A 121,651-nucleotide genomic window follows, 5' to 3' on the forward strand; every position below is an offset into this window, starting at 1 on the left:
AGTCCGCCCCTGCTCAGCCAACATTTTTGGACATTTTACATTGAGGCATGTAAATGTTCTGACCTTCATTGATATCCCTTATGATAACATCAAGAGTAGGTCCAAAGAAATGGTGTCCCTCCTACACCAAGTGAGATGATCCTGGGAAATGGCATCCACCTCTCAGCACCTTCACCAGAATGCCCTGTGTATCTGTATGGATAAGAGACCCACACAAGGCACAAACTTAGAAGCTTCTAAAAATCCACCCAAACTGATGCATATGTATCCACACATTTGTTCCACATGCTCTGCCAAGAAATAGTCCACCATGGCAGCAGAGATCTCTTTTGAGGGATTCTGCCAGTTGACACATTAGGGTCACAGCCTGGGTAGGGTAGCAAAAACTGAATTTTAAGGGATCTTAGATGTTGGTTGGGGATCCTTAAAAGTAAGCATGCCCTCTACTGGTCAGTGGTTTTCCTGTTAAGGTGGATCACTGGCAGATCCACAAATTGTAAGGACCTCTGTTTAGAAAATTTCCTCCTAAAAGGGGAACAATTCCAACACTTGCTCAGGTGGGGGCTATGTGTGCTTTCAGTACACATATCGTTCAACTTTAATAGTGGGTGTAGTGGAGATGTCTTTGCAGCTGTAGCAGTTTCAAAGGACCCAAGTTGATCCTCCAGATGCGGGAGCAGTATGTATTATATCAATAGGGTTCCAAATGGTCACCTGTACGCCTTGGATAATGGTAGGAGACAGATTTCTCAAAACCAGTCAGAGATGGTCACTGTGACTGGTGGACCGGCCTCTTTGAAGACTGCAGGGAGATCAGAGATGGGCTGTTATGGGAATGCACTTAGAGCCTCTGTGGCCAGCACCTGCGAGGAAATTGGTGGTTGATCACAAAGTCCTATATGACTGCAGCAGAATTTCCTGATGACAAGGCAAGGAACTTGGCCCCACCGGACAGAGCTAAAGGGGAACATAACTTCAATAAAGTAGAATTTAAAACCCTAGGGCAGCAGTATTCCCAATTACAGACATTGGTGCCCTAAGGTACAGAGTGAACGTCCCCACAAACATTAATAGACAATTAGCTGGGGTCACCTGTTATAGCGGGACCATCTCCTCTGTGTCTACATACAGATAAGTTGCAAACATATGGTGGTAATACAACTATGCTCAGAGCCTCAAGTTCTTACAAACCTAGGCATCTGGTAGTTGATGGGGGTCTGAAGGCCAGAGGTGACTAAGGTGAATGTAGATGAGCAGCAAGAACGGACTTAAATCACAGTTCTAAGTGGCTCATTTGAAAAGCAGTGGTCAGCTCTCAGTGTTAATTCTCTCTACAGTAAAACCAGAAAAAGGCAGGAAATTCAAAGGCAGCTAGTGGTGCAAACAGTGAGGTAATTCCTAGGGATCAGTCTGACTGGTCTACCCATGGAGTGAGTCTTTAAAGACAGGGCAAGTGCAGAGGCAATGCCAGTGACTCTAGACCTGGAAAGTGTGCCAAGGCTAACTTGTTACCAGAGTAAGGTCAGGAGAGCTAAACTGGCACCCAGTGCTAGAAGGTCACTTTCAGGCTAGCACTGCAATGTTGAGTCCAGATAAAGCACTCCAAATGCCAGGTGTTGGATGGAATTGCTGGGTAGCGGCTTTCAAATGAATCAGCTTAAGCACTGATGTAGAGCATTGGTGTCAAACTGGTGGCCCTCCAACTGTTGCGAAACTACAAATCCCATCATGCCTCTGCCTTTGGGAGTCATGCTTGTAACTGTCAATCTTGCAATGCCTCATGGGACTTGTAGTTTGGCAACAGCTGGAGGGCCGTCAGTTTGACACCCGTGAAGTAGAGTCTTGTAGAGAAGTCTTGTTTGAAGATGTCCGGTCAAGCAGGCCCTGGGTATGGCACACCAAAGCCAGGTCGAGGTGTATTTCTGCTATGTAGAGACTTGATAAAGTAGCAATGTAGCAAGGAATCTTGTTATATTCAGGCATTCCAAATAGATGAGAGGTAATCTTGGGATGGCCTACAGATTTTTTTGTTTGTAGGTATAATTCTCCTGCGGGTGGTGGTATACCCGATAATTGAATTAAAATAAATAAATGGTAAAGATGGTATTGTTCTATGTATCTCAACAAATGAGAAAGAAAATATTTTACATGTGGCTGGTGCATGCTGGGTATTCTAATAATGAAGTCCTGTGTAACAGCAGGTAGTCATTATGTTTATGATACTTTTAAATTGTAGAATGTAAATACTGCATGTCTCGCTTCTTATATTTTCGTATAAACATTGCCTGGGACGTTTTCGAATGCCTACCACACCAGGATTACAGAGAAAAACAGTCTGGCATCCCATTGTACAAAACACAAAAACAGGTTACAAAGGCCTACGCATTATCTTTGACACTTTATTAAAGGATATAAAAAACAAATGTTATACTCACAAGCCAAGTGAGCTAAAGGCATGTAGGGCCACAGCTCTGAGGAAGGGGATTGGGCCTCCAAAACGCATCAAATGTCTTTGTTGGACTCTCACATTGTGTGCTTTATGCAGTTACATGCCATTAGCTCACTTGGCTTGTGAGTAGAACATTTGTCTTTTATATTCTTTGATAAAATATCAAAGATAATGCTCCAGGTGTTTGCCCCCTCTCTGATTTTGTGTTTTGTACGGTGCTGGATTTCCCTGATTTGAGAAGGGCTGCACCTCCATTTCTCTTGTGAAAAGACTATGGTCTTTGGTTTATGTGATGAGTGGGTCTACCAAATTCTGTGCGTTGGATTTCCCTGATCTGAGAAGGGCTGCACCTCCATTTCTATCTAGTCCAGGTTGTGAAAAGACTATAGTCTTTGGTTTATGCAATGAGTGGGTCTACCATTTTCTGTGCTCTGGATTTCCCTGATCTGAGAAGGGCTGCACCTCCATTTCTTTATAGTCCAGGTTGTGAAAAGACTACGGTCTTTGGTTTATGCAATGAGTGGGTCTACCATTTTCTGTGCATTGGATTTCCCTGATCTGAGAAGGGCTGCACCTCCATTTCTTTCTAGTCCAGGTTGTGAAAAGACTATAGTCTTTGGTTTATGCAATGAGTGGGACTACGACTCATTGCATAAACTCACTCTTTGTGACAATACTCGGCACGTCAAGTGCCAAGAAACATTTCCAAGTACAGAACTGATCCACTGCCCTTTCACTAGATGAGGCACATCACAATTGAGCAAGTTGAAGTAAGTAGATATAACCTTCAAGAGGCCACATCAACCTAATTCCAGTAAACAAAACTATAGCACTAATTAAAACAGTAATAATTGCAATTTATTCCAGAGAAAGAGGACATAAAACTTCCTGTTCACAAGGAATCCTCCACTGAAGTTGGCTGGGAAACCAACTATTCAGGTAATATCAATCTTCTGGTCACCCGTAGCTCTCACTGGTTCCTTCCACCATCTTCTATGCCACTACTTTGCCCTGAGGTCTGAGGCAAGAACCACTGAGCACTGTGAGGGAACAGGAGATTGACACTCTAAAAAGGGTCAGTGGTTCCTCTTACCAACTTCTGCACCACTGCTTTGGTCCAAATTGACATGGTGGCTGGTGGGAGAAACATCTTAGTGTTGTGGGGGACCAGGCGATCAACACTCCTAAAAGTGTCAGTGGTTTCTCCCAACTTCTACACCACCATTTTGTCCTGAAGCAACATGAAAACTGGGGGGAGAAACATCTGAGCAGACCTGAGCTCAAAACTCCCAAAAGTGTCAGATTCCTAGTAGATGTTATTGGAAAATGTATCATGATTAGAGTGGCGTTACAAACAGAAATATTTATTTTCCGCTTTTAAAAGGTATAGAATTACTAAATTAGAGGCTCACTTTAGGTGTTGCCTTTATTACCTAGAGCCTCATTCAATTATTTCCTTAACCACTTCAATACTGGGCACTTTCTGCCCATGAAAATTTTTTTTTTCAGACTAGAGCTTTCTTTTTGTGGTAATCACCACTAAGTTGCTTATTTTTTACTAAAACAAAAAAAACCCACAACTTAAAAAAAAACAAAAAAAAACCACGCATTTTTCTTAATTTCTGTTATAAAAGTTGCAAATAAATAACCTTTCTTCACAAATTTAGGTCAAGATGTATTCTGCTACATTTGTTTGGTGAAAATAACCAAAATTAATGTATATTATTTAGTCTGTAGGAAAGTTAGAGTCCACAAACTATGGTATATATATATATCTCTATCTATCTATATCTGACAATTGATCAATCCTGAGGTACTGACAGCCAATCTCATGTTTTGCGGCACAAAAATGCCAGGATAGTACCCCCCAAATGATCCATTTTTTGGAAAATAAACAGTCCAAGGTATTTGGTAAGAAGCATGGCAAGTTTTTTTTTTAAATTGTAATTTTTTTGTCACAATTTTTGGAATATGAAGACATTTAAAAAAACAAAACAAAAAAAAAAACAAAACAAAACAAAAAAACTATTATTTTTTTTACATATTGTCCAGTGCATCGTTCTCATATAACTTGTGTGGGGGTGATCAGGGACAGTGACCGGTGACAGTATATATAAAAAAAAAAAATGTTTTTTTCAAATGTTTTCTATTATTTTTTTACTATTACATTTTTTTTTTTTACAATTTTTTTTCAGCAGACTGTGACCAGAGCAATACAGTGTTACCATAGTAACATTGTATTACTCTGGGCAAGTGATCAGGATTTTTTTTTTTTACACATATTATGGTTGCTTATACCAATGTATTTCATTGATATTTGCAACCATTTTTACTGAATGAAACTGATTCATTCAGTCTTTTGTTGTGGTTAGTTGTGATTGGTCAGAGCTCATCACGTGGTACAGATGTGCTGTGATTGGCCCTGTCTGTACTATGTGACCAATCACAGATAACACAATTGTATACAATGGACGGCATGAAAGGAAGCCATCCATTGTATACAATTGTCATGTGATCTGCTGTAATTGGTCACATGACACTGGCAGCAGCTGGTGTAGCGATCTGTGATCATCTGTCCCTTGACAGGCCCCGCAGCTGCGTGATCGGCACCTTCTGACAGGACGTCATATGATGTCCACGCAGGAGGAGCGTCCCACACGGCCATCAATCTGCTATAGGCCGGGAGGGAAGGTATTAATCACTAAGCGCTAAAAAGAAGCTAGAGGGTTGCAAAGAACCCAAATAAACACCCGTTTGAAATACTTGCATTATACAGGGTGTCTCTAAAGTCTGGAGATATAGGCAAAATGCATATTTTCAGTACATTTTTCAACATTTTATTTCATTTAAATATTTAATCAATAACATCTTCAATGTGATTTCCACCATTTGCGATGCAAAGTTCCATGCGCTTTGCAAGACTCACATGAACCCGGTAACTCCACATTTCCATCAATTTGAGTCACTTGTCCGAAGTACACCTTCTTCTTTAGCATACCCCCCAAAAAAAAGAAGTCAAGGCGGTTAAGGTTTGGTGAGCTTATATAGGGATATATTATACACCTATAGTGATCTTTGTGTGCAGACTTTAGAGACATCCACTGGGGAGCAATCACAGCCCAAAAATAAATGTGGGCCTTCTGAAAAGCAAAATCAAGAGGAATACACCTGGAAACCACTGAATTTGTTGGTGTTATTTTGGGTTTGCATGTAAAACAGCTTCTGGTTAGAATCAAGAGTTCAGGCACTGGTCCTAGCTGACTGCCTGAAAGCCCCTACTCATAGGGCCCTTTTTCACCGCATTTGGCCACAAGTCCAGCAGCTAACCCATGCATATTAGCATGGGTAGAAAGGGCCACTCATAGTCTCCATTGAAAGCCAATGTGACAGGGTGGGAAACGAAGTGTTGTCAACAAATAGCAGGAAATTCTTAAACAAGGACCTCTTGGCAGGATCACCAGATAGTTTAAAATTTTTTTAGTGCTCATACATTACAATGTATTGCCCCTGGTGGTGGCCAAACTCCCCCATCTGCAACACAGAACTCAGTCAGCAGGAACAGGATAAAAACGCTGAGACTGACAATAAAACACTGGTTGGTGCTATACAAATCTTCAGGATGGATAGAACATCCCAAACCAGTGCCAAAAAGAAAGGGTGGGCCCTAAAACAACAGGAACCACACCCCAACAAAGCTCAAACTGCCACCTCCAAAACTTTCCACCCAAAGTTGGCAGCTATATCAACCTTGTGGAATTTGGTGAAAGTATGAGCTGACGATGAAGTAGCTGCCTGAGTTTTGTGTTGCAGATGGGTGGCTGGGCCACCAGATTGGGGCCAGCCCTTGGGTGTATGTGTAGTTTCAGTTGTAGCTAGAATCCTGCTCCAGCAGGTGGCAACATCAAACCCATCCATTATGAAGGTCTGCTGTGTCCTGCAATAAAGGGAAGAGAAACCCCCATTGTTTACTAGTTCCACATTTGTAATTATACGAGCCTCACTTCAAGATTAGGACCTCCTAGATGAGGTGGAACCCACTTATGCAGAGTAGACACAGCACTTCGGCTCTTCTAGGGGCTGTCAAGATGTAAACATAGCACCTGTCCATTTACACCTGACTGCCCTCCGATCCACTAGATGGAAGGGGAATGGATCCCTGTCTGTTTTTACCAGATAGGATTGGATGTAGGTGGGTATAAATGGAAACAAGTCCATTTACATCCAAAGCTACATAGAGGAGAAAGGAGGGTCTGATCAGGTCTACCTAAAAAAAAAAAAAAAGATGTACAGGTGGACCTGATCAGTCCACCTGTGTGAGAATTAAGCTCTGCCAACTGTCTTTCCCTGTTCAATAAATTTATTACTGCTTACTTTGGCCCCAGCTGGGCACAATTGATGAGGCCTAACCCTCTAATCAGGCCACTAGTATAAAAGTGAAAGGTGTGGTGGGGCCTAACCCTCTAATAAGGCTACTAGTATAAAAGTGAAACTAGCAATACCAAAATTGGAACCAGTTTTTGAACCAGACATTCCAGTTTTTGTTAGGTTTCGTAACAATTACAAGGTATTCTGATCACATACTATCAGGTTACACCATGAAAATGAAGCACCAGAAACTAAACTTCTTCAAAAATAAAGGTCATCGGTGCAGAAGACTTGTAAACTGTCCTCCTCAATCTCTTTGGAGCCATCAAACAGGCCCTTTTTTTTCCCCAAGCATGGAGTACTTCACGCTTGAAGAGCCCATCTCTGGTGGCTTGAAACTTTGCATTTCTTTATAGATTTTGTGCTTTGAATTTTGACATGGTTCCTGCTACATTTTCTACATGATGGACCTGTTGGCCTCCTTCTACCTGACATCAGTTGAAATAAAAAAATGAAGAAGCCAGATGAAAAATGTTCAGCTGAAAAGCAGCTGTATCCATTCGGATGCAGTAGCTGTCTGATTACAATAGACACATTAGATTTGTCCATCCGCACGGTATACCACAGAGCACGGGTGCGAAACTGGCAGCCCCCCAGCTGTTACGAAACTACAAGTCCCATCATGCCTCTGCCTTTGGAAGTCATGCTTGTAGCTGTCAATCTTGCAATGCCTCATGGGACTTGTAGTTTGGCAACAGCTGTAGGGCCGCCAGTTTGACACCTGTGCCATAGAGGGATGAATTTGTTAATGACTTCATACTCTGTATGGCCAGCTTACCTTGCTGCTGCTTACCTGGTTTCCACTTTAATTGTGTGAAGCCATCTTACTTGGTTCATATAGCAGTGTACATAAGAAGCTGCAGCAAATCAAAACTCACCATCCCTCCTCTGCCCTTAAAAGCATTTAATTACACCCAGATCGGTGCAATTATATGCTTTTCTTCTTTACCCACTTCCTGTCCAGGGCAATTTTCAGCTTTCAGCGCTATCACACTTTGAATGACAATTGCGCGGTCATGCAATACTGTACCCATATGATTTTTTACCATTTTTTTGAGACAGATAAAGCTTTATTTTGGTGGTATTTATTCACCGCTGGGATTTTTATTATTTTTGCTATGTAAATGAAAAAGTCCAAAAATTTAGAAAAAAAGTGTTTTTCTTATAAAATTTTGCAAATAAATAATCTATCATCATAAATCTTGGCCAAAATGTATTCCGTTATCTTTTTAGTAAAAAAAAAAAAAATAAGCCAAATTAGTTTATGACCAAAAATTATCATTTTTTAAATTTTTATTTTATTTTTTTATATTATTATTTATGGTTTTTTTTTTACATACTGTCACCCTAGCAGTACAGTGTCACCATGGTGACACTGTACTACTTGTGGGGGGTGACACAGTGATTGCTTTTACACCCATATAGAATGTAAAAGCAATCATTTCTCTTTCTCTCTGTCTGCATTCTTGCAGCCATTGAGAAATACTGAGTGAGCTGTGATTGGTCACACATTGTCACATGGTACAAGGCTGTTGTGAATAGCTTTGTACCATGTGACCTCTGTGATCATTCACAGATTTCACACGTAGTAAGCAATGATGTCACAAGTGACATCTTGCTTACTACTTTGCATGTGATCACTGATTGGCCAATCAGTGATCACATGATCGGGATCTCGTACAGAGGTCCTGTCCGACGATCGGTGTTTCACTGTGTCCAGAGGACACAGCGGGCTCCGGATCGCGGTGCAGTGCGCTCCCAGGGAGCGCGCACAGCTAGAAAAGGTGGGTGCCGTTTATGAATGGCAACCCGCCCCTGGAGTGCCACCGCCCTGACGTTTATAAACAGCAGGCGGACGGCAAGAGGTTAAAAATGGTGCTGTGTATTTCCAAGTAAACCAGATGTGATGCAAGGTTATCACTTCTGGGTTACTATATCAAAACCGATCCGGTCTTTGTTGGGCTCTATGATCAAGCAGCAGATGAAGCATCAGCTGGTCAATTGGGCAGACGCAGGTATAACAGCTCAAACTCTGAAGTACAGCATAGCAGGCAAGGCTGACAACTGTCTGGATGTCAGTCCATCCAAGGTACTCTGTTGTCAACCCAAGCAGCTCAGTGGATTATTGGCTGATCAACAGGCATTTTTCTGCACTGCAGTTTTTAGGGATAAAACATGAAAATGTGCATGTATTGCAAAGAGGTCTATAGTCCAGACATACTCTATAATGCGGGTAAAGACAAGAAACCAGCAGAGAGCGCACAGCCGCCCTAGTGTAACTCTGTTTTATTATGATATAGAAACTTAAAACGATTGCATTCACATGATACAATGATTCCTAGGCATATCAATCTGTGGTGAGTTCACCTTGGCTCTTCTCTGGGGTGCAGCAATAGGGCAGAGGGTGAGACAGGGCGATAAACAGATCTCTCAAGGAAGACTGTTCACAGCTCGCGGTTGTGCCTGGACCAGGGGCGGACTGACCATTTGGAAACTTGGGCACTGCCCGAGGGCCCGGGGTCAGTAGGGGGCCCCATGAGATGCCCCTGGTACCTTTTTCATAGGCTTTTTTTGAGTTTGGGCAAGGACACAGGAGCCCCATGATCCCCTATTACCCGGGGGCCCCATGAGTTGTCAGTCCGCCCCTGGCCTGGACCAGGGCGATAACAGATCTCTCAAGACCGTTCACAGCTCACGGTGTGCAGCAGCTACTGCGCATGTTCCTGGACCAGCCAGTGCATGCGCACACTCCATCTGCTGCTTCTGATGCTGAGGAGAGGGGAAGGAGAATGTCAGTGGCGTGGTTGCTATGATGATGTGTTTTGGGGCAGTGAGCACAGGGCCCACTTGGGGAACGTCAGGCCCTCAGGTCGCCCTCATGAAGTCTGTTTCTTATTGTTTAGTCAGACATTCATACCAGTGGCCTGCTGGAGGTCATTTTGTAGGGCTCTGGCAGTGCTCATCCTGTTCCTCCTTGCACAAAGGAGCAGATACCGGTCCTGCTGATGGGTTAAGGACCTTCTATGGCCCTGTCCAGCTCTCCTAAAGAAACTGCCTGTCTCCTGGAATCTCCTCCATGCTCTTGAGACTGTGCTGGGAGACACAGCAAACCTGGCAATGGCATGTATTGATATGCCATCCTGGAGGAGCTGGACTGCCTGTGCAACCTCTGTAGGGTCCAGGTATCGCCTCATGCTACCAGTAGTGACACCGACCCTGGCCAAATGCAAAACTAGTGAAAAACAATCAGAAAAGATGAGCAGGGGAAAAAAAAAATGACACTAGCCTCCACCTGTAAAACCATTCCTGTTTTGGGGGTCGTCTCATTGTTGCCCTTCTAGTGTACCTGTTGTTAATTTCATTAACACTAAAGCGGCTGAAACTGATTAACAACCCCCTCTGCTACTTACCTGACCAGATCAATATCCCAGGACTGACTTGATGCTATACTCTGATTGAAAAGTGTTCCTTTAATTTTTTTTTTTAATCAGTGTATATAAACCCCCCTCCCCCCACAAACACCTATTAGTGCCAATCCATCAGAAGTGCAAAAAAACATTTTACACGAACAACATAGAAGTTACGAATTTATTATTTACACAATTTGTAAAGTACACAAATACAGTAGTGATACAAATTGTTTTTTGAGCAATAAGTATCAATGTACAGGATTTTCTCCCGATCCCAGGAAAACATTCGGTTGTTTTATGGCAAAAAAAGAACGAGGGAATGAGCGCTCCCCTCGGCTGGAATAGACAACGCAAAGATCTTGTGTACAGTGGTTAGAAAAGTCGGTCAGTTAACAGGACATTCACAGATATTTACAAAGAAAAAAAAAAAAAAAAGCACGCTGTGAAGAATCGTACGGAGAACATGGGACATGCGCAAAAAAGTCTTACGGGTTATACTAGCATACAAGGACAACTCCTTCCGGGACAAGCCTCACATTATTTTAAGAAATAATCAGTAAAACTCCCTTACAACAAGAACACAAAGCCCTACCTAGTACTGTAAATACCCACCTAACACACTCCTGTACCATAAAAAGGATTGCTGTGAAGGCTACAGAAGGAAGAAGATATTCAAACCTTTTAAAAACACAACCAATAGACCACATCGAACATTTGAAACCCACCCCTTCCCCTCCCACCTCCCGCTAGCCCCACCCACCCATCACAAAATTCAGACATTTGTCAATATTGCAAACGTCCTTCCTGTGGGCAACCCATCCTATGAGCCAGCACCTCCGAGGGTACGCGCTTCTGCTCATTGTACGTGAGGGATGCACGTTGGGACAAGTTGATGTCAACTCTACGAACACTGAAGTGGCCTTCAAAATGTATTTGCTACAGTGATACCTTGAGGCTTCGAGAACAGCGGCGATGCAACGCTTCGATACTATCCAAGGCTTCAAAAATCTACAAAATGGACAAGATCGTGACTTTGGATATGGAACGAATGGTGTCTATACAACAAGAGTGATATGTTTTAGAACAATGACCAAGAAAAAAAAATTTGCAAGTGTTTTTTTTTTTTTCTTCCTGTAGAAAATAGAGGTAACAAATTTTTGACACTATGAACCCAAATGCTGAGATTTTTTTTTTTTGCTGCGTTAAACCTATAACAGCTATGCATAGGAATGCTTTTATCAACCCCAATAAAAAAAAAAAAAAAAAAAAAGTTGAATTAAAAATATGAACAAAATATATGTACTTTACTTGGGAAAACTAAAAAAATTAAAAAGGGGAAAATGCACACAAATTAAAGGAAAAAAAAAATTAAATATCCATTAAAGGGAGAAAAAAAAAAAAATTAAACACGAAGCCCATCCATGCCTGGAAACTTTTCCAGTAAAATTACCAACTGCTCACCTTACATGCTACAAAACTGCTGTCACTATGGAAGCAGACAAGTCTGGCACACCGACAGAAGTAATTTTTTTTCCCTAACACACACACACACACGAAAAAAATCCATTTAACGTACAGAATAAAAAGGGCCCCTGAAAAAAGTAAAAGATGGCAATTCTGTATTTGGCGTCAAGAGTCTACGCTTGCACACGGGTGCTCAAAGTTCTTGCATGGCTATTACGCCACTCCACAAACTCCATCCCGCCAGCTGGTAATTGCTCGGATTATTATCTTGGTAAAAAGCATGTAAAGCTCCATTTTCCATTTGGTTAGTTTTTAATTCAGGGTTCTGTTGTTGTGGTTGTGATTTTTTTTTTAATTTTTATTCTTTTTTTTTTTTTTTTTTTTTTTTTGCTAGTGAAACCACTGAAAGGTTAGCCATGCATTAAACCGCCCTCCGTGGGGGAATGTGATCATCGGTGCACGGTGGAAGGGAAACCGCTGGAAGCCACCCGACTTGGAATCTGTAAGGCAGGAATAAGTTCAGAGTCTGAATCAGTGAAATCTGTACAAAGCAGGTATCAAAAGAAAAACCATTGTGAAGCCTAACAAACTATGCTTTTTTTTTTCTTTAGTTTTGGATAGAGTGAGAGAATTTTTTTTATTTTTGTCCGACCTCACCGAAGAGATTTTCCCTTATTTCCTGCTGCAGTGACACCTATATACGAATTTGGCAAGTAGTTGTCACTGGGACAGGAAGGCACAAATAGAAATAAAAACATACTAAGTCCAGCACTTTCTCACTCTACTAGACGTGATTTTTTTTTTTTTCTTGTCTGTGCCCCCAATGGAGAAATGTCAGATTTCCCTGCCCTGAAATCTCCCTAATAAAGACACAGATGGCAATAAAAAAATCTGAAGAGAATCCAACTCTTCTCTGCTCTATCCAAAAAAGAAAAAATGAAATACTTCGCCTCAAGTTGGGCTTTGAATGACAATCAATCTTCATTATTTGTCACTAAATGACCCCCATACCCAAGATCAAACTAGTTGGAAAAAAAAAAAACACCTTAAAAAAAACCCAAAATATTTCACCGTTTTCTTTTTGATAATTTCACAGGCATTTCTCCAATTCTTCACTTTGTCATTATGGGGTACCAGGTGTAGATTAATGAGAAAGAAAAATGAATTTAAAACTATAGTATCCAGCTACAACATAAAATTAAAAACAAAGTGAAAAGGGTCTGAATACTTAATGCACTGTTTGTCAGGCCACTATTGTCATTAATGGAAACCTGTGCTTAGAGAAATCCCAGCGCTGCCACTCTCGACTACTCCTGCTATGCTTGTATCGTGGCTTCAATACGGATATAAAGTGTTACTAAACCCACAACAGTACAATCAGTCTGTAGATGCAGTAAAGCATGCTGGTTATACTCACTGTGGAACCTAAGGGGTTAATATTGTGTCATTGTGTAAAAAGGCCATTTGATCCTGTCTTCTCTGCTCTTCCTCTTGTTCAAATGTCCACATCTCCTGATAAGACCAACAGACTGAACCACTAACCCTTCTGCACATGCTCAGTTTAGTGTGTATTGCTAGAGAGGGTTTTTTTTTTCTTGAGTGCATGTGATCAGCACAGGGCCAATCAGCACTGTCCAGATGGAGGTTAGGGGTTCTGCATCCTCCTAGAGCAGAGAAAAAACTCCTCCTACAAGCTTTAACCAGTGCTCTGCTTAACACTAATAGAAGTCACAAGACTGCTATAACTGCTGATGAGAAAAGGTATTTAGCATTTATATTTACTAAAATAATTGCATTTCCATGTTGTGTGTACTGTGGGAGACCAGATATAGTGAATGCAGGGTCCGGGGAGACCGGATATAGTGAATGCAGGGTCCGGGGAGACCGGATATAGTGAATGCAGGGTCCGGGGAGACCGGATATAGTGAATGCAGGGTCCGGGGAGACCGGATATAGTGAATGCAGGGTCCGGGGAGACCGGATATAGTGAATGCAGGGTCCGGGGAGACCGGATATAGTGAATGCAGAGTCCGGGGAGACCGGATATAGTGACTGCAGGGTCCGGGGAGACCGGATATAGTGACTGCAGGGTCCGGGGAGACCGGATATAGTGAATGCAGGGTCCGGGGAGACCGGATATAGTGAATGCAGGGTCCGGGGAGACCGGATATAGTGAATGCAGGGTCCGGGGAGACCGGATATAGTGAATGCAGGGTCCGGGGAGACCGGATATAGTGAATGCAGGGTCCGGGGAGACCGGATATAGTGAATGCAGGGTCCGGGGAGACCGGATATAGTGAATGCAGGGTCCGGGGAGACCGGATATAGTGAATGCAGGGTCCGGGGAGACCGGATATAGTGAATGCAGGGTCCGGGGAGACCGGATATAGTGAATGCAGGGTCCGGGGAGACCGGATATAGTGAATGCAGGGTCCGGGGAGACCGGATATAGTGAATGCAGGGTCCGGGGAGACCGGATATAGTGAATGCAGGGTCCGGGGAGACCGGATATAGTGAATGCAGGGTCCGGGGAGACCGGATATAGTGAATGCAGGGTCCGGGGAGACCGGATATAGTGAATGCGGGGTCCGGGGAGACCGGATATAGTGAATGCAGGGTCCGGGGAGACCGGATATAGTGAATGCAGGGTCCGGGGTTGAGTAACACTTTAACTACTGAAGCAGCCCTGGGCTTTTGGAAGTAAAGACTTCTGCTGGGAGAATGTAGTAGTCTACATGTACAGCCTTCTAGGATTCTGCACTTTAAATTGTTTTAAAGTGTGATTTTTTATTCATGCCTATGCCTCTGCTGTTCAATCCAAATCTAGATGCATCGGCACGCAAAGCGTAAAGGCGCAATGACTTTTACCTATAGGTAAGCTTTATTATACGCTTACCTGTAGGAAGGGCTTTTTCGCCCTCAGAGAACAGGCGCTGGAACCCACCCTTTCAGAGTCACCACTGATCTCTGCCTTGTACCCACCTGCAGGCACCATTTTTTGGTTCCACCCTCTACCCACCCCCCAGTACCATTCCTTTTAGAGAATACAGAACCAAGTATAATTTTTTGGTGCCAAGTAACTTGAATGGAATTTGTTGATAACAAGAAAAGCAGAAATAGATTTCCTGCAGCCGGCTGCAATAACAGCCCCCTCCATGTGACAATAGATCCCCCAACCACGATGGATCACCTGCAATAAAATACCCTCCCCCCCACACCCAGCAGCAATAGAGTCCTAGCAGCAACAACAGATCACCCTGCAACCAGCATTGATAGACTCTCCAGCAGCCAGGAACAACAGACCCCCCAACCAACAGTAGATCTCTCCCAGTAACAATTGACCCCCAGCAACAAAGGACCCACCTCCAGCAAAAATAGATCTCCATCAACAAAAGATACCCCAGCAGCCAGCAATAGACCTTCCAGCACACCCCTAACCCCTTACCATTACATATATTCAGTGCTGGAGGCGCGTTCCCCCGTGTTCCCACTGAAAAAAAAGCCCTGCCAACAGGTAAAATGAACACCTCCTAAATGTGCACCATTTAGGAGATCTTGTAGTGAGCAGCAGCCGGCCACAGCTCGGGAGCCTCCGCAGCCGGCGGACAGCTCGGGAGCCTCCGCAGCCGGCGGACAGCTCGGGAGCCTCCGCAGCCGGCGGACAGCTCGGGAGCCTCCGCAGCCGGCGGACAGCTCGGGAGCCTCCGCAGCCGGCGGACAGCTCGGGAGCCTCCGCAGCCGGCGGACAGCTCGGGAGCCTCCGCAGCCGGCGGACAGCTCGGGAGCCTCCGCAGCCGGCGGACAGCTCGGGAGCCTCCGCAGCCGGCGGACAGCTCGGGAGCCTCCGCAGCCGGCGGACAGCTCGGGAGCCTCCGCAGCCGGCGGACAGCTCGGGAGCCTACGCAGCCGGCGGACAGCTCGGGAGCCTCCGCAGCCGGCGGACAGCTCGGGAGCCTCCGCAGCCGGCGGACAGCTCGGGAGCCTCCGCAGCCGGCGGACAGCTCGGGAGCCTCCGCAGCCGGCGGACAGCTCGGGAGCCTCCGCAGCCGGCGGACAGCTCGCAGCTGGAGGGCTTCAGATCAAGGTAAGCCTTTCATAATGCGCTAGCATGTGATACATACTAGCACATTATGATATTCCCTGGCAGCAGACTTCTTGTAGTTTACTATTGCTTTAACTTGACAAAAACTAGAACCAGTTTGCTCACCTGAAAAAAAAAAATGTTATATTGTTTGAGGACGAGGCTTTCATTTCATACAGTGTGTTAATAAAGACCCTGCTTTTTATTTATTTATTTATTTTTAAATTAGAAAACAACGGGTTCATCCACCCCATGGGGCAAAACCCAAAAGGTTAGGCAGAAACCCCCTAAAGAAATGGGACTTTAAGTGTGCTCAAATGGGAGATACAATAAAATACAAAATAGTTTATATACTTATTTTTTGTAGGTTAAAGCTTTTAAATTTTGGAGGTTCTGCCCCTCCCCCCATTCCTTCCTCCACACCATTCTTCTATACCGTATATATATTTTTCTGTGCATAATTTATATGATATTATTTGTTTACTTCAGCCATAACCATCTATGTGCAAGTGTGGATCCTGAGGAAGAAGAATATAACTCTACTATTTGTATTTTTTTAGATTTCCCTTTTAGGCACACTTAAAAGTCCCATTTTTTCAAGGGGTTTCCGCCTTACCTTGGGCGTGGTCCCATGGGGTGGATGGGCCCCAGTTTTCTTTTTCTGGTAATGTGTATTTGGAATGATGCTTGAATGGGGGTGGAATATAAAGCTCACTTCACACAATAGATACTTTTCTATGATTTTTAAAAAAGAGTTTAAAAAACTTAAAAGTTCACCTTTTAACAAAAAACAGTAAATGCAGGTAAAAAAGTACATTTATTATATTTTGTTTGTGTAGCCTCTAAAGCATTACACCAGCGATCAGCAGATCACTGGTACCATGCAGGTCTCCTCCGTGGTGCCATGTAGGTCTCCTCCGACCGGTTGTACATCCTGTATGGGCAAGCAGATACTTTCTGACAGGAAGGCTCAATGAAGCGCTGTGGTAGTTCATTGAAAAACTACAAGCCGACAGCTGCAAAAGCTGTCAGAACTTGGAGTTTTCCCATTCACAAATACTGGAAATGAGTGATGCGGCTAGGCAGGTGGAGCCCCGCGTGACCACAGACGGGGATCGGGGGGATGGGAGTGGGGGCTGGGGGCCGGTCTGATCATTACACCCTGAATATGGGTGTAACACGTTATGAAAGGTAAACATATCCTTAAAGCCTTTCTTTATTTGTGCATATAGAAAATGAAATACACTAGCATCTGTCTATGAGCCCATGTGAACAATAGAGCCGTGATGGAGACCACATGATAGAAACCATGCCAACTGATTCCCAAACATTAGTAGAGACCTCAATGAACAAACATATATATGAGGTGCAGCGCATGAAACATGATATAAAATAATGTGTCAAAAAAAAAGTATGAATTAAACCAATATGATAAACATTATCCTAATAATGGCTTCTGGCACGGACTACAAAAAAAAAACGGCGCCTGGTATTTACAGGAGTGCCTCATGTCGGCTTCTGACGTCGGCAATGGGCTTACCCCTGAAGACGTGCATGTGCACGAAACATGTTGGGTGGAGCCTATGTGCTGACGTCACGTCGCTGGGTCCGTGCTTTGGAATGGCAGCCATCTTGGTATGTGGCATACTTAATGTTTTACGGTTTTCCATGTGGAATGCTTTTGTGCATAATTTTAACCACTTCCAGTCCGGACACTTTTATCCCCTTCCTGACCAGGGCAATTTTCAGCTTTCAGCGTTATCACACTTTGAATGACAATTGCGCGGTCATGCAACACTGTACCCAAATGAATTTACCATTTTTTTGACACAGATAAAGCTTTATTTTGGTGGTATTTATTCAACGCTGGGATTTTTATTTTTTTTGCTATGTAAATGAAAAAGTCCAAAAATTTTGAAAAAAAGTGTTTTTTTAAATAAAATTTTGCAAATAAAAAAATATTTCATCATAAATCTTTGCCAAAATGTATTCCGTTATCTTTTTAGTAAAAAAAAAAAAAAAAATCCAAATTAGTTTATAACCAAAAATTATAATTTTTAAACATTTTTTTATGTTTATTTTTTTTTTTACATACTGTCACCCTAGCAGTACAGTGTCACCATGGTTACACTGTACTACTTGTGGGGGGTGATGAAGATATTTTTTTCTTTACACTGATCGCTTTTACACCCATATAGGATGTAAAAGCAATCATGTCTCTTTCTCTCTGTCTGCATTCTTGCACTTATTGAGAAGTACTGAGTGAGCTGTGATTGGTCACAGCTTGTCACATGGTACAAGGCTGTTGGGAATAGCCCTGTACCATGTGACCATTCACAGATTTCACACGTAGTAAGCAATGATGTCACAAGTGACATCTTGCTTACTACTTTGCATGTGATCACTGATTGGCCAATCAGTGATCACATGATCGGGACCTCGTACAGAGGTCCCGTCCGACGATCGGTGTTTCACTGTGTCCGGAGGACACAGCGGGCACTGGATTGCGCTGCTGCGCGCTCCCAGGGAGCGCGCACAAGCAGGGTGCGGGGAGGCCGTTTATAAACAGCCACCTGACCCTGCACTGCCACCGTCCGGCCGTTTATATGCAACGGCCGGTCGGGAAGTGGTTAAATAAATACTACACTATATACACCGTTTTCCGGGCTCCGTGTGGTGAGCATTTCTTTTCAGGATGTAACAGGACCAACAGATGTCGGAGAGTGGACAATACAGATCTCGTTATATTTGCTACCTAACAAGTAGCCCTCTGGTGAGTGCAGCGCGGTGGTGGATTGCACAATGGACTCCAGAGCACCGTGTGGAATCGAACATGATTTTCTGTGATTATTAGTATCACATCACTGATATACAGATCCTTACTGGAAGGACTTTTTGTTTATTATCATATTGGTCGCACTGAGATATATGTAGATATAATTCATACTTTTGTTGACATTTTATTTTATATGTTTTATGCGCTGCACCTCTTATATATATTGGTTATATATATATATATATATTTGTTCATTGAGATCTGTTGTCACCATCTCTGGTGCTAGCTGCTCCTACTTGTATAGCACTCTCTATTTGCATTTTGAGATTAGTAGAGACCTAGCGTTGTCCGATAGGCCGGTTCCCACAGCTAGGAGCACACAGTGCTGTGCGCTTCAATCTGTGAAAGGAAAAGTAGGGAGCATTGTGCAGGGAAGCGTTAGAACCCAATGCCATGTTCCAGTGAACTTTATATAGTTCGTCTGGTTCTTCACAGTAAGAGCTGTGAAAATGTGGAAAAGACTCTCTCAAGAGTTGGTTCTGGCCAGCTCAGTGGATTGCTTTATAAAAGACCTGGATTCTTTCTTAGATACACAAAATATAACTGGATATAACATTTATAGGTAAAGTTGATCCAGGGAATATCCGATTGCCTCTCGGGGGATGAGGAAGGAATGTTTTTCCCTGCAGGAGCAAATTGGATCATGCTTTGCTGGGTTATATTGCCTTCCTCTGGATCAACTGTGGGTGTAGGCTTATTAACTTTTTTTTTTCTATGGTTGAACTGGATGGACTTTTGTCTTTTTTCAGCCAGACTAACTATGTAACTATGTAAACCATTTCACTAATACATGTCAGCTCTGTATGAAGTGATTGTGGCCTCTGCTACATACACTATACAGCACTGTGTTCCTGGAAGCACGACAGACACATTCCGTCCGCTCCTGGAACAAAACTGAGTTGGCCTGAGCAATGCTCAGCCATTCACAGGACGTCTTGTATTTTATGAAATGAACGAGGTGGAGGATGACATCACAATCTCCGCCTCAGCCAATCAGAGGAAGCTTTGTATTCATTCATAAAATAGAAGACTTTCTGTGAGTGGCTGAGCAGTGCTCACCCTGACTCGATTTTGTTCAGGGAGCGGGACAGGGCTGCCAGAACACAGCGCTGAATACTGTATTTAGCTGAGGCTACATACACTTCATACAGTGCAAGAAATGTTTCCAGTGTCCTTAAGATTTCATATCTTCAGAAGGGGAATGAACTAGAATGACCATTTAAAACCCAGATCTGTATATGTTAACACTACACGTACATTGAAAGAAATGATCCAGAATTCCGGCATCTAGTTTAGCCAGTAAAAAAGTAAACTAAAGCCAAGTTATAAAAACCCAGATATGGATATTATTTATCATTTTGGATTTAGCAAAGAAAGGTTGGAATCTCCCATGTTTCTATTGCTCTATCCCCCAAAGGGTGAAAAAAATGGCCTGGCCAGTAAAGGGAGTAAATCCTCTGGAGGGCAAGCGGCTAATAATGTTTAACGTGAAACTGAACGTTGATGGAGGAGCTCAGTCTAGCCTCGGCCCACATCTGTGCCAGGATGAAAGTGCATTTGTTCCAGGTGGTTGATGATTTTTATGAAGTTACTTTATTCTATTAATTGGTGCTTTTTTATAGACATTTGCCTGGAGATCAGCTTTAAACAACATCTTGGTTTAAGATAAAGAACAGGTTCACTTTAAAGACAGAGGAAGGGTCTACCAGGGGTGTCAAACTGGCGGCCCTCCAGCAGTTGCAAAACTACAAGTCCCATCATGCCTCTGCCTTTGGGAGTCATGCTTATAACGGTCAATCTTGCAATGCCTCATGGGACTTGTAGATTAGCAACAGCTGGAGGGCCGCCAGTTTGACACCCGTGGCCTACACCTTTTACTTCCCGCAGATGCTAGGAAAAGCGACTCTTCCTGCTAGCCAGCAGGGGAGGAGACTTCTTGGTGTCAATCATCCTGTAGGCAGTACATGTACAAATAGGTCTTCTAGAATCTGATTGGTGGCCCAGGGATACCAGCGTTCCAGATAAACACACCCCGAGTTTTATTAAAGCATAAAGTGGATTTACAGTCAAAGCTAAACCTACTCCCAGCCCCATTCTAAGCCTAGTCTATGGAAAGAAAAGACCGCTATACTCACCTATTCTGAAGCCAGTTTCCAGCGACAGCTTCTATGTACAGAGAGAAAGCCGACAACAGCTGGGAAATGAATAGCTGATGACGTCACCCATAGACTTATTATGGGGCATGTGTTGTCAGCTGCCTCTGCTCTATATAGAAGCCTCCGCTGACAGCTCATCATGGGCCCGGACCAGCTTCAGAATAGACAAGTATAGTGATCTTTTCTATACAGGGATAGACTAGGCTTAGAATTGGGCTAGGAGTAGGTTTCGCGTTAGATTTTGGCTAGAATTCCACTTTAGCCCAAAAACTAAAACATAATATATTGCAGCTTACCAGTCCCTAGATGGGGTGGCTGCATTTGTTTTTAGGTGTTTTTTTCCCTATTGGTTTTCAGCCAATTATCCTGCCAGTAACACTTTTTGTCCTAGGGTGACAACGCTTACTCATGGCTCTGTGGAGGCCTAGCGTTGTCATCCTAGGTGACGCATCTAGTCTGTACTATAAACCTCCCGTACTCAATCACATAGGGAGGCGTTATTTTGTAGTACACAGAAGACTGCTGCAAAAACTGGAAAGGTTGTTTGATATTTCAATTCAGTGAAGGATAAACCAGCATCTGTATTTGTAGCAAATGTGCCTAAGTTGAACACGCTCTGAATTTCAGCTGTTTCATCAGTACATTTGCTATGTGGGTACCACTGGGACTAATGGACTCCAAGAGCAGCTGCAGGCAAAACACGCAAACAGTGGCTGCATCTGATTGGATGCAGCTGTTCTTTGCCCGAAGATTTTCCATCTGAGTGGTAGGGGTCCAACAGGACGTAAGACCCCTACCACTCAGATGGAAACTTTTCGGACAAAGAGCAGCTACAACCAATCAGATACAGCCACTGTTTGAGTATTCTGCCTGCAGCGGCTGTTGAGGGTCCAATAGGCCCAATGACAGATTTGTCCATCCGTGCTGTATAGCAAGGATGGAGCAATCCCTCAGGTCTCCGATGAGTCCACACCACGGACTGGTAAGCTGCCACATAATACAATTCTGTTCTTAGGTTTAGATATCTTTTAAAGTGTGTATCTTTGAAAATGTATCACTGGACTTAAATGTGCATCGTTTTAAAGGTGAAATGGCTGCAGTTCATAGGGATGCTTTCTAAACAAGACTCACCCAATGCTGCCTTCAGCCGAGAATGGGGCGAGCAGCTACTTGCCATGATGTTCGAAAGGAATGCTATTCTGAGGTGGGGAAAAGACAGCCGCTTGTCACTGTCCCAACAACCCAGCAGTTTGCTGTGAGCAAGATGTACATTCGCTTTGTGTTTTAGCAATACACCCACAGAGCGCCAGCCAGAAGGAAGTGTGAAGCAGTGGCTGAGGATTGGAGGATCTCTGAGAGGCTCCATGTTTTACCACAACATACATGTGTGAATGGAGTTCCTCAGGAGATCCCATCATTGCTGCTAGCAACGTATCCCTACCCCAGCCTCCCATAGCATGCTCATGTCACCATACCATGTACCCGGCCCACACCCTCAGATTCTCACTCTAAATCTACCGTATGAAGAATAATGGGCTGTGTCACATGCACTCACTGGGGATGCAAACAGTTTGAAAACAGTTATCATATACAGCCCCTGAGTTGCCAAAGCACTACAAGTTCCAGCATGTCCCATAACCAAGGACACAGGGGCTTCTAACTGCATAACTAAAAAGGGACACAGGCTATGCTTGCACCAAACATCTTTAATGTAGAATTCTAGCTAAAGCCTAACTAGTCTTTAGAATGTTCCGTCTTCTCCTAACATCTATACTTACTAACCGGTTTAAAGATGTACAGGTGTTAGACAAGAAAAATGGAAACTCTACGTGATTTGCAGGTGTGAAATTGACGACGTGCTTTACGTTGAAAGCGGAAATGATGCAACATTCTTTTACTTCCGCTGTGTGATGAGACACCTAGCTAACAGGCGGGAAGTCTCACTTTCGCCATTCACTGCGTGCGCTGCTAGTAAAACGGAGGGCAAATTGTTGGTGCCACTTAAGAATAATAAATGCGAGCGCACAAAGAAGCAATCATCCGCTATGCAATAAGGTAACCAAAACAAACCTCAAAAAGATCAAAATGTATAAAATGTGCAGCGCTCAAATAAATTACAATAAAAAAATATAAAAAACATCGTGGATAATAAATAGTAAATAATAAAAGTTCATAAAGTGACTAAAGTGCTCCTAGGAATCCTGCGTTCTCTAATTCGGTGCTTGTGCGATCTAGTATGGAAGAAATGCACACTCACTGGAGTGCGCTTTTGTACAATATATCCTGATGTCATCAAGGTCATCTGAAATGGGGCAGAAATGGGGATGACTCCTTCACAGAATATATGGATCCAGGGGCTTTAGGTGTAGACCAAAGGAATGCCAGAGTCCCCTTAAAGGGATGGATGGGTGCAGCTCACCAGGTGTACAGGAAGCTCCCTCTCTGGATTAATTAATTTTCAGACAACCCAGTATCCAGCCTCCAGAGAGGGAGCCCCATTTCAGATGACCTTGATGACATCAGGATATATTATACAAAAGGTGCATTATATTTTGCGCTCTGGTGAGTGCGCATTTCTTCCATACTAGATCGCACAAGCACCGAATTATAGAGGACGCAGGATTTCTCGGAGCACTTTAGTCACTTTATGAACTTTTTCTATTATTTACGATTTATTATCCACGATGCTTTTTATATTTATATTTATCTTTTTATTGTAATTTATTTGAGCGCTGCACATTTTATACATTTTGTTGGTGCCACTTAGCTGGTACCTCTGTGGCTGAAGTTGCCAATTTATTTGCCATGTCGGGAGGTACAGTATCAAAGGTTATGACGGCGTATGCAGTTTATGGGAAAACGTCATTTGATAAGCATAAGCATGGTCGGACATGGTCAACTGACCGAAAGAGACAAAAGGACATTGCGCATGATTGTGACCTGGAATAAGTAAACAACTTCTGCAAAAGTGACTGCAGAGCTCAATCCCGTGAAGACAGACTGAGCTCTGCAGTCACTTTTGCAGCAGGTTTTTTTTTTATTCCGGGTCACAATCCTGCGCAATGTCCTTTTGTCTCTTTCGGTCAGTTGACCATGTTGACTGCGCTACTGCTTGTCAGGCGACATTTTACCAGAAACTGTATATGCCGTCATAACTTTTGATACTGTTCCTCATGACAAGGGCAAATAAATTGTCAACTTCAGCCAGAGGCACCAGCGAAGTGCACCAACAATTTGCCCTCTTTGAAGCTCAGTAAGCTCTGACATGACTCCGTATTACTAGCAGCGCACGCAGTGAATGGCGAAAGTGAGGCTTCCAACCTATTTGCTAGGTGTCTTATCACACAGCGGAAGCAAAGGAATGTTACATCACTTCCACTTTCAACACGAAACATGTCATCAATTTCACACCAGCATATCATGTAGCGTTTCCATTTTTTTGTCTAACCCCTGTATATACTTGCCTATTCTCAGCACGCTCCAGTCTACTCATGTGATCCCCTGTATCAGCTGCAGGAGAATGGAGAAAGAGCCCGACAACGGCTGTGAAAGCCGGCAGCGATGACATTCACCATAGGATCCCATGGTGCAGCCATTGTCAGTGGCCCCTTCTCTACAATGTCGCCGCCGCTGGATGACACAGAAGAGTCAGATCATGTGACCGGACTGAAGTGGGCTGAAAATGGTTATATATATCAATTTTTTTTTTTAACACTTTGTAAAGTATAGATGTTGGGAGGGGGAGGGGGCATTTTTAAGATTAGTAAGGCTTTAGCAAGAATGCTATTTCAAGGTTTCCCAGTAAAGAGTTAACATTTTTCCATCTAAGTGGGGGGGAGTTTATTTCATGCCTTTCCTTTTGTTTATTGGAGGTGCTTTACATGTGCTTATGTATTTTAATGTCACACTAAGCAACAATAGAGCAGATTGGGAACACATCAATGCAGAGTCTATGAGCGAGAGATAAAGGCAGACACTCTGCCATGTAAAGCAGTGTCAGTTCACAGCATGCATGTATTATACAAGAGATTTAGGCCTTACATATAAACCTTGCCATGTATGTACAATGTGATGACAATTGACAGGTGGGTATGGTGCAAGTAACAAAAAAAGGGAAAAATGGACTAAGGGGTTCTATGTAAGGTACATACAAAAAGTACCATCACCTAACTGATGTCCTTCCCAACCACACCAGATGTCCACTACCCCAAGTCAATAGGCCAGACTTGACTGCTCATTTAGAGATGGAAGCTGTCTAATAGGCACATCTGCACCATAACCTTCCATTACAAAGATTGTTTAGTGGCCAGATCATGAATGTCTGTAAGTTTACTTTTTCCTGGAAAACCTCTCCATAAGCAATGCCGTTTGATGTTCTCATGGCCATAATCTGAAGCATTACTATTTGCATCCCCATGCGCTTATACTAGACACATATGGTAAATTTGGTATGCAAGGCAGTGCTGTCCATGGCTTTCATGGGAGTGGCTGAGAAGGTGACAATTATGTTTAAGCAGACTGGGTTTTTATATATTTGAATGCAGCAAAGAAAAAAAAATGCAACAAATGACAACTAAAAACTAATCAGGCTTCAACTATCACTCCCTGGCTTGCATAGGGAAAATGAATCAAGGTTTTTTTTTTTTTTTTAATGGCCATTATGGGCAACAGCTCCCGATTTTTCCCAGAAAAAATAAAAAAAAGCCTCAGAGGCTCTTCTAAAGGGTGATGACTTCATGATAAGCTGCATATCACAAAACCAGCACAGGAAAAAGTTGTGTTCTGGTTTGCAGGAGAGTCTTTGCGTTTTCTGAACATGTTTGATGGCCTCATTTGCTCCTCCCATGAACGGATTTAACTGTGCACAAAGATGGAGAGACTACCCGCAGCATTTATATTGCCCCTGAAAATAAAATTAAGAGAGGACAGCATTGCTGGCAGCAAGCTTAGAAGCAGAAGCAAGTTATTCCCTTCAGCCCCAGAGGATCTCAGGCTGTACCTGTGAGGTTGACATGCGGGAGGTATCTTGTCTGCCGGTAAGATCAGATGACGACACGTTAACAGGAGCGCCACGATGTAACCTCATGCTGACTTTGCGCTCGCGTTCCATACCAGAAACAGGTCGTGGTGAAGTGTTTGCTGTAACAGATTTTAAGAGGCAGGGCATGTTAAATGAACCCAAATTCAAAAGATCTTACCAAGGTCCACATTTTACTACAGTGCTATATATAGCTATGCTGTCAAAGGAAGTAGATTAAAAATAGCCTGAACCATGCAAGCTGTGGCAAAAACAGGCAAGCGGAAGGCAAAGAACTAGTCCCCGATATTGCCTGTGGTCTCCCTGTAGCTCACGGGTGTCAAACTGGTGGCCCTCCAGCCAGGGGTATATTTACCACAAGGCAAACAAGGCATTTGCCTAGGGTGGCATTTTTCAGGGGGGCAGCAGCATTTTTCAGGGCTGTCCCCCGAAAGAAGGAAAGGAAGATGGGACATATGCAGCACGGAGACCAGGTGGGATCTGAGAGAGGCTGCGGGCAGCTTGATGGTGTACGCAGAGCCTGACTCTTGTTCCCGGGGATGTCCGGAGCTGTGAAGGTGAGTGTCTTATCTCCTGCCGGGATGGGAGGGGTTGCCAGTGTATGGAGGAAGGGGGGGGGGGGGGCAGGCAGTGTTAGTGGAAGGCTCTCTCGGATGGGGTGTTGTTGATCAACGTCAGGGTCTCTCCCTGACGTCGGGAGGGGAGCCAATTTTTGTATTGCCTAGGGCAGCACGAAACCTAAATACACCACTGCCTCCAGCTGTTGCCAAACTACAAGTCCCATGAGGCATTGCAAGATTGACAGTTACAAGCATGGCTCCCAAAGGCAGAGGCATGATGGGACTTGTAGTTTCGCAACAGCTGTAGGGCCGCCAGTTTGACACCCCTGCTGTAGCTGATCTATTTTCCATTACTGACTTACCATGCCTTGTTCTGCACGGTTTGTATGCAGATGGACATCTTAGTGAAGAACAAGGATTTGCTTCCTCCTGTCGAGCTGCCCCCTGATGACTGGACGGATGAGCAAGAAGCAGCAGGAACAAGGATTTGCTTGCTCCTGTCGAGCTGCCCCCTGAGGACTGGACGGATGAGCAAGAAGCAGCAGGAACAAGGATTTGCTTGCTCCTGTCGAGCTGCCCCGAGGACTGGACTGGTTGGATAATGAGCAAGAAGCAGCAGGAGAGGTGCCACAAGCACAGATCCAATGAATGCAAGGGTCCTTCTCTCCAGCAAGAAGACCAGTGAGCAGCACAGTAGTGACAACACCAAATCTCACTACAGATCCTGTGGAGCTAGCAGTCAGGAGCAGCAGTGCTATGGATGACCTCACTACAAATATCCAGCTATAAAGGCTCATGGCACAGGAGTACCCGGCTATTTTACAGGAGAAATTTCAGGGTACTGCTTAAACACAAACTAGAACTTCACCTAAAAAGGGAAGCTCGGTTTTATATCCTCCTCACCCCTCCGCTAAAGGTTTTGGAACCTTTGAGGGAAAGCAAGTACCTAGTTTTGGCAGCTACCTGGTCTCACTACTGCTGGAATCGGCCCTGACCGCAACCTCCTGGGACATGTCAGAAGTCCTAGGAAGCTGCTGGATCATTCACACAGCGCAAGAGGGAGCTGGCAGTAAAGCCGCGGTCACAGGCGACTTTCCACAGTAAACATGCCGGCACCAGGGACCCAAAGACTGGCAAAGAACCGGCCTGAGTGATGAGACTGCTGGATCTTTAGACAGGTATGTGTTCTTTTATTAAAAGAATGGCAGATGCTTTAAAACATCCCATACAAGAAAGAAAATGTTCACACTTTTGACTTGAGGTCCACTTAAATCTAGAAATCTGGAGAGCCAAAAACACTCTGGATGGGAGGATAGAATTCTGCGAGGCCAACAATAGCATGTTGCTTTAAGGGAAGCCGGTCCCCATTAACCCATTCAGCCCTTTAAGGGTTCTAGAAGCTGGGAGGCGGGGTTTAGAGGCATGTGACCGCCATGACGCGCCGTCACGGTGGTCACATGATCGGAAAAGGTCCCGATCGAAAGAGGAGATCGGGACCTTTCCGTGAGTACCAGACGTGTGCTGGGAGTGCGCACTCTTGGCACATATGTCCTTTTTTTAATAGAACGCAAATGTGCGGCCGCTCGGCGTCTAGGCCCAGAAGCCAGGAGGCCGCACATTTGTGTGTGGCCGGCGTGAAGAGGTTAAGGAAACGTAGATGACTCTGTACAAGTTTTCTTGAACCTGAGGGTAGTCGGGGGTGTAGCAGTTATGCTATTTTTTTTTTAGACATGGCTAAAGAGAGCAGTGTTTGTTTCTTCACAGACTCCCCTGCCTTGTCCACTGCACTCTGCCCTCCCTTTTAATCAGGGCTGCTTTGCCACTGGGGAGAGCGAGATCTCTGCAGAAAAAGCTTGCTCTATGAAAAACTTTCACAGATAAACATTTTTAGGGGTCGTCAAAACATGAGTTACACATAATTAAATAGGTTTACAGTCTGCCATAGGGGATTGGGAGAAAGCTGGTAAACATTCACCTACACCGAGAGTTTCCTTTGATCAGCCTAGCCCTAAGGAGGGAACAACACTGTATTAAAGGACCTATTCAGCTTCAACAGGCTTAAAGCCTTCAATCAAATCTCCTCTTAGGCCCAACCCTTCATGTATATGACCCCCCCCCCTTCCAAAAAAACCAAAACACAAAAACAAAGAAAATACATAACAGAACAAAAAAAACAAAAAACATACAAAAAAAAAACAAAAACAAAGAAAATACATCACAAAACAAAAAAACATACAAAAAAAACAAAAACAAAGAAAATACATAACAAAACAAAAAAAAAACATACAAAAAAAACAAACACAAAACAAACAAAAAACCACAATTGTTATGAATAGAACATTATTTTCCTCCAGATTTTAATAATAGTCCAACCATACAACAGAGAGATGGCAGTGGCCCCACCGTACCTGTGTGAGAGGTTGGAGTGAGTGGAGTTGGTGGAGTGACTTCCTGGGTGCCTCTTAGTCTACCTGAAGCAGTGGAGGGCAGGCCTCGAGCTGCGGGGTTCCGTGTGTGTCTTAGACGCTCTTCTCGCTCTCTCCGTTCGCGTTCTGCATCTTCAGCAGCACGACTTGCCCCCTAAGCGAGAGAAAGAAAGAAAAACAGCACAGAGTTGTGGTTTATTTGTACATTTGCATCCTAGGACTTTATCACTGTGTATCCTATGCTGGGCAAAGCGACAGGCTGTATATAAAAGGGCCTGACCTGACCCAATTCATTAGCACGCTACTGCAGCAGCCAGAATGCAAATCCAAGGTGTTGGACTGTAATGGTAGTGGTGACGTAACTCCCCCCGATAATATGTTGCACGGGCCCAAGGATTGGCTGCTAGAACTGTCACATGGGGAAAAGTCACCAGTGTCTCTAATGCAGGCCATAAATGGCACGAAATTTGTCAGTTTTTCCGTCTGATAAACAAAATATCGGTCGGTCTTATATCCGACGTAACCACCATTGATTACAAAACTCGGGCGATTTAGCCGTGAAAATCCCAACCTCTTAAAGGAAATGTCATTTCGTGACCTTTATTACCTTTGAATATGTATAATGTATCTCAATACTAGAATGTGATTGAACACATTGTGGTTGTTGTCTATTATGTCCTCTTTATGGAAGGTCTGTACCATTCAACAATATTTATGTATAAATATATGTATGCAATGCAAACTTATTATTTTATATTGTACAAAAGATACTTTATGTTTTCTGAATTTGATATTTTTTTGGTAAAAAAAGAAAAATGCGATTTTGGATACTGACAAAATGCATCAATAAGGCAGTGTTGCTGTAAAAGTATATGACTGTAAATGTTTTTAGGCATAAGCTATAATGCATAACCTTTTTACAAATGTTGATAATGGACATATTTCCGTTCTTTTGTGGGGTACTCTATGCTCCGTGCATTAACCGTGGCGGATGCTTGTTCTCTACATGAAAAACCAAAGCCATTAACACAGGAGAACATGCAATAATGGTTCTCTTTACATGTTGGAACTTTTGACAGGCTGTCCCGGAAACGAAATTTCGTCTGCAAAAGACTGGTTTCTTTCCAGGTCACTGCACATGCGCATTACATTTTCGTCAAAAAGATCGTACGGTTTGACCATCAATGCGCTGATAATCGGCAGTTTTACAAACATTTCCCAACACGAACGATAATCCAAAAGGAGGAAAAAACACGAAAAACGTCCGACGAACTAAGCCATGCACGGTACGGAGATCGGACGATTTTTCTGTTGGGCGAAAAATCGGCAGAATTTCACCCGTCTATGGCCTGCATAAGGCTTTGTTCACACAGACATCAGCCTGTTTAATAACACTGTTTACAGAAAGATTTTGCAAAGCATGTGCACATTTTTCATGGATCAGGATTATAATCAGTACACAGATGTCTATGCAAATCACACCAAAAGTATTGCATGTTCTACTTTAGAAATCAGTTTGGCTCCGACCAAATCAGAACCACACCGGTATGACCGCTGTAATTGGACAATAGGGTGCGACTTGCAAGTCGCATGGCATACAAACTGCATACTAATTTGCACCCAGTGTAACCGGGGACATAAAGTGGTACTAAACCCTCCTATACTTTACAAATAAGCTGTCATCTTAGCCTTTGTGTGAATTGCAGTTGGCATGCTGCAGTACATATGACCCAGACACCAGCCATTTCATGGTCTGACAGTTCGGTTGAGAGCCAACAAGCACACTGGCAACTATGACAGTTCTTCACAGCATGCCTTGAATGGAAACAAATAAGTCGGTGTTCTTCATTCCATTATAGGAACCACGTTTACCCTTCCCAAATTGCTTTAAAGGCTTTAGCCCGGGTTCACACCGGGAAAAGCTGCGATCCTGTGCGTTGTTCACACTGCACTGCAATTGCCTCGCGTTCATGCAGTCTGGTGCGGGTGTCAATGATAAATTAAAACGACACCCCGAATCAGATCGCAAAAAACAGATTGATTGCCAGAAAATCACATTACATGGGTGAGAATACCCATGTGATGCGATTCAGGTGTGGATTTAAAAAAGGGTCTTGCACCTTTTTGGTGCGGATATGATTGGAGACATACAAAATGCAGGGCTCAAATCGCACCGCACAGACATTTGCATGTAATTCGCACAGGAACGCGGTGCTATTCCTGTGCGAATTACATGCAGTGTCCCACACCGCATAGTGAGAACCCAGGCTTAAAGTGGAATTAAAGTCTGCAATACTTTCGTTCTAAAGCGCAGACATTGACATGTTCTCCCTGGCCTCTTCAGGGTGCCAGTCTTTTGCCATCTTGATTGGCCAGCAGGGAATGATGCAACTCCCAGGCATGCCCAGGAGTTCAGTCATTCCGGCATACAGGCTGGAATATATACCGAGCTACTCATACGATGCTCAGTGTAAAGTCTAAGGAAGACTGCAAGCAGGCAGGTAAGTATATTGTATTGCAGGAGACACACTGCAAGTCTCTTCTGTAATAAACAGCCTGCAAGCTTGCAACTAAAGAAAAGAAAAGTATTTCTAGCCTTGCTTAAACAAAGCCATTCAAATTTTGCAGCATGTCATGCTCTTATAAAAGCTGAAGCCTGTATGAACAAGGTCAAGACTAAAAATGTTGGTGGGAGAGTCAACCCTTCAGCATCCATCTAAAACCATCCCCAGTTACAGGAGAATTGACTCTTTGATGTGTCTATTAACCATATCAAAACAGAACAATTCAGTTTAAGGACAGCTCTACCAAAGATTAATTTGATATCACCTTGTACCCCCCACCTGGTATTTGTAACCATCCCCCCACATTCCTATGCCCTGTAGAGTATGCATTCAGCAATGAATCAGGGTTGTAATCAATGATGACTGTAGGAAGCTGCTCTACTTCCTAACATGGATTCGTTCTCAACGGTTAAAGAGTTATTAAACCCGGACTCTGCATTCACTCTATCCGGTCTCCCCGGACCCTGCATTCACTCTATCCGGTCTCCCCGGACCCTGCATTCACTCTACCCGGTCTCCCCGGACCCTGCATTCCCTCTACCCGGTCTCCCCGGACCCTGCATTCACTCTACCCGGTCTCCCCGGACCCTGCATTCACTCTACCCGGTCTCCCCGGACCCTGCATTCCCTCTACCCGGTCTCCCCGGACCCTGCATTCCCTCTACCCGGTCTCCCCGGACCCTGCATTCACTCTACCCGGTCTCCCCGGACCCTGCATTCACTCTACCCGGTCTCCCCGGACCCTGCATTCACTCTACCCGGTCTCCCCGGACCCTGCATTCACTCTACCCGGTCTCCCCGGACCCTGCATTCCCTCTATCCGGTCTCCCCGGACCCTGCATTCCCTCTACCCGGTCTCCCCGGACCCTGCATTCACTCTACCCGGTCTCCCCGGACCCTGCATTCACTCTACCCGGTCTCCCCGGACCCTGCATTCACTCTACCCGGTCTCCCCGGACCCTGCATTCACTCTACCCGGTCTCCCCGGACCCTGCATTCACTCTATCCGGTCTCCCCGGACCCTGCATTCACTCTATCCGGTCTCCCCGGACCCTGCATTCACTCTATCCGGTCTCCCCGGACCCTGCATTCACTATCTCCGCTGTCCCCGGACCCTGCATTCACTATCTCCGGTCTCCCCGGACCCTGCATTCACTATCTCCGCTGTCCCCGGACCCTGCATTCACTATCTCCGCTGTCCCCGGACCCTGCATTCACTATCTCCGCTGTCCCCGGACCCTGCATTCACTATCTCCGCTGTCCCCGGACCCTGCATTCACTATCTCCGCTGTCCCCGGACCCTGCATTCACTATCTCCGCTGTCCCCGGACCCTGCATTCACTATCTCCGCTGTCCCCGGACCCTGCATTCACTATCTCCGCTGTCCCCGGACCCTGCATTCACTATCTCCGCTGTCCCCGGACCCTGCATTCACTATCTCCGCTGTCCCCGGACCCTGCATTCACTATCTCCGCTCTCCCCGGACCCTGCATTCACTATCTCCGCTCTCCCCGGACCCTGCATTCACTATCTCCGCTCTCCCCGGACCCTGCATTCACTAACTCCGCTCTCCCCGGACCCTGCATTCACTAACTCCGCTCTCCCCGGACCCTGCATTCACTAACTCCGCTCTCCCCGGACCCTGCATTCACTATATCCGCTCTCCCCGGACCCTGCATTCACTATCTCCGCTCTCCCTGGACCCTGCATTCACTATATCTGGTCTCCCACAGTACACACAACATGAAAATGACATTATTTTAGTAAATATAAACTGCTAAATACCTTTTCTCATCAGCAGTACATAGTCTTGTGACGTCTATCAGTGTCCAGCACAGCACTGGTTAAAGACTGCAGGAGGAGTTTTCATTTTCCTCTCACTGCCCTATAAGGCTGCATGACCCCTGACTCTTTGTCTGGACAGTGTTGACTAGCCCTGTGCTGGTCACATGCACCCTCCCAAGAAAACAAAACCCTCTAGCAATACACACCAAACTGAGCATGTGCAGAGTGTCCCCAAGGCTGCGTTCTATCAGGAGATGAAACGGGGAATGTGGAAGAAGGGGAGGGTCAGAGAAGACAGGATCAAACATCCTTTTTACACAATGCAGAGGATTAACCCCTTAGGTTCCACAGTGAGTATAACAAGCATGCTTTACTGCATATACAGACTGATTTTACTGTTGGGGGTTTAGTAACACTTTAAGGCCATAAATATTCTCTTTGAGACTATCCCAAATGTTTATGAGGGAGAATCGGCTTGGTTTATCTCGAACATGCTACATTCTATCTCTGTAGTGTGAACTGCAGGGAACTACTGAAGCGGTCTCACAGATATGAGTACTCGGGACACGACACCTAACAATCCAGCTATTTACTCACAAATTTCAGCATGTTCCAGTCAAACACATAATCGTAGGAGAAGCCTTGGCGGTGGAACAGATTCCTGAATAACTGCCTCAAGTAAGAATAGTCTGGCTTGTCATCGAAACGTAGAGATCTACAGAAGTTCAGGTAGGTGGCAAATTCAGCTAAAAGAGAGAACAAAAAAAGGGCATAATAAAAATAAAGATAAATATCATTTTAATGCAGGAGCGCTGTACTGTACCTGAACACTGATATGCTGGTTTACTGGTTAAAACACAACTCTACATTTTTTTTGTTTTATAAAAAAGTGCATAAGGTCTAGAAATGCAGCTGTTTGCAATACTCTCCTTGGCACACAATCCATTTGTCTAGTACTGCTCCTCTTCTGGTCTGAAAAATCCCACACCCACCACCTGCACCATTTAACCCACTTTCAAGGACATCAAGGACACACCCTTTGGATGTACGGAATTGTGAGGGTCTGGGAACACACCACTGCTGCATAGATCGGTGCTTGCATTTTGCCATTTTGTTCAGCAGTGAGGACTGCCTACTGCTAAAATAGTACAGTCTAAACTGCATCTATGTGATCGCCTTCAGGACTTCTCCTGAGCTTCTCCCATCCAATGGAACTCTCTACTCCAATCTGTCCGGCTGTCTCCTAATCTATCCACCTTTAGACGATCCCTGAAAACCTCTCTCTTTAAAGAAGTCTACCCTGCTTCTACCTAGTAAACTGCCATTTATTTCCTCCATCAGCTCATCCCCCCCCTCACTCAACCCTTCCTCCTAGATTGTAAGCTCTGACGAGCCGGGCACTCTGTGTCCTCTTGTACCAAATTGTATTGTAACTGTAATGTCTACCTTCATTTTGCAAAGCTCTGCGCAAACTGTATAATAATAATAATGTAGAAGACACAAGAATTTAAAGCGATTCTAAAAGGAAAACAATTGATATAGATAGATCTCTCTCTCTCTCTATATAATTTTACTAGCTCTGTGCAATGGTTTTGCACAGAGCAGCCCTGATCCTTCCCATGCCAGGTGCCCTCAATAGCAAGCCTCTTGCTATGGGGGGCACTGGAGCGGGCTCACCCCCAAGCCACGCTTTGTATGTCCATTCACTCTCTCCTCATTGGCTCAGTGGTTGTGATTGATTGTGATTGGCTGTGTTCCCCCAACCAGTAAAGTCCACCTTGAGCAGCTTCCTGTAATGGAGAGACAAAACTGTTGCACTGCTACAGAATAGAAAGCAGCATTGTAACCCTCATGTAGCCTATGGTAGCGAGTCAACGCATGGCTACATACATATAGTCCTGACCACCGCTTTCCAGATTGGCAGAGCTGTGATTATTTAAAAAACAAAAAGACTTTACAAACATGCTATACTTACCTGCTCTGTGCAATGGAACTTGATCCCCCTCTTCTGGGGTCCCCCCTCTGACGCTCCTGGCTCCTTCTCTTTTCTGTGCATTCCCATAGGAAGCGGCTTTCTATGAGGGTAACACGTGCAGGCTCGATCCCGTGCTGTGCTGCCTGAGTGCATAGACACACACAGCACAGCTGTGCCCCACCCCTTGCACCCTCGTCACAGGATTTGATTGACAGCAGCAGGAGCCAATAGCTCCCACTGCCTCAGTAAAGCCAGAGCCATGTTGGTGTTGTCTTACAATATACTACAGCTGGATCGAGTGAAGCTACTCAGGTAAAGATAAGGGGCGATAATGCTACCGGAATATTTTTTTACGCTAATGCAGGAAATGCATGAAGGTAAAAAATGTTTAAAAACTTTATAATTCCTTTAAATGCTGACAACCTACCTCTGTGAGCTGCAGTATTCCTGAAGATTAGCGTGTGAGCCACAAACTGAAGATTTGGCCAACGCAAAGAAGGTAAGGAGATGTACCCTAAAAGTGCAGTTTTGCATGCAAAGGCATATTGGCTGTACCACTATCTCCATAACAAGGGGGGAGGGGTCTGTAGATCACTGGGAACAGTGCTACCTGATAACGGTGAGGCAGACTGTACGGAAAGTCATCAACTCACAAAATTTGACATGAACAGTTTTTGGGGTTTGGCGCTTATCGAACAGATATGATAAAACACTTTCAACTGGGCGGCACAGTGGCTTAGTGGTTAGCACGTCTGCCTTGCAGTAAGTGGGTCATGGGTTCGATTCCTGACCATGGCGCCTCCTGCATGGAGTTTGCATGTTCTCCCTGTGCTTGCGTGGGTTTCCTCCGGCTGCTCCGGTTTCCTCCCACACTCCAAAGACATGCTGGTAGGGTAATTTGATCCTGTCTAAATTGGCCCTAGTATGTGTATGTATGAATGTGAGTTAGGGACCTTAGATTGTACACCCCTTGAGGGTTAGGGACTGATGTGAATGTACAATATATATGTAAAGCGCTGCATAAATTGACAGCGCTATATAAGTACCTGAAATAAACTGTATAGGTTTACATACATTTTCAATATATGCGCTAATAAGAAACTAAAAGGGAAATGGCTTGGACTTTCTTGCTTAATGAATAGTTAGATAAGATATGAGCCACACAGGGAGTGTTCATGCGTCAGCCGACTGAACTGCAGTGGAAAGCAAATGCAGTCTTTGGACTCATTAAGTGCCTCCAGAAATGCAGTATTTGTGCATATAGGAGAGCCTCTGTCCACCTTCATAGGGAAAGGTTTCCATATACATGTACCACAGTTCAAATAGATCAGCAGATAAAAAGCACGAGGACAAACATAAAATGAAGTTAAATTCTCCAGGACTTCTACAATCAAACCTGGAGATCCTCTAATTTTATGTTGTTTCAAAAAACGCAACATTAACAGGAGGTATTCTGCGTCACCTGGCCAAAAACTTACAAGGGTAACTTTTACATAAGACCTCAATGGGCGTTGACATCTTTTTCTCACTGATGCGTTCATATTTCTGCCTCTTGGTGGCAGCTTTCAGTCCTTGCCATGGCAGGGAGCCCAGGTTGAAATACATCAGCACGTAGCCGAGGGACTCCAGATCATCCCTGCGAGATTGTTCTGACATGGAAAAAGAAAAAAGGAAAATATTACAAGACTGTAAAGTAGATGTTACAGCTCACTCTTCTGTCAATAACACAAAAATCCTGTAAAGAGGCTGGTGCTCTACAGATTACCGTATTTTTAGCTCCATAAGACGCACCTTTTTCCCCCCAAAAAAGGGGGAAAAATGTCAGTGCGTCTTATGGGGCGGCCGGTCCGGTATTTCCACCGCCGCCGTGTCAGAATACCGGGCCGGCCGCTCAGCTCTGCAGTGGGACCTTACCTGTTCCTCTATCCAGCGGCGCGCTGTCTTCCCAGCTTCTGTAGTGTGCGTGACAGCCGGGTCCCAAGTGCGCATGCGTAAGAACCGGTGCTCTTTGTGAATGGTAAGGCGGTACCTGGGACACATGACAGATCCCAGATGCCGCCGGACCAATCACAAAGCGCAGAGCTTCTTGCTCATGTGCACTGGGCATGCGGCTGTCCGCCGAGCGCCGACACTACAGAAGTCGGTTAGACAGCGCGCCGCTGGATAGAGGAACAGGTAAGATCAAAGAACAACTCCGCGGAAGTGGCAAATTCAGGTACCCGCTCCCCCTCCCCAAAAGGTCAGCAGTCATCTCCTGTACTGTGTCCGCAGTCTCTGGTCATCTCCTGTACTGTGTCCGCAGTCTGTGGTCATCTCCTGTACTGTGTCCGCAGTCTCTGGTCATCTCCTGTACTGTGTCCGCAGTCTCTGGTCATCTCCTGTACTGTGTCCGCAGTCTCTGGTCATCTCCTGTACTGTGTCCGCAGTCTCTGGTCATCTCCTGTACTGTGTCCGCAGTCTCTGGTCATCCCTGTACTGTGTCCGCAGTCTCTGGTCATCCCTGTACTGTGTCCGCAGTCTCTGGTCATCTCCTGTACTGTGTCCGCAGTCTCTGGTCATCCCTGTACTGTGTCCGCAGTCTCTGGTCATCCCTGTACTGTGTCCGCAGTCTCTGGTCATCCCTGTACTGTGTCCGCAGTCTCTGGTCATCCCTGTACTGTGTCCGCAGTCTCTGGTCATCTCCTGCACTGTCTGCAGTCTCTGGTCATCTCCTGTACTGTGTCCGCAGTCTCTGGTCATCTCCTGTACTGTGTCCGCAGTCTCTGGTCATCTCCTGTACTGTGCCCGCAGTCTCTGGTCATCTCCTGTCCTGTGTCCGCAGTCTCTGGTCATCTCCTGTCCTGTGTCCGCAGTCTCTGGTCATCTCCTGTACTGTGTCCGCAGTCTCTGGTCATCTCCTGTACTGTGTCCGCAGTCTCTGGTCATCTCCTGTACTGTGTCCGCAGTCTCTGGTCATCTCCTGTCCTGTGTCCGCAGTCTCTGGTCATCTCCTGTCCTGTGTCCGCAGTCTCTGGTCATCTCCTGTCCTGTGTCCGCAGTCTCTGGTCATCTCCTGTACTGTGTCCGCAGTCTCTGGTCATCTCCTGTACTGTGTCCGCAGTCTCTGGTCATCTCCTGTACTGTGTCCGCAGTCTCTGGTCATCTCCTGTACTGTGTCCGCAGTCTCTGGTCATCTCCTGTACTGTGTCCGCAGTCTCTGGTCATCTCCTGTACTGTGTCCGCAGTCTCTGGTCATCTCCTGTACTGTGTCCGCAGTCTCTGGTCATCTCCTGTACTGTGTCCGCAGTCTCTGGTCATCTCCTGTACTGTGTCCGCAGTCTCTGGTCATCTCCTGTACTGTGTCCGCAGTCTCTGGTCATCTCCTGTACTGTGTCCGCAGTCTCTGGTCATCTCCTGTACTGTGTCCGCAGTCTCTGGTCATCTCCTGTACTGTGTCCGCAGTCTCTGGTCATCTCCTGTACTGTGTCCGCAGTCTCTGGTCATCTCCTGTACTGTGTCCGCAGTCTCTGGTCATCTCCTGTACTGTGTCCGCAGTCTCTGGTCATCTCCTGTACTGTGTCCGCAGTCTCTGGTCATCTCCTGTACTGTGTCCGCAGTCTCTGGTCATCTCCTGTACTATGTCTGCAGTCCATTAGTTCAGAATTTTTTTTTTCCTGTTTTCTGCCTCTAAAACCTAGGTGCGTCTTATGGTCAGGTGCGTCTTATGGAGCGAAAAATACGGTATCTGTGGATTTACATGGTTAAGACCGCTGTCACTCTTAAGATCAGTAATTAAAAGGTCACAATAGCAGCAAGTTACAGCAAAATGAAAAAAAAAAAAAAACACGCAGAAAAAGAACCATATTCTAAGTTACATAACTAATCCCTTCTTCCATTCAGGTGGCATTCACATTTAAATTTTTTTTCTTTCCCCTAGATCTCACTTTAGCATGCATCTCCGCATGCTGACGTGAAATTGCCTAACACTTCTTTTTTAGTTTTTCTTCTTCACTTAAATTTTTTCTCTTCCATCTTCATGCGAGATGAAGCACATGACGTCATGAGCTGTACAAAATAATTCATTTGGTGGGTGTTGGGAAGAAAAAAAAAAACAAAACAGTTTCTCCCCGAGATCATGGGGAAAGGGTTAGTTTTTCCTCAAAGGACGCATGTATTGCTGTATGCGCAAAATACAACCGTGACATTATGCGCTTCTCATCACGCATGTGTATTATCACAGACATTTTCAAAACAGCAGTGCAGGCAGAGGGCCCAGGCATCAGTGGGAAGTACGTCACTCCCCAGTGCCAGAAATGCCAGTGGCGCCATCTTGGAACACCTTCCCTGCCGCCTCAATAGGTACTGGATGTGAAACAACCACCGCCATATTGGAGGACTCAGGAAAGACACCTAAACATTGACAGTTATATATAGCATAAGGGCAGGTCAGGTGAGGATGGGATGAGATGGGACCCAGGGATCCTCTTTAACCCATTTAAAATCAGGAAAGGCTGATCTACATATTGTTGAAGTAGGCATCCCGTGCCACGGTACAGAATTTCAGCCATGATTGTACTTTCACTTGTGTCCCTGCATTGCATACTAGATATGAGCAGGGTGGGGGGGGACAAGCACTTTATTTCAAATTATCGCTTTGCAGGGTGGATTTGATTTAAAATCAAGTTGCTGTAAATCACTAGTGAAAAGGCTCAATTTAAATCAATTTTTAAAGAGCAACGGTTATCTCTGTCCCGCCGTTGACTCACCGACAGTCCCATTCACTTTAATGGGACGTCTTGTGATGCGGTAGTGACACAACAAGGTGAGGGACATGGCGGCAGCAGGTGAGTGGACACCCGCTAACAGGAGCTGCCATGAGGGATCTAAAATGACAGGTGCTCTTTAAATGTAAGGAATCCGACTCATTCTTGCTGGTAGTTTTAATCTTTAATATTTGCAAACCAAATGAAGGTTTCCTTTTTAGAATAATAAGCTGTCAGGTTAGTAAAACAGCGATATCAGAACTGATTGCAGGTTAATGGGTTCATCACACATAGCTGGAGAACTACTTACTGTGAAATTGTGGGAATGCTTTAATGCAGTGCATGTCAGCTTGCATTCATTAAATGAGTTTACCAAAAATGTAAATATTGCAGAATATACAGCCTCATGCTGCATAATTAAGCTCCATTTCATAGTGAATAAACTAAATTATTAATGTATATTACATAGAAAACTATCTTTAGATAGACTTTTACTGCAAAAGCATTTTATTAAAATAAATTTGATAAAAATAAAAAAAATCCAATATAAATAAAAAAAAATTAAATAAAATTTTTTTGATTTTTTTAAAAATAATCATCAATTTTTAGCCACCCTGTATTCTCATATTTAGGAAAGACTCAAATTCTTTTATTTTATGTTTTTTCTCATGGTGACTGTGAAATTGTATGAACGCACCAATGCAGTGCATGTTATCTCAGCTTGCAAAGCTTGAATTCATTGAATTAGTTTACCAAAAATGTAAATATTGCAGAATATACAGCCTCACGCTACATAACTAAGCTCCATTTCATGCTGAATAAACTAAAATTATTAATGTATCTTAAATAGAAAACTATATCTTTAGATAAAATTAGAGATGAGCGAATCGAACATGACGAAGTGGAATTCGTTCCGAAGATTTGGAAAAATTCTATTCGCGACGAATCCGAAGATTAGCAAACTTCGGATGCACGAATCAAATTTTCCCAAAAATGGCGGCGACATGTGTGGCGACGGAGAAAATGGACAGAGAAGATGGGGCGGGGATCTCTGGGAAGGCGCGCAGACAAGGCGCGCTGACCCATAATGCATTCATGACATGTGATCGCATTAGCCAATCAGCAGCCAGCCAGCACTGTGTAATGGTGGAGCTATAAATCGCGGCCATCTTAGAATTCTCCATTAGCCTCTGGTCATTCAAGAGAGACAGACCTGTGTGTATTAAGGGACAGAGTTAGGGCCACAGAGACTTTAGGGACACAGAATCGTTACTCAGGGACACAGCTATCAAAGAATCGAAAATTTAAAGTGACATACACCCTTTTTTTTTTTGGTGGCTGTCGTGCACAGTTGGTGCTGCAGTTTGCCGATTGTGCAAAATAAACTGACTTTCTGCTTCACAACCACTATTGTACGTTCAAAGAGTTAAATCCATTTACACGTCGGCTGGCGGTAATATTTTTTGGGTGATTAGTGCATTCCAGTGACATAAACGTACAGTTTCCAGCCAACTGGAAGCTGCAATTGACCGATTGTGCTAAATAAACTGACTTTCTGCTTCACAACCACTATTGTACGTTCAAAGAGTTAAATCCATTTACACGCCGGCTGGCGGTAATATTTTTTGGGTGATTAGTGCATTCCAGTGACATAAACGTACAGGTTCCAGCCAACGGCAAGCTGCAATTGACCGATTGTGCTAAATAAACTGACTTTCTGCTTCACAACCACTATTGTACGTTCAAAGAGTTAAATCCGGTTTTATTTTTGGGGTGCTTATTGAATTAAAGAGTATGCCAGACAACACGCAGAGGAGTGGCAGAGGAGGCAATGTTTCAGGAGCGAGCAGACATGGCAGCAGAGGAAGGGGTTGAGGCAGCACTAGACGCAACCAGAGGCCAGTGCTCCCGGTGTCATCCAGCGGTCGTGTCTCCACCAACAACCCTGCCGTCATCGATTGGTTGGCTGGGTCGTCTTCCTCTTCCCAGGTCACCTCTGACATCTACAGCCAACGGTCGGTGGGTATGTCAGACACAACCGTTAGTTGGCATGGCCCGGGAGCAAGCCCACTGAAATCACGTGTCCTCTACCTGCCCCTGTCCTTTGGTGTTCCCTCACCAAGCGAAGTATCGCACGCTGTGGGCTCAGCCCCACTGTACAGTGAGGAAGAGCAAACAGAGGGCGGTCAGGAACGGGGGGAGACATCCGCCTCTTCAGCAGCCAGGCAAAGAAGTACTGGCGAGGAGAGTGGCTCGGTAGCCGGTCTAGAGACAGGTCTGTCTCCTGACCCACACGCAGCCGAGGGGGCTAGTAGTGACGCGGAGACCCTAATTGATGATGATGAGGCTGATCGCACTTGGCAGCCTCGTCGTCATCAGGCTATTGCTTCCGCATCATCAGGAGAAGAGGGTGCCAGCTTGCCAGCGAGCAAAACAGTCGGTGGGTTGCCCAGGAGGCAGCAGGGTCGCAGCAGTGTCAGTGGAGCCAAACGGCCACGGAGTAGAGCACCAGCTCCACTGCAGCCTACCACCACGGCCAGTAGTGGTGCCGGTGTGCACGGAGGAAGTAGCAGTCAGCCAGTGAGGAGTAGCGGGGGCAAAGTTTCCTACTCGGCGGTGTGGCAATTTTTCGTCAATCCGCCCGAGGAAGTCAACGTAGCCGTATGTCGACTATGTGGCCAGAAAGTCAAGCGTGGCCAGGGGGCCAATGTTGGGACTACAGCGTTGCGTCAGCATATGCAGCGTCGCCATTCGGTGGCCTGGGAAAACCGTGATAAAGATACGGCGGTTCTGCCTGCCCCAGCCCCATCACCCGCTCCGTTACTTGCCCCGTCACCCGACGTCAATCGCCCTCTATCAGCCAGTCAAGGCTCCAACACCTCTGCTGAGGGGAGTTGTCGCTCGTTGGCATCTTCCGCTCGTTCAGATGCTCCTTCTCCTGCTACTCCTCTTCACGGATTCCGTCAGCAGTCTTTCTTGGAATCCGTTTCCAAGAGACAACAGTTTGCGAGCACGCACCCGACGGTGCAGAAGCTGAACGTCCTCCTGTCCAAGTTGCTGGTGCTGCAGTCCCTCCCTTTCCAAGTGGTGGACTCAGCACCTTTCCGAGAAATGATGGCTTGTGCCGCGCCGCGGTGGAGAGTGCCAAGCCGGCATTTCTTCGCCAAAAAGGCAGTGCCAGCCCTGCATTCACATGTAGAAGAGATGGTGGGCCAGTCTTTGAGCATGTCGGTCTCTGCCAAAGTGCACGGCAGCGCCGACATGTGGAGCTGTAACTACGGTCAGGGACAGTACATGTCATTTACGGCCCACTGGGTGAACGTGGTGCCGGCACAGCCGCACCAGCAACTTGGACAGGTCACGCCGCTTTTGCCTCCACGTTTGCACGTCCTTGGTCCAGCAAAGATGTCCGCCTCTACCACCTCTTCTTCCGCCGTGTCCTCAGCCGCCACCCCCGTGCCAAGTCCCATTACCCGACCGGCATATCACATGTGCAGGGCGCAACGGTGTCACGCTGTGCTGCACCTGGTATGCCTTGGCGAACGTAGTCACACAGGGGAGGAACTTCTGAGTGTAATGAACAGAGAAATCGACAGATGGCTGTCTCCGCGCAAACTCAAAATCGGAACCATGTTGACCGACAACGGAAAGAACATGGTGTCTGCTCTGCGTCAAGGAAGGTTGTGCCATGCGCCATGCATGGCTCACGTGTTCAATCTGGTTGTCAAGCGGTTCCTAAAATCCACCATCCCACTGCAAGACATCCTTAAAATGTCACGTAAACTTTGCATGCATTTCAGCCATTCCTACACCGCAAAGCACACCCTCCTTGAGCTGCAGCGGCAGAACGGAATTCCACAGCATCGCCTGATCTGCGACGTTGCAACAAGGTGGAATTCAACCCTACATATGTTAGACCGCCTTTACGAACAGCGAAAGGCCATCACCGATTTCCTGATGTTACAAGCGGATAAAGGTACTCCCCTGTGTAACTTAGATGTCAGCCATTGGCAGCTCATGCGTGACACCTGCCGCTTGCTCAGGCCCTTTGAGGAGGCCACGCTATTCGTGAGTCGGCAGGACTATGGGATGAACAACGTCATTCCTCTGTTGCACGTCCTGGAACAAATGCTGTTAACAATGGCTGGTCAGGGTGCGGTAGACGTGGCGCACAGATCTCAACGCCACATGACCCCTGTGGGGGCAGGACAGGAAGAAGAGGAGGAGGTAGAGGAGGACATTGGTGCTCAGGAATTATTGAGTGAAATGGGTGTTTTTTCCACTCAGCGGACAGGAGTGGAGGAGGAGCAGGAGCATCTGGTAGAGGAGGAGGAGGAGACAGAGGACCCAGACGCACCGTGGCAGTATGCTGTGGAGATGGAGGCAGGGAGTCCCTCGCATTCCTTGGCACAAATGGCCCATAGCATGCTCGGTTGCTTGCGTAGCGACAGCCGAATAATAACCATCAGACAGAGGGATGACTTTTGGCTGTCCACCTTGTTGGACCCTCGCTACCGTTCAAAAATGGTGGCCTTTTTCACACCTGCTGAGAGGGAGGCCTTGATAGTCGTCTCCCCACACTGCTGCTGGGGGGACTTTTTAACCTAGGCCTGTGTATGGCCTTCAATTGAAGCTGCTTCCGCTCCGCCACTCTGCCATTGGACTCTTGATAGTCGTCTCCCCATGCTGCTGCTGGGGGGACTTTTTAACATAGGCCTCTGTATGGCCTTTAATTGAAGCTGCTTACGCTCCGCCACTCTGTCATGGGCCTCTTGGGTATCCCAGAAGCTGCTCAGCGGGTCAGGGCAATAAAGCTCCCGGTTCGCAGGTTGTTCCGTCTTACGGATGGAAGTACGACGGTATATGATCTTCTTCGCACCCACGGCATCACCTCATAGAATCTCTGCATTGCATCTGCAATCACAACGCTGACTTCCCGGATCGCCACTCAGCCATTGGACTCTTGATAGTCGTCTCCCCACACTGCTGCTGGGGGGACTTTTTAACCTAGGCCTGTGTATGGCCTTCAATTGAAGCTGCTTCTGCTCCGCCACTCTGCCATTGGACTCTCGATAGTCGTCTCCCCACGCTGCTGCTGGGGGGACTTTTTAACCTAGGCCTGTGTATGGCCTTCAATTGAAGCTGCTTCTGCTCCGCCACTCTGCCATTGGACTCTTGATAGTCGTCTCCCCACACTGCTGCTGGGGGGACTTTTTAACATAGGCCTCTGTATGGCCTTCAATTTAAGCTGCTTACGCTTCGCCACTCTGCCATGGGCCCCTGTACCGCCTCCTCTTGCTGCTGCCAGGTCCAGAGTGTGTCATGGGTCCCTGTACGGCCTCCCATTGCTGCTGACTTCATCGCCAGACTCTGCCATGTGCCACTTTCAGGTCTCCTTACACTGTTGGTGGGTTCCATTTTGTGATAGGGTGCTGTATGGCCTTCCATTGCTGCTGCCTCCACCGCCACCCTGCGCCATGTGCCTCTGTCGTCTGCTCACACTGCGGACGGCTTCCGCTTTTTAACCGAGGCCTGTGTTTGGCTTCCGAATACTGCTGCATCCACCGCCACCCTGCGCCATGTGTCTCTGTCGTCTGCTCACGCTGCCGACGGCTTCCGCTTTTTAACCTAGGCCTGTGTATGGCTTCAGAAAAATGCTGCCTACACTGCCACCCTGCGCCATGTGCCTCTGTCGTCTGCTCACGCTGCTGCCAGGTCCATACTGATTCATGGCCCCCTGTACCGGCTCCTCATGAACGTGGTTCAGCGGGTTTGCATCACTTAACGGCAAATTGTTGACAAACGCTGGGACGTTCAGTGTTGTGCGCATTAAGCCAGACACCAAAGGGCAGCACAGACCTGTTATTACTCGCTCAAGCATGGCTGAACAAAACCAGTCTCTACCACAAATTGGACCCAGACTTGCCCAGGGTCTCGTAAGTAGATTGCACGGAGGAGTAGAGTTCGTTATTGGAATTAACTGTGAGGGACTTTTAAACCTAGGCCTGTGTATGGCCTTCAATTGAAGCTGCTTCTGCTCCGCCACTCTGCCATTGGACTCTTGATAGTTGTCTCCCCACGCTGCTGCTGGGGGGACTTTTTAACATAGGCCTCTGTATGGCCTTCAATTTTAGCTGCTTACGCTCCGCCACTCTGCCATGGGCCCCCGTACCGACTCCTCATGCTGCTGCCAGGCCCGTAATCTGTCATGGGCCCCTGTACCGCCTCCTCATGCTGCTGCCAGGTCCAGAGTGTGTCATGGGTCCCTGTACGGCCTCCCATTGCTGCTGTCTCCATCGCCACACTCTGCCATGTGCCACTTTCAGGTCTCCTCACACTGCTGGTGGGTTCCATTTTGTCATAGGGTGCTGTATGGCCTCCCATTGCTGCTGCCTCCACCGCCACACTGTGGCTCCACACTCTGGTTTTGGCCCCGTGACTGGCCAAATGAGTGAAGTGTGCGGTGATTCTAAGATCGACGGCACTCATCTGCATGTCATACTGACTGTCAGTATTATTTCTCTTCCCCAGCAGACTCCAAGGGCATTTAAATTAAAGGTACAGTGTTCTGCACTAATATAAAGGCTCTCTGAAGCCTAGAAACACCCTTTTTATAAGTTAAATTCGCAGCGAATATATTCGGCTCGAAGCGAATTTATTCGGCGAATTCGGCGAATCAGCCGAACCGAATTTTTGAATAATTCGCTCATCTCTAGATAAAATGCTTTTGGAGTAAAAATCTATGAAAATACAACTTGATAAAAATCCTAAAAATCTAATTTAAATAAAAAGAAAAAATAATCCAATTTTAAAATTTTGTTTGTTTTTGTTTAAAATCATCGATTTTTATCCACCCTGTCACTTAGGCTCAGAAACTGTGCTGCTGATTCACACATGCGGTTTCTAACGAAGGTATTTATGTTTGATATCACATGCTCAGTTTGACTACTGAGTTTAGAACCCCCAATGAGCCTAAACTGTGCCTATATACTTCCCTGATGCTCCCTGGGAGCTCCATAAAACCCTGGACATCAGTCTCTTTAATCAGATCTGAGCACCGTCATATGAGGGGCACATCTAGTCTTCTGCAAATACCAACTTTTAAAAAGTCAAATTCTGGTGTGGTCTACCAGGATGCTTAACCCCTTCACACCGGATCGTCCCGGCGTGAAGAGGGTTCAGGAGGTGGGCGGGGCTTAGTGTCACGTGGCCTCCGTGACGTCACGTCACGGCCGGTCATATGATCGGGAAAGGTCCCGATCAAAAGAGTGGACCGGGACCTTTCCGTGAGTACCACACGTGTGCTGGGAGCGCGCAGGGTGTGCGATATCAGCACATATGTTTTTTGTTACATGAACACAAATGTGCGGCCGCTCGATATCTAGGCCCAGACGCCGGGGGGGCCGCACATTTGCATGCAGCTGGCGTGAAGGGGTTAAGAAGGATAGGAGTATTGTTACTGTACAACAGGGTGCCTGCTATTAGGAAAAGCTCCATCGAGTATGACTTTGGCCCATTTACAAGTTTATGTTTCTAACTTTTAGCCCGGGTTCACACTCGTGCGGTGCGGTACATCGCATAATTCACACAGGAACCGCACCGCATTCCTGTGCAAATCACATGCGAATTGTAGGCGATGCGATTACAGCCATATATTATGTCGGGCTCCAATTGCACCGCATCAAAAAGGAGCAGGACCCTTTTTTGGGTCCGCACTAGAATCAGATCGCATGGGTATTCACACCTATACGATCCGATTCTGCACATCGCACCGCCTTTCGCGGTCTAATTTCGGGGTGTTGTTAACTTAACATGCACACCCGCAGTGGTTCGCATGAATGGGGTGCGATTTTGATGCGGAGCGGAATTCACACAGAAAACCCTGCGAATTCCGGACCGCATCAGTGTGAACCCGGGCTTAAGTTAAATAAAGGGAATTTTTCTTTGACTGTCCTGGACATCCACTACATTGAACACTATAAAACAGGACAGGTTCACCCACAGAGCCATTTCCCCACAGGCATAAAGCACGCTCCCACACCATCCCACTCAGGCATCAACAGCAAGGCTCTTACTTTCCATTCATCATACATCAGCATCAGAGGCTGGTCAGTAGCTCTGAGGAAAGGGATTTGTCCCTGAAACGCGTCAGCCATTTGACCGCACTGACAGTGAGAACACCTTGCCCGCCGTTGTGGCCATTGTCATTTTTCTATGCTTTTTAGATACATGCTTCGTCTGTGAGTATGTTTTTATTATTCTTTTACTCCTACAATAAACCTTGGATAATGCACTAGGTGTGTGCGCCTCCTGTTTTCTCTCTCACCCACTTACCTATGCCCAGGTGAGTGTTTATGGAGGCATATCTTGCGGTGCCGGTTAAGTTCTTGTTTTCGCGATAGGGTATATGCTGGTGTGTGCGGGCATCTCTGTATTTCTTCGCAAGGCCAAAATCTATGATGTAGACCAGATTTCCTTTCTTGCCGAGGCCCATTAGAAAGTTATCTGGCTTGACATCTCGATGAATGAAGTTCTTGGAATGGATGTACTCAATGCGACTAATCTGCAATGACAAGAGAGAAAAAAATATCCATGTATCAAGTCGAGCTGGCCATCAAAAAGCTGCCATAAGGGGTGCAAATTGGCATTGGTATGCCCAAATACACATCAATCAAGCTACCACTTCTTATTCATCAGCAAACCAAACCAGGCGGAAGGCACAAGTACAGCTGTCAGTCCGCAAAATGATCTAGAAACAAAGAGCAGCAGCATCCTCGATTGCACATTGACCTGTACAGGGGTGTGGAGAATTTTGAAAAAACGACTTGTCCAGGGACTAAATTGGGGTCCCAATCTACTTGTCCCTCATGACAATATACTTGTCTACTTGGAACATTTTTTTTTAACCAAAACCGTACTGAAATCGGAGGCGATATTAGGAATGTCGGGGGATTTTAAAATCAAAAGCGGCTTTATGGCAACTTAAACGTTTAATATTTTTAACATTGCGCTGTTTATCTCCTCCTCCCTTGCAGTGTAATGAGCACCGATTGGTTGCTCGTCCTGAAAGGGGAGTGTCCGGCTTATCCTTTATACCTTTCGCTGCCAGAACCATTTTTGCGATTTCTTGCACAGGTTTTTTTCTTGCACAGGCCGGAGATTCCATGCCAGCACCCGGCGATGGCTGAACAACACTGACAGGGGAGAGACCTGCATGTAAACAACAAAAGTCTCTCTCCTGCCAGCAAAAACATGCTGCTGTATACTTCTCTACAGAGCACATCATGTAAATCAGCACACAGTTAACCCTTTGATCGCCCCAGATGTTAATCCCTTCCTGCCCAGTGCCATTAGTAGAGCAGTGCTTTTTATTAGCATTGATCACTGTGTTAGTGTCACTGGGGATGTCAAGGGAAGTTAGTTCCCACCAATGTCAGAATGCCTGCTACAGTCTTGCTATAAGTCGCTGATCACCGCCATTACTAGTGTATGTATATTGTATATATATATATATATATATATATATATATATATATATATATATATATATATATATATATATATATATAAATTCCAGTATATACACACACTGACATTTGTAGATGCTAGAACCTTCACGTAAACCAATTCATTTACATGTATTGGGATTTTTTTTTTCAGCAAAGACATGAATCAGACTACGTTTGCCTAAATTTATGAAGTTATATTTTTTACTGGACAAGTTTTATAGCAAAAAGTCAAAAATATTTTTTTTTTCAAAATTGTGGGTCTCTTTTTGTTTATAGCACAAAAAATAAAAAACACCGGTGATAAAATACCACCGAAATAAAGCTCTATTTGTGGGAAAAAAGCACATAAAAATGTAAATTTATGTACAGCGCTGCATGACCGCGCAATTGTCAAAATAACGCAGCTCTGTATTGCAAAAAAACGGCCTGGTCAGGAAGGGAGGTAAATCCTCTGGAGGACAAGTGGTTAACAAGCTCATGCTATTGTGGGGATAGGTCCTTACTGATTGCAAACAATAGGCTATGCAGTGTTCTGATGTCCAACACCTACACTGCACCTGGTAGCCAGACACCATGTGATCGATGCCCTAGGCTGGGAAAAGACAGACGAGTACAAAAATTTTGCACTGGTGCTTTAGCCCAAGTGTAAATTTTACTGATCGGTCTACTTCTACAGACCAGTCAGATCTGACTCGTGCATCAAAAAAAGTAAAAGCTTCAGGATTGTCTACTAGAGAGATAAACAACATGGGCGGCACAGTGGCTTAGTGGTTAGCACTTCCGCCTGGCAGTACTAGGGTCGTTGTTTTGAATCCCAACCACAGCACCACCTGCCTGGAGTTTGCATGTTCTCCCTGTGCTTGCGTAGGTTTCCTCCGGGTAATCCAGTTTCCTCCCACACACCAAAAGACATGCTGATAGGTGAATTGTCTCCTGTCTAAATTGTCCCTAGTATGTGTATGTATGAATGTGAGTTAGGGACCTTAGATTGTACACCCCTTGAGGGTTAAAGACTGATGTGAATGTACAATATATATATGTGAAGCGCTGCGTAAATTGACGGCGCTATATAAATACCTGAAATAAATAATGTCAAGTAATCCTGTAGAGCAGTGGTTCTCAACTTGTGTGTCGCGACCCCTTTGGGGGTCGAACGACCCTTTCACAGGGGTCCCCTAAGACCATCAGAAAACACATATTTCCAATGTGTAAAAAGCAGCTACTGTGTAGAAAGTAGCTGCTGTGTTGAAAGCAGCTACTCTGTTAAAAGCAGCTACTGTGTAGAAAGCAGCAGTATTGGAGGTAAAACAACATTCATGAATTATAATTACTGGGTAAATAATTTTATGGTTGGGGGTCACCACAACATGAGGAACTGTATTAAAGGGTCACGGCATTAGGAAGGTTGAGAACCACTATTCTAGAGGACGCTACAGCTTGATTTGAACATGCAAAGAATAAAAAAACAAAAAGCTTCATTAAAAATTGACTTTTTGGAAGGGTCGGCGTTAAAATAACGACCGGATATTTGTACTTGCAGAAAATACACTGGTTTCCCTTTAAAGCGATCTTTGTATAACTTTGCACCCCATGACACTGGACAGATGTCGGCAGCAGTAATAGAAAGCAAGCGGCTTGCTACACAAAGCAGCTTTGTTTACGTAGGTAAACACGCTGCCCTGCTGGGCTCCAGGATTAAACTGCAGATAATGGCGGATTCACAAGCAGTACATGGGTGTCTAAACAAACGTGACACTGTGAGAACAAGACTGGTTCCTGGATGTGCATCACTTCAGATCAGTCACTCCTTTCAACCTACCATGACCGCACTTTCTGTTTTGAAGGTGTTGCTAAATAGTTTAGCAAGAAACAAGTCATCCAAAGTGTTCACCCTATACTGGGCGTAGGTTTAGTGAGTCAGACCAATCCCAACAGGCTGTATTTATTCTACATGAACATCTATACCCTGGCGTCACAATTTCATTGTAATTAAATGGGTGATGAAGCTCAATTCCCCAAGGATCAATCAGCTTACAAGAAAGCAAACAAAAGAGCAAAATAACAAAAATACAGCTGGATAGTTTCATCATGACGTGCCACGACCTCCTGCAATGTTTATTCTCCAGGGCTCCACAAGACATCCTACTACTATCTTGCACACCCTTCAGTTAGAGATAGGATCTGGTAAATAAGAGATACTTCAGTTTGTTTGTTTTTTTATTTAATACTGTAGAGAAAAAATTGTCACAAAAAAAACAAACAAAAAAAAAAAAAAAAAAAAAAAAGGAAGGAGACAGAGCTTTGTAAATCTTAGGACTGGATGTGAAAAAGTTTTTTTTTTTTTATCTCTGCCTATTTTTTTTTTTTTTCTGCTAGCACATTTTTCTTTTCTACTTTGTTTTTCTCTTTTCATCTCTACTTTGCTGGTAAAGCTAATTTTTTTCAATTTGTAGCTACCCAGCATGGCAGTCCTTGATCTGGCTTTTGGGTTGCCATGTCTTGATGTTGCCTGGTTAGCATGGAAATGGCCTTCAGACACTTGGTTCTGTATAGGGTGCTTTCCAGACCCCATCTTGGTAAAAATACACTGTTCATGACTTTCCAAGTCCAAAACTGCTGGCATTGCCTCAGTCCCGTCTTTAAAGATTGACATTGTGGGATTTATTTACTAAAGCTGGAGAGTCCAAAATCAGACTTCCTTCTGCATAGAAACCAATCAGCTTCTAACCTCAGCTTGTTCAATGAAGCTTTGGTGATGAAACCTGGAAGCTGATTGGAGAGTGCAAAATCAGACTCACTTCTGCATAGAAACCAGCTTTAGTAAATAAACCCCTGTGAGTCGGGCTAAGCAGAGGGTGCTACCTCAATAAGGCTACTTTCACAGCGGCAAAAATTATTTATTTTATTTATTTCAGGTACTTATATAGTGCTGTCTATTTACACAGCGCTTTACATATATATTGTGCAGTCACATCAGTCCCTAACCCTCAAGGGGTGTACAATCTAAGGTCTCTAACTCACATTCATACATACACATATTAGGGACAATGTAGACAGGAGACAATTAACCTACCAGCATGTCTTTGCAGTGTGAGAGGAAACTGGAGCACCCAGAGGAAACCCACACAAGCACAGGGAGAACAGGCAAACTCCATGCAGGAGGCGCCATGGTCGGGAATCGAACCAACGACCCATTTACTGCAAGGCAGACGTGCTAACCACTAAGCCACTGTGCCCCCCATTTATTATTATACAGGATTTATATAGCGTCAAGAGTTTTGCTCAGCGCTTTACAATACAACAATATAAAAATGCATTTTTCTGTGTTTTTACCACATTTGTGGTGTATTTTTTTTCCTTTTTTTTACAGGACATGTGACTCAAAAACTGCACCAAACACACAATATGGGTGTGTTTTTGCCACATTTTCCATTTCAATGTGAAGTTTGAGTTTTTTTTTTTTTTTTTACTGCATCAAACCTGAACAAAAATGCAGCAAGCAGGGATTTAAAAAAACGCAGCAGACCCACAGCTGATCAGTGTGAAGAGTTCCATAGGAATACATGGTCACACATTTTTCGTTTTTTTTTTTTTTTTTTTTTATAAACCAAAAGTGGAAGAAAATGGATCAGTGTGAAAGCAGCCTTACTCTAGGGTACGTGGCCCCTTTGGAAAACATCCCATTTCCTGCCAGTTCCCCCTACACAAGGGGTTATTGCAGTGGAACGGAGTGCTGATGTCATCTCAGAAAATCTTTTCAGGTAGGCCTATCCTGCCTTCAGCTAATGCCAGAACCTTCTATTTCTCACATTAGTTCATCCCCAGTTAGTACCTTTTGTACCACCAGCCCCTCCCTATTAGATTGTAAGCTCCAGGCGTAGGGCCCTCCTAACCCTCTTGTATTGAACTGTATTGTACTGCAACTCCCTCCTCACTGGCCTGCCTCACCACAGGCTATCCCCGCTTCAGTCAATCCTGGATACAGCAGCCAGACTCATTCACCTTTCCAACCGCTCCATCTCCGCCGCCCCTCTGCCAATCCCTCCACTGACTTCCGATTGCCCAATGGATCAAATTCAAAATCCTAACACTGACGTACAAAGCTGTCCACCATACTGCCCCGAACTACATCACTGACCTAATATCCAAGTACCGCCCAGCACGCACACTCCGCTCCTCACAAGACCTCCTTGTCTAGTTCCCTGGTCTCCTCCTCCCATGCCGCCTCCAGGACTTCTCCAGGGTGTCACCCATCCTCTGGAACTCCCTACCCCAACCCATCAGATTATCACCTACTCTCCTCTCCTTTAGGCGCACCCTGAAAACCCATCTCTTCAGGGAAGCCTACCCCACCCCCTGCTAACTTGCCGACCTCCTCCACTCTTCCTACCACTCAATCCCCCACAGCTATCTCCTCCTGTACCACCATCCCCTCCCTCCTAGATTGTTAGCTCCAAGATGCAGGGCCCTCGATCCCCTCGTGTATCGCATTGTATTGTTATTGTTCGTCTCATGTATTGTCCCCCATTGTAATGTACAGCGCTGAGCGAACTGTTGGCGCTTTATAAATACTGTATAATAATATATAAATCCTGTATAATAATAATAATATATAAATCCTGTATAATAATAATATATAAATCCTGTACAATAATAATGTCATCAGTGTGGTGGCGTGTTACACTTCATGCCATACAACATTGATGAAGCATCTCCCTGCTGCTAACAAAAGCCATGTGGAATTGCAACCTTCAGTCTCTTCCAGTTGCCCACCTACTCTGACTTATTTTAACCTCCTGGCATCCAAGCCCTTTGTAAGGCCTCATGCACACTGCTACTCCTATACATGAGCTTAGGAGCTTTTGGGGGTTTTTTTTTTGCCAAAGCCTCTGAACTCAACTCAATAAAAGCCTATGTGTCTATGTACAGAGTTTAGGGGCAGTTAAATGTTCCTCGCCGCTGTGAAAGTAGCCTTTATTGAGGTAGCACCCTCTGCTTAGCCCGACTCACAATGTCAATCTTTAAAGACGGGACTGAGGCAATGCCAGCAGCTTTGGACTTGGAAAGTCATGAACAGTGTATTTTTACCAAGATGGGGTCTGGAAAGCACCCTATACAGAACCAAGTGTCTGAAGGCCATTTCCATGCTAACCAGGCAACGTCAAGACATGGCAACCCAAAAGCCAGATCAAGGACTGCCATGCTGGGTAGCTACAGATTGAAAAAAAATTAGCTTTACCAGCAAAGCAGAGATGAAAAGAGAAAAAACTAAGTAGAAAAGAAAAATGTGGTAGCAAAAAAAAAAAAAAAAAAAAAAAAAATAGGCAGAGATTTAAAAAAACAAAAAAAACAAAAAAACAAAAAAAACTTCTTTCCTCCTAGGACAGACGTAAAAAAACTGAGACAGGCTGCTAACTCACAGTGGGCAGCACAGTGGCTAGTACTAGGGTCGTCAGTTCGAATCCCAACCACGGCACCACCTGCCTGGAGTTTGCATGTTCTCCCTGTGCCTGCGTGGGTTTCCTCTGGGTACTCTGGTTTCCTCCTACACACCAAAGACATGCTGATAGGTGAATTGGTTCCTTTCTAAATTGTCCCTAGTATGTGTATGTATGTATGTGAGTTAGGGACCTTAGATTGTACGCCCCTTGAGGGTTAGGGACTGATGTGAATGTTCAATATGTATATGTAAAGTGCTGTGTAAATTGACAGTGATATATAAGTACCTGAAATAAATAATAAATAAATAACTCTGAATAGTTGAGATGGAGAGGCAGGAAGATGACTTTATAATCTGCACTTCATCCATTCAGAGGAAGCCTTGAATTCACTGATAAAAATACAAGGCTCACCTTGAATGGCTGAACAGCTTTTCGACCGACTCGATTTTGTTTCAGCAGCAAATGGGAAGTCCCCATACTGCTGACAGAACACACAGTGCTGTTGGGTAGATTTACTAAACCTGGAGCACTCAGAATCCGATGCAGCTGTGCATGGTAGCCAATCAGCTTCTAACTTCAGTTTGTTCGATTAACCTTTCACAAAAAAAACCTGGAAGCCATTGGTTTCTATGCAGAGCTGCATTAGATTTTGCACTCTCAAATTACTGAAAATTAACCCCATTATGTAGCTGATGTTACTTATTTTTAGCCCCGGTTCACATATGTGCGTTTTCGGGCCACGTTTTACACAGGCATGAGAGCCCATTCATTTGAATGGACTCCTGTGCCCCAGGACACGCAGGGAAGAAGTCTCTGCACTTCTTTGGAAACTGCAGCCTGCACGTGAACCTTGGTTCTCAGTAGTTTTGTGATTTCCAGTGCGGGTGCCGTGCCATTAGAATGGCACCCACCCGCGGGTCCGCATTCCTCTGTGTGGGTGGTGCAGCTGCAGGGATTTGTGTGGATCCACAGCGGCACCACCCGCACAGATGTCAACCTAGCCTTATAAAGCACTGCAGGAATGCGTAAAAGAAGTAGTTCATTAGAGCAAGCTTGGCCCAAACTATTTAAAGTTTGGCTTCACCCTGTCAAGCCCTAAACAACCCCTCCCTGCAATACAAGAGGTATTATCCCCCACCATTGATCCGTTCCCACACTAAAGCACCCACCACACTCTCCTGGAAGTATCAGATGCCCATGTTCCTTACTGCTTGCTTTGGCTACAAGCTCCAACTTTTAAGTCTCCTAGATTGTAAGCTCCAAGGATCAGACTCTCCTATCCCTCTTGTATTGAACTGTATTGTTGCTGTATTGTCTCCCTTTATATTGTAAAGCGCTGAGCAAACTGTTGGCGCTTTATAAATCCTGTATAATAATAATATATAAATCCTGTATAATAATAATAATAATAATAATAATAATAATAATAAAATAATAATATATAAATCCTGTATAATAATAATATATAAATCCTGTATAATAATAATAATAATAAAAAAAAAAATAATGATATATAAATCCTGTATAATAATAATATATAAATCCTGTATAATAATAATAATAAATAATAATATATAAATCCTGTATAATAACAATAATAATATATAAATCCTGTATAATAACAATAATAATATATAAATCCTGTATAATAATAATATATAAATCCTGTATAATAATAATAATAATAATAATAATATATAAATCCTGTATAATAATAATAATAATAATATATAAATCCTGTATAATAATAATATATAAAGTCACTACAGGACACAGCAGTACCACATGGGTGGGAGGATGGAGCCACAGGCATCCAAGGATTGAATGCTGGAGTGTTTAGTGAAGAATGCAGCAGGAGACATAGGCGGCCCAAGAGGCAAGTATAATACATCATCCCTCATTAGGATTTTTTCCACCCCAAAGACTAACAGGGTCTTTTACCAGGATGTCTGCCCTACAAGTGATCAAGATCCCTCCAGCTGCTTGCTGTCCATCCACGTCCGAAGTGCCTCAACCATTTGTGGAATGATCGGATGATGGAACAAGAAGAGGGTAAGGGCTCATGTACACTGCAGCTGATAAACTCACGTTCAGAAGCTTTTCTGCGATTTTTTCAGCAGCCCCTGAACTCTCACGAATGTTTTCCTATGTGTCCATGTACACTATGTCATTTAATCAGTTGAGTTTACAGTCTTTTTTTTTTTGAACGCACCAAACTTGCATTCAGGAGTAGATTTTACCAGCGTTTCAAACGCCAAACACTTCTAAACGCGGCTAACCGCTTTTAGAAACGTTTTTTAACTGTTCCATATCCAGATGCTGTCCAGAGTCTTTTTTCATCATCAGAAATGCATGCAAAGCGTTTTCCATGTATTCAAATGGACCCGGTACACCAGCGCAGTCAATTCCAGGTTTTGCGTGAAGGAATAAACCGTAGAACGCGCCGCATTATGCTCATGCTGGGATCCATAGTGAATACAACCAGAAAAGACAGGTCATCTCAACACATACTGCTCTCTCTGCTTCTGCTCTCTATTTCTCTCAAAATGTCTGAAATAGTTAATTATTTACTATTTTTCAGTGCATTCTGGGTATTTGAGATTTCCTGAGGTTATCCTAAAAACGCTTCTAAATGCAAAACACACATAAGTGCGCATACACGCGGTATGCAAACGCGGCTAAACTGACGGTTTTTAACCTACGTTTTCCAACAGTCAGTTTCCATCGTTCAGAAGAGTTTTCCAAATGCCCCGTGTACATTATTATTATACAGTATTTATAAAGCGCCAATAGTTGGCTCAGCGCCGTACATTACAAAGGGGGACAGAACATGTGACAGAACAATACCAATACAATGCAAAACATGAGGGGATCGAGGGCCCTGCTCTTTCGAGCTTACAATCTAGGAGCCCTTAGCACATTGGAAGGATGTAGGATTGGGATAGAAAGTCTGTTCAGTTTTCAAACATTAGATCCTCACATGTATAGCATTTTTACAGCTCTGCGTTTTTCCACAGTAGACCGTCAGCTAAAAAGTACTGCAATAAAAAAATGTGAAAAAACATGCAGTGTCTTATTACACTTACATGTCCAAACAGCAACAGGAACACTGCAGGACGATTATGTAAGCAAATTTACAAACCCAATACAATCTGAAGAGCCAAACATTGGGCTCAGATCACATTAGACCAATGATGCTAATTGGGCAAACTTCCTCTTCCCTAAACAAATGCATCTGGCCCATCCTCAGGCCATAATCAGCCATCACAATCATGTTCAAACACAGCTGTCCTGAGTTTGGCAGCCATGGTCTGTCTGCTGGAGGGAGCACCCTGTTGGGGAATGTAGATCCTTACAGTCAGCTGGTTTTCTCCCAAATACTCTACAGAATCTTAGCAATCATTCCCTCGCCCACGTGATAGACGAAGCTAAAATTCTAATTAGATGAGACTGTGCTGAGAACAATTTGCCTATTGAAGTGCAACTACAGGCCAACAGCTAAACACACATTTGAAATACATATATGAACTGGTCTACCTGCCAAAAAATTTTGAATCCTGTGCAGGCAGTCCTGTGATCTCTGCTCCCCTGAAACACTGCACAGGCAGGTAGGTGACAACTCCATTTACTGGTTCATTTACGTGGCCTCTTGTGTCATTTCCCTAGCTCTGAAGCTGGAAGATCAACCGCAGCCAGTGACCCATCATTTTTTTTATGGTCAGTGTATGTATTTGTAAGGGTAACACATCCCAGGTATTCATTACTTCCCACAGAGATCCGAGTATTCCTCCTGACAATCTCTTTTTTTTTTTTTCTTAAAAAAAAAAGTCAACACCCCACCCACACACACACACACACACACACACACACACACACACACACACACACACACACACACTAACCCCCCCCCCCCCCCCCCCCGATAAATGAATAAATAAACACACACAACCTTTGTTCAGGCATCTACAAGGATCACCATCTACCCCAGGACTAAAGCCCCATTCATACTTGCAAATAGGGCAGGGTGCAATCACACTATGTGCTGGGAGAGGAAGCCCCATTGAAAGCAAAGGAAGGCTGAATGCTCAGCCAAATCGCAGTCGCTCACATGTAATCACTCATGCAGCAGTCTGCGTCCAGGGCCGATTATTCGCAGGTAAATCACTGCTTCAGAGGTTATATGCGAGTGGCCATGATTAGCTGCGGGAGACATAACCCTCCTATTGCTTTCCAATGGGGTTTCCTCCTGCAGGTAATCTCCAGGAACCCCATATAATCGCACACACAGCTCCAATCGCAAGTATCAGTGAGACCTAAGAAGTTGACTCTTGAGATGACAAGTAAATCGTGCCTCCTGTGCAGGTCTTAACTGTCCAAGAGTCCCTCAACTTGTGACTTGCTACAAAGTTATGACATTGCAGTCGGATCATCGGGTGGACAGAATATGGAGGAAATGATTCATCCTGCCTGCAGCAGACTGATGACAGCACCCCAGCCGAGGCAATCTGACTTAGCTGGGGACAAAGCTGCACCTTAGATTGTACACCCCTTGAGGGTTAGGGACCTTAGATTGTACGCCCCTTGAGGGTTAGGGACTGATGTAAATGTACATTATATATGTAAAGTGCTGCGTAAATTGATGGCGCTATATAAGTACCTGAGATAAATAAATAAAATAAATAAATTTCATACTGAGCCCCTCAGCTCAGCAGAGGATTTGGGAACAGATCCCCTGCTGAACAACCCGACAGGACAGTTTTGCCTTTTTTTTTTTTTTTTTTTAAAACATCCATGGCCGTTCAGTTTGGTCTGGTGGACATGGCACAGTGGACCAGTGATAGCCCCATGAGCGGCCGGATGTAAAATGGACATTTGTCCGTTTACATCAGGCTACCACTGATCTGTCACGTTCAGGTCAGGAAAAGTAGAAAAGGATGAAGTCCTCTTCCGTTTTCCTTTTCTGGACCTGGACGGACTTGTAAGTAGGCGAGGGTAAGTAGACAGAAGAAGTGTCCATACAGCTGCATGGAACTTCTGATCAGGTCCGCCTGACAGGTGGGCCTGACTGGAAAGGTCTATCTCGTGATATAAATTTTAAAAATTCAATTGCTGCTGTAAGTTGTAACATGTCAGAAAAATATATAGAATTAAAGGAAGGTCCACTTTAATAAAGCACCACACACTGACTGCAGGAGCAAACAGACATGGTCACATGAGGTCAACCAATGTGTCCACCGTACAACACCATCCCGCATATCCACTCAGACATCAAGTAGCCACAGGGGTGGTCTTTTCACATGCTCAGACAATTACCTTCTAAATGGTCCTGTCATTCAACAGTCTGAGAAGTGCCTTTATTATTCATTATTCAGCCTAAATATCACAGGAGATGAGGATCTGCATGTTTATTGCCAAAACAAAACCTACCATCTGGTCTGCTAGCAGCAGTACGGTTTTCAAGCTGAATTTCCTGGAGCAAAAGTTGAAGAGATCTTCCAGGCTTGGTCCCAGCAACTCCATGACCATGACATTATAGTCACCTTCTGCTCCACACCACTTTATGGTAGGGATTCCCACTAAAAGAAAAAAACAAAACACAAGCTGGTAAACAATGCTGGACACAGATGGGAAGCCTCCTTGCAAAGGCTGAAGGTAGCTGGTGGACATCTATCTGCTCTACACCAGCCTTTCTCAACCCGGGAACCCAGGCACCCTGGGGTGCCTTGAGGTTTCTTCAGGGGTGCCTTGGCAAAAGGTCTAAAAATTGCCCAAAACTTGTATACCAGCCAGCGGGTGGAAGAAGCCTGACTTAGTTACACAAAGCCACAGGTTTTCATTGAGCACCATTACGACCTTCTAGCCGTCGGCGTCTTGACAACCAATGACATCATCAGTTGATAAGGAGGATGTCAGCTGCCTGCACAGCATCCTAGTTTGACCCTCCCCCGCCCCTCACCATCAGTGTTGGGGTCACATTAGCTCAGTGATGGATAAAAACTGAGGGAGAGGAGAAACATGGGAATACTAGTCAGTACCAGTGTGCAAATGTGCACATTTGTTTTGGAAGAATAAATCACCTCTAATGTTGAGTGTCCTACATGTGTGGATGTTGCTGCGTTATATAAAACTATTAGAATCATTTTTCACATTTTAGAATGGGGTGCCCTTTTAAAATTATGGACAGTCTGGAGGCACCCCATTTTAGAATAGGGTGCCTCAGGACTGTCCAGAATTGTAAAGGGTGCCTCGGGACTGTCCAGGATTGTAAAGGGTGATTCGGGACTGTCCATGATTGTAAAGGGTGATTCGGGACTGTCCATGATTGTAAAGGGTGATTCGGGACTGTCCATGATTGTAAAGGGTGATTCGGGACTGTCCATGATTGTAAAGGGTGATTCGGGACTGTCCATGATTGTAAAGGGTGATTCGGGACTGTCCATGATTGTAAAGGGTGATTCGGGACTGTCCATGATTGTAAAGGGTGATTCGGGACTGTCCATGATTGTAAAGGGTGATTCGGGACTGTCCATGATTGTAAAGGGTGATTCGGGACTGTCCATGATTGTAAAGGGTGATTCGGGACTGTCCATGATTGTAAAGGGTGATTCGGGACTGTCCATGATTGTAAAGGGTGATTCGGGACTGTCCATGATTGTAAAGGGTGATTCGGCACTGTCCATGATTGTAAAGGGTGATTCGGGACTGTCCATGATTGTAAAGGGTGCCTCGGGACTGTCCAGAACTGTAAAGGGTGCCTCGGGACTGTCCAGAACTGTAAAGGGTGCCTCGGGACTGTCCAGAACTGTAAAGGGTGCCTTGACTGAAAAAAAAAGGTTGAGAAACACTGGTCTACACCACACTGAAGCCCAGGCAGTCCTCACCTCCTCCTTGCATCATCTTGTAGATCTTGCTCTCGATGTGGAGCTGGGGGTGTTTCGTCTTCACACATTCTAGCTTTATTGCAACTTCCTCAGCTGCTGCTATGTCAGTGCCTGCAAATAAAGCGATATCAAATATTAAAAAATGATGAGGTTATAGTGAGAACAAAGCTAGGCAAAAATTATAGACATCAAACTGCTTTATGGCATAAAGCAGACAAGTCATTCTAAGGGTTTTTCACACTAGCAGTTGGGGGGGGGGCAGTAAAACACCAGGGTTGAGCCGTGCTTTTACCAACCCCCAACCACTACCCCTTTGGCTGCAGAGGCAGTAGCCAGGGTGTACTGACTGTGATGATTTGCTTCATGGCCACAGCAAGGATTATATTGCTGCATGTGACACATTCAAGTGAATGGGGCGGCTTGGCAAGTGCCCTGTAACCAGATGCTAGAGAGGCGATCAAGGCCTTAAAAAGAAGTATGGCTAAAGCTCTTTTGACTATACTTTTTCCTATGGGTCACAGGAGTGCACATTGTTCTGCACTCCTGTGACCCATATTCAGCCAACAGCTGACATCACTCAGCCGGTCCAGGCTCAGGAAAGATCCCAACTTCACATTCGGGATCCACCCAGATGACTGGACCGGCAGCTACCTCAGCCTCTCAGAGCCCGAGCCAGCCGCTCCCACCCTCTTCCACAGCCTGGCACACCAGTGAGTGCTGGCAGGGCAGAACAGAGACCCAGAGACCAGGGGCGGACTGACAACTCATGGGGCCCCCGGGCAATAGGGGATCATGGGGCCCGTGTCCTTGCCCAAACTCAAAAAAGCCTATGAAAACGGTACCAGGGGCATCTCATGGGGCCCCCTACTGACCCCAGGCCCTCGGGCAGTGCCCGAGTTTCCAAATGGTCAGTCCGCCCCTGCCAGAGACAGACAGTCACCAGCTCTCTGCAGACTGAAAAATCGAGAACTGAGCGATCAGCGGTGTTTTATCGCTCAGTTCTCTGCCTTAGAAGCGGTGATGCAGCGTGGATCTAAGCTGCATCCACCTTGGCGAGTATGACTTTTTTTTTTTTTGTTTCAACTCCCACACTTCTTTTTTTTTTTAAAGCAGGGCGTCTCCTCACCAGCTGTCAAATTGCTCTCCACCCCTGGTTCACATATCCGCGTTCCTGCGGGCCACGTTTTGCACAGGCATGAGAGCCCATTCCTTTGAATGGGCTCCTATGCCCCGGGACACGCAGGGAAGAAGTCCCTACACTTCTTTGGAAACCGCATGCCATTAGAATTATTGTCACCCGCCTGCGGGTCCGCATTCTTCTGTGTGGTTGGCACGGATTTTTGTACGGATCCGCAGCGGCACCACCCGCACACATGTGAACCTAGCCTCAGAGAGCAAAGCTCGTTTGAATGAGCTGTAAGCGATACCCATGGTTAAAAAAAAAAAAAATGTACAAAACATCAGTTTTTCATTCACTAATCCACAGATTAGAGGAGATCTATGTGATCATTCCTGGGTTAACCACTTCCCGACCGGCCGTTGCATATAAACGGCCGGACGGTGGCACTGCAGGGTCGGGTGGCCGTCTATAAACGGCCTCCCCACACCCTGCTTGTGCGCGCTCCCTCGGAGCACGCAGCACCACGATCCGGTGCCCGCTGTGTCCTCCGGACACAGTGAAACACCGATCGTCGGACGGGACCTCTGTACGAGGTCCCGATCATGTGATCACTGATTGGCCAATCAGTGATCAATGCAAAGTAGTAAGCATGATGTCACTTGTGACATCATTGCTTACTACGTGTGAAATCTGTGAATGATCACAGAGGTCACATGGTACAGGGCTATTCACAACAGCCTTGTGCCATGTGACAAGCTGTGACCAATCACAGCTCACTCAGTACTTCTCAATGAGTGCAAGAATGCAGACAGAGAGAAAGAGAAATTATTGCTTTTACATCCTATATGGGTGTAAAAGCAATCAGTGTAAAAAAAAAAAAAAATCTTCATCACCCCCCACAAGTAGTACAGTACAGTGGTGACACTGTACTGCTAGGGTGACAGTATGTACAAAAAAATAAAAATATAAAAAATATGTTTGAAAATTATAATTTTTGGTTATAAACTAATTTGTATTTTTTTTTTTTTTACTAAAAAGATAATGGAATACATTTTGGCAAAGATTTATGATGAAATATTATTTGCAAAATTTTATTCAAAAAAACAAACACTTTTTTTCAAAATTTTTGGACTTTTTCATTTAAATAGCAAAAAAAAATCCCAGCGGTGAATAAATACCACCAAAATAAAGCTTTATCTGTCTCAAAAAAATGGTAAAATTCATTTGGATACAGTGTTGCATGACTGCGCAATTGTCATTCAAAGTGTGATAGCGCTGAAAGCTGAAAATTGCCCTGGTCAGGAAGGGGGTAAAAAAAAAAAAAAAAAAAAAAAAAAAGGATTAGAGGAGATCTATGTGATCATTCCTGGGTTAATAAAAAAAAAGGGTCAGTTAAAAGCAGCTATATAGAGTACCTTGGCCTTGGCAGTGACGGGGGAAGCAAGAGCAAGTCACTTCTACATCCCCTGCACATGGTACAGTGACAGGGGTAGCTTCAAAATGAAATCCTATGAAAATATTTCATATAATGGGTGTCACTGAGCAAGCAGATCCTTGTTCTGCATTACCTAGGCAGGCACAGCTTACATCCCAGCTCTCGGCAAAAGCCCAATGTGGACAGGAGCATTACAGGGCAGGGCTATGATCAGGCTGCCCATTATTCTATTAGAAGCAGAGCTCCAGCCTTGTCTTCAGTGTTGCACAACAGTACAGTCTCCTCTCCTGAACCGATTAGAAAACTAAAACTGCAGCAGACCAGATAGAACCTGCCTCCTTTCCTGGCTGGAGGACACGGAACATAATCTAGCTCTATCCCCCACAGCTTGACTTTCCTTGGCCCGTCTTGTTCCACTAGACTTCAGGTTTTAATAAGGGAGGCTCAGCATGATGTGGGCGTTACCACAGCTTCCTTTATTCAAGATACCATGTACAGCTCCCTGCCGGCCCATCCTGACAAATATGTACTGCCTGCATTGCATTGAGAAGAACAGAGACCTAGCCAGGAGGTCATTGGGTGGAAAATAAGGGATAATGAAAACAAAGGTTTTTTGCTTTTTAAGCAATTTCATAGGCATGTTATTGAGAAAGTAAAAGAGGAACTAAAGAAGACAAAAAACAAACTAAAAAAAAACCAAAAAACAAAAAAAACAAAAACAAAACAAAAACCCACCATACCAAGAGGAAGCAAAGAAAGGCATCATGCACACTGACACTTTTGTTTTTTTGTTGTTGTTTTTTTTTTTTTTTAAACGCCCCTAGAAGCCAGCAGTCTTTTGGACGAAAAAATGCTTGGTTTGGGCATTCATTCATTTCGTTGACCAGAATACATTATTTATTCTGGCCTTTGAAATAAATTAACACGCAAGAGCTAAACACGCCTAGCGTTAACATGCATTTAAGTGCGTCAAGCATTTTTACAGCCAAAACGCTGCTGCTCCAAGACGCCTTAGAGGTGTTTTGTTTTTTTTTTCTCTGCCACTAAACTCTCCTGCCACAAAACACAGCTAAAATCCTGTGTGCGCATGAACACATAGGAGAACGTGCGGGGGAGTTTAGAGGCAATTAAAAACACAAAAAAAAAAAAAACACTTGACGCCCCCCTAGGAGCAGCTGTAAAAATGTCCAGTGTGCATGAGGCCTAAAGAGAAGATCATTGTTAAGGTTTATACACCAAAAAAGTGTTAAAGTGGGGCAGCATAGAGGCTACGTGGTTCGCACTACCGCCAAACAGTACTAGGATCATCAGTTCAAATCCCAGCCATGGCACTACCCGCCTGGAGTTCGCATGTTCTCCCAGTGGCACTACCCGCCTGGAGTTTGCATGTTCTCCCTGTGGCACTACCCGCCTGGAGTTTGCATGTTCTCCCAGTGGCACTACCCGCCTGGAGTTTGCATGTTCTCCCAGTGGCACTACCCGCCTGGAGTTTGCATGCTCTCCCAGTGGCACTACCCGCCTGGAGTTTGCATGCTCTCCCAGTGGCACTACCCGCCTGGAGTTCGCATGCTCTCCCAGTGGCACTACCCGCCTGGAGTTCGCATGTTCTCCCAGTGGCACTACCCGCCTGGAATTCGCATGTTCTCCCTGTGGCAATACCTGCCTGGAGTTTGCATGTTCTCCCTGTGGCAATACCTGCCTGGAGTTTGCATGTTCTCCCTGTGGCAATACCTGCCTGGAGTTTGCATGTTCTCCCTGTGGCAATACCTGCCTGGAGTTTGCATGTTCTCTCTGTGGCAATACCTTCCTGGAGTTTGCATGTTTTCCCTGCGGCAATACCCGCCTGGAGTTTGCATGTTCGTCCTGCGGCAATACCCGCCTGGAGTTTGCATGTTCATCCTGCGGCAATACCCGCCTGGAGTTTGCATGTTCATCCTGCGGCAATACCCGCCTGAAGTTTGCATGTTCTCCCTGTGCCTGCATGGGTTTCCTCCCACACTCCAAAGACATGCTGGTAGGTTAATTGGCTCCTGCCTAGACTGGCTCTAGTATGTGCATGTATGCGAGTTAAGGACCTTAGATTATAAACTCCTCTAGGGCAGGGTCTGATAAGAATGCAATAAGCGATGCATAAATTAACAAACGCTATACAGGTACCTGTAAAAAAAAAAAACAAATTCAAAGAAATACCAGTGTGCTTCTAAAGAATACAAATAAGTAATGTTGCTACTACCACCTAAGAGTGTTCCCACACTCACACTAGACTGTAACAAAATAAAATATTATAGAGCTGCACAAAACAAGTAAACAAAACACCACATATGATAAATTTCATAACAATAATATATAAAAACAAATCCTCTGATGAAGGCACGTGGCGCAACGTATTAGGGCGGAGCCTTTGGTGACACAGAAGCCAGATACTGGAAGTAAGATGTGATCTGTCACTGACCCGCTTTTATTGAATGTTTGCAACACGTTCCAACACATGTGAGTGCAATACTTTATCGTAATAAAAGCAACTGATCTGTTACAACTCCACTACGGGGGGACTTATGTGATTTGAGAACCCACAGCGCATATATCCACCAACTACCAGCCTTATAAAGTACAGCACCCAATTGGGAAGAGAAAGTATTAGAGGTGATCTTGAGGGACCTGAAGAATAGAAGGCGCAGCATGACCTATATAGGTCTATTCTGAAGGTGAGAGTACATCTTGAGGGGTTATTCATGATTAGAGAAGCGATTTGCAGCACGGGGATTTTGGTCACACACACAGGGAAGGACATTGTTCTCTGCTTTATATGAATGTTTGAATGCGATTATGATATACCGGAATTGAACTTGCAGCACAGGGACTTTGGTTACACTTACCTGGATTTTTTTTTTTTTTTATATATGTCACATTTTCTTGCGGCACGACACTATTTAATATGATCAAGTTTATATACACTTTAATGAATCAGAAAGGCTAGCCATGCCCCAATATAAAAATCCACTAGATTCTTCCATCCAATCCAGTCAGCATGGATAGAAGAATCTCCACTGCCATCTATTGTATTCAAGCAGCCGTGGGTATCGTGGCTGCTTGAATACCCAAACAGCGATTGCATCTGCTAGGATGCAGCCACTGTTAGGCCAAATATTTTCCACGCAGAGGCAAAGATAAAAAAAAAAAAAAAAGAAGAAAAAATGGTAAGCACAGCAAGAAGAGAATCTTGAATAATTTGTGAAGGTCTCACAGACAAAACCTACAGCAAACCACCCATGATGGAGATTGGCAGGTCCCTTTTCTCAAGGTGACAAACGACCTGCGAGTCTCTGAAATGTCTGACGTTTACTGCAGGTTTTGCATTTGAGATCTTAGTAAACATTTGAGAGCCTCGTCTTAACCTCCTCGGCGGTATGATTATTTCCGATTTTTTTGTGCTGAAAGCGGTACATTTTTTTGCATGGAAATATGTTGTTTTTTATTGTAGGCTGTACTTTTTAGGAATAACTCACTGAAATCTGTCCGAACAAGAGTCTAGTAAACATCTTGGGGATGATAAAACTTGAAACACGAAATCATAAATTATAATTTAATAAATAATCATAAAAAATAATAATATAATAATAAATTTAATTCAATAATATAATCAAACCAAAAACACTGAAATTTGAAATACAGAGGCAAATTCGCACATCACTGAGCAAAGTCGCAGAATCGTGTTCAGTGTCTGATGAGGAATTTCCCCCACGAATCATTATCACTCAATTCTGCAAGTGGTTCTGATTTACTATCGCTGTTCTCTAGCCGGTCTAAAACCGCTTTTGACGTAAAGGGACGCTTTTTGGACGCCATGGACGTTTCTCAGTTTCCAGGCAGAAAGAACAGTAAAAATGCAGGCAGGGCGCCGGACAAAGCACTCGGGACAAAACGTATGTGGGTCTTAATGTACCCCCTGACATTCCTCCCATGGACACCTATGATGGGGCACCGTTCCTCCCACTGATGCCAACAATGGGGCACCACTCCCCTTCCTACTCACCACAGGCACTCTAATTTTCTATATATAAAGAGACAAAAAGAGGGCGTACGGGCGTAGTGAAGTACCTAAAAGATGAGATTTATTGATAAAAAGTATAATACTCACAAGAGAATTAAATGTAAATGGAAAGCATCTCACAGGGAATATATGTGTTCCAAAAAACCCCAAAAACTTGTTAATTTGCTTTATTTTTCCCCCAGATTTGTATGACAATAAATGGCTGCATTTTAGCAAAGACTTGGCCATGTGTGCACCCCTATCTCAATTTGGGGGGGGAATCCTTGGCCCATTCACCCATGCTTCAGACTTAATATTCCTGACAGAGGTCACTGCGCTACCCCCAGGGCCCCCCCCGACAGGTGCCACTGCGCTCCCAACAGTCGCCACTGCGCCCCTCCACACAGCCGCCACTGCGCCCCTCCAGGGCCCCCCCACTCCGACAGCCACCACTGTGCCCCCTAGGGCCCCCCACCCCGACAGCCACCACTGTGCCCCCTAGGGCCCCCCACCCCGACAGCCACCACTGTGCCCCCTAGGGCCCCCCACCCCGACAGCCACCACTGTGCCCCCTAGGGCCCCCCACCCCGACAGCCACCACTGTGCCCCCTAGGGCCCCCCACCCCGACAGCCACCACTGTGCCCCCTAGGGCCCCCCACCCCGACTGTGCCCCCCAGGGCCCACCCCGACAGCCGCCACTGCGCCCCCCCCCCCCACAGCTGCCAATGTGCCTTTAGACTGCAGAAATCCACAATGCGTTTTTAATGCTATATAACAAGATGCTGAAATTGTGCCGAGGGAAGGGATAGTTGCAGATCTTTAAAACTACCAGACTAAAGCTGGCCATACATGGTATACATTTTGTCTTCTTCCCTCCAACCCAACATCCTTCCATTGAAAAAAAATCAAAGGAGGCGAGCAGAAAATCGTTGGCCAAACAGCAACTGTAGCCAATCAGTGACAAGCACTGTTCGGGTATTCTGACAGCCACTGACTGTACCTGTCAAAATACAATAGCCCGGCAGGGGTGATTTCATTTGTCTCCACTGTTCATGTGAAGCAGACATATATATGTGTGTGATAGAGATATATTATTATACAGTATTTATTATTATATATATATATATGGAAAGTTAAACTAAAAATACATTTTCCTTCATCTATATTGCACTGCAGGCAGCGTGATTCCCCCCTCGAGTATGGAGAAAGGATAAGAGTACCGTGTGTATGCCTCTTAGTATCGGGCGAGCATTACAATAGATCTGGTCACCGGATCATCGAGGGCGAGCAGATCTCCTCGACCTGTCAGCATCAATGCTGCATACATCCCGTAAGCCACATTCTATTAGAAGGATTGGGCCTCCTACATTCTCAAAACAAAACACGGATTGTAAAATATCTTTCTGACATAGTAGATCTGTGACATAAAATGGTGCGCTCTGTAGAGGAAGTAGCTTTCTTCTATGAAGCATGCAGTATTTTCTATACAGCTGTCACATAAAAGCAACAAACACACAGCAATTATCAGCCATGAAAGAGGAAGTGCTTTATTTATCCAGTATCACTGCAGAAGCAATGATGGTGGGGGAAGGGCTGGGACACCTCCCAACCTACAGCCTTTAGATAAGGGCTGCCATGGAGTGACAGTTGTTCCATGCACATTCAGGACCTCCTTGGGTCATCTGTGTCAAGGCAAAGGGCTACAATTTTTCATTTCATTGGCAATGGAGGATCTGTAGCAGACACGTATTATTCCGCACAGACATGTCTTCGCTCATTGTACATTTGCTATTGACTGACCACAATTTCATCTGACGTCTTGCATGATCTCCCGGCATTAGCCAACAAGAACCACCCAGGCCATTCGATACAGAGGACCTTCTACCTGGAGCAGCTCCGAGTACCCATAGGCAAAACCCTTGCCTGATCCAGACAACATCGGAAGCTCCTATTCTGCCTCTGTGGAAATTCTAACCTGTTGTCACCCACGTAAGGCATAGGTGCCGCAGCAAAGAGGGTGGGCTTTAATGTCCATACATGCATATATATATTCATATTCTATAGATCTATCTCAATGGGCAGCAAGCCTCCCCTAGATTTTAACTGTGCCCCCCCCCCCAGAGTGCATGAGCCAGTCTGACGCAGACAGTTGATGTAGGGAAGCACTCTGACGAGGGCACTCTGACGGGGACACCTGATGTACGGGGGCACTCTCCCGGGGACATCTGGTGCAAGGGGGCACTCTCCCGGGGACATCTGGTGCAAGGGGGCACTCTCCCGGGGACATCTGGTGCAAGGGGGCACTCTCAAGGGGACATCTGATGTAAGGGGGCACTCTCAAGGGGACATCTGATGCAAAAGGGCACTCTCACGGGGATATCTGATGTAAGGGGGCACTCTCACGGGGATATCTGATGTAAGGGGGCACTCTCACGGGGATATCGGATGTAAGGGGGCACTCTCACGGGGATATCTGATGTAAGGGGGCACTCTCACGGGGATATCTGATGTAAGGGGGCACTCTCACGGGGATATCTGATGTAAGGGGGCACTCTCACGGGGATATCTGATGTAAGGGGGCACTCTCACGGGGATATCTGATGTAAGGGGGCACTCTCACGGGGATATCTGATGTAAGGGGGCACTCTCACGGGGATATCTGATGTAAGGGGGCACTCTCACGGGGATATCTGATGTAAGGGGGCACTCTGATGGAGGCACCTTATGTGAGGGGGCAAACTGTTGGGAACCTGATATAAAGGGGGACTCTGATGTGGACTCTTGATGTAAGAAGGGCACTCTGATGGGGACCTAGATATAAGGGGGCACAGGTTCTGTTTAATCATTCTATTCTAACGATAGCCAAATCCATACTAGTGTTTCCCAGGATATGACAGACTGTCAGTGACTCACACACCGTGTTGACATTCTACCCCCTGACTTTATTTACTGCACCCCCAGATCAGATAGGCTAGATCCAGCCCTGATGTGCCCATGCACAAAGCGCAGCACTTCTCGCGCATGCGCAGTGGACACCCAGTTGTGAAGCCGCAAGCTGTCACAGCCAGGTGTCCACACTGAAGATGCCGGTGCCAGGGAGAGAAGACAGCCGGTGAAACCAGCCGTGGTGAGGACACCGCTGGACCGAGGGGACAGGTAAGTGGCTGTATTTTATAAGTCTGCAGCTACAGTTTTTTTGTAGCTGCTGACTTTTTTTTTTTACAGGTGGAACTCCCCTTTAAAGGGCTGTGTCCTAGTCAAAGAGACTGAGCCTACAGTAATTTATGGAGTTGTACTGTTCAGATGCAGCCAGATGAGGAAGCCTTTTACTGCTGGATGCAAATAATGGAGGCCACAGCCATCAGATCTCAGTAAGTATACATCTGTGGAGGGGGAGACACGGATTGTTTGGATGAGGAAAAAAAAAAAAAAAAAAAAAAAAAAGAATATCATCACTTTGTCTGAAACTGCACTTATTCCTCAAGCTAGACTGACAAATGCATTCATGATCAACTGCCATTGTATGTCTTGGTCACTTTTCAAGCTGACTACGAATGTCCCCTCAAATTTCTTCCCTTTTTTTTTCTTTTTTTTTACATTCAAATGTCAAAACACCGGGTCTTCTAGCAGGATCCTGGAAAAGCCGAACATCTCAAATCCCGCAAGAATGCTCTCCAGAACAATGTTTCAGCATCTTCTCACAAGATTTGGGACAATGTTCCCAGGATTCCACAGTGACATCTCTGGGGCCTACAGGAACCAGCCAGAAGCCTGAATGTAAGGCAAGAATCTCTGTTTCATCATTTACATTCTTCTATTTCCAGATATCCTTTTTTATTGGGAAAGACGCTTCAAGGTTCACGTTAAAGGTGGCCAAAAACATACAAATGCAGTTGTAATGGAGTCCTGCCGGTCAGCTAGACATTCTTATGGAAACCTGGAACAGGCATGGATCTCAAATCCTGCAAGGATTCTGTTCACTGTATTTCATCATCTTCTCACAAGACTTGGGATCCTCAACGTTCCCCATGATCCCACAAAAAAAATCCTAATGAGGTCACCAGTGCCTTCATGAATTAGCCAGAAGCCAGAGTGTAAACCTGGCCATAGATGGATTGAATCTCGGCTGGTTCAGCGGGGATCGGCAGACTTTCGATCCATCTATGGGCAGGCTGGTTGGACTGAAGTCTATCCATCAATCAACTTCAGTGCAACCAGCCTCTCGGATTTTTTACATGTGATCACTGCCGGACGATATAGCCGCCAGCAGTGATCATTAAGTTCTGCTGGCAGGGAAGGCTCACCACTGGAAGAACACAATAGCGCTGTGGGAGGGGTTCTTCTAGCAATACTGGCTGTGTTGATAGGGGAATCAAGCAATTTTCTTACACGTGATGGAAAGAAAGAAAACTACATAATTTATTGACTGGTTGAACTACAAGTACCAGCATTGCTCCCCCAAAACAGAGGGCCCCTTTGGCTACCCACATACCTGTAATAGCTGTTAATCACAAAGGCACAAAGTGGAATGTCTATCAGCTCCCTTTCATCTGCTTATGTATGAGAGGATGAGCTGAGTATGCATGTTTATTCAGGAGGAGATTCTAAACAGTGAGTAACAATGACAAAGTGTCCAATCCTGCCCAATCATGATCCCTCCCTAAAGCACTTAGGCAATGGTTTTCTGCCGCTACCAACAATGGGACCATAGCCCAATCCAGTGATGGAGAGTCATGTATGGTGGGGCTATAACAGGACCTCCTGGGTGTGGCTAAACAAGTATCAGTAATGCTCCTCCAAGACATAGAGTGCCCCTTTGACTCGGCCAAATCATTGGCTAACCACAATATAGTCTATAGGACACACAACAATGTCCCTCAGCCAGATTAGGAAGGTCCCTTTGGCTACCAACAGACCTATAATGGTCATCAATAACAAAGATGCCAGGGAGACTGTCTATAAGCTTGCTGCATGCTCGAACACGCATGTATCCTACCCAATCATCATTTCCCTTGAAAGTGATCAACCAATGGCCATCCACCGCTGCCAACCATGGGATCATGAATTAGTCCAGTGATGAAGGGTCATTATGGTGGGGCAATGAGAGGACCTCCTGGGTCCTGGGTCTCAATATTTACAGTCTTTTATGGAGGGTCATCGATGGTGGTGCAATAACAACATCTCTTGGGCGTGGTTAAACTACAAGTGCCAGCATTGCTCACCCAAACGTAGAAGGCTGCTTTTGGCTACCTACAGACCTATAACGACCATCAATCACAAAAGACCTTGGGAAACATGTATGCGCTCGCTGTCATCTGCATATGTACAAGCTGAGCGTGTACGTTTATCTAAGGCGTTTGAGCATCTAGACAGCGGGGAACAATCACAATTAGGTTGTTCAATCCTGCCCAATCATGATCTCTCTCGAAAAGTGATCAGCCAATGGTTATCCGCTGCTGCCACCATGGGACTGTAACCCAGTCCAATGAAGGAGGGTCATCTATTATGCATGCAATAACAGGACCTCTTGAGTGTGGGAGAACTACCAGCATTGCTCCCCTAAAACACAGAGGGCCTTTCTGCTTACCTACAGACCTATAATGGCCGTCAATTACATAGACACCAGGGAGACTGGCTTGCTGTATGCTAGGATGAGCCACGCATGTTTATCTAGGGGGAGGAGTGTATAGACAGAAGGTAACAATGACAATCAGGGTGCTAAGTCCTGTCCAGTCATGATCTCCCTTTTAATTGGTCTGCCAATGGTTGTCTGCAGCTGCCAACCATGAGACCATAACCCAATCCACGGATGGAGGGTCCTCACAGAGAGCGCCTTTGGCTTCCTACAGACCTAATAATGGCGGTCATTCACAAAAGAACCAGGAAAATATCTATTGGCTCACTGTCATCTACATATGTATGTTAGGATGAGCCAACCGTGTATGTTTATCTAGGGGGAGGAGGGTCTAGACAGTGAGGAACAATGACAATCAGGGTGTTCAATCCTGCCCAATCATGATCTATCCCGAAAGTGGACAGCCAATGGTTGTTCACCTCTTACCACCCAGAGGACCATAGCCCAATCCAGTGATGGAGGATCATCTAAGGTGGAGCACTAACAGGACCTCCTGGGTGTGGCTAGACAGTGGGGAACAGCAATGATCAGGGTGCTTAATCCTGCCCAATCATCATCTCCCTCAAAAGTAGTCAACCAATGGTCATCCACCACTATCGCCCAAGGAACCATAGCCCAATCCACTGACTGAGGGTCATCTATGGTGAGGCAATAACAGGACCTCCTGGGTGTGGATAAACTACAAGTACCAGAATTTCTCCTCCAAGACACAGAGGGCCCCTTTCACTTGGCCAAACCATTGGCTGACCACAATATAGTCTATAGGACAAACAAGAATGTCCCTCAGCCAGATCAGGAAGGCCCCTTTGGCCAGCTACAGACCTATAAGGGTCATCAATCACACAGACACCAGGGAGGCTGTCTATAGGCTTGTTGTATGCTAGAACGAGCCAGGTGCCAGGTGCCTTCATTCATCTAGGGGAGAGGAGCGTCTAGACGGTGGGTAACAATGATGATCACGGTGCTCAATCATGATCTCCCTTGAAAGTGGTCAACCAATGGTCGTTCACTGCCGCCACCCATGAGATCATAGATCAATCCAACGACGGAGGGTCACCTACGGTGGGACGAGAAGATCTCTTAGGTGCAGTTGAACTACAAGTACAAGCATTGCTCACCCAAATGTAGATGGCCCCTTTGGCTACCTACAGACCTATAATGGCCTTCAATGACAAAAGAACTGGAGGAACATCTATTGGCTCGCTGAGCCGAGCATGAATGTTTATCTAGGGAGGAGTGTCTAGACGGGAACAATAACGATCAGGGTGTTTAATCTTGCCCAATCATGATCTTCCTCGAAAAGTGGTCAGCCAATTGTATTCTCTCACTACCACCCATGGAACCAGAGTCCACTTCAATGATGAAGGACCATCTATGGCAGTACGATAACAGGACCTCCTGAGTGTGGTTGAACTAAAGTACCAGCATTGCTCCCTCAACACAGAGGGCTCCTTTGGCTACCTACAGACTTATAATGGCCATCAATCACAAAGGCACCAAGAGGAATATCTATCGGCTTCCTGTCATCTGCATAAGTATGCTAAGATGAGCAGAGCGTGTACGTTTATCTAGGGGGAGGAGCATCTAGACAATGGGGAAGAATAACGATCAGGGTGTTCAATCCTGCCAAATAATGATTCCTCCCGAAAACAGACAGCCAATTGTATTCCACCGCTACCACCCATAGGACCATAGCTCAATGCAGTGATGGAGGGTCATCTATGGTGGGGCAATAACAGGACCTGCTGAGTGCGGCTAAACAGTGGGGAACAGTAATGATTAGGGTGCTCAATCCTGCCCAATCACAATCTCCCTTGAAAGTGGTCAGCCAATGGTTATCCGCCGCTGCCAACCTTGGGACCGTAACCCAATCCATTGATGGAGGGTCCTCTATTGTGGTGAAATAGCAGGACCTCCTGGATGTGGTTGAACTACAAATACCAGCATTGCTCCCCCAAAACAGAGAGCCCCTTTGGCTACCTACAAATCTATAATGGCCATAAATTACAAAGGAACCAAGTGGAACTTCTGGGACCTCTTGGGTGTGGTTGAACTACAAATACCAGCATTGCTCCCCCAAAACAGAGAGAGCCCCTTTGGCTACCTACAGATCTATAATGGCCATCAATTACAAAGGAACCAAGTGGAACTTCTGGGACCTCTTGGGTGTGGTTGAACTACAAATACCAGCATTGCTCCCCCAAAACACAGAGAGCCCCTTTGGCTACCTACAGATCTATAATGGCCATCAATTACAAAGGAACCAAGTGGAACTTCTGGGACCTCTTGGGTGTGGTTGAACAACAAACACTGCTCCCTCAAAACACAGAGGGCCCCTTTGGCTTCCTACAGACCTAATAATGGCTATCATTCACAAAAGAACCAGGGGATTATCTATGGGCTTGCTGTCATCTGCATATGTATGCTAGGATGAGCTGAGCATGTGCATTTATCTAGCGGGAGGAGGGTCTACACAGTGGGGAACTATGACAATCAGGTTGTTCAATCCTGCCTAATCAGGATCCCTCCTGGAAGTGGACACCCAATGGTTGTTTGCCTCTACCACCCATAGCCCAATCCAGTGTTGGATGGTCATCTATGTTGGGGCAATACCAGGATCTCCTGGGTGCAGCTAATCAGTAGGGAACAGTAATGACCAGGGTGCTCAATCCTGCCCAATCATGATCTCCCGTGAAAGTGGTCAGCCTTAATCCTGCCCAATCATGATCTCCCTTGAACGTGGTCACCCAATGGCTGTCCACTGCTGCCAGCCATGGGATCATAGATCAATCCAGTGATGGAGGATCATCTAAGGTGGGGGCAAGGAGAGGACCTCCTGGGTGTGGCTAAACTACAAGTACAGCATTGCTCATCCAAGACACAGAGGGCCCTTTTGGCTTGGCCAAACCATTGGCTGACCCCAATATAGACTATAGGACAAACAAGAATGTCCCCCAGCATGACCAGGAAGACTCCTTTGGCTACCTACAGACCTATAATGGTCATCGATCACAAAGACGCCAAGGAGCCTGTCTATAGGCTTGCTGTATGCTAGGACAAGCCGAGCGTGTACGTTTATCTAGGGTCTAGGGGGAGGAGCGTCTAGACAGCGGGGAACAATACAGATCAGGGTGCTCAATCCTGCCCAATCATGATCTCCCTCGAAAGCGGTCAACCAATGGCCATCCACCACCGCCACCCATGGGATCATAGATCAGTCCAGTGATGGAGGGTCATCTATGGCGGGGCGACGAGAGGACCTCCTGGGTGTGGTTGAACTACATGTACCAGCACTGCTCCTCCAAGACACTGAAGGCCTCTCTGACTTACCCACACCTGACTTGAGGCCCTCAGCCCCCCAATACTATCTATATGCCCCCCAAGGCAGAATGTCCCCAGAGGGTCCCCCCTCCACCCTCAGGGGCCCCCAATTCACCTTACCTCTCCACCAATGGCCTTCTTACCTAAATAGATGTCCCCAAAAGAGCCACTGCCGATCTTCCGGCCCAGCCGGTACCGGTTCCCGACCCTCAGCTCCATGACAGCTCCTCAGGCCCGCACTCCGCCTCTGAACCCCGGAGCACTTTTCACCATCAGTTCCCGGCCTCCATCCGCACTCAGGGCCGACAATACCGGGCTGGAGGGTGAGGGCAGACTCCCCGCTCGCTGTCCCCGCCTCTTCGGGACTCGTCTGTGCCTCGGTAACGGAGGATTACGGAAGATTTTCTCCGACCCCCCCTCCTCCTCCGTCCCGGAAAATAACCCCAGTAAGAGGCTGTCACTAAAGCCTGGTGACGTCACCCCACCTAGCAACAAGCTGCGATGCGATGGGCGGGGTTTCTGAGGTGGCCATGTGACCGGCGATCATAAAGTATCGATCATGAAAGAAGGCTGGGGGTTGTCGGTGCTGCCGCCTGCCGGTCATGGCCATGGTACTGCAGCTGAGTGAATGGAATTGCGATTAGACAAAAAAAAATCTTTTTCTGTTTATTTATGTTTGTGTTTATTATTTTCCTTTTTTTTTTGGCATTTACAGATTTGTAAACAGACACACCTACATTTTACATTGTTGTTGGCACAAATGTTTTTTTTTTGCTGTTTTTATGTTGCTTTTTTTTTTTTGCAATGACGGCGGGGCGTGGACCTACGATTGACACGATACAGAGAAGATCAGCATGGCACTACGATTGGTACCAGGGGCGGACTGACAACTCATGGGGCCCCTGGGCAATAGGGGATCATGGGGCCCCTGTGTCCTTACCCAAACTCAAAAAAGCCTATGAAAAAGGTACCAGGGGCATCTCATAGGGCCCCCTACTGACCCCGGGCCCTCGGGCAGTGCCTGAGTTTCCAAATTGTCAGTCCGCCCCTGATTGGTACTATACAGAACAGATCAGCATGGCCTCTGCGTGCAAGGATTACACACCAACTACGTTGAGCGTTCCAGTTTTTCTTGCACCAAAATAAATTGAATTCAATGCTTTTTTTTTTCTTACTCTTATTATGAACTATTTTAAAAAATAAAAATTACAAGGTGCAGGTCATGGTTAGATCGCAACTGAAAGCTGAGAGTACCCTAGCAGGTTCTCATACGAACATTCCTACCCAGGGGCGACTGATCATTTGGAAACTTGGGCACTGCCCGACATTGGTTATCTATGTCGCTAGTCGCAGGAATACAGTGATCAGTGGAAAATTCTGTATACTTAGTTACATAGTTAGTCTGGCTGGAAAGAGACAAAAGTCCATCCAGTTCAACCATTAACTGACAATATACTGACACTGTACTAATGGCACTGACTGGGTGACCAAAGGGTTAATAGGGGCGATCAAAGAGTTAAATGTGCTAATCTAACGTGTGTGTGGAAAATGTAGTGCTTTTACTCACAGTGTGGGGTTCTCTTTTCTCTCCCTGGACCAACATAGGGGCAATGGGGGGGGGGGGGGGGCGGCGCATGCACACCTGGAAATAGAAAGCGATGTATGGGTACATCACTTTGCCCAGAGCCACCGCTCGCCCGCACATTGTGGGTGGGCAAGCAGCACCCAGTTAAGAAAAAAAAAATTATCTCAATTTGTATTTGTATTTTTTAACCATGATTTTTCGTTTTACTTTTTTTTTAACCAATTCAATACCGGGCAATTTTCCACCTTCCTGCCCAGGCCATTTTTCAGGTTTCCGCGCTCTCACTCTTTGAATGACAATTGCGCGGTCATACAACATTGTACCCAAACTAAAATTTTATCATTTTCTTCACACAACTAGAGCTTTCTTTTGGTGGTATTTAATCACCGCTGGGGTTATTTTTTGCTAAATTAACAAAAAAAGACCAAAAAGTTTTTTAAAAAAACACGTTTTTCTTTGTTTCTGTTATAAAAGTTTAAAAATAAATAATTGTTATTCATAAATTTAGGCCGAGATGTATTCTGCTACATGTCTTTGGTGAAAATAACCCAAATTAGGATGTATTATTTAGTTTGTAGGAAAGTTATAGAGTTCACAGAATATGGTATAGATCTGAATATTGATCAACCCTGAAGTACTGACAGCCAATCTAATTTCTTGAGGTCCAAGAATGTCAGAACAGTACAGATATCCCCCAAATGTCAGGACAGTACAGATATTCCCCTTTTTGCAGAGTAGACAGCCCAACGTACTTCATAAGAGGTGTGGCGAGTTTTTTGAAGTTGTATTTTTTTTTGTCATAATTTTTCGGAAAATGAAAAAATTAAAAAAATTATTTTCACTATTTTTTTTTTTTTTACATACTGTCACCAGTGCAGTACAGCGTATTCATATAACTGGCATGGCGGTGAACAGGGACACTGACTGGTGACAGTATGAAAAATATATATATATATTTTTTTTTTTATTATTATTTTTAATTTTTTATTACATTTTTTTTTTTAAGATTTTTTTTTCATATTTTACTATGACCAAAGTAGTACAATGTTACCATAGTAATATTGTACTACTTTGGGGAAGTGATCAGTATTTTTTTTTTACACAATTTGCTCATAGCAAAGAATTACATAGCAAGCATTTACCTGAATGACATCGATTCATTCAGGGTTTTTTTTTTTTTTTTTTTTTTGTGCTTAGCTGTGATTTGGCCACAGCTAATCACATGACATGTGCATGTGACCTGCTGTGACCATTCACAGCTAGACTCTAGTATACAATGGATGGCATGAATGAAGCCATCCATTGTATACAACTGTCATGTGACCAGCAGGTCACATGGTACTGGCAACAGGGGCTGGTACTCAGATCTGTCATCGGCCGTGTCCAAGGTACACGGCCGGTGACAGATCGTGCCGCTGCGTGGCTCTGCAACCGCGCAAACTGCGCATGTGCGGGAGTACACCAAATGGCGTACACCCTGGAAAGCTAATGCATTTTTGCGGCCGCCAAACAGCTATAGGCCAGGCGGCTAATGGTTAATACTTTTATCAGAGTAGTACAACGTTACCATAGTAACATTGTACTACTCGGGGGGGGGGGAGGGTGATCAGGGATTTTTATTTTTTTTTATTTTACACTTTGCATTGCAGGAGCAATAAAGATTATTTCACCTGCAATGCAATATTTTCTTTCAACTCTCATGAATGGGTTAAGTTCATGACAGCTCAAAATACAGTGATCTGTGCTTGGCACCAGCTGGTCACATGGTACAGGGTGCTGTGATTGGCCCCATGTATCATGTGAGAGGTGTGGGCCAATCACTGCTCACCAGGAAGAGAGGCGGCGCTGTTATGAATCAGATTGATTCGTAACAGCTTTGTTGTCATTGTGATCCCATTCACCGGAATCTTCATTCAGCTGTGTCTGGGGGACACAGCAGACGTGGGGGGGGAGGGTTGTGCGCCTGCTCGGGTGCAAGGCACCCCTCCCTGTTGGAACACCAGTGACATAAGGGTGGTCCTGTAGCTGCCGCCTGTCGGCCGTACATTTTGGGCGGGCGGACGGAAAGTGGTTAAAAATTAGAAAAAAAAAGCCACCCTATATCATCACAGTGCAGCCTCCACAGGGAATGGTCCCAGGAGCCTGCGGTCAGTCCAGTGTGATCGGCGATCAGTTGTGTGCATTCAAGCTTGGCATTTCTGCCGATTTTGTGCCATGAAGCGACGAATATTGTTAGCCATCGTTATCCTCCTCTTCCATCCAGCGACAGGTAGGAATATTTTCTCCAAAGAGATGCAGCAGAATTTAAATATTGTAGAAGAACGCATCTAATCTGAATGAGAGTAGCCGATGAATTAGACACAAATTATTCATAATTATGTATTAAAAATGATTACTAGGCAATTATTGAAAAAGTATTATTTATTATTAATAATCAGATTTTCATTAAAGGGATGGTTCATCTTCACCAAAAAAAACTGCCGATGCAGATAAGGGGCGTCTGTGGATAAAAACAAACTGTGTGTCTCTGACTAAAGCTGAATAAAACTCGCTATAGGTGTAGGCCATTTATGTACAGCATGAAGCCTGACTGGAGTACTCCCGGGACGTTACCAAGTACTTCCAGGACGATGTTAAGCGAGGCCTAGTCATTACTGCTCACCCCCACCTTCACAGGAGTGAGCTTTTTGTCTGATTCAGACCCCCTCATAGCCCCGGAAGACATCTTTTGATGCCGAAATGCGTCGGGAGGAGCCTTCCCCTGACGTCATCGCGCTGTTGGCCATCTTTTGAAGAGTTTTTTGAATGCTTATATATTATTCCTAAGCCGTAAGCAGGGGCGGACTGACAACTCATGGGGCCCCCCGGGGCAATAGGGGATCATGGAGCTCCTGTGTCCTCACCCACACTCAAACTACACCCAAAAAAGCCTATGAAAGATACCAGGGGCATCTCATGGGCCCCTTACTAACCCCGGGCCCTCGGGCAGTGCCTGGGTTTCTGAATGGTCAGTCCGCCCCTGCCTGTAAGTAGGATTTTATTTGCGCACATAAAGGTATATCAAACACTATGAGAGGCATATTTTATTTTTCATGACACTATTTTGATATTGCAATGGGGATGACTTACTGATGCCTGCAGATTCTGTGTCCTGATTTGAGAGATTTGAGAGATCTTGGGTCCTGGCATGGAAGTCTGGATGATATTTTATGTACAGAAATCTGGTAATGACCCCCTCTAGTTAACCCCATCACACAAATATGCGGCCTCACAGAACTGGGCATTTTTCCATGGGGCTGCATATTTGCGTACCTATGTTTGTGCTGTGAGTGCGCCGCACAGCTCGCTCCCAGCACAAAGACCGCAGTGTCACATGATCGCTGTGATAGCCTCTGATTGGCTATCACAGTGATCAGTCACTGTGCAGCCTGGCCCCCTTGTTTTTTTCTCTCTCAGTGAATGGAGAAGAGAGATACATTGTATCTCTCTAACTCCTGGCATAGAGAGAAAAAAAAATGTTTGTAGAAAAAAAAAAAAAAAAAAGATAAATATTAACCACTTGCCTACCGGGCACTTATACCCCCTTATTTACCAGGCCAATTTTCAGCTTTCAGCGCTGCCGCACTTTGACAATTGCGCGGTCATGCAACATTGTACCCATATGAAATTTTGATCATTTTTTTCTCACAAATAGAGCTTTCTTTTGGTGGGATTTAATCTCCACTGGGCTCTTTACTTTTTGCGCTATAAATAAAAAATTGAAGAAAAAAAAAAAAGTTTCTTTGTTTCTATTATAAAATTTTTCAAACAGGTAATTTTTCTCCTTCACTGATGTGCGTTGATGAGGCAGCACTGATGGGCACTGATAGGCGGCACTGATGGGCACTGATAGGCAGCACTAAAGGGCACTGATAGGCAGTACTAATGAAGTGGCACGGATAGCCGGCACTGATAGACAGCACTAATGAGGTGTCACGGATAGGCGGCACTAATATGCAGCACTGATAGGCGGCACTGATTATGGGTACTGATAGACGGCACTGACTGGCATCACTGCTGGGCACTGACTGGCGGCACTGACTGGTGGCACTGACTGGCAGCACTGCTGGGCTGCACTGGTGGGTGGCACTGGTGGGCAGCACTGGTGGGTGGGCACATGTGGGTGGCACTGGTGGGCACAGGTGGGTGGGCACAGGTGGGTGGCATTGCTGGGCACAGGTAGGTGGCACTTCTGGGCACAGGTGTGTGAAATTGCAGACTGGCACAGGTGGGTGCACTGCTGGGCACAGGTGGGCGGAGCTAGTGGGCGCACTGCAGGGCACAGGTGGGCGGAACTTGCGGGTGGCACTGCTGGGCACCGATCATCAGGGCACTGATCATCAGTGCCCTGATGATCGGTGCCGATCCCCGCTCTGACAACTGCCGGTTCTCGGCAGTACTTTCCTCACGATCTGACAGCGTGAGGAAAGTGCAGCCGAGAACCGGCACTTGCATTTCCCTCTGATCAGCGTGTCATTGGACACCGCTGATCAGGTGGTAAAAGGCCGCTGTTATTGGCCTTTTACCACATCACGTGATCAGCTGTGTCCGTAGGCGCGCAGGAGAGCGCGTTCTGGGGGACGTCATATGACATCCACTCAGAACTGGCCGGCCGCAGTGCAGCCGTCATTCGGCTATCTGCGGTCGGCAACAAGTTAAAAAATAAAAGCAAAAATGAAGAAAAAATACCTAGATCAAAGTTTGATCTAGTTCAGTGCCAGGGTTAGTGTTTGAGTCAAGGTCAGGGTCAACGGTCAGGATTTAAAAAAAAAATTGGTATCAGTGTCAGTTAGTGTCATTGTCAGTGTCAGCGTCAGTGTGTTTTAGGTAAAAAAAAAAAAAAAGACAAAAACAAAATGCGAATTATTGTTTCTGGGCTGTACTACGGGTACAAATAACAAATAACATACACATATATGGTATCGCTGCGATCGTCAAGAGCTGGAGAATGTATTTTGGGTTCTTCTTTGGTGGTAGAGTATGGTAGTAACAAGAAACACACAGCTAAATAAAAAAAATGATTTTTTTTTTACTATTTTGGGCCAGTTTTCCTTTGATAATAAAAAAAAAATCAGGAGATATCCATTACCATTTACCGCCAAATGAAAGCCCAATTTGTCTTGAAAAAAACGCAGTATAATTCACCCGGATGTACAAAGTAGTTGTGATGATATGTACGGTTTTACTAACACATGTCAACGGTGCCAAATTGTGCTTAGGCGTTTAGATTTGTTTTACCCTTAGGTGTGAAGGGGTTAAGGGGTCTTTCCATCTGGTAAGCCTCCATTTACTCACATGGTGGTGGTCTGCACACGCTGGTGATCAATGGGATGATAAAGGATTTATATCAACAACACCACATTTATGGAACGGGAGATTCGTTTCACAAATTGACTGCGGAGCCCATTATTCATGTGGACTTTATTGTCTTCCTTATGGACTATATATGTCCCACTGTTCATTTATTTATTTATCATAATTTGATCGCTTATGTTTATGATTGTTTTCACATTTCATATGTGTGTATCATTTTATTATATTTGCTATACATAGCGCAGCATTTATCATTTGTTATTAGACCCCCTCATATGTTCGCTCCCCCCCCCGATGTAGTGAGCTCTGAGCGCACTCCTGTGATGGTGGGGGTGAGCAGTAATGACTAGGCCTCACTTAGCAACATCCTGGAAGTACTTAGCAACATCCTGGGAGTACTCCAGTCAGGCTTCATGCTGTACATAAATGGCCTACACCTATAGCAAGGACATTATTCAGCTTTAGTCAGAGACACACAGTTTGTTTGTATCCACAGACGCCCCTTATCTGCATAGGCAGTTTTTTTGGTCAAGGTGAACCATCTCTTTAATTGGAATGAATCTGCAGCAGAAGTATTATTATTCACAGCTGTACAGAGGGATCTCCAGGGCAACAGGCAATGGAGAATTTAACCTCTTCCCTTCCTCCCTTTCTACATAGATGGCGGACGAGAAGCAGCGCCTATGTGGGATGATGTTCCTGAACATCAGTCCGCATCGATGGCTTGTCCGCGGCTCACAGAAGCCAGGTGATCGGTGTGTTGCCTGGACACAGCGGATCACATTACCGCTGTGTTCGGGCGATCACGTGATGTTTTACCATGTGACTGCTGTGACCAATCACAGCAGTCACATAGTAAATAATGAAACCGAAAGTAAGAATCGCTTCTCTGCGCTCAGTGAGAGAAAAGAGAAGTGATCCTGCAATGTGTGAGTGTACAATGCCTGTCAGGCTGCTTTTACACTCACACACTGCAGTGCCAGCCACCCTAGTGCTCCGGTTTAGTGCCCCCTGTGTCCCTGATTACTGCCCCATAATGCCCATAATAAATAATGCAGCCAGCCCCTGTCACCTGTCCCAGTGCACACAAAATACCCCCATACACCATACCAATGTCCTGATCACCGCCTTACAAGTGTCCTGATCACCGCCATACACCATACCAGCGTCCTGATCAATGCCATACACCATACCAGCGTCCTGATCACCGCCATACACCATACCAGCGTCCTGATCAATGCCATACCCCATACCAGCGTCCTGATCAATGCCATACCCTATACCAGCGTCCTAATCACCGCCATACCCCATACCAGCACACTGATCACCGCCATACCCCATACCAGTGTCTGATCACCGCCATACCCCATACCAGTGTCCTGATCACCACCATACCCCATACCAGCGTCCTGATCACCACCATACCCCATACCAGCGTCCTGATCCCCGCCATACCCCATACCAGCGTCCTGATCACCGCTATACCCCATACCAGCACACTGATCACCGCCATACCAGTGTCCTGATCACCGCCATACCCCATACCAGCGTCCTGATCACCACCATACCCCATACCAGCATCCTGATCACCGCCATACCCCATACCAGCATCCTGATCACCGCCATACCCCATACCAGCATCCTGATTACCGCCATACCCCGTACTAGCGCCCTGATCACCGCCATACCCCATACCAGTATCCTGATCAACGCCATATCCCATACCAGCATCCTGATTAGCGCCATACCCCATACCAGCGCCCTGATCAATGCCATACCCCATACCAGCATCCTGATCACCGCCATACACCATACCAGTGTCCTGATCACCACCATACACCATACCAGTGTCCTGATCACCACCATACACCATACCAGCATCCTGATCAACGCCATACCCCATACCAGTGTTCTGATCACCACCATACACCATACCAGCATCCTGATCACCGCCATACCAGCGTCCTGATCACCGCCATACACCATACCAGCATCCTGATCACCGCCAAACCCCATACCAACATCCTGATCACCGCCATACCCCATACCAACGTCCTGATCACCACCATACATCATACCAGCACCCTGATCACCGCCATACCTCATACTAGCGCCCTGATCACCGCCATACCTCATACTAGCGTCCTGATCACTGCCATACCCTATACTAGCGTCCTGATCACCGCCATACCCCATACCAGCATCCTGATCACCCCATACCAGCGTCCTGATCACTGACATACCCTATACCAGCATCCTGATCACCACCAAACCCACATCTTCAATCTCTCCCTCTCCTCCGGCACTTTCCCCTCCCCTCTGAAACATGCACACATCACCCCCATACTTAAAAAGCCCTCCCTGGACCCCAATGACCCGAACAACCTCAGACCCATCTCCCTGCTCCCATTTACATCTAAACTCCTCGAGCGCCTAGTCTACACCCGCCTATGCTCTCACCTCAACGACAACAACCTCCTCGATCCCCTACAGTCCGGCTTCCGTCCCCTACACTCCACTGAAACTGCCTTACTCAAACTCTCCAACGACCTGCTAACCTCCAAAGCTAATGGCCACTATTCAGTGCTCCTACTCCTTGACCTCTCTGCGGCCTTCGACACAGTCGACCACCCCTTCCTCCTCAAAAAACTACACTCCCTCGGCCTCAGAGATTCTGCTCTCTCCTGGCTCTCATCCTACCTGTCACAACGCTCTTTCAGCGTTACCTATAATGCTACCACCTCCCCCTCACTCCCCCTCTCTGTTGGGGTCCCTCAAGGCTCTGTCCTTGGGCCCCTTCTCTTCTCCATCTACACCTCCTCCCTTGGCCAACTCATACACTCTCACGGCTTCAACTACCACCTCTATGCCAACGACACACAAATCTCTCAACCCCCCACCTCACCCCATTGGTCTCCGACCAAATCACACACCTACTGAGCGACATATCAGACTGGATGTCACTCCACTTCCTTAAACTGAACCTCTCCAAAACCGAGTTTCTTGTCTTCCCCCCAGCCCGGACACCACCCCCCATTGACTTCTCCATCACATCCAACAACGCCACCATCAAACCCGCCCCGCAGGCCAGAGTACTTGGTGTCATTGTGGACTCCAACCTATCCTTCCAGCCCCAAGTCCAATCTTTAACAAACTCGTGCAGACTCCACCTACGCAACATCGCCAAAATCCGCACATTCCTAACTCCAGAAACCACTAAACAGCTCATCCACTCCCTCATCATATCACGACTCGACTACTGCAACTCCCTCCTCACTGGCCTGCCTCGCCGCTGGCTATCCCCGCTTCAGTCCATCCTGAATATGGCTGCCAGACTCATTCACCTTTCCAACCGCTCCATCTCCGCCGCCCCCCTCTGCCAATCCCTCCACTGGCTTCCGATTGTGCAACGGATCAAATTCAATATCCTAACACTGACGTACAAAGCTGTCCACCATACTGCCCCGAACTACATCACTGACCTAATATCCAAGTACCACCCAGCACGCACACTCCGCTCCTCACAAGACCTCCTTCTCTCTAGTTCCCTGGTCTCCTCCTCCCATGCTCACCTCCAGGACTTCTCCAGGGTGTCACCCATCCTCTGGAACTCCCTGCCCCAACCCATCAGATTATCACCTACTCTCCTCTCCTTTAGGCACACCCTGAAAACCCATCTCTTCAGGGAAGCCTACCCCACCCCCTGCTAACTTGCCGACCTCCTCCACTCTTCCTACCACTCCATCCCCCACAGCTATCTCCTCCTGTACCACCATCCCCTCCCTCCTAGATTGTAAGCTCAAAAGAGCAGGGCCCTCGATCCCCTCATGTTTTGCATTGTATTGGTATTGTTCTGTCACATGTTCTGTCCCCCTTTGTAATGTACAGCACTGAGCGAACTATTGGCGCTTATAAATACTGTATAATAATAACAATAATACCAGCATCCTGATCACCTCATATCAGAGTCCTGATTACTGTCACTGCCATACCCCATACCAGCATTCTTATCACTGCCATACTCCACACCAACATCCTGATCACCCCATACCAGTGTCCTGATCACCACCATACCCCACACCAACATCCTGATCACCCCATATCAGTGTCCTGATCACTGCCATACCCCACACCAGCATCCTGATCACCGCCATGCCCCATTTTATGATCTCAGCTGATCAATTTTCAAAATATATATCCCATAGTTTGTAGACTCTATAGCTTTCACACATACTAAATAATATAAACTGTTTTGGGTTATTTTTACCCCAAAAATGTAGCAGAATACATTTTGGCCTTAGTTTAGAAAAATTATTTATTTGCAAAATTTTATAGCAAAAATAGGATAGGAGGACAGGCCTAAACTCTCCAATCAGGCAGGTCCTTGTACAACATAGACAGTAGATCTAAAAGGAATTGTACAATCAGATTGTATAGCAAAGTGTGTGTGTGTGGGGGGGGGGGGTCACACGGCTACTACACACACCGGATGATCTCCCCTCTTTCACCACATCGCACCGCCAACCAGATGGTGTCATCTCAGTAAACAAATAAACATGTCTCCACCCCTTACCATGGAGTCCAGCCAATCACTATATCTGGTCTCCCCGGACCCTGCATTCACTATATCCGGTCTCCACGGACCCTGCATTCACTATATCTGGTCTCCCCGGACCCTGCATTCACTATATCCGGTCTCCCCGGACCCTGCATTCACTATATCCGGTCTCCCCGGACCCTGCATTCACTATATCTGGTCTCCCTGGACCCTGCATTCACTATATCTGGTCTCCCCGGACCCAGCATTCTCTATATCCGGTCTCCCCGGACCCTGCATTCACTATATCCGGTCTCCCCGGACCCTGCATTCACTATATCTGGTCTCCCAGGACCCTGCATTCACTATATCCGGTCTCCCCGGACCCTGCATTCACTATATCCGGTCTCCCTGGACCCTGCATTCACTATATCTGGTCTCCCCGGACCCTGCATTCACTATATCTGGTCTCCCCGGACCCAGCATTCATTATATCCGGTCTCCCTGGACCCTGCATTCACTATATCCGGTCCTCCTGGACCCTGTATTCACTATATCTGGTCTCCCATGTCTTGGAAATTCGCTTTAACGAATTTCTCCTTACCGTGAGTACTCGCAGTTGGATGCGCAGAAATCCCCCATAAAGCTGTGCGAATCTCGCTTACCACGACTGCAGCTAAATTACACGATTCCTGCCCATCCAAATTGGTTAGCTTCTGTTGAAATGTGGGTGATTGGAGCTCCGTTACCCTAGAATCATCACACGACACTCTAAGGCTAGTGTTGCAATTCACAAAAGGGCCGGCTTCAGACTCAGCCCCCGGTTTTATTACAAGCACACACATGCCCCCCACATGAATAAAGTCAATCCCCTCCCACCGAACAATGCAATGGGGAGTGCCTATACACAGGATATACATTCCGATTGGAGCATAGCCTTTCCTATTATCTATCACTGGTCCTCCCCCATGAGCCTTCTGAGGTCAGCAAACTTCCTGTCCTACTAGCTCCTATTGGTATGTAAATTCTCTGTACAAGCATTCCCTAAGCTAAACACCAGTCTGTACCTGGATGGGCCCGATACGATCTTTATTAAAAGACATCCATCCAAGATACAGTTTCAAGTTGGTAATGGGTTGTAAGATATGCATAAGCCTACACGCGGAGTTCGTACTGCTTGGCGCCTTGCGGCACGAAGTCCATGTGGTACTATGCTGCTGATATGTGGATACAGGCCCGCGATCTACTGCCAGCGGCATTCGCATCGAATGCCGTGGTGGTATACACGCCGGTCTATAAGCGCAGATCCGCCATCTCATCCATTACCGAGTTGAGTACTGTAATACATACATTGTACATGCGCATGGCCCAATTGCAGCCTTCAGAGCTTTAATTAAGCCACACGAGAGACATATGAATAACACTCATATATGACACATTTAAAGTTCGACCAACAATACAAAATTTCCATGACATTCCCTCCTGTTTTATCATATTCTCCTCGTGTCCCTTCTTGATCTTCTTCAGCTTGATGGGTGTAGTCTCAAAACCTCAAAGAGTTGGTCTTAGACCAGAGTTCCTGTAGTTGTCCCTGAGAATAAAGCTCCACGGGGTACCTGAAACAACAAGACCCGACGCAAACTCGACGCAAACAGGCTTGATTGAAGCGATGATCCTCAAGAGCGTTGGAACCTTCACTACAGGAAGGCTCTTGCAAAAATCACAAACAGACTTGTGGTATGAATAAGGCTTGTGATCCCACGGTGGTCTGGGGAGATCCAGCAGCAGATTCTCAAATTGCCCCTGCAGACGGGGCCACACAAGGCTGGTCTCGACCCAGACAGTTTTCCAAATCGCAGACACAAACCATGATGAGGCTTGAAGCTTGCTTGGAGGTCTTGGAGAATGTGGTCTTCAGAGAGATAAATTAGAGGGAAGCCAGGACGTAATCTGCAGAGAAGGTGGTTGGTTGGTGAGGTCTTCCTCCGATCAGTGGTTGGAGCGGGATCCCAGGAGCGGGCATGGAGATGTGGTCGTCTGCCCGAGCTTGGTTTACACGGTCGATGAGGCAACAGGAACATCTCACCGCGGCATATAAGAGGCAGAGGAAAAAGAGAAGCATCAGGACATACACTCCCACTTCCTTCAACCAAGATCTGATGGAGAACAGGAAATCTCCCAATCCTCCCAAACCCTTGAACGGATTCCAACCCTCACTAGCTATAGCTCTAGCTTTTCCCTGTAGTTCACTAACTTTGTCCATATGGGCCTGGACCTTGTCATCGGTGTCTTCTATCCAAGTACAACAATCCTCTACGATGGACTCACAGAACCCCCCTTTGGCGGCTAAAAGGTAATCAAGGGCCATCTTCTCCTGAAGCACTAAAATTCCCATCTGCCGTTGTTCTTGGGCAATTTCTCTGACAGCCTCTACAGTCTCGTTAAACATACTATCCACGATGACAGAAAAATTGTTCAGGCGCTTCATAAGTTCTATTCCCCATCCTGTCCATGAGGGGAACCAAGCCCATGCCTGGTCACCCTCACAGAACAGTTCCCTGCGAACTCTCCCTGCCATCCTTACCTTCTTGTGGACCATCAACTCTTCATGATCCATCACTACATAGGATGCGGGGACTAGCTTTATGAGGGCACACGAACCTTTCGCGTTCTGGGGAAATGTTCTATAGGCTGCCGAACCACACAGAAAATAGTATGGACCTGTCAGAGCAGAGCAGGAGGAGTTCCTCGTTCGGCCTCTGGCACTGAGCAACAGTTGCACAGACTGGGGGATTGCTCCCTCAGTCTGCACATCACATCCGTCCTTCCAACACACGTGGTCTGGTCGGTCAGTGTGGTTACTCAGAAGGGAAGTCTGGTTAGTCAGATTGACAGTTATACCTCCCTCGCAGGTGGTAGTCCCAACAAACTTGTTACCTGTGCCAAAGCTGATGTTAAAGCACACCTGAGGGCTGCCTAGCTGTCCAGTTACCCATAATGGACTGACGAGGGTCCTACAGGAGCTAGAGCTAATATTGGTGCTAAAACTGATGTTACCTGCTAAAAATGTGTCATTAAGTTCTACCGACAAATGTCTACGTGGGGGCTGACCAGGGGTCCCTTGCTTTTTCATGCCGACGCGGATGTCATATAGGGCATGAACAGCGGCCATTGCGGACATGTGATGACTGGGTGGGGGCTTAGAGCATACCCAACAGTTGGTTTTGTTGGCGGTTCTGGCTAAACGCAGATGCATTTTAAATAAAAGGTTGGGGTATCTGCCGTCTTTTCCTCCGTTCGCACACATGTAAGACATACAAACAAAAAGAAGAAGGAAAATGACACCCCTCATTCTCTGGTGTAGCTGAAAAGCTTCTTGCAGTGGCTTGCGTGCACCCAGTTGTCTCGCCCTCGAGCTTGAGTGAGGTAGGTGTCGTCAGCTGGACTTGGTATGGTCCGGTGAACCGTGGCTCGAGTCCGGTTCTTTGATGTTTCTTTAGGACGACCCAATCACCTGGCTCAATAGAAAGAACACCTGTTATTGCATTTGGATCGGGGAGCGATTTGTGAACCCGATGGTGTACCTTCTGCAGCTCCCGTTGCAGAGATTGCACGTAACCTGTAAGCTGTGAATGCAAAGACGACAACTGTTGAGGAAAGTACAACCCTGTTTTGGGAGGTCCCCCAAACAACACCTCGTAGGGTGACAGCCCATGTGGTTGCCGAGGGGCATTCCGGATGGAATAGAGGGCAATGGGGAGACACTCAGGCCAAGGTTTTTTGGTATCGGCCATGATTTTGGAGATCCTGTATTTAAGGATTCCGTTGAGACGTTCAACCTTACCGCTACTCTCGGGGTGATACGGGGTGTGTAGCCCTTGGTTGATGTGAAGGGCTTTACATACCTCTGCAAAGATCTGTCCAGTGAAGTGTGACCCCCTATTGGACTCGATGGTTTCAGGTAGACCCCAGCGGCACACAACCTCAGACAGGATTTTCTTTGCCGTGGTACTAGCATTGGCACATGTGACGGGCCACGCTTCAGGCCAGCCTGAAAACATATCTATACAGACCAAGGCGTATTCGTACGGCCCACTCTTTGGTAACGAGATGTAATCGATCTGGATGCGTTGGAAATCCCCTCGCTTTCCAGATGGGACCAAAGTCATGTGCAATACCAAACACGTACCTCGAATCCGTATAAACATTAATCCTCTGACCTTCATGCAACTCACATGCCCTGGCCAGTGCCCACAGCTCAGCTTCCTGAGCTGACATATGTGCGTTCAGAGAGCCCTTTTCCACAACATCACTTTCAGTCGTGACCGCGTAACCAGTGTGTGGCTTACCGTCTTAGGTGTAGTACCTGGACCCATCGACAAAAAGATTTTTCGCTTCCGGTATTGGCGTTTCCTTCCTTGGGCTGATCGCCGCTGACTCCAGTTCCATCAAAGAAATGCAGTTGTGTCCTTTGGAAGAGAGGTTAGTAGTGGACAAAGAAGACATGTTAGTAGAAGAGGTGTTGGTATTGTTAGTCGGGTTGCAAGATTTAGCACTGTCTTTGTTGTCCCCCCCCCCCTTCTCGTCTTCCAACACAGGAAGAAGAGAAGCTGGGTTAAGAATAGTGCATCGTTTGATAGAGAGGTTAGTAGGAGTTAGGAGGGCTACCTCGTATTTGGTCAATCTTGCTGCAGAGAGATGTTTAGTTTGGACCTGGTTTAGGATCTCTTGCACCGAGTGCGGAGTGTAGAGTGTGAGGGGTGAATCCAAAACGATGTCACCCACTTTTTGGACAAGGACAGCACAAGCAGCCACTGCCCTCACACAACCCGGGGACCCTTTGATGACTGGGTCCAGAGCGGTCGATAGGTACATGATGGGGTGGTACTTGGTTCCGTGAAGTTGGGTTAGTACTCCGGTTGCATGGCCCTGACTTTCGTGACAGAAAAGGTAGAAAGGTAGGTCATAGTTGGGTAGACCTAGGGCTGGTGCTATTGAGAGTTCCTGAGTCAAATCTTGAAGAGTTGACCAGTCGTCATCTGACATTTGAAATGGTGTTTTGGATGTCAGCTCATACAGGGGACCAAGTTTGGCTGAGATATTGGGGACCCAATCTCTGCAGTAGTTGATAAGGCCGAGGACGGCTCTCAGCTGACGGTGGTTTTTGGGTCTCTTTAGGTCTTGCAATGTCTGCACTCTTTGGGTTGTTAAGTGCCTGGTGCTCTGAGAAATACAATGCCCCAAGAAGATGACTTTCTCCTGGCAGAGTTGTAATTTCTCCTTGCTGGCCTTGTTGCCCGTTGACGCCAGATGGTTGAGTAATGAAACAGTATGTTGATAACAATCCTTTTTAGTGGGACAGCAGAGGAGCAAGTCATCAACATACTGTAACAACACCACCTCTGGATTCATTGGGGTCCACTGATCTAACACGATTTTCAGCTTTCAGCTGTATTCCGAGGGACTGGTTACCGCCCCCTGGGGGAGACGGGTCCAGGTAAGTTGTCGGCCCTGGAAGGAGAAGGCAAAAAGGTACTGACACTGGGGATCCAGGGGTACTGAGAAAAACGCGTTTGACAGATCAATGACGGTAAAAAATTTTGCATTGGGTGGTACGGTTGCCAGCAGGGTGTGTGGATTGGGCACCAAAGGGGCATCACTGATGATGATTTTGTTTACCGCTCTCAGGTCATGTACCAGCCGGTAGGTGGTCGGTTGACCCGGTGCTGTCTTTTTGGCTACTGGGAATAATGGTGTGTTACACGGCGACTGGGTTGGGGTGAGGACCTTTATCTGTAGATAATGGTCGATCTGGGTTTTTAGGCTGTCCATTTGAGCTACACTTAAAGGATATTGTGGTAGTTGTGGTAATACGCTTCCTGGTCTGATGTTGACTGTAGTTGGAGGTACCGGCAAGAGACCCACATCATATTTATCTGCCGCCCAAACTTTGGGGTCAACTTCAGCCAATACGTCCAACTCCAGACAATATGTAGCCTCGGTGAGATAAGGTAGGGCCAACAATGTGCACAGTCTTTCTTCCGACAGGGCACTACTCACCACAACACCCGATGGGGTGAACTCAATGACAGCTTGAATGTCTGACAAGATGTCCACTCCCAAAAGATTGATGGGGACGTCATCTGAGACCAGCACTGACCTGACAGCCTCAGTGTGCAGACCTAACCTGCAATGGAGTGGTTTGGTGGACTGTAGAGACACCGTTTGACCTGTGAGACCTACCGTCGGTGTGCTTTCCCCTGAGAGGGGTACCTTGCCTTGGATGTCCTGTTTTCGCAAGACTGTTCTGGCTGCACCGGTGTCGATGAGGCAAGGGAGGGGATATTTTAATTCCTCGAGAAAAAGATGGACCTGGGCCGACACCGATTTGCCAACTTCCTATGAGGATTCATAGGAGTTACTTACCATGGTGGTCACAAGGGCGGAGGACTCATCAGGAATGAACTGCCACCGACCTTTAGGTAATTGGGGACAGCTCCTCCTCATGTGCCCCGTTTGGTGGCACTGGAAGCACCTGGGTGGGGGCCTATCCTTCCTGTGACCCAGATCCCTTGGTTTTTCGTGTGGGGTCTGGGACATAAGAACTTTGGCCTTGTCCTGTTTTCTTCTATCCATTTCCCTCTCTATTGCCGCAAGAGTGGAAAGGATAGCAGGGATAGACATCTCATTATATTCGGGTCGGGCCAGAACCAGCCTTTCCCGAATTTTAATATTGATGCCTTCCAAAAATTTGGCCCACAACAGAATGTGCGTCGCGGTCACCTTTACCCCTTCAGTTGGAGCATCAGGTCCAACTTCCAGATCCGCATCCAGTGCCGTCTGCTTGAGACGGCGCCAGAAGCAGGCGCTTTCCTCATTAGGACCCTGGGTGAGCTTCATCATGTCCGTAGTAGAGGTAGCACCATACATTTCTGGAAGCTTTGCCTTTAGCTGTGTACAGAACTCTTTGCCCCCTGAAGTCATCTCCTCATGAGTGGTTATAGAGCACCCTGCAATCACTGTACTGGCCACTTCCATGCCCACCTTTGCCCGCAGGATCTGTGCACAATCTGACCCGCTCATACCATAGCTGAACTGGTTTTGTCCAAACATTCGAGCAAATCCTCTCGGATTGACTCGATAGTCTGGGAGCTCAGCCAGAATAGTGCGGATCTCTGCCGGGGTGAAGGGGACATGCCAAACTACCCGTTCCCCTAAAGTCCGTTCCCCCTGTGCATTGGGAGGACCTTCAAATTGCTGCACCCTGACTGGATAGGCCTCGGTCCGGGAAGAGTGCAAGGGCTGGCCCAGCTTCATCAGTGGGCTTAGATTAACCACCTCGTTTACTGCACCTTCAGGTTTGAGGTCCCTCAGATCAGGGTATAGCTGGGGGGCAGGGGTCTGATCAGTGGTTCGTAGCGCTCTGATGCAATCCGCCCTGTTTCTTAACCGGGTGTCTATTCCCCTTGATTCACAGATAGTCTGCAAATCGGTTGTTGAGAAGGCTTCATAGTTGGAAACAGAAGGAGCTGGGGTGAAGCAGGGAGAAGGGAGAGGTAGAGGTAGAGGCTGAGGCATAGATACAGAAGACACGGAAGGTACGTCAAGAGTGACGTCACTAACAGAAGAGACAGGTGCAGTTATATTTATCTCAGCCACTGTTGGTTGTTCGGGAACCCCAGCAGACCCTGATCCTGCCTGCCTTAGTAGAGTCAGCCCTGAAAGAGCTTCCTCCACCTCTGACACCGGATCCTCCTGTTTTATTCCCTCTGGAGGCCAGGTATACATCACCTGGTTCTTCCGGACAGACACCAGTTTATGTATGCCCTGCTTCCCTAATTGGATTGACCTGTGAAGCCATAGCTGTGCGATCTCTAGTTCTGACGCCTGCATCCGTGGTTCAAATTCAGAGATGAATTTTTCCCACCTCCATGCGTCAAATGTACCTTCCCGGGGAATTTCCCATTTGGTACCCTTCGACCATTTATTCCACCTTTTGAGGGGTTCTGTAGACTTCCCCCCCAAACTCACCTTCATCAGTTGTGCAGCTGTCCTTACCCTGAAGAGGGCTGGTTCCCCCTCTCTCTTCATGGACTGACTACTGCCCATCGTGACTAGTCACTGGTATATATCCCGCGTCCGGGCACCTGTTTACCCCCTGGAGCACTCGGTGGGATCCTACCGAGAGGCCTGATTCCACCACTTTCCCAGCACAGCGTAATTTATGTGATACTTATCGATCACCCGAAGCGCATCAAGTGGCGGTCAGACTGAGAGCACACCTCCCACTCCCACAGCGCAATTTATGTGATCCTGACCACCCGAAGTGTTTGTGGTAACCAGGCTAAGCGTTACACTTCCCTGGACCGCCCACTCGCACAGCGCAATTTATGTGGTTCTCATCACCCACTGTGTTTGGCAGGCCACACCGCACAATGATGAAAGTGGCTTTTCTCTCCCTGCACACAGTAGCTAACACAAGTCAAAACAAAAAGAGGGGCTCTTGGATGTTACTTAGGGGTCACTGGTTGGCCGGAAACCTGCTAACTGACCTTTAGGAAATTTGTGTAAAGAAAAATCTTTCCTAATACACACAGAAAAACCCCTTTTCAACCTGAAAAACCGTTAAAAAGGACAAAGTGGATCCTTATGAAAAACACGGGACGTTTCACAGTAAAACAATTACACCGAGGTAAACCGAAAAACTGCGCCAAAAGTAACCTTGTTGCTGACGCAAAAATCACTCATACCAGCACCGCTAAACGATCCACGTTACACACGCAATCTTCGCTGCAACCACCTAAAACCGTTTACACAAAAAGTCTGCTGGACGTGAAACACGTGACGCAGCAGCTTAAAACAAACCCGCTTTACAATAAGGAACTACTTTTAACAGGAAAAACACAAGAAAAACATAATCACTATACAAGAAATCTATGTGCAAAAACCCAGACTTCACCGCGCTCACTAAATGTGGAACACGTGAGGGAAAAACTCGCTTAACATACTTTAAATTGGCTGGCAATACGCAAATTTAAAGCTAAAAGCAAACAACTTAAACTGTAAAAATTTGTATTAAAAACACAAAATGGGTCAAATGCATATAGGAAACTTCATGCACATTGCATAGAGATTACTACACATGTGGTAGTCAACAAAATGGCCACCAACAGGGAACACATGTGGTAGTCAACAAAATGGCCACCAAACAAAAGGAGCACATGTGGTTAGTCAAGAAAATGACCCCCCACAGAGCAGCACATGGTAGACACTAGAATGGCCCCCCACAGCCTCAAAATTGCCTCTAACCTCTTACATAAAACAGACTTTAGGACAGAACATACACTGGATAATTACACAGCAATATACAGCACACATACAACACAATTTGGCACGATCACAGAACGGACATAAAACACCAACATATCACACTAACATGCACATGTAACAGAAAGGACCCCCTGCTGCATGCTTGCTGGGAGCAGTAGTACCACAAAACATTGCAGACTACATACACACAAAGGTCTTACAACAGTTAACAATTAACCTAAACCTTTCAGCACTGTAATAATTACCTCACGTGGAGGGGGGTAGAGCAATCACCACAGTACCTACAACCCGCAAATACTTACCTAACACTATGCAACAACTTTTACCCACTAAAACATATACCCGTTTAATTTTTGGTTGGAAGATTTTTAAACTTGACCAAATCCAGCCAACCAAACCCACCCCTCTGCTGCTCTCAGCAGAGAAAACCCTCGTCTTTCACCCACAGATCAAGATTTTAGGACAAAAAGGTCCTTGCTAAGCGGTAATTCTTGTTAGCTAACAGAGAGCGAAATCAGCCACACGAACGCACAAAAAGCGATCCTCTTAATGGCAGAGAGACCTGAAATGTGCCGGCATACTTTTTGCTAGTTCATGATGGCTCATTCCCCCCTCGTGCTTGGTTAGCTATCCCAGAATACGCGTTAGTATCCACCAGGCTCGCCAAACTGTCTTGGAAATTCGCTTTAACGAATTTATCCTTACCGTGAGTACTCGCAGTTGGATGCGCAGAAATCCCCCATAAAGCTGTGCGAATCTCGCTTACCACGACTGCAGCTAAATTACACGATTCCTGCCCATCCAAATTGGTTAGCTTCTGTTGAAATGTGGGTGATTGGAGCTCCGTTACCCTAGAATCATCACACGACACTCTAAGGCTAGTGTTGCAATTCACATAAGGGCCGGCTTCAGACTCAGCCCCCGGTTTTATTACAAGCACACACATGCCCCCCACATGAATAAAGTCAATCCCCTCCCACCGAACAATGCAATGGGGAGTGCCTATACACAGGATATACATTCCGATTGGAGCATAGCCTTTCCTATTATCTATCACTGGTCCTCCCCCATGAGCCTTCTGAGGTCAGCAAACTTCCTGTCCTACTAGCTCCTATTGGTATGTAAATTCTCTGTACAAGCATTCCCTAAGCTAAACACCAGTCTGTACCTGGATGGGCCCGATACGATCTTTATTAAAACACATCCATCCAAGATACAGTTTCAAGTTGGTAATGGGTTGTAAGATATGCATAAGCCTACACGCGGAGTTCGTACTGCTTGGCGCCTTGCGGCACGAAGTCCATGTGGTACTATGCTGCTGATATGTGGATACAGGCCCGCGGTCTACTGCCAGCGGCATTCGCATCGAATGCTGTGGTGGTATACACGCCGGTCTATAAGCGCAGATCCGCCATCTCATCCATTACCGAGCTGAGTACTGTAATACATACATTGTACATGCGCATGGCCCAATTGCAGCCTTCAGAGCTTTAATTAAGCCACACGAGAGACATATGAATAACACTCATATATGACACATTTAAAGTTCGACCAACAATACAAAATTTCCATGACACCCATGACCCTGCATTCACTATATCCGGTCTCCCATGACCCTGCATTCACTATATCCGGTCTCCCTGGACCCCGCATTCACTATATCTGGTCTCCCCGGATCCTGCATTCACTATATCCGGTCTCCCCGGACCCTGCATTCACTATATCTGGTCTCCCAGGACCCTGCATTCACTATATCTGGTCTCCCACAGTACACACAACATGGAAATAAAATTGTTTTAGTAAATATAAACTGCTAAATACCTTTTCTCATCAGCAGTTAGAGCAGTCTTGGGACTTCTATCAGTGTCCAGCAGAGCATTGGTTAAAGCTTGTAGGAGGAGTTTTCTCTTGGAGGTTGCATAACCCTTGACCGTCTGTCTGGACTGTGCTGATTGGCTCTGTGCTGATCACATGCACTCCCACAACAACAAAAAAAAACTCTTTGGCAATACACACCAAACCGAGCATATGCAGACTTGACTCTGCTGCTCTAACTATGGCAGATGGATTGGAAACAGCAAAAGAAAGGGAGGATCAGAGAAGACAGGATCAAACTGCATTTTTACACAAGATTTTCTTTCTTTACTGTAGCATTGTTCTACAGGATTTTATTAGAGATTTTAATTGAAAATAACACTTTTCTCTCTTGTTGTTTTCAGCTGTGAAAATCACGAAAGCATCAGTGCCATCGTATATGGAAGCCGTCGTGGGATCGCATCTGCTTATCCCATGCAAATTTCACCTGGACGATCCATCGGAAGGACATCGGATCAGGATGGAGTGGGGGAAGAGTATCACCAGTGTGGAAACTTACCGGCCGCTCTTAAATAGACACAACCGTGATGTAACGGAACATTTTAACAGCAGGGCCAGCGTTTTCAACAAGCTTGTTAATGCAGGGAATTGCTCCCTGGTCATGGATCCGGTCAGGTTGGATGACGCTGGGATGTATGAACTCCACCTCAACATTGACGGCAAGGAATATATACCGACTCCAGCGGTGTCTGTTAATGTCTTCTTGGCGTCAGGTAAGTTCTAGAAATGTAGGCAGTAGAAATACAAGAGTCTCGATGAACCAGGATAGGGATCTTTAGACCCGGTTCACACCAATGCGGTGCGGGAAACACTGCGAATCCTGTGCGTTTCCTGCATGGCATTGCAATCGCATCACGTTCATGTGATCTGGGACGGGTGTCAATGATAAATTATTGACACCCCCGAAACAGATCGTAAAATGCAATGTCTTTGGTGTCAGTGAGAGGAATTGTGTCCCATTGTTAGTGTCATTGGGAACAATTGTGCCCCATCAATGATGTCATTGGGCCCCATTGTTTGGAGGAACTGTGCCCCATCATTGGGAGGAATTGTGTCCCATCATTGGTGTAATTAGAAAGAATCAAGCCCCATTGTTGGTGTTCATTGTGCCCCATTGTTTGTTTGATGGGGAGGAATTGTGCCCCATCGTTGGTATCATTAAGAGGAATTGTGCCCCTTCATTGGTGGCAGTGGAGGAATTGTGCCTCTTTTTTGGGGTCATTGGGAGGAATTGTGCCCAATTGTTGGTGTCAATGGGAGGAACTATACCCTATTGTTGGTGTCCTTGAGAGGAATTATGCCCCATCGTTGGAGTCTTTGGGAGGAACTGTGCCCCATCGTTGGAGTCAATGGGAGAAATTATGGCCCATCGTTGGAGTCTTTGGGAGGCACTGTGCCCCATCATTGGAGTCTTTGGAAGGAATTGTGCCCCATTGCTGGAGTCTTTGAGAGAAATTGTGCCCCATCGTTGGAGTCAATGGCAGTAATTGTGCCCCATCGTTGGAGTCAATGGGAGGAATTGTGCCCCATCGTTGGAATCATTAAGAGAAATTGTGCCCCTTCATTGGTGGCAGTGGGGGAATTGTGCCCCTTTGTTGGTGTTATTGGGAGGAACTGTGCCCCATCGTTGGTGTCTTTGGGAGGAACTGTGCCCCATCGTTAGTGTCATTGAGAGGAATTGTGCCCCATCCTTGGTGTCTTTGGGAGGAATTGTGCCCCATCATTGGACTCTTTGGGAGGAATTGTGTCCCATCCTTGGAGTCAATGGGAGGCATGGAGCCCCATTGTTGATGTCTTTGAAAGCATATGTGTCCCTTCATTGGTATTAGCGGGGGGAGGGTTTGTTTGGTGTCAGTGGATGAAATATTGTCCCAAGGGCAGGATAAAGGCAAGCAAAGGGCCATATCCAGCCCCTGGGCCACAGTTTGGAGACCACTTTTATAGAGGATAAGTGAGGGCAAGGTGTTCTGAAGTCCTTCATAGGGTGACAATGCCCATGGGTACTGTACGGTGACTGAGCGTTGTCACTCTAGGACAGGAAGTATCTTAGTGGCAGGATTTCTAATCATTTTACCTTCTAACCAGTCATCTCTGTGTTCCTTGCAGATTTTCCCACTATGACCCAAGGCTACGTCAATACAGACAAGAATGAACAACGGGCCCTCAAGCAGGAGAATATGCAGCTACTTTTCATCATTCTAATTACAGGAGGAGGAATACTCAGCATTGCAATCTTGGCCCTTTGCCTGTGGATGGTGTGCAAGTAAGTTTCTTTGTAACATTTATTCTTTTCAAGATCGTCTTTCCAGCCAGAAATAGAACTTTTGAAGGACTCCCAATTTGTTCTACAAACCCAGTACTTATATAATGTCTCCTTGTTCTTTACAGAAGATGGCGCAAGCGCTTCTTGGAAGATAAAACAAGCCCTGGAGAAGATCAAACAGGCTCTAGAGAAGAGCAAACAGACTCTGAAGAAGAGCAAATGGGCCCTAAAGAAGAGCAAACAGACTCTGAGGAAGCGCAAATGGGCCCTGAAGAAGAGCACACAGAGTTTGAAGAAGAGCACACAGACTCTGAAGAAGAGCAAACGGGCCCTGGGACAGAGCAAATGGGCCCTGGGGCAGAGCACGCATACTCTGAGGAAGAGCAAACGAGCCCTGGGGGAGAGCAAGCGGGCCCTAGAGAAGAGCAAACAGACTCTGAAGAAAAGCACACAGACTCTGAAGACGAGCAAACAGGCCATGGGGGAGAGAAAACGGGCCTTGGAGAAGAGCACACAGACTCTGGAGAAGAGCACACAGACTCTGGAGAAGAGCAAGCGGGCCCTGGGGGAGAGAAAACAGACTCTGAAGAAAAGCACACAAACTCTGAAGAAGAGCAAACAGGCCATGGGGGAGAGAAAACAGGCCCTGGAGAAGAGCACACAAACTCTAAAGAAGAGCAAATGGGCCATGGGGAAGAACAAACGAGCCCTGGAGTAGAACAAACGAGCCCTGGAGTAGTGCAAACGGGCCCTGGAGAAGAGCAAACGGGCCCTGGAGAAGAGCAAACGGGCCCTGGAGAAGAGCAAACGGGCCCTGGAGAAGAGCAAACAAGCCCTGGAAAAGAGCAAACAAGCCCTGGAGAAGAGCAAACAAGCCCTGGAGAAGAGCAAACAAGCCCTGGAGAAGAGCAAACGGGCCCTGGAGAAGAGCAAACGGGCCCTGGAGAAGAACAAACGGGCCCTGGAGCAGAGCAAACGGGTTCTGGAGCAGAGCAAATGGACCCTGGAGTAGAGCAAATGGACCCTGGAGCAGAGCAAATGGACCCTGGAGTAGAGCAAACGAGACCTGGAGTAGAGCAAACGGGCCCTGGAGTAGAGCAAACGGGCCCTGCAGCAGAGCAAATGGGTCCTGGAGCAGAGCAAATGGATCCTGGAGCAGAACAAATGGACCCTGGAGTAGAGCAAATGAGACCTGGAGTAGCGCAAACGATCCCTGGAGTAGAGCAAACGAGCCCTGGAGTAGAGCAAACGAGCCCTGGAGAAGAGCAAACGGGCCCTGGAGAAGAGCAAACGGGCCCTGGAGAAGAGCAAACGGGCCCTGGAGCAGAGCAAACGGGCCCTGGAGCAGAGCAAATGGGGCCTGGAGCAGAGCAAACGGGTCCTGGAGCAGAGCAAACGGGTCCTGGAGCAGAGCAAATGGACCCTGGAGCAGAGCAAATGGACCCTGGAGTAGAGCAAATGAGACCTGGAGTAGAGCAAACGGGCCCTGGAGTAGTGCAAACGAGCCCTGGAGTAGAGCAAACGAGCCCTGGAGAAGAGCAAACGGGCCCTGAAGCAGAGCAAACGGGCCCTGGAGCAGAGCAAACGGGTCCTGGAGTAGCGCAAACGAACCCTGGAGTAGAGCAAATGAGCCCTGGAGTAGAGCAAACAGACTCTGAAGAAGAGCAAATAGGCCATGAGGGAAAGCAAACAGACCCTGGGGGAGAGCAAACAGGCTCTAGAGAAGAGCAGACAAGCTCTGGAGGAGAGCAAACGGGCCCTGGAGAAGAGCAAACGGGCTCTGGAGAAGAGCAAACAGGCCCTGGGGCAGAGGAACCCAACAGGGGAGAGGAAGAGAAGAGAGATAACATCAGCCTACCAATTCCAGCTGAGATTTCTTCACCAAATTCTAGGCCCGCTTCAACAGACAGTGAGTGTTACGAAGCCACAGATGATGAGTTATCTGTTCGGATTACCATACTTGAACCAAATGAAAATATATCATCAGTTGGCACTGAGCAAGCGTCTCCTGCTCTGCACATCTTGGGGCGGCTTAGAACCATATTTCCTAATTTGCTGCCCTCTATCTCTATGAGCAATGATCCAGAAGCACAAGCCGAGGACATCGTCGTTCTTCCAAGCATGGTGATAGACAACGATGGATCGTGGAGGATTCAAATTCCATAATAAGGAAAGGGCGATGCTACATCTACTACATCTGATTCATAGCTAATATATCTCCATGTTGTAAATGTTATCATACAATCAGTACAAACTCATTGTAGTATAACAAATGCATCAATACATCATAATTACAGTGGTTATGAAGTCAAATCATTTCTTGGGGTTCATTTACATGGGTGCTGTGGTCTGTACAATGGAAATCCGTACTTTTTTATGTGGCTGGAGCTGTGTGTAGGCAGGCTATGTTACACTATGGGAATGCAGCGGCTGTAAAAACACAGCCACAGGGCCTAATTTGACCGGTGTGTGGATGCAGGTGTACGGCCCCAAACTCAGACAGTGAGCATTCAGGGCTACTCCCATTTGGAAGAAAAATATATTTTAAATACTACAATTTTGGCCATATTCAATATATTTCAAAATATATACAGTGGGGATCGAAAGTTTGGGCACCCCAGCTAAAAATTTGTATTAATGTGCATAAAGAAGCCAAGGAAAGATGGAAAAATCTCCAAAAGGCATCAAATTACAGATTAGACATTCTTATAATATGTCAACAAAAGTTCGATTTTATTTCCATCATTTACACTTTCAAAATAACAGAAAACAAAAAAATGGCGTCTGCAGAGTTAATATCTTGTACTGCCCCCTTTGGCAAGTATCACAGCTTGTAAACGCTTTTTGTAGCCAGCCAAGAGTCTTTCAATTCTTGTTTGAGGTATCTTTGCCCATTCTTCCTTACAAAAGTCTTCCAGTTCTTTGAGATTTCTGGGCTGTCTGTCACGCACTGCTCTTTTAAGGTCTATCCATAGATTTTCAATTATGTTGAGGTCAGGAGATTGTGAAGGCCATGGCAAAACCTTCAGTTTACGCCTCTTGATGTAATCCCCCATGGATTTCGAGGTGTATTTAGGATCATTATCCATTTGTAGAAGCCATCCTCTCTTTAACTTCAGCTTTTTCACAGATGGCATCATGTTACCATCCAAAATTTGCTGAAATTTTATTGAATCCGTTTTTCCTTCTACTCGTGAGATGTTCCCTGTGCCACTGGCTGCAACACAACCCCAAAGCATGATTGATCCAACCCCATGCTTAACAGTTGGACAGAGGTTCTTTTCATTAAATTCTGTGCCCCTTCTTCTCCAAACGTACCTTTGCTCATTCCTGGCCAAAAAGTTCAATTTTAACCTCATCGGTCCACAGAACTTGTTTCCAAAATGCATTAGGCTTGTCTATATGTTCATTTGCAAAGTTCAAACGATGATTTTTGTGGTGAGGACGCAGAAGAGGTTTTCTTCTGATGACTCTTCCATGAAGACCATATTTATACAAGTATCTCTTTATAGTGGAATAGTGTACCACAACTCCAGTGTCTGCCAGATCTTTCTGGAGGGATCGTGCAGTCAAACGTGGGTTTTGAATTGTTTTTCTCACAATCCTGCGAGCTGTTCTGTCTGATATTTTTCTTGGTCTTCCAGATCTTGTTTTAACTTCCACTGTTCCTGATGACTGCCATTTCTTAATTACATTCCGAACAGAGGATATTGACATCTGAAAACGCTTTTCTATCTTCTTATAGCCTTCTCCAGCTTTGTGAGCGTCAACTATTTTCAGTTTCAGTTTTCTAGACAACTGCTTAGAAGAACCCATGGTGCTGATTGTTGGGGCAAGGTCAGATGAGTCTGGGCATTTAAAACCTTTGAGATTGACATCACCTGGTCTTCCCAGATGATGATTGAGAACAATCCATGACACTGGCAGGTCTCATCTTTGCAAAGGGGGCAGTGCATGCTATAAATTCTGCAGGGTGCCCAAACTTTTGCAGACGCCATTTTTTTGTTTTCTGTTATTTTGAAAGTGTAAATGATGGCAATAAAATCTAACTTTTGTTGACATATTATAAGAATGTCTAATCTGTAATTTGATGCCTTTTGGAGATTTTTCCATCTTTCCTTGGCTTCTTTATGCACATTAATACAAATTTTTAGCTAGGGTGCCCAAACTTTCGATCCCCACTGTATATATATATATATATATATATATATATACATACATACACACACTCTTTGTTGAAATGCGTTATTACAAAATATATGAAAAATATGTTTAAAAATACATTTCAAATATACTGTATGTCCTTCAAACTAAATTTTTGAAATGTGTGTGTGTGTGTATTTATATACATACATACATACATACACACAAACACACTGCATGCTGAAATGCGTTTTTTTATATATTACAAAATATATGAAAAATATTTTGAAAAAAATATATTTTTTTAAATATATTCTTCATTTTTTTTTACATATAAAAAAGTCATTTCAACATATATTTTTACATATATTTGTAAATGTATTCCAAAAATATAGATTTCTATTTTTAAAGACATACAGTATATTTGAAAATGTATTTTTAAAAAATATTTTTCATATATTTTTGTAATAAAAACGCATTTCAACATATATATATATATTTTTTTTTTTATTGAAATATATTGAATATGGCCAAAATTGTAGTATTTCAAATATATGTCAATATATTTGGGAAGAATATTTTTAGAATATTTTTATTTAAAATTTCACTCACACGTGCACACCTGTCAGAGAGCACGGGGAAAGGAGGTTGGGCAGAGAGCATGAGGGGCTGGGGAACACAGGAGGGCAGTAGAAAGAAGCTGGATAGGAGGAGTCCTGAGAATGAATGACGTGACTGTGCAGGGGGAGCCCCGCATAGTCATACTGATTTTAAAATGTGAGAGAGGAACCCCCTGCCCGCTGTCACAGAGATTGCTGAACATGTTACATGAATACGGGTATAAAATTTTACCTTTCAGAAGGTGAACCTTCAAGCATCAGTGATACACCAGCGATACCAACCTAAGACTGACAAACCATCAGATCAGAAGATGTGATCACTGGGTCCACCTCTTCATTGCTTCATCTTCGACCAGCACACCAGCCGGCATCTTGTACACTTGCAATGTCTCCCACAAATCAGTGACCACTACCTATCTGAACCCACCAGCTCCATCAAGGCAGCCCTCCTGAACATCTGTCTGCATCTTCTTCGATCCAAGTGATCTACCAGCATCTTTAGCACATAGATGGACAGAATGACAGATCGCCAAATCACTGCTCCACCACCAAATGAGTTTTATACTTCTTTTACAATCTGATGCCAAGCACCCAGTGTGTATTGATTTTCTAAGCACAACTGGAAGTTTTTTGGATCTGGAAAACATTCACATGTGTGCATATTAATATACATTGGTATCCTACAGGGGTCAGCAGGGCCATCCACACACCTGTCAAATTGGGAACTGCGTCTGTATTCGCACAGCTGCTGCATCCTCATAGAGTAACAAGCGGCTCCAGCAGCACAAACAAACCATTCATTCACACTGTATGAGCCAGAGAACCCGTGTGAATGAACCCTTTCATGTTTTTTTTTTAATTTTTTACACTTTTTAATTTTTTTTTTAGAATGTTTAAATTATTTTTAATTTTTTTCACAACTATTTTGAGGGGAGTGGGGGGATTAGGTGAAATATCAAGGGTTTAAACAGACCCCTGATGTCTCACTTTTGAGACAGAGAAACAGGCTGAGGTCATACATTCCTCAATCCCTTTCTCTGCAGCCTTAGTTGCACTGGACAGTGAAGAAACAGAAAGCGATCTGTACGGAGGCTCCTGTTCATTCACAAACTGAAGAAAAGTAAACACAGTTTTCTATGCTTCAGTTCAGTGGTGTAACTAGAATCTTCAGGGCCCCAGTGCAAGAAACCATGAAGGGCCTTCCTGACTCCCAGCCAGGGCCCTTCCCTCTGAGTCCAGTGGTGGAACACCAGGGCCAGGTCGCAAGTGGGAACTTTGTGATCCTGGTAGTTTTGCCACTAGTGTCAATAGTTGTTTTACTTTTGTTATTTTTTGGGGTTTTTTTTCACTACTTTTTTATTTTTTACAATATTATTTCTTTATTGCTTTTTTTACAATCTTTTCTAGGAGCCCCGTTGGGGAGGCTTTGGTGAAATATCAGGAGTCAAAACAGACCTCTGATGTTTCACCTTTGGGACAGAGAAAGGAGATTGAGGACACAGCCTTCAATCTCCATTTCTGCAACCTCAGCTACACAGAATGAATGAATAGGAATAGCTCTGTACAGAGCTACCCATTCATTCACAAACTGAAGTATAGTAACCACAGTATACTATGTTTCAGTTATGAATGGACAGAGTCCGGGACCAGTACAGATCACTTCCTTCAGAAAAGGAAGGTGTCAGTAAATAACCCCCTCTCACTGTCATAATGGGGTATTGGGGGGGGGGGGATGCAGGGGCTGCTGCATCTGTAACAGGTTATGCCCTGAATATAGGTGTAACGTATTATGAAAGGTGAACTTATCCATTAATGCCTATAGAGGATCAACCAAAAAGTGGCTGCACTTTTCCATAAATTGTGCACTTGAGCCCAAGACTACAACCCACCCAAAAAAACAAAAAAAGGGACCTGAATGGCCCTTCCCTACACATTTTTGTTGTTCAGTGGGTGAGGGTTTCATGTTAGAGACAGCCTTAGCTACAGCAGAGTGAATTTGTAACTGAGAAGCTACCTAGGGATAGGGAAAGCGAAGCGAATATGCAGTGGTTTGATTTTTTTTTTTTTTGTGGTTTCATAGGATGCAGTGAGGTGCTGGGACAATAGAGCCATCTCTTAAACAGACTGCCTGCTAAGGTCTTATTAACCCAATGCTAAACTATGTCATTTACTATAAAAATAAAAAGCATACAAATAAAATAAGTAACAAATTCTAAATAAAAATAAGCATATTACTTTAGAGACAACAGTCAGAAATACTAAGAGTATGTAAGCATTTTTACAAGGTGGCAATTTAAGAGGGAGGAACAATCCAGGTTTAAAATTAGGGAATCAAAATTCGAGTGTAATATTTGACAGAAAAAAAAAAAATCAGAAATATTGCACCGACTTGAGGTATACAATGTATACAATCTTTTAAAGGCTGCGCTACACAAAGGAGCAGTAGGCAGAGCGGGAAGCCACTAGCATCAGATCGATATTGCACAAAGAAGGCATCACTGTGCAGACAACAGCGCTCAACAGTCTCCGCCGGCCAGCTTCGAGAAACAACCTTCCACCTGCATGGACTCCTTGCTTTGCCATGTTAGTTTTATTACTGTTGATGTCATCAAGGGCATGAATTTGATAAGGTGGCCTAGTGGTTAAGGTGATGGACTGCTAGTCCATTGCGCATGGGTTCAAATCCCATCCTCATTGAAGCATGTTTCTTAGGAAGTTGCTTTTCATACCTGCCCTGTGGAGGCCATCATTCCCAAGTCCAAGCAGCCTATAAAAAGTGCCAGGGATTCAAAACATCAACTGTATCCAAATGAGCTGGGAAGCAAGCCGCTAATCTTTATTCCATTGATTGTTCAGTCCCGGAGCTATATCTGAGTTTTTTGTTTATATGTTTAAAAAATAATTTTAGGCCTGAAGATTAGTTAAGACTCTTAAACATAATATATTTTCTGAAAGCAGACAACGTAGAGAATAAAATAGTGGTAGTGACATTTTTTATGTAGTAGAATATTAGCCCAACGGTTTAGGAAATCAAAATTTCAGTAAAAAAGACTTAATTTAATTTTATGGCACACAAATGCAATATATTAACCAAGCTTTGGTAAAATATAAAAGATAGTGTTTTAATTGCATGGATGTTAAATGAAACTGCTGATCACACTCATGAGCTAAGAGGCAGCATGTGACTGTGTAACCACAGTCTAGGAGAGGGCCTCAGAGCAAGCTGAAAGCACAAATATCAATGTTTTAAGGGTTGTTTAAGACAGAGTATTCAGTTTCTTGAAAAAGCCATTTTGTGACTGGTTCAGTAATAAGTAGTAAAAATGCACAAAGTGTATAATTTGTGATTGAAGCATTATGGCAGCCTGTCCTTAGTACTCAATAAGTGGTCATCTGTAATTGGGTTAGGGCTCTGTGGTTGAGTCCAAGGGACTCTCCATTGCCAGATGTTAATTATTATAAATAAATAAATTAATAGTTGACCTCTTTATACCTTTCGTAGAACGTGATGGTCTGAACCAGGTTTCTCAAGCAGGGTTCCTCCAGAGGTTACCATAAAAAATAGTGCAGCGCTGAGGGTAGTAATCATAAAACAGAAATGAGTCCACTTCAAGTCCAGTTCATAAAACGTGTCAAGTGACAAGTGGGAATTCAATGTTGGTGATCCGTGAGGAAGTGGCTGAAAAACGCACTCACCAGAAAGAAGATATATAAACGCAGTATATATCCAAAGCCCATGGATCCTCAATCCAGAGGATGAATGATATCCCACATTGTGTAGGCACCTGGATCCTGGAGAAATCTTTCTCCAGGATCCAGGTGCCTACACAATGTGGGATATCATTCATTACAGATAAAATCAACGTATATATTTGTATTTATAAAAAATCACGTGTGAGAGATCATTGCATGATCTCTTTCAAATCACATTGGTTCTAGATAAAAATGAGAAGAAGGAGCACTTTGCTTGCAGAACCCTGATTTTGGAATCCTACACCAAACTGGGAGGAGGAAGATCTGTTGCTGCATCCATAAAGGAGGGACCCACTTTCTGTGACCGGACCAGCTTTGTTTCCTTCTGGATTGAGGATCCATGGGCTTTGGATATATACTGCGTTTATATATCTTCTTTCTGGTGAGTGCGTTTTTCAGCCACTTCCTCACGGATCACCAACATTGAATTCCCACTTGTCACTTGACATGTTTTATGAACTGGACTTGCAGTGGACTCATTTCTGTTTTATGATTACTACCCTCAGCGCTGCACTATTTTTTATGTTATTCTGTTTAAGTATATATCGGTTGCTTAGAGTGCTTAGCTGATGTTTAGGACCAGCGCTCTCTGTTCTTTTCCCTTTTTGTTCCTCCAGAGGTTGTTAGGGTTTCCTTGACCAATGAGCAACTTCTGTCTCTTAGATCTTTTTAGCTATCTGTTGGGGGTAATCTTCTCAATGACAAGCAGGGGCGGACTGACAACTCATGGGGCCCCGGGCAATAGGGGATCATGGGGCTTCTGTGTCCTTGCCCAAACTAAAAAAAACCTATGAAAAAGGTACCAGGGGCATCTCATGGGGGCCCCCTACTAACCCCGAGCCCTTGGGCAGTGCCCGAGTTTCCACATGGTCAGTCTGCCCCTGATGACAAGTGTAAAGATCATTCTTCCCACTGACCATCACACTAATGTATGAGTTGTAGCTATAGTCATTTTTAGCAGGGTTTCCCGAAGACTGGAAAGTGTTTTCAAGGGTTCCTCTGTGTTGAAAAGGTTGAGAACAGCTGGTCTGAACTCTTGAGCCATCATTGCAGAACACAGCTTAGACTTCCACAGATATGGGCGCTCCCTCTGAGATGGAGCAAGCAATGGTGACCATGATGTTCACCTTCAGGAAATATGCCAGAGACAAGAACAACTTATCGATGGAGGAACTACACAGATGGATGGAGAGCCAGTTGTCCAAAATCCTGAAGGTGGGTTTGTATGGGTTTTGATGTATAGAATTGGTGTTCCACAACTCTTATTTAAGAGACAAACCCCCAACTGCCATGAAATGGGTTCAAAGCATTGTCAGGTTTTTTTTTTTTGGAAGTCTGGGAGATTCTTCCTCATCATTAGACCCAGTGACCAATTTCAGATCAGGAAGCGAGGGGGCATTTCCTCTTAGAAAATTGTCAAATGTGTCGAATTGAAAGTTTTCCCAGGTCTTGATGGTAACTGTTCAATGGAATTCCCATAACTCAATGACAATGGTCACCAGTGAGGAAACATACTAACAAGGATCACCAGGACAAAAAAATCATGATGCGTTGTAACCTTTCTTGACTTTATCAGGACAAAATATTACTGGGAACTGTGTTTTAAGAACAATTTAAATGAATGGGGCCCCGATATCTAGTACAAACATTTTATTTATAGGAGTACTGCAATCCCCACTGGAACCTCCAGAATAGACAATAATTTGCTTATTCTTACCAGATCAAAGATGGTGCTCTGAATGTTAATGCCAAACAGGAAACACACTATTGGCACAGATGGGCTCTCCTATTGAGCTTTTCACACAACACAATTTTGGTTATTACCTGCTTACTGCTCGGATCCAGAAATTACTACACCAAATGGGTCAGATTTTAAGCGAGCCTTAGTCGAACTTTAGTCCTTATCCAATTCCCAGTCCACTGATAGTTGGAATGTTTTGTTCATAAATCCAAAGTACAGACTTTGCCCTTGAAAGGCACAAACACTGATGCATTTTGCATGTAAACAAACTATTTATAATCTTATTTAAGCCGATAGTGTGATAATATACTGTCAGGAGCGTCTAGTACTCCTGCTCCATCACAGCTGCTGGTCTAATTTCCGCATCCTGGATTTGGTTGTGATACGTTCTCCACGTCTATTTGCCCACTTGCAAGGTGAGAGACCCTGGGTGGAGACCAAACCTGATTTAAGCCAGCCAAGCCTGCAGTCTCATGTTTGTGATACTGTGTTTAATACGTGCTCAAGGTTCCTGTCTGTCCTGCCCTGCTGCTTGGATTCCCCTGTTTATGACCTCAGATATCTACTTTTGTCTGAACTCTGTCTGCCTTTTGACTAAGGATTGAACCCTGACTACTCTTAACCTTGCCTGCCTTGTAGCTGTACTGTCATTGAACCACTCTGCCTGTCTGCCAGCCACAAGTACCTGTTTGCTGTGCTCAGTTCACACCTGCCGCAGCATGGTAGCCAGGCACTAAAGCATTGTGTATAAGTCCTGGGGGATAACCGAGTACTGGTAGACCTGGTTGCCATATGGAAAAAGATGCTGCTATAGGTAAAGAACACAGAAGCCAGCTATAGTGCCTGACCACCTGTTAGGGGTAAGTGTTACATATACATCTGTATGGCTGGTTTGACAGACCCCGCAAAGTTGGACAATTCTTGGGACTGTGAAGATTTTTTTTGCACAATACCTAAGGATGTGTGAAAATGGGCTACAAAGCATTGTTTTCCACATGGGGTGCTGTTTCTAAAAGTCAGGCTTTAAAGTGGTCTACAGCCTGGATAGAGGCTTAGCATTTGCAATCCACAGCTCTACAATTTCTTCTCGACATACCTTATCCAAAATTCTGCACCTTCACAGTGAAAATCTGAGCCTGCTTTGGCATGTCCAAGCCAAATAGCCCTGGTCTCCGTGACTTGAGTGAGATGAGTGAATAATGGAAAATCTCCAGCTGGGAGTACAATGGTTCCAGTTTCTTCCACCCATTCACCATGGAACTGAGTAACAGCTGTGATCCCAGGGACATCACCAAACTAACAAGGGAATATACTACATGCTTTTAGGTATTTATCACAAAGTTCAGGGATCCCTGCCCCATAAGCCCAAGCAATTTTAAATATACTTGTGATTATTGTGCTTCTGACATTTGTATGCCCCTCAGCCATACAAACTAGAGAGGGAATAGGGGAGCGGACATCTCTTCATTAATACCCATAAAGAGAAGGCTAAAAAAATAGCAACATAGCATTTCAGAAGCATCATGGAGATGGAAAAACAGCAGATGATTTGTGAAAAGATGGACAGACCAAACATTGACATAATGGGACATTTAGAAGCATGTGCTCCTAGATTGTAAGCTCGAAAGAGCAGGGCCCTCGATCCCCTCATGTTTTGCATTGTATTGGTATTGTTCTGTCACATGTTCTGTCCCCCTTTGTAATGTACAGCGCTGAGCGAACTATTGGTGCTTTATAAATACCGTATAATAATAATAATAATATGAACACAAGCTACACCCGACTAAAATAAATTAAAGAACCTAGAACATGATAGCATCAAAAAATGATTGATGTAAAGGGTTCATTCTCTGCGTTGCACAGCGTCTTAGTGGTTAGCTTTTCTGCCTTGTTGTACTGGGATCCCCAGTTTGTACCCCTGTTAGGACACTATCTGCACAGAGTTTGCATGTTCTCCCTGTGCTTGCGTGAGTTGACACCACTCCAAAGACCAGAGGCGTCCCTACGGTTGGTGTCACCCTGTGCGGTAACACGTATTGTCACCCCTCCAGAAAGGAAGGAGTGGTGTCGGTGTAGCAGTAAAATGAGTACCCCGACCCCTGAAGATATGTATCCCCTGAAGCAACTGCGCATGTGCCGGTTTCAGGCCGAAGAAGCCGATCTCAGACTTTAGCACAGAGCTGCCACAGTTAACCGCTTAGAGGCTGCAAACCGCTGAAGCTGATCCAGCGGATCACTATGGGTTGCAAGATCAGTTAACACCACATAGGTTGAACCTATACGGGGTTAACTGATCTTGCAACCCATAGTGATCCGTGGGATCAGCTTCAGCGGTTTGCACCCTCTAAGCGGTTAACTGTGGCAGCTCTGTGCTAAAGTCCGAGATTGGCTTCTTCGGCCTGAAACCGGCACATGCGCAGTTGCTTCAGGTGATACATATCCTCACGGGATACTCATTTTACCGCTACACCAGGGGCAGCTGTCACTGTGCCGGGAATCAGGGATCACCCCAATAACTGGCCAGGACCTTCACAGAGCCCAGAAGCTCTGCTGGCATCCTGTTCCTGCACCCCCTGTGATGGTGTCACCCAGTGCGGCCCACCCCCCTTGGGATGCCACTGGCAAAGACATGCTGATATTTTGTCCCCTTGTCCCAACTGATCCTTGTACGTATATGTATGCATGTTAGATAGGAACATTAAATTGCGACCTCCTCGAGGCAGGGGCTGATGTGAATGTACGAGCTCTGGAACTGCCAGCGCTGTGAAACTAGAATCACACATGCAGAAAGTGAGAATAAAAAGTAAAAAGTCACTCTGCAATTGAAATGACTATACAGATTGAGAAGAACACCTCAGTCAAGATTCAGGTGTACAAACCTGATCACAGATTTATTTTGTGTATTAAAAAAAAAAATCTTAGTTTAAGTTTAGTGAAGTACACAAAGTCACAATTAGGTTTTCACATTCATGTCCAGAATAAACTGCCAAACTGTATTTCACCTATTTTATATACATCAGAATTCCTATAAATAGTCATACATCAGGAAAATAGCATTACATTCTGTACATAGATCATTTTATGTATCAAATACATACAATAGCAAAGTATAAATTATACATATTTCTTCGTTTATCATTTTCTGTATATTTCAAAAAGCACTTGTCTCTGTATACTCTCTCTCTCTCTATGCCATTACAATGAACTGCTGGTTTATTGAAGTATGAAATTAAAACAGTCGGCTTAATCACAGTATTTAAAATATGATTAAATGATTAGCGGTCTAAAGTATTTAGCACCATGTCCATATATAAATAATTTATATATATATATATATATATATATATATGTGTGTGTGTGTGTGGTGTGTGTTTTCATATATAAAAAAATTGTTTTTTTTTTGTTTTTTTACTGAAATCAAAAAGGCAAGGAAAAAAATAGCAAATATTGATACATACAAAAAAAATAAATATAAATATGTGTGTGTTATTGGGCTATTTTTTGTACTGCTTGTATGTTCTTCATTGAAAATACCCCATTTTGCCACCAGGAAATTCCCATGATCATTACCGCCAACAAGAAGCTGAAGTAGGTTGTCCACAGTCACCCCAAGGTTGTTATTCCGCCAAGGTTTTTATTTTTGCTTTTGTTTTGAATGATGAGTGGTTTTAAAGTTGTATTTTAATAATAAAGTGACATTAGGTCCAGGCTCTATAGGTGGTAAGGGTTTCCTATGAATATATTTGTATATAGAGATGGTTATTAGTCCTTGGCAGTCTAGTTTATTGAGAAGCTATGAATTTGTTTTATTTTTTTTTACAATGCCATATTCTGATTGGGATATTAAATACTAGTTGGTAGGTGTATTAAAACAGGCCAGACAACAATCCAGATTTTACCTAAAAACCAAGAGCTGTAAACAAGACAAACATTCTCCGGGTACCTGAATGGAAGAAGAAATGGAGCTGCAGTCATCCCAGACCAGATCAGGTTATGAGAGAGGTGTCTGGAGCATAAGATATGCCATTTTTGGCTAAGGCTCCATTCACACTTGTATGACTCCAAAGGTGCGCAACTTTGGTGCAAATTTGATGAAGCTCTGGATGGCTGCGACTTGGATGTGAATTGTTGTCCCTCTGCAAAGTCAGACCCACTGTTGCACATATATTTATGAATGCTTATCGTTGGAACATTTGGGTACGACTTGTCATGCGTCTTTGATGTCCAAAGTCGCATGACAAGTCACTCAAGTGTAAATGGAGTGTTACGTAACTAAAGATGTAAGCAATTGGAACCACTTAGGTCTCTTTTTTTATAAATAATATCAACCATTCTCAGTAAGGGTTCTGTGAAATCCTAGGGTCCCGTTGGAGGTTGCTAGGGGGTTCCTTGAGCTGTGACTGACCGTTCATCTGATGATGCCTTAACAGTTCCAGGTCCATTATCACTTGGCTGAGCCAGTAGTATGACATCAAGGATCTTTTGAGCTGACTGTAAGGGTGGTATTCTAATGAGCACTGTAGGGGATCATGCTTCCCTTTGACCACCAATGTAAAGGGCATTTTGCTAGTGACCCCATTCACAGGCCAGAGCCCTGTGTTGACAAATAACACAGGGCTCTGTACAGGCTGTGATGTGTTTAGGTTTTGTGCTGCCCTAGGCAACACAAAAATCGGCTGCCCCTACGGACACCGACCAAAACCACCCCTTCCATTCCCCTCCCACGGAGAGAGCCTGACATTGACCAACAACACCCCTGCTCCCCACCCAGGAGAGCCTTTGACTAACCCCCCCCAGCACTCATCTGCACAGCTCCGGACATCCCCAGGAACAAGAGTCAGGCTCTAAATAGACCATCAAGCTGCCCACAGCCTCTCTCGGATCCCATCTGGTTCCCATAGCGCACATGTCCCTTCTTTCCTCCCTTCTTCTGGGGGAAAGTGCTGCCCCTCTGAAAAAGCCACCCTAGGCAAGTGCCTTGTGGTACATACACCCCTGTGTACAGGGGGAACAATCTCTTGGTTTAATCTGCCTGCGAAGCAGCGAGAAGGGACAAACAGATATTAAGTAAAAAGCAGCACATAATACACACATTAACACTTGTTAGGTACACACGTAACCCCTTGATTACCTAGAGATGTTACCTCCTTCTCAGCCAGTATCATTAATCCAGTGACAGCGTATAATATTATTTCACTTTATTTATTACAGGTACTTATATGGCACCGTCGATTTACATATATATTGTACATTCACATCAGTTCCTAACACTCAAGGGGCGACAATCTAAGGTCCCTAACTTACATTCATACATACACATACTAGGGCCAATTTAGACAGGATCCAATTATCCTACCAGCATGTCTTTGGAGTGTGGGAGCAAATCAGAGTACCCGGAGGAAACCCACGCAGGCACAGGGAGAACATACAAACTCCAGGCAGGTGGTGCGATGGTTGGAATTCAAAAAAACGACCCTAGTACTGACAGGTGGAAGTGCTAACCATTTAAATACTGGGCTGCCCACTGCTAATATATTAGTGCCCGGTGAAGTCAGTGTCAGTCAGGTCTCACCTAGTGTCTGATAGTGCTCAGTCCCACTATAACTTGCTGATCACCACGATTACTAGTAAAAAAAAAAAAATTCCAGTATATATGCCATAGTTTGTAGAGTATATAACTTTCACACAAACCAATCAATATACACTTATAGGGATTTTTTTTTTTTTTTTTTACCAAAGACATGTAGCAGAATATATTATGGCCTATATTTATGAAGAAATTTGATTTCTTAATTTTTTTTTTTAATGGATGTTTTATAGCAGAAAGTTGTCTGTCATTTTGCATTTATATAATAAAAAATAAAAAACCCAGTGGTGATCAAATAGCACCCAAAAAAAGCTCTATTTGTGTCAAAAAAATGCTATAAATGTAATTTGGGTACAGCGTTGCATGACCTTGCAACTACCAGTTAAAATAGTGCAGTGCTAAATAGCAAAAAATGGCCTGGTCGTGAAGGGGATAAAATCTGGTCAATCCTGTTGGTGTTAGGCAACTCATGGGAGCAAGACAGTGATTTTCAAGGATAGAAGCACTGCAACAAAACTCACTGGATTCCATATCTCTCCAGCATGCTCAGCAAATGACTTAATAGGATTACATATATCTATGATGTTCCCAAAACGGACTGCCTTGTCTTGTCCATGGCCATACCCAACACATGCCTGATAAAACGCCAAGCTGGCCCTGTGCAAAACAGGCTTTTTTTTTCCTTTTTTTTTAAACCCATGTATGTTATTTCTTTCAGAAAATTGCTACATAGAACAGAAAGAGGCTGAGTCTCTTGAGCTAGATGCATCTAACCTTGATGATAGATTTAAAAACATCTTAAAAGGAGAAACCATGTGAAGTTTTTATTCTGATCATTGTAACCCATAACACCACTGGATCATTCCAGGGATCTAGAACAGTGGTTCTCAACCTTCCTAATGCCGCGACCCTTTAATACAGTTCCTCATGTTGTGGTGACCCCCAACCATAAAATTATTTTCATTGCTACTTCATAACTGTAATTTTGCAGTGGGAGGACTAGTGTCCCATCATTGGTGTCAGTGGGAGGAATAGTGTCCCATCATTGGTATCAGTGGGAGGAATAGTGCCCCATCATTGGTATCAGTGGGAGGAATAGTGCCCCATCATTGGTGTCAGTGGGAGGAATAGTGTCCCATCATTGGTGTCAGTGGAATAGTGTCCCATCATTGGTGTCAGTGGAAAGAATAGTGTCCCATCATTGGTGTCAGTGGGAGGAATAGTGTCCCATCATTAGTGTCAGTGGAATAGTGTCCCATCATTGGTGTCAGTGGGAAGAATAGTGTCCCATCATTGGTGTCAGTGGGAGGAATAGTGCCCCATCATTGGTGTCAGTGGGAGGAATAGTGCCCCATCATTGGTGTCAGTGAGAGGAGTAGTGCCACATCACTGATGTCAGTGGGAGGAATAGTGTCCCATCATTGGTGTCAGTGGGAGGAATAGTGCCACATCATTGGTGTCAGTGAGAGGAGTAGTGCCACATCACTGATGTCAGTGGGAGGAATAGTGTCCCATCATTGGTGTCAGTGGGAGGAATAGTGCCCCATCATTGGTATCAGTGGGAGGAATAGTGCCCCATCATTGGTATCAGTGGGAGGAATAGTGCCCCATCATTGGTGTCAGTGGGAGGAATAGTGCCCCATCATTGGTGTCAGTTTGAGGAATAGTGCCCCATCATTGGTGTCAGTGGGAGGAATAGTGCCACAATGTTGGTGTTAGTGGGAGGAATAGTGCCCCATCATTGGTGTCAGTGGGGGGGGGAATAGTGCCCCATTGTTGGTGTCAGTGGGGGGGGGGGAATAGTGCCCCATCATTGATACTAGTGGGGGGAATTGTGCCCCATCGTTGGTGTCAGTGGGGGGGGGGGGATAGTGCCCCATCGTTGGTGTCAGTGGGGGGAGGAATAGTTCCCCATCGTTGGTGTCAGTGGGGGGAGGAATAGTTCCCCATCGTTGGTGTCAGTGGGGGGGGGGGGGGAAATGGTGCCCCATCATTGGTGTCAGTGGGAGGAATAGTGCCCCATCACTGGTATTAGTGACACCAATGATGGGGCACTATTCCTCCCACTGACACCAATGATACTTACCTTGCTGACTCCTGTTCCAGCCTGGGCTCGCTCCCTCCCTCTCCCATCTACAGCCAGCTTACCTGGCTGCAGCAGCACCATCTGCATGCTACAGACACTTACCTGTAAGCGGTCTTCCTTCTCCGTTCGCTCCCTTGCTCGATCTTCTTTGATCTTCGTGCTGCTGCTTGGCTCCTCCTCCTCGCTGGTGATTGGCAGCCTGTGTGCATCTGCTGAGCTACAGTTCCGGCGGCCAATCACTAGCGAGGAGGCGGAGCTGTTGAGTGATCCCGGGGATATGGCCAGATGACAGGGGCGGCATGTCATCCCACGCACACATCGCGGTCTAGGGAAATGTGGACGTATCTGCATGTGGGCGGACCCGCCTGGAGACTGATAGAGGAGCGGTGTCTCGGTTCCTAAGACCATCGGAAATATGTGTTTTCCATTGGTCTTAGGAGACCCCTGTGAAAGGGTTGTTTGACCCCAGACATCCATAATATCTTGACAGGAAGTCTCAACTATTCCCCACTGTAATCCAAACTAAAACAAAGAACACTTTGGGTTAAAAATAACTTAATGGTCACAAAAATATGCATTCTATGTAAAAAAATAGAAGGTCATTGATGCCTACGGAATGTTAATTTGTACAAAGTTCTGTACAAGTAAGATTGATTATATGTTTGGTGAACACTATCAAGTCTACTGGTAGCCTTAGAAAGCCTGGGATATGGAATCTATAGCATTAAATATGTTTTTGTCCAAGGGCCCCAAGAGATGTGGTACTCTGTATCACATAATGCATATCAGATGCTCCAAAAAAGAAATACTCAGGCTGCGGTCCACACTACATGCAGTCTATACTAATTTTGTTTGGACTTTTTAGGCCTTTCTCAGCTAGGGTTCCTCCAGAGATTGCCAAGAGTTCCTTGACCAGTGAGCATTGACCAACTGACCTCCTGCCAGAAGGTGTCAGCATAATTCTGGTGCCGGTGCCACTCAACTGGCCACTAAAACCAATGATCGTGTTAGCTGTTCATACGGGGGACAGATTTCCCACTGACCACCACTATAAGAAGCATTGTTCCACTATCCCCCAATGTATGTACTACAGTGACCACTATTTTATTGGGCATTCTTCAAACTGACCACCATTGTAAGAAGAATTTTTTTCTACTGTCTTGTAATGTATGATGGCACTACAGTAGCCACTATTTTAATTGGCATTCTTCCAACTGGCCATTATTGTAAAAAGCATTCTTCCTACTGTCCCCTAAAGCAGTGGTCTCCAAACTGCAGCCTGGGGGCCCAGATGAGGCCCTTTGCTTACTTTTATTTAGAGGCACTATTCCTCCAACTGATACCAACAGCATGGCAATCTTCCCACACTGACACCAAAGATGGCTTCCAATGACACCAACGATGGAGCACTATTCCTTCCATTGACACCAATGATGGGGCACTATTCTACATTTTCTACTCTCACTGGCCACAGTCCAGCCCTCAAGTCTGAACG

General features: G+C 45.4%; 1 protein-coding gene across 2 annotated transcripts; it reads right to left on the reverse strand.

The window, feature by feature from the left end:
• Positions 1 to 10,448: 10,448 nt before the first annotated feature.
• Positions 10,449 to 77,754, reverse strand: CSNK1D (casein kinase 1 delta). Of its 2 annotated transcripts, XM_089671271.1 has the most exons (10): positions 77,428 to 77,754; positions 61,743 to 61,853; positions 60,289 to 60,437; positions 48,246 to 48,474; positions 36,648 to 36,818; positions 33,792 to 33,940; positions 28,828 to 28,999; positions 25,821 to 25,960; positions 21,953 to 22,020; positions 10,449 to 12,248 (listed from the first exon to the last, which is right to left on the reverse strand). In XM_089671271.1, the coding sequence occupies exons 1-9, from the start codon at positions 77,501 to 77,503 to the stop codon at positions 21,988 to 21,990; spliced, it is 1,230 nt and encodes a 409-aa protein (XP_089527397.1). In that variant the 5' UTR covers positions 77,504 to 77,754; the 3' UTR covers positions 10,449 to 12,248; positions 21,953 to 21,987. The 2 variants fall into 2 exon arrangements, with proteins under 2 accessions (XP_089527397.1, XP_089527343.1); XM_089671217.1 differs by lacking the exon at positions 21,953 to 22,020 and having other exon boundaries at positions 77,428 to 77,751.
• Between the last annotated feature and the right edge of the window lie 43,897 nt (positions 77,755 to 121,651).

This window comes from Staurois parvus, unplaced genomic scaffold (genome assembly GCF_062004578.1).
Source record: "Staurois parvus isolate SC_StPar_1 unplaced genomic scaffold, SC_StPar_1.0 ptg000003l, whole genome shotgun sequence".
In the NCBI taxonomy this organism is placed as follows: domain Eukaryota; kingdom Metazoa; phylum Chordata; class Amphibia; order Anura; family Ranidae; genus Staurois; species Staurois parvus.

What these genes read in the sequence shown, in the direction of transcription:
- CSNK1D (XM_089671217.1), bottom strand. Translation starts at nt 77,503, where the DNA reads ATGGAGCTGAGGGTCGGGAACCGGTACCGGCTGGGCCGGAAGATCGGC. An exon ending in CAAGATGATGCAAGGAGGAG is followed by an intron (nt 60,438 to 61,742) that starts GTGAGGACTGCC and finishes TTTTTCTTTTAG; the next exon opens with TGGGAATCCCTACCATAAAG. An exon ending in ACTGGAACATGCTGAAATTT is followed by an intron (nt 29,000 to 33,791) that starts GTGAGTAAATAG and finishes TCTCTCGCTTAG; the next exon opens with GGGGCAAGTCGTGCTGCTGA.